Here is a 140,886-nt window from a genome sequence, read left to right as displayed (position 1 = left end):
TTGGATGCAAACCAAGCGTACTAGATCATAGGGGTGTCCACAAGAGCACTGAATTGATGCAGCACGGTCGAATGTATTTTAATTGCATCTTCTCTTGATGATACCTCTCGCTGTTGTTGGAGTTATTCAGGGGCACTTTGTAATCTTTTAATTAGATTTTTGACTTGACGATAGAAATATACATCTACCGTAAATAACCGAACACTCTGAAGATACGGAGTAAAATAGAAATGAGAAAACAAAATCAGGACGGACCTGGGATTGATCCCAAGGCGCCTGTTTCGTGAGCAATGCGCTTGACCATGACTCTACGCCAATAACGACGAACAGAGCGCTAAATAGGGTATAGCCTCCTATAGTGCTATCGGAACAACTTTCGAGAGCATGTTCTCCTTTCCTATGGCCAACTCAGGCGAAATACTTCGGGCACGTTATGTGGAGTCCCACCTCTTTCTAGAAACAATTCGGACGAAATCGGCGTGTCCCAGTTGGCGACCTCCCCTAGTGAGAACTCAGCTAGCGAGCGCACCGCTTATAAGTGTTACCCGCACTGGGTTGCTGATCGCGGCAACGCTTATGAGCGTCAGCCGCTCTGGCGTGTTGATCGCGGAAACGCTTATGAGCGTCAGCCGCTCTGGCGTGTTGATCGCGGAAACGCTTATAAGCGTCAGCCGCAGCGAACGTGTTAAGGATCTAGGGATATTCACAGTAGCTTCTCAGTATATATACTCTCTTATGAAATTTGGGCACTTATGCAGTTTAGCAGGTAAGGAAAAAAATTTTCATTCCAAATGTATCTGGCTTGGAGAGCTTTGTGGGTGAATATGTAAAGTTTGTTGGTGATTGTACTTTGTATTTTCATAAATAAAGTGATCTGTAGCGTAGCCCACTTGAGGTTGGGTTGGGAGTTTTTTTTTGTTGGAATGCGGCCGCGGCAGCGGCCGCCTATGATTTGAAAATACTGATTAGTTAGTGTATTACGCAATGTTGCGTCATCGGCAGCGCCGCGCTTATCGGGCAGAAGATATCGCCGACGGTCAAGGGAAAATGAAAATGGATGTTATATTCGAAATCAGCGCATCAGAATTCACTATATCGACAAAATATTGAAAAATAAAAAAATTTTAAAAAAATTTAAAACAATTTTTTTGATGTAAATAATTGACTGGGGCGAAAATAAATATCGTATTCGTAATCAGCGTATCAAATTTGACTATAATCGATCAAATTTTGAAAAAAAATGAAAATTTTTTTTCCGTACCTGCTAAACTGCATAAGTGCCGAAATTTGTGATTAACAACCAAACCCAATTTAAAAGTAATAGCAGTGTGCATAACTACAATACTAGGAGAAAGGATGATCTTCACTATTCAAGATTAAATCTAACTTTGGCACAGAAAGGGGTGAATTATACTGGCACTAAAGTCTTTGGTCACTTACCAAATAGTATCAAAAGTCTGACAGATAACCAACAAGTATTTAAGAAGAAATTAAAAGAATTTCTGAATGACAACTCCTTCTACTCCATAGAGGAATTTTTAGATATAAATTAAAAAAAAATAAAAAAATAAAAAACACAAAAAATGAAAGAGTTGTTATATTAACTTAAGTATGTTGTTAAATTAACTTAATTATGTCATGTATTGGAAAATTTGACTCGTTCCACATCATTACGAAATATCGTATTCATGATCCATGGAACTAGTTCTAATCTAATCTAATCTAATCTGCATATATGCTGACACTGTAATTGCAACATGCACTTACGAATTTTGCTCTCTCTCTGATCAGAAATTTAAATGCCATGATTTTATTAACGCCTGTACATGACATGGTGTATTTTAACTGAGTGATAAGTTAGAAGCACCAGTTTTTTAACAGTGCTTCAGTCTTTGATACGAGACAAGAAATACATTTAAATGAGACAAACACAAAGGCCAACGTTAAGGCTCCTCTTAAATGCATGACTTGTATCATTTGGAAGTTAAGTCTAGTAATAATATTATATTGGACTGATCCATGATGATGTAGGAAGTGAAGGAACTTGTTGAAAATAACCTTGATCACAGCTGTTAATTTTAAGGCTGGGGTGTCTTAAAACTGTAATTTTCCAGTCTGACACCCAAACAATGACTGGTACCATGGTTTTATTTTAAAATTGAATTCAAAACGTGTCAGTGAGCAAAATTAATTACACTTTGAATTACAACCATGGAATTTTATTTCTGTGAATGTTGGTTCCAGTCTTTGACATGGTGTCAATCATTGGAATGACTGGTTGTCAGTATACGGCCCAAGCAAAAAACCAACCTGGAAGTGAAAGCTGCAGAAGCTGGCCAGACAGGCATCCCAATGGCTGCTACAATCTGTGTGAGACAAGGGTGACATTATATTGCAAATTTAGTGTAAAAAGTTCCATATTGTCTGAATTTGTCCTATACTGACAGGACATTCTAGTCTAGACGATTTTCTTATCTGCAAAAGTACACTAGCCAATACCAGTGGCACTAAGGTAGTGCCACATTACAAACTATCCGGTAACAGCAGAATTATTGGTGAACAATGTACAGTAAATAATATGTAATAACCTGAGAAATTCAAAAAGAAATAGAACAGTATTTGGAAAGGGAGTAACATTTTGAAAATAACAAATGACGCAAGTAGAGTTTTCAGTTTTTATGAAAGCTCACTTAATTTTTTTTCCCCCTCTCTCTCTTCTCCATTAGCAAGGGAAAAATGTGATAACATAAAAGTGCAAGAAAGTTGTGTACAATGTTGGAAATGATGAAAAAGAAAATCTCACTGTGCTTCCTCCTCCATGTGAAGAGTATTCCTCTAATAATAGCTAATAGCATACCAAGAACATGAGGGTGTCACAGAGGAGATTTGTTTTCTGGTACAGACATCTGATACAACTATTCCACAGCAAAATATACTTTCAATAGGTGTGGTACCAGTGCACTCCCATAGGATAACAGCATATTATGTCCTCCAGGAATCATATTGGGTACACCACATACAGCATAAACTGTACAGCAACTACAATGCTTTGTGAGCAAGTAATAACAGTCAGTATCTTTAATTTTAACGTAACTCTTAACTCCCATAATTACCTGCTTATAGGTGTGCTTGTACTACAGGTTATTGGTAATGCAAATACTAATTGAATAGGTCTTCACACTTTTAATACTTAGCAGAAATTCTGAAAAAAGTAAATTGTTTTATTACTTTATCATCTCTATGGCGAATGAAGAGGTACTGACTGGTTTCTTTGAACATTTAATAGAAGCCTTCTTTTTACCTGCAATTGATAAAGAGTCATTCCAAGTTCTGTACAGAACAATCTCTCACATTTTTCATGAGGTTTTTTTTATTCTGTACACTAATATTTCTTCTTCTAAATGGTAAATAATGCATTCAGACAGTGTTGGTATCAAAGGTAATTCATGAAATAAATTATATTTAAACCAGAAAATTAAAGGTTCCACATGGCTCATGAAAAGTACCATGCTACACACATGTATGTACAGATTCCAAAATGTCTGTGAATTTGAGTTACAAACTTTTTTAAATAGAAATATGAAGATCACAATACTTTGGGTCTGCAATAACACAAATGTAAAATACTTTAAGTTCCCTATGGGAAGCTTTGTTCTTTACGTGACTTGTGCAACTGCTTTCACTCTTAATGGAAAACTAAATGGTTTATGTTAAAATTAACTAGCAATAAGTGTAACCATTTTTGCACAATTTCTGTGAAGTAAGATTCCTTAATGTTATTTCCTTCCTTTGTCATCATAACTTGATAATTTCAGTTCCGTATGGGACACATGAACTAACAAAATGAAATGCTTTTATTACTATGACCGAACAAAATCTTTTTAACATGTAGTACACAGTTCAAATCAGCAAAAAGTGTAACTGTATAATTAAAGTAAATGTTGAAGAAAATTAGGCATGTAACATGTATACTGAAATTTCCTAGATTTCCAAGTGTACCTGTAATCACTGTATTCTGTACTTTGTAGTGCTAGAAAGATATTTGCATTCTCCTCCCCCCCCCCCCCCTTCCTCAACACAGCAAAATATAATAGAAAGACATCCTAGCAGAATAAAGACAAAATTCAGAAAATTAGGTTCTAAAGTAATAAGGATGCTTACGATCAACTGGCACATTGTGTTCGTTCTAGGAAGTATTAAAACAAGAATTAACAGAGTAACAATTTTATTGCTTTTATGTTGCAGAGTATCCACAAACATTACTATTTGAAACATAGGGCCACTGCATACACCATTAGACCACACTCATCCTGTGATTAAACTGTTTTCTTAAAGTGAAAAATTCAAGTTGACATAGCTATTGAGGGAAACATTTTGTCACACTTAAAGCCATCTGTCAAATACGTCTCAGAACATTTTTTTTCATTAATTTCACACAAATCACCTGTTTTTAATGCAAGTGCATATTTTGTAACACCAAACATCTTAATATAAGCTTGTATAATAAACAATTATAATTTTGTTACAATATCTACACAGGGCGTAAAGAGTTATTTTTACTTCAATGTGATTCATCTTTTGAAGTTCATCATTACACAACAACAAATCTATGGACAAAATAGTTCTAAAAAATCTGTCAAAATGTCACACCCATCTGCATGGAATGTCCCATTACATAATATTTTCCAATTTTAGCACTATACATGATTAAACAATATGAGTTTATTTAAAGTCTGCCTTATACTTGATTTGTTGTTTAAAATTTTCTCAGCTGATTTTTTTCCATATGTTTTTAAGCGTATGCAGGAGTATAGGGATGCAATCTTACAAACAAGTTGAGCATGATGTAAGTTCCTCAATCCTAATTTCATAATGGTAATCATGACCAAGAGCAGGAAATGGGTAATCTACAAATTTATTTTTAACACAATGCAGAATCTTGGACTGTACATATTTCTGTCGCATATCCCCAGCAATCAGAAACATCTGAAACAGTTTCTGAGTATTCTACAACAGAGTACACACAGTCACTTGTTTTAACCAGTTTTCCCCGGTTAACAAAATTTACAAATGCATTTTTATTGGCCATATTGGGAAAAGCATAGAGAGAATCACATTCTAATGCAGATTTAACTACTGGTGGCTTCAGTATGTGAAGACAGTCTTTGCATGTGATCTGCCTTGAAAGGCGCAATGACACATACCCTGCAATATAATACAGTATGTTTTGCTTGTAAAATGAGAACTTAATCATCAACTTATCATCAAGAAGTGCACACCACTTCTCTACTTCATTTTCTGCAGCACTTTCATCACTTTCCACTACATGCTTTCTTGCATGAAAATCATAAACAGGTGGCAAACAACACACATTAAAATTTGAGCAATTCCCATTCATTGCAGTGACACTGTTACCCAAGAGCAACTTTCTCATGGCACATTTGAACTGGTATGCATTTGTATTGTTCCAAACACCTCTGGACCGAATGCAGGAAAAAAAAAGCTCTATGTGGTCTTGTGATAGTTTATATGTTAGAAAATACTTCAGAGGAGATTCAACACAAAGCATACTTGCCAGAGCTATGTGCCTGACTGATCGCATATTGAAAATTATCCCAAAAGCAAAAGTATTTCTTGCATGGAGCAGTAACGGAACACCAATGATTTTTAAGCTTTTGATATAATTTTCAGTGTGTGTGAAAATAGCAAGCCAATAAGATTTGTTGTCATCCCTCAGGGGGCTCTTATACCCTTTACCTAATGGATTTCTGGAGTTCAGAATATCAAAAATCCTATCAATATTATACAAGAATTCTACTGTTGCTTCACTTCCTTTAAAATTTGGATCACCAACCCTCCTCAAAAACTTTATACTATCTGCCACGCTAGAACTCAAAGTCTGTGGAGCTAATGAAACAGTCATTTTTTCTATTTACATAACTTATATGTTGTCCTGATAGTTTGTTAGCAAATGTCATACCTTGTTCTTGTTGTACCTTGTTCAATTGCTGAATGAAATGCCTTCTAATAATGCCAGTTGGAGAGGCAATAGCAGATACTTCTGCTAGAGCATTTCTGGCAAACTTAATCATATGACACATGTCCAAGATACAATAAACATTGTATTTTTCCACAGGATGAGGAAAGTAGCTTTTAAAATCACCCTTGGAAAAATCTAAAGTACAGCCAAGTGAACGTAAAGTGCTTATATTTACCTTGCAGCCATCACATGTAACACACCAAACCCTAATGCCAGAACTATGCAGCCTCTCTAAAGCAGATTTTATCAATGTGGCCTGATTATTTGCCCGTACACCGTTGATAAAGAAATATGCAATCGGGCATTTAAATTTGCCTTTAATAGAGAGAAGCATGAAAACCAGAGCCTAAGATGCCTCTTACTTCTTTTGACTGAGGCACTTCCCTACCAAAGTCTAAAAAACCTGTGTATTGCTTTCCTTGGTCCCAAAGTACTTGCTTCCTAATTGCCACACTGTCCACAATTAGACATGAATCGCTGAACTGCTCCCTTACAATTGGGTTCAAATCAATGTACTTAAAAACATCTTTTAAGAAGCCAGGTTCACAGTCTACACTTGCCACCCATTTGGAAATTAATGATTTATGGGGCAGAGGCATTAATTTTTGCAGGTATTCATATGCTTCTGGTGAATAAAAGTACACAGTCATCGCAAACATTTTCACATTTGTTGTGTACCTATTACCCTTTGACGAGAGAGAGTTGTTCACTAAATTGCACACTAATTCCACTTGTGTTCCTTTCTGATGATTGAGGAAGTTATGTAACTTCTCAGGAAGATGCCCCTTCTCCTTCAATGAACTTATGATGTCATCCTTGGAAAACACTTTCTTCTCTCTTATTCGAAGTTTTTCACGGGCCCACTTCAGTTTACGTTTCAATTCGTGCACAATGTCTGAGAAAAAATTGCAAGTTTCGGTCGCCTTGTCTTCCATTTCTACTATCGACTGTATACCACAATCAATTACTTAAGAACCAACTGCACTCTGAAATAAATAATTTCGTTATATATGATTGAAATAACTCAAGGCTTGATGAAAAAATATTATAAGAAAACTTTGGGGATGTGAAAACATCCTTATACTAACGTTTTCGACACAATTCGCAGCTGCTGCATTGGATAAATGGGACATGCTGTCCACAGAAGAATTCTCATTGACAGCATTCTCCACGCAATCAGTAGCTTCTGCAGTGGGCAAATCGAGCACGGATTCCAGGACAGAACGCTAAAAACAAAAATATGGACCTGTATTACAACACTGCTTAGACCTATGTAGCCCATTTGTATCCGTACGAAATAAATTCACAAAAGCCAAAAAGCACACACATAGCAAGGAAATTCATTAGCTACCTCAAATGGAGAAGCATCGTTGTCACTCAAAATCCTAACAACATGTCGTCGTGGCTGTTTATTTGGTGGCATCAAATGTGCCGGAAAGTCAAAAACTGATGGCACTGCTTCGGGTCTGAAACGTTTCTTCCATGTTCCAGGGCTCACTACGTAATCATCTTGCCGGAAAAGGTTTCCGCAAAGAAAACTGCAAGACGTAGGATTAAAATCTTTCCACTTCACGGAAGTAATCCACTTCTTTAGCGGCTCTGGGTGCTTCAGAGGAAACCTGTTCAAAAACATCGAATTAGCAAACGCACTAAGTCTGCATTATTATCGTATTGTATCGGTAGTCCTATTACCTGTGAAATGGTAAGTCACTTTCCTTACTCCATCGCTTCGTACAATTGAAAGCGGAACAAGAAATCACCATTTCGATAATCCTTAATTCCTTATACACCGTACAGACCGAGAGAAACTTCTTGGCAAATTCGTATATGGCGGGCAAAACAGACGACAGTAATCAGCTGGTAGAGCCATCTATCGGTAGGTCCGGTAGTTGAGCATCCATCATTTCGCTAGCTTTAGACGCCTGTCCCGTAAAGATACAACGATTTATCTGTGTAAATTATTCTGCACATCACATCTGCACAGACAGTTCGTTAAGTGCGGGTAGGAGATATGCAGACAAACAAGCTGTGCGCAGACTTGGAAGCTGGAGTTAAGTCCCATCCACACGCAACAATCTGCCAGCATATATAGTAGCGCGAAAGTCTGTATGCGCATTAAATCATTGCAAATGTGGTACGTTCACATGACACAAGTTCCAATCTACTGCTCACATGCCATCTGTTAGTGTACACACTACACTACAAAATTTCATGGCAAGCGACCACAGTCTTGTCCAGTAACCTCAAAGTTTATTGAACGGTGTTTCCAGTTTATGTAGCTGAAAACATGTAGACAAAATTCGGGAAACAGAAAGACCAGTGGCTGCTTAAGCGAAGGCGTTCTCCACATAAATTTACTTCACGAGTTGCAAGGTGAACTCGGCGACTGGTGTAATTATTAGAGGATGGAATTAGAAAGTGTGATTATTGTTTGACGCTGGTGGCTCCTAATATATACAAATTGTATGAAGAAAGCAATTTCGCCACATGAGTGGTTGATGGTGACGATAAGATTCCTGGCAATAAGAACTACAAGGATTTAGAAACTGTTGCTGCAATTTCGAAATAAGCATTGAGTGAATTTATACCCAATACACGTGAGCTATTTACTCTGACGTGAAGGATGATCTCATGAAAGCAACTAATGTAGTGTATATAAATTCTGCCTAGTTAGAGATAATATTTTTACAGCTTTAACGTGTTTCAGACACAGTATATTTTTAGAAGTTAGATACATGGCTAATAAGATATGAGCTTAAATTCATGTAGCCCTGATGACTTCAATGAATATTTTGTCAGAATAGTGGAAAAGACAGTGAGTGAAATTCCACACTCTGACCTAGATCCGACTGCAAACATAAGAAATGCAGACAGTTGCAGTATTCAAAACTGGAAGGAACTACACCCTGAAGACATGATAAAAATTGTGAACTCCTACAAACACTCAGAAAGTGTAGACATCTATGGCATGTCCTGCACACTGCTAAAGAAAATTATTGCAGAATTAGCTCAGTCCACTAGGTATAGCAATAAACAAATGTCTATCTTCTGGTGTCTTCCCAGACTTTCTTAAACTGGTGCACACAAACTGGTACCAATATATAAGAAGGGGGATCCATGTGAAGTGTCCAGCTTTCGACCAATCTCAGTAGTACCAGTACTAGCCAAAGTTACTGAGTCTGTGATGCACCACCAGGTACTAAATTACTTTGAGGAAAACAACTTATTCCAAAACACACAGCACGGATTCCGCAAAGGGAGATCAACAGTGACAGCCACACTGGACTTATTAAAAACGATTCGACAGAGTTTTGAAGAGAGAGAGAGTGTGGCACTGACACTCTGTGACCTCAGCAAAGCCTTTGACTGCATCTCACACACAACACTAATAGCCAAGTTAAGATGCTATGGTGTAGAAGGTGTTGTTCTATCAACACTCCAATCTTATTTAGAAAACCGAAAGCAGGTAGTATCAGTGCACGGAGCAACTTCTTTTGAACACAAACTGGAACATGGAGTGCCCCAAGGATCAGTCTTAGGACCTCTCCTATTCCTCATACATGTCAATGATATGAGCTGTAAAGGTGCGTTTACACTGCCATTTGTATCGGCACATGTATGAGATACATGTATATGCGACATGTATCGCGCCTTGTATGAGTTGACAAGTATCAACCTCATACATGTATGAGCGTGCGTTTACACTGGTTGATATGTATCACTGTGCGGTAGCTTTCGACGACGATTTGGAAGATTTCACATTTTTATGTGCCGGTACACTTGCTCTTTTGGAAGATGATAGGAAGAAAAGGCGGAGGAAGCGTAGATGGTGGCAGAGAGAGTTTCTCGCGAATTAACGCTAAAGGATGGCGCATATTTTATAAATTATGTTAGGATGAGTATGGAGGATTTCCGCGGTTTGTTATCATTTGTGACTCCTCTTGTGTCCAAAACCAACACAAACTTTCGGGAAGCGATTCCACCAGAGGAACAGTTGGCAGTAACACTCCGTTTTTTGGCCACTGGGGATTCCTCTTGAAACGAAGATTTCATTGCAAAACATTTGCATTGTCGCGCGATTGCTAATGCCAACGTCTCACACACGATTGTCGGCATCCGTTGTCAGCATTATCACGCGAGGCCGCCGGAATAATAGCAAAAAATTGATATACGTGCCAGATGCATGAAAAAATTATAGAATGTATTACATACTCTGATATATATAAAACTTTTACCTTCACTTCTTGGAATAAAACTTGCACAATGGCCTCGCAAACACGAAGAATAATGTTGCATATGGCACTTTTTGATGTTCTATGCAGATACATTGACGTCGAAACGATAGTCGGCACCTCCAAAACTCAAACAGCCGCCAAAGAGCCTGGTACTACGCATGCGCTAATCGTAAAAATAAGTGGCAGGCGACAAGACGACAGGAAATGATAGTACTGCGCATGCGCGAGTTCAAATGTCGCTCATACATGTCGCGTATATGGCCAAAAAGCGATATACAAAATGTATACACAACATGTATGAGCTCGAGGGTCCGCATACAAGTTCCGTGAATTTTTGTATGAGGTGATGTATCGCGACATGTCAAATTGACATGTCGCTCATACATGTCACGATACATGTATCCCAGTGTAAACGTACCTTAATAGTCAAATGTTGCAGTTTGCAGATGACATTACCCTTATTGCCAAAGGACATACAGCTGCAGAAGCTCTTGGTGCATCAAATTTGATGTTTGAAGAAATAAAAGATCAATGAAGAAAAAACCCAACATTTGATATGCAGTCTAACCAACACTGAAGACCAAGAAAACATGGAGACTGTCAGACTACTGGGCTTCAAGATTGACAGCAAACTCTCCATGAATGATCACACTGCATATGTATGCACCAAACTTTCTCGTGTGATATACCTCCTGAGGAAGCTGAAGAGGGTAATAACTGACCAGTTTCTCACAATAGTCTACCATGCACTCTTCCACAGCCACATTAGCTATGGACTGTTGTTGTGGGGACACTCCTCAGGCAGCAAAGATGTGTTGCTATTACAAAAAAAGCCATCAGGGACATATCCTCTAGCAAAAGACTGGACCACTGTAAGCCTATTTTCACCAGGCTAGGCATAATGACTGTTTTTAGCCAGTATGTGTTTTTCTGCCTCATTTGTATAAAAGAAAATCAAGGGAATTTCAGCATAAGACAAGAAATACATAATCATGACACTCGCCGTAAGAGGAACATGGAAGTGCCAAGTACACAAGACAGATTTCCAACAGTCGCCCTAAAAATGTGCAATCAACTGCCTCATGAAGTGAAATCCCTGCCACCTGAATTATTTCGTAAAAAAATTGCTCAGGACTTGAAACAACATCCACTATATTCCATGGAAGAGTTTTTCAACAGCGGTTCTAGTGAATGGACAAAATAATAAATATTGTTATGTTTTATATATAATTTTGCCTAAATTTAATCTTTTTTTTATGTTAACTGCACATTTAATTTTGTGTTTTACTTAAAGTACATATTTTGCCAAAATGAAACTTTGTGTGTGTGATCTACATGGACTTGTAAACATTTTGCTTTATGGTATTTTCATTTGCTGCTATGAAGTTTTACTTTCCTGTTTAGTTATATTTGATTCCCTCTATGTTCTATGTGTTTTTGTGTACTGCATAAATATTTTCTTTTATTTGTAATATAAATTTTGTATATGGTGTTGTATAAATGTTAGTCGATATACATTGTATTTGTGACGCAGTCTGTCCAGCCATGGCTGGTACACGACTAAGATATGGTAATAAAGTAAAGTTCAATTTGTTTCAACGTCGGGACTTCCTGTTCCCTGCCTGAAGTCTACCAACACTTTTGCACCAGAATATAAAACTCCATTCTGTACATCTGGAAAGTTTAATTTTATCCATATTTTGCAGCCTCAAACGTGACTGTATTCAGTACACTGGAGGTATGAATTAAAAAACGCCTCCACTCACAACTTTTCGTGTCTTATTAAATACACGATGCTTTTCGGACACTGTGGGTTTATCATCAGGTGTAATTTGTGTCAATACATGTTTTATTTTCGTACATTTCACTTCATTCAAGAGGCACATTTGCACACACATGATTGTAAACACTTCACTTCTGTGTGTGTGCAAATGTGCCTCTTGGATGAAGTGCATGTACGAAAACGATGGAGAAAAGAATGTTTTCAGGTGCTAAAACGTTAAAAACGCTTTTCTTAGATTTTGTGCAATATGCATTTCACCTCATTCGAGAGAAGAAATAAAACATGTATTAAGATGAATTACGCGTAATGATGGACCCACAGGGTCCGAAATTCATCGTGTATTTAATAAAACACGAAAAGTTGTGACAGAAGGCGTTTTTTAATTCATACCTCCAGTGCATCTGGAAGGTTTTACTTCCAGTATTGTGGTAGTGAGTTCTACAGTAAACCTCTAAATCACTCTTGTTATAAACGAAGTATTACATTATGAAGTAAAATATGTTTAATAATAACTGTGTCCCTGAAGACACTGTTCAAAGTTCTTCCATCGTCAGCTTGGCATAATATTCAGACCGCTTCCTTCTGTAGCACAAACAGAGCAAATTGTCGCATATGACGGTACTGAGTGAAAGCACGCTAGGAGTCCCCCCAGCATTAGGTCGGTAAACAGTCTGCATCGATCCCTTTATTTATTTGGTTATGTGCCATTTCCCTATCTGGTGTTAGGTCAACCTCTCGTATTTATTTGTTACAGAAGGAGCTGCCTTTTTATCCACATTGCTGTATTTCCTGCTTTTAATTTTCCACAAACATGTGTGACTCCTATACATTTCGATAAACTTGGCAATGAACTATCTAGAACGCTGATGTGACTCTGCCATTTTAAAAATCACTATCCACACACAGACAAGAAAACACTTGACTGAAAAAACAGCTGACTCAAACACATTTTAGTGGCAGATTTGCTGCGATATCCTGCCCACACGTTCTAACATATCTGCACAAATATGATTCGAACCCACAGATTTGAACAATTTCGATCAAACCTCCAGCTTCCAGGTTCGCACACGTCTCATACCTGCACGAAGCTTTTTTTCAAACCCAACGATCTATCTGTAATGTGCGCAGACATATCATTGCATATGATGGATCTTTAGACAACAACCATCTCTGCGCAAACAAATCGCTGGACAAGAAATCACTGTAAACCTCGGGCGCAAGACGTGTTTGAGTCAGCCGATTATTGAGTCTATTATTTCTCCTCTTTGTAAGCACAGTGCATTTTAAAATGGCAGATACACATAAGTGCTTAAGATAGTTCATTGCTGAATTTACTGAAATGCTTGGGAGTAACACACGTCTTCTGGAAAACTGAGAGCTAGGAAAACAGCGATTGAGATAAAAAAATTTTAACCCTCGAGGGCCACGTCTATGTATAAAGTGCGCCAACCACAAATAATATTGCCTTGTACCGTTTCATTACTGTTTTACGACTGTGAGGCCATACCTAGCCGGCCTGAGTGGCCAAGCGGTTCTAGGCACTGCAGTCTGGAACCGTGCGACCGCTGCGCTTGCAGGTTCGAAACCTGCCTCGGGCATGGATGTGTGTGATTTCCTTAGCTTAGCTAGGTTTAAGTAGTTCTAAGTTCTAGGGACTGATGACCTCAGCTGTTAAGTCCCATAGTGCTCAGAGTCATTTGAACCATTTAGCCATACCTGTTGCTTCATTATTGCTTCTAACACCATAAAAAGTTATGCTGCCATATGTGCAAGTGAACAGCAGTAATATAAAGTAAACAGTGAGCTAGGTGAGAAAAAAATTAACGATCTGTGCAAGAAAAAGGCACACATTCCGAACTAGGAGCATCATTCCACAAAGAGACAGTTATCTGTGAGATAATTACTAATCAAATAAGTGATTCACAGGAATATAATGTAATGGCAATGTTTAGTGTATCTTTACTGCGGAATAAATAATAACTGTATGTGGCAACAGAATAATGTAATGAAAAGTTTATTTTATTGTTGTTTAATTAAGCTAAGATTAAATTATGATTTTGCTCATACATGTTTACCTTGGTAACATAAAGACAGTTATTCTTTACATGAGTACAAAGTGCACCATGCATCCACTTGTGATTTGGAAAACGACGCACACACTCGAGAATTAATACAGGAAATTCGAGCGGTTGACCCTATGGAAAACAGGGAAATGGTAACAATAGAGAAGACTTCATTGTGGCCCCTTTACCACAAAGAGCTAATCAAAGTAACGAAATCCTAATATAATATATGGTTCACAGCAAGAGTGAATTGGAAGTGAACTGAAGAATTCACCTCCACATTACCACAAGTACGACTTTCCAGAAAGACTATTCCCCTTTCTAGAGATGACAATGAAGTTTTATATTCTGCTGTACAGCGACTCATACAGAATGACTTAACTGTAAATCTAAAAAAAGACAATGTTCATGGTGTTCATGAATAGAGAAAAGGAAAATCATCTAGCTATGTTTATAGTTGAAGCAAGGTTGGAAGTAGTTGCATCTACAAAATTCTTGGGAAGTAATGTTGACAATAAGCTCCCATGGAGACAATCTATAGACAATGTCTGTTGCAAATTAAGCTCAGTAGTATTTATTGTGAAACAGCTTGCAGTTTTATATTAACAAACCTTCTATTTACAGTGTACCATGCTCTATATGAAGTACACGAAAAATATAAATGGCGTGTGACGAGGGCCTCCCGTCGGGTAGACCGCTCGCCTAGTGCAAGTCTTTCGATTTGACGCCACTTCGGCGATTTGCGCGTCGGTGGGGATGAAATGATGATGATTAGGACAACACAATACCACGTCCCTGAGCGGAGAAAATCTCCGACCCAGCCGAGGAATCGAACCCGGGCCCTTAGGATTGACAGTCTGCCACACTGTGTACTCAGCTACCGGGGGCGGACATGAAGTACACTTATAGTATGAAATTACTGTTTGGGGAACCTCCAGCATTAATAGTACAGAAAGAATATTTATATTGAAAAAAGGCCTTTAGGACCATTCTGAATAAAAACAAGCAGACTAAAATACAACTCCCTTCTGCAAACTAAGAATATTGATTTTCCTCCCATGTGTTCTTGTTGTGGTCTTCAGTCCTGGTTTGATGCAGCTCTCCATGTTACTCTATCCTGTGCAAGCTTCTTTATCTCCCAGCACCTACTGCAACCTACATCCTTCTGAATCTGCTTAGTGTATTCATCCCTTGGTCTCCCTCTACGATTTTTACCCTCCACGCTGCCCTCTAATACTAAATTGGTGATCCCTTGATGCCTCAGAACATGTCCTACCAACCGATCCCTTCTTCTGGTCAAGTTGTGCCACAAACTTCTCTTCTCCCCAATCCTATTCAATACTTCCTCATTAGTTATGTGATCTAATCTTCAGCATTCTTCTGTAGCACCACATTTTGAAAGCTTCTATTCTCTTCTTGTCCAAACTATTTATCGTCCATGTTTCACTTCCATACATGGCTACACTCCATACAAATACTTTCAGAAATGACTTCCTGACACTTAAATCTATACTCGATGTTAACAAATTTCTCTTCTTCAGAAACGCTTTCCTTGCCATTGCCAGTCTACATTTTATACCCTCTCTACTTCGACCATCATCACATATTTTGCTCCCCAAATAGCAAAACTCCTTTACTACTTTAAGTGTCTCATTTCCTAATCTAATACCCCCAGCATCACCCGATTTAATTCGACTACATTCCATTATCCTCGTTTTGCTTTTGTTGATGTTCATCTCATATCCTCCTTTGCTGTCTCTGACAGAATTACGATGTCATCGGCGAACCTCAAAGTTTTTACTTCTTCTCCATGAATTTTAATACCTACTCCGAATTTTTCTTTTGTTTCCTTTACTGCTTGCTCAATATACAGATTGAATAACATCGGGGAGAGGCTACAACCCTGCCTCCTTTCCCAACCACTGCTTCCCTTTCATGTCCCTCGACTCTTTTAACTGCCATCTGGTTTCTGTACAAATTGTAAATAGCCTTTCGCCCCCTGTATTTTACCCCTGCCACCTTTAGAATTTGAAAGAGAGTATTCCAGTCAACATTGTCAAAAGCTTTCTCTAAGTCTACAAATGCTAGAAACGTAGGTTTGCCTTTCCTTAATCTTTCTTCTAAGATAAGTCGTAAGGTCAGTATTGCCTCACGTGTTCCAGTGTTTCTACGGAATCCAAACTGATCTCCCCCGAGGTCGGCTTCTACTAGTTTTTCCATTTGTCTGTAAAGAATTCGTGTTAGTATTTTGCAGCTGTGACTTATTAAACTGATTGTTCGGTAATTTTCACATCTGTCAACACCTGCTTTCTTTGAGATTGGAATTATTATATTCTTCTTGAAGTCTGAGGGTATTTCGCCTGTCTCATACATCTTGCTCACCAGATGGTAGAATTTTGTCAGGACTGGCTCTCCCAAGGCCGTCAGTAGTTCCAATGGAATGTTGTCTACTCCGGGGGCCTTGTTCCGACTAAGGTCTTTCAGTGCTCTGTCAAACTCTTCACGCAGTATCATATCTCCCATTTCATCTTCATCTATATCCTGTCCCATTTCCATAATATCGTCCTCAAGTACATCGCCCTTGTATAGACCCTCTATATACTCCTTCCACCTTTCTGCTTTCCCTTCTTTGCTTAGAACTGGGTTTCCATCTGAGCTCTTGATGTTCATACAAGTGGTTCTCTTATCTCCAAAGGTCTCTTTAATTTTCCTGTAGGCAGTATCTATCTTACCCCTAGTGAGATAAGCCTCTACATCCTTACATTTGTCCTCTAGCCATCCCTGCTTAGCCATTTTGCACTTCCTGTCGATCTCATTTTTGAGACGTTTGTATTGCTTTTTGCCTGCTTCATTTACTGCATTTTTATATTTTCTCCTTTCATCAATTAAATTTCAATATTTCTTCTGTTACCCAATGCTTTCTACTAGCCCTCGTCTTTTTACCTACTTGATCCTCTGCTGCCTTCACTACTTCATCCCTCAAAGCTACCCATTCTTCTTCTACTGTATTTCTTTCCCCCATTCCTGTCAATTGTTCCCTTATGCTCTCCCTGAAACTCTCTACAACCTCTGGTTCTTTCAGTTTATCCAGGTCCCATCTCCTTAAATTCCCACCTTTTTCAGTTTCTTCAGTTTTAATCTACCAATCTACCAATCTACCAATCTACAAATCTACCAATAGATTGTGGTCAGAGTCCACATCTGCCCCTGGAAATGTCTTACAATTTAAAACCTGGTTCCTAAATCTCTGTCTTACCATTATATAATCTATCTGATACCTTTTAGTATCTCCAGGATTCTTCCATGTATACAACCGTCTTTCATGATTCTTAAACCAAGTGTTAGCTATGATCAAGTTGTGCTCTGTGCAAAATTCTACCAGGCGGCTTCCTCTTTCATTTCTTACCCCCTATCCATATTCACCTACTACGTTTCCTTCTATCCCTTTTCCTACACTCGAATTCCAGTCACCCATGACTATTAAATTTTCGTCTCCCTTCACTATCTGAATAATTTCTTTTATTTCATCATACATTTCTTCAATTTCTTCGTCATCTGCAGAGCTAGTTGGCATATAAACTTGTACTACTGTATTAAGTGTGGGCTTCGTATCTATCTTGGCCACAACAGTGCGTTCGCTGTGCTGTTTGTAGTAGCTTACCCGCATTCCTATTTTCCTATTCATTATTAAACCTACTCCTGCATTACCCCTATTTGATTTTGTGTTTATAACCCTGTAGTCACCTGACCAGAAGTCTTGTTCCTCCTGCCACCGAACTTCACTAATTCCCACTATATCTAACTTTAAACTATCCATTTCCCTTTTTAAATTTTCTAACCTACCTGCCCGATTAAGGGATCTGACATTTCACGCTCTGATCCGTAGAACGCCAGTTTTCTTTCTGCTGATAACGACATCCTCTTGAGTAGTCCCCGCTCGGAGATACGAATAGGGGACTATTTTACCTCCAGAATATTTTACCCAAGAGGACGCCATCATCATTTAGTCATACAGTAAAGCTGCATGCCCTTGGGAAAAATTACGGCTGTAGTTTCCCCTTGCTTACAGCCGTTCGCAGTACCAGCACAGCAAGGCCGTTTTGGTTAGTGTTACAAGGCCAGATCAGTCAATCATCCAGACTGTTGCCCCTGCAACTACTGAAAAGGCTGCTGCCCCTCTTCAGGAACCACACGTTTGTCTGGCCTCTTAGCAGATACCCTTCTGTTGTGGTTGTACCTATGGTACGGCTATCTGTATCGCTGAGGCACGCAAGCCTGCCCACCAACGGCAAGGTCCATGGCTCCCATGTACAACACAATAATGTCATTAATCAAAAGGAATTAAAAAAATGCAAATGTTTGTTCATATGACACAGTACATAAAGGTCAGCTGAGAAGTGTACCTCACAGCTGAGAGCTGCTGAAAATGGCCCTTGATACTCAGGTATACAATTGGTGAAGCATCTTCCTAAAAGTCTACAGGACAGTGAGAGTGGAAGGGCACTCCCGAAATATCTGAAAGATTACTTAATGGAAGAAGATTTTATAGCGTAGACGAATATTGATGTAAATAATGTGGAATCATATTATTTTTAAGTATGTGCTGCAGTCAGATGAAAATATTGTAGTACATTGTTTTATATTATAATACAAAAATTAAGTATTTTAAGTTATGAGGTTAAGTTGCCTAGTCGTTCAGCCAGGTAATTGAATATCCCAATTAAGAAACAAACTAAGCCATAGCCTATAGGAAACACTCATAATGTCATAGATACACTGAGTTTCAGACATGTGTAAAATTACACACATACAAAAAACTTTAGCATCACCTCAGTTCGGAGTGTTCCGGAACCTGTACAGAAAATTGGAATAGAGATCAACATAAACATCACTTCCGTCCTTTTTATTGCTTAGGAAAACCACACATTGCATGTTGTACCACCATACAGCGAGACCTTCAGTGGTGGTGGTCCAGATTGCTGTACACACTGCTGGCTCTTATACCCAATAGCACATTCTCTTGCATTGACACATGCCTGTACTCGTCGTGGCATACAACCCACAAGTGCACCAAGGCACTGTTGGTCCAGATTATCCCACTCCTCAACAGCGATTCGCCATAGATCCCTCAGAGTTGTTTGTGGGTCATATCGTTCATAAACGGCCCTTTTCAATGTATCCCAGGCATGTTCGATAGGGTTCATGTCTGGAGAACATGCTTGTCACTCTAGTCGAGCGATGTCGTTATCCTGAAGGAAATCATTCACAAGATGTGCACGAAGGGGGCACGGATGCCTCGCCAACAAGCTGCCGATATGGTTCCACTATCAGTTGAAGGATGGCATTCACGTATCGTACAGCCATTATGGCGCCTTCCATGACCACCAGCGGCGTACGTCGATCCCACATAATGCCACCCCAAAACAGCAGGGAACCTCCACCTTGCTGCACTCCCTGAACAGTGTGTCTAAGGCGTTCAGTCTGACCAGGTTGCCTCCAAACATGTTTCCGACGATTGCCTGGTTGAAGGAATATGCGACACTCATTGGTGAAGAGAATGTGATGACGATCCTGAGCGGTCCATTTAGCATGTTGTTGGGCCCATCTGTACCGCACTGCATGGTGTCCTGATTGCAAAGCTGGACCTCACCATGAATGTCAGGAGTGAAGTTGCGTACCATGCAGACTATTGCACACAGTTTGAGTCATAACCACGACGTCCTGTGGCTGCATAAAAAGCATTATTCAACATGGTGGCCATGCTGTCAGGGTTCCTCCGAGCCATAATCCGTAGGTAGCGGTCATCCACTGCAGTAGTAGTCCTTGGGCCGCTTGAGCGAGGCATGTCATCGACAGTTCCTGTGTCTCTGTATCTCCTCCATGTCCGAAAAACATCGCTTTGGTTCTCTCCGAGATGCTTCTCTTGTGGAGAGCCCTTCCTGGCACAAAGCAACAAGGCGGACGCGATCGAATCGCGGTATTGACCGTCTAGACATGGCTGAACTACAGACAACACGAGCTTGTACCTCCTTCCTGGTGGAATGACTTGAACTGATCGGCTGTCAGATCGCCTCCATCTAATAGGCGCTGCTCAAGCATGGTTGTTTACATCTTTGGGCAGATTTAGTGATGTATCTGAACAGTCAAAGGGACTGTCTGTGATACAATATCCACAGTCAACGTCTATCTTCAGGAGTTCTGGGAACTGGGGTGATGCACAACTTTTTTTTGGTGTGTGTAGATAGTTACCATATTGCTTTTCAAAGTTCGACACAATGTGCAGTTTCACTGAATGAGAGTTTGCAAGGAGATGTTCGATGTCTACTGCTGAACATATAGCTCGTGAGAGACTTAAAGAGTTTCAGGCAGTTAATCTTTCTCATTCATCTGATCGCCCAGAATTCAAGAAATAGTTAATAACACTGCAGATAAGGTAATGGTTCTTGCAAAAAAAAGTTATTGCCATTTCTTTGGCACTGGGTGAGTGCACAGACGTTTCTGACGTTGCCCAGTTGGCAGTTTACATTTGCAAAGTAGAAAAATTACAAGATGTGGATAAACAACAACAGTGGTAGATATTCTCGCTTCGCTTGTGTCAAAGAGAGTGTTGAAAATATGGGCCTACAATGGAAGAATCTTGCTTCCTGTGTCTACAGACATCGCAGCAAAATATTGGTCAAAATATCAGTTTCGTGGCTCTTTCATGAGAGATGCTAAAATCGTTGCCCAGTCGATATAAGATTTTTTTCAGTTCATTGTATTCTCCACCAAGAGAACTTCAGAGAAGTGATGAGTATTCTGACACACACTCACTCACTCACTGGTCATACCGGACTCGAGAGTCCATTACCGCAGCAACATACTTGAGCGTTCTGAATTACACAACAAATTTCATCCATAGTCATGCTCTTAAATATGGCCAGTTCAAAGCCTTTGGAAGACCTGGAAAGCACTTATGGCGATGCACCACATCACAGAGAAATACGCTGACTGAGTCAAGGTGAAGTCCTTGAGAGATTTTATAGATATATCTAAGGACATGAGTGGAAATCCTGTTGCTCAGCTGAAAAACGAATGGTATATAGCAAATGTGGCCTTCATCCGTAACATTATATACGGACCATATGAATGCTTTGAATATATCATTGTGGGGTAAAAAAAAGGTTAATTTCAGAGATGTATTACTGTATTCAGGGCTTTAAGGTGGAAGTCTCTTTGTGGAATACACAGCTAGGAAGTGGGAACACTGCTCATTTTTCGAATCTGTCATATTTACCAATGAGAGCAGATTGGTATTTTGAATATTATCAATATATACTCAGTGATCTTCTCAATGAATTTGTGATCCGTTTCAAGAATTTTGAAAGGTTAAATGAAAAAACTAATGTCTCTTCTTTACAGCTGACCTTTATAATGTGGAAACTGAGCTGCAGTTACAACTTCTAGACCTGCTGTGTGACAGGTAGTTATGTGACATGTTTGATAATAAAATTACTCACACAGACTTTTATAAAACTTTTCCTCGAGACAAATTTCCATGATTTTACAACTCTACAGCTATGATTAAGTCGATGTTTGGAAAAATATATGTACATGAGGAACTTTTTCCCACTGTGAGTAGTACGAAATCTGCCCAAAGAACCTCTGACAGACTTCAATTGAATAGCTTGTCTTCGAATTAGAAGTGCTAAAAACTGGTAACAGGTATTGCTGTTTTAGTGAAAAGCAAAATATGTAATGTTCATTTATCAAAATATACTCAGTGATCTTCTCAACGAATTTTAGATCTGTTTCCAGAATTCTGACGTCTGATGACTGTAGCAGTCTGGTCCCTTCAATACCACAAACTAGAAATCTGAAGAGTTAAATGAAAATCTTAATGTCTCTTCTTTTCATTTGACTTTGGCAATGTGGAAACTGAGCTGCACTTATACAAGATACAGATGGCATTTAGCCATGTAAAACAGTAGTCATCATAGAGCTGCTTAATCCTAAGAAACACAATGTTTTGTTATAAACTGACCTATATTCTTTGCTTTATTAAAATATGATTTCAGAAAAATAGGTCCACCACACATGCTTTGTATGCATTTCTATAATAGTGCTCAAGTTTCGTTGGCAATAAACAATATGCAGTTGGTATATTTCTTGATCAGTCCAAGGCATTTGACATGGTCGACCACAAGCTGCTTCTTATGAAACTCCAGAAGTATGATATTAGAGGTGTAGCCCACAATTGGTTGCGTAGCTACCTTAGTGGAAGAAAGCAATGTGGAGAAATAAGAAAATCGAAGACTTCCAGGCTTTACAGGGCAGATACACTACATACAACAAATGGCGTCCCTCTGGGATCTGTTCTTAGCCCTGTTCTTTTCAGATTGTTCACAAATGATCTCGCAGAACACATACCAAATGCCAGCTGCTTTCTGTATGCTGATGACACAAATATTCTGATAACCAGTAGGGGTGACACACTGCAAGATGTAGTCAATGAAACTGCTTGTCAATTACAATCTTGGTTTGATGCAAATAGATTACTTATAAATACTTAAAAAACTGTAAGATGAAGCTACACATTAGACAAAAACTTACTCCTTCAATGCAGTTATAGTTACTGACAAAGATGACATTACAAAAAGGCAGGACACCAAATTTTTTGGACTTCCCATCAGTAACACTCTAAATTGGAAACCACATATTGAGGCACTGTCACAAAAGCTTAATAAAACCTGTTATCTATTAAGATCATAAAAGACACAGCGAGTATAGATAGATAGACCCTATTTGAGTCTGTCTTGAGCAATGGCCTAATTTTCTGGGAAAATACCGTATTTCTCGAATCTAAGCCGCACTTTTTTTCCGGTTTTTGTAATCCAAAAAACCGCCTGCGGCTTAGAATCGAGTGCAAAGTAAGCGGAAGTTCTGAAAAATGTTGGTAGATGCCGCCACAACTAACTTCTGCCGTCGAATATATGTAGCGATTCACATGCATGTTTTTCAGGCACAAAGATAAATACTGGCACCAAAACCTCTGCGTCAGTAAATAAATAAAAAAAAAGGTGGAAGACGAAATTTTTTCTCCGCCCCGAGTTTCGACCAATGCATTTTCATACATTATCCAACGAAGTAAATACAAATTCCGTATTGTTCGTCTTCGAATGTAGCAACATTTCAATGTACTGTACTACGAAAATCCGACTGGCAAGACTGTTTGGGATGTTTGTCAATATGGCCAACTCTACGTTCTAAATTTTTTCTACCTATGAGAAGTCTATTATTACGCAGTCTATTATTTGGTTCTTGTCGATCGTCAAAGAAAGCAGCAGTGTTAGTAACAACAAATAGCAGTCTCTTGCCATTGTTTCGCTAATGAGACGATTCCTCTCTTTTTCTTTTTTTAATTGTAAGCGGCGGTAGTGCGCACAAAAGCAAGCCACGCCGCGAGCGGCGACAGGCCGTAAACACTGATTATCAGAATGTGACAAACAGTGCATGACACAGTACAGTAATGCATTTTCAGCTTAGAGTGACGTAAACACCTATAACAAAGAGAACGGCACTTATCAGATCAAAGAAAAATAAGCATTCGATCCAAACCAGACGAAGCACGTGAAAAATGAAGGGTACCCGTATAAATATGGACGGAGCGCCTGACGCATAGCAATGGCTACCTGGTAAAGCCTAACTGCTAAGCTTACTACGAGAACCAAACTACTGTAGCAGTGTCGTCATCCATTCGACCTAAATTGTGTCTCATATTACAATGGACCAACTTTGTTTTGATTTGGAGGTGCGGCCTAAAACTTTACTCTCCCCTTGAATTTCGAGTCTCATATTTCAGGTGCGGCTTAGATTCGGGAAATTTTTTTTTCCTTGATTTCGAGTCTCATTTTTCAGGTGCGGCTTAGATTCGAGTGCGGCTTAGATTCGAGTAAATACGGGAGCTCTGATTCTCGAATAATTTTCAAGTTACAAAAACAAGTGGTAGGAATAATGAAATGTAAAAAGAGAACTGAACACTGTAAACCACTGTTTCAACAGCTAAAAATACTGTTACGGGCATGCCTTTATATAATGGAACTAGCTTGTTTTATAGTACAGCACTTGGAATCCTTCCACAGAAATGCAGAGTGCCACACATGACACAAGAAACAAATCCCAATTACAAACTATAGATCACAAGACAAATTTATATGTGAATGGGGTTATTGTATAGGCATTAAAATATACAACTACCTCCCAGCAGACAAAAAAAGCTAGCAAAAACCCCAAAATAATGAGAATTAAATTAAAGGAATTACTACTGATCACTGTTTCTATTTCATACATGAATTTATTGAAACAAAAATTTTAATTACTTGTAATAAGCTGTTTACTTACTTGTAGGCATTTCTACTTAGTAAGATAATTTATTGTATCTTATCTATATTCTGTCTGTATCTCATATATGTATTCTGCTATTTGAAGTATGTACCACAAAATTTTAATTATTTGTAATAAGCTGCCTATTCACTTCTAGGTGTTTTTACTTAGTAAGCTAATTTAATTATTGTATGTTATTCATATTCTGTCTGTATCTTTTATATGTATTCTACTATGTGTAGTCTGTACCACCACTGTCATCTCTCATCACACACACCACCTTTTTTGTATTTTGTCTATATGTCTTGTATGTATTCTGCTATGTGAGTTATGTACCACTACCGTCATCTATCATCATACACCATCTTAACATAATTTTCAAATTGACTTATCCTATATCATGATGTGGTTTGCTGTACAAATTGTGTGAACTACAGGTCAAATAATAAACAAATAAATGACAAGAAATGTAAATTCATTTCATTGTCATTCCTCACTCATACAACCATCTTAGAAAATAAATTTTCCATGAAATGCATTAATAAGCCACCATGAAGTGTTACATCTCCATATAAGATTACAATCAGCCATAGAATCTTGCAGAGTTATCTTGTTCCACTGCCATCCCCCTCCCCCCCCCCCCCCAACGGCTCTTTTCTGCATCATATGTCACTGCTGTGGTGATAGCACGAGTGACCTCATATGAATATATCTGTGAACAGGCCTTTGCTAGACAGTACCATCAATGAACTATCAAAATACTCAGGTCAAGCCATAAGGAGCAGTGAAAATAATATATATGGTATGGAAAAGGCTATCTGGGCAACCATTTTCCATAAGTGTGTGTATGCGTGTTGTTGGCAAAGGCCTCAATGGCCAAAAGCAGTAATTGTGTGAATCTTTTTGTTGTCCCTATTGCGACTCAGCATCTCCGCTGTATGGTGAGTAGCAACTTTTCTTCACTTATATTGTTACATTCCATCGTGCTGTTTCCCTTTGTTACTATTTTCTTTTGCATCCTTTTTTTTTTTTTTTTTTACAGACCCCAATGCATGCTCTACTTACGAGCCATGCTGTATCAACCATCTCGACCACGCGCAGTAGACGGCCTCAAGATCACGATGATTGTTGGTGCAGCATCTTATGTCCCACATTGTTCCCGCAGATATAATTAATCCTATACTTTCAAACTGATCACTCTCCCTGCGTCATTTCCCGTATTTTAGCGTGTTGTCTCCCGCACCTTTCCAGTGCCCTACGATCTACCTACGAACCCCTCCCTATCCCCCACAGCTTCTCCGTTCCATCGTTGTTCGCACCCACTAATTTCACCTCATGCAGTCACATCTGCCGTCCCCCTTCTTCACGCTTATCCGCCCTCAGACCTGCTACCCACAGTAATAGATATTTATTAATTATTAGTTATTCTCTACTTTGATGCTTGTGACTTCTCGCCAATTTTAGTGGGTTTTCACCTTCCGCTATCATCGTCTTCCTCAGACTTCATCTCGTTTTTTTTCCCCTTTTGCATCCATTTCGTACTTTTAGTGATTTTTTACCCGTATTTGGGTGTATTTTTGTGTAATTTTTCGCATTTTTTCACCACCATGGACGCATGCTCCTTCCATCTGCGTCAATACAGAAAAGTTTCCTTATCCCTAGCCAGATCCCAGTCACACATACTGTTCCTCCATAGTTGCTTGGCTCATGAAATCCCCCCAATGGCCTTTCCATCAAATTACCCATCTCTGGTTGCGACCCATCCTTCCACAATGGCCTCCACCTCTTCAGTTTCCGCCAATCCTTAACCCTAACCAACATAGTCCTGCAAAACAATATCAACCAAGTGCAAACCTCCTTGCAGTACCTTCTCTCCATCCGCAAAATTCTCCTGCTATGTAATCCCAAATTCGTGGAAACCATAACACACATTGAAACTCTTGCCCTGCAGGAACTTGAGCATCATGCACAACGCCACCTCAAAAAGCTCTCCATACTGCTCACTTCCTACTTCCGACTTGGAGTACCAGTGTCCACCACCTATCTAACAACCTCCAAACCTCCCCCATGTCCCCTCATAGCTGACAGACCCTGTCTCGCAGATCTACTGCACTTACCCCAATCTCCAAAACTCGCTCTCACCACCACACAGAATCCAGAACCTAAACAGACCCGCAACACACTTATGTACCTTTCCTCCAGAAGCCTTAGTCCCACAGAAATATCAGTCCTTTCCAAAGGCCTCAACTTTTGTCCCACTCCCAAATTCAATCATGCTGGACTTGTTAAAGACCTTCTTTCCTTTGCCAGGTCTCTTATATGGAAACACTTTTTCGCCACCCACCTGATCAGTCAGACTTAACCAAAGATCAGTACTGAACTGTGCCTAACTCAGTTCATTCCTCCATCAATCGTGATACACTCTCACTGCCCCCTAACCACCCCCTGTTAACTTCCCAGATTTTCTTAACCTCGAACCTTGCCTCACCATCATTCCCCAAATCCCTCAACATGCAAACTAACCTTACACCCGCAGAAAGAACCGCAATCCACAATCTAAAACTGATCCCGACCTTATAATCCTACCTGCGGACAAAGGCTTCACCACTGTTGTTTTGAACCGCAAGGATACTCCGTCAGCTGTCAGATACTTCCACGTACAAACATTGCCACAGTGACCCCATTGCAGTAATCCAGCAGGATCTCCTGTCACTATTCAAACCCTTAAGCCCATCCCAGAACCTCTCTCCAGAGTCCATTTCTCTACTTACTCTTACCACTCCCCACACTCCTACCTTTTACATGCTTCTTTAAAGTCCATAAACGAATGCCCCATTGTGGTCGGTTACTGCATCCCCACTGAGAGAATCTCTGCTTTCATCGACCAACACCTTCAACCAATTACCCGGAACCTGCCCTCGTATATAAACGATACCAACCATTTCCTCCACCGACTCTCTGCTGTTCGTGTCGCTTTACCACACGGTGCCCTGCTAGCCTCTATTGATACAACCTCCCTGTACACTAACATTCCTAATGCCCATGGCCTTACTGCTGTTGAACACTACCTTTCCAAACACCCTATGGATTCAAAACAACAACCTCCTTCCCAGTCGTCATGTCCAACTATATCCTCACCCACAATTACTTCTCCTTTGAAGGCATTACCTACAAACAAATTCGGGGTATGGCTATGGGCACCCGCACCATCCTATGCCAATCTATTCATGGGCCATCTAGAGGAAACCTTCCTAAAAACCCAGAAACCTAAACCCCTCACCTGGTTCAGATTCATTGATGACATCTTTGCTATCTGCATTGAAGGTGAGGACACCCTGTCCATATTCCTCCAGAACCTCAACAACTTCTCCCTCATTTGCTTCACATGGTCCTACTCAAACCAACAAGCCACCTTCCTAGATGTTGACCTCCACCCCAGAGATGGCTACATCAGTACCTCCGTCCATATCAAACCTACTAACTACCAGCAGTACCACCACTTCGATAGCTGCCACCCAACAAGTCCCTTCCATACAGCTTAGCCACACGTGGTTGTTGCATCTGCAGTCTGCCCTTGGAATATACTGAGGGTTTCTCTGTAGCCTTCACTGACTGTAATTATCCTCCCAACCTTGTACAAAAATAAATATACCATGCCTTATCTTTCCAGTCTCCCACCAGCTCCTAAAGTCCCACAATCCGGCCACAGAGGAGCATTCCCCTTGTAACTCTGTACCATCTAGTACTGGAGCAAGTGAATTACATCCTCCGTCAGGAATTCGATTACCTCTTGTCATGCCCTGAAATGATAAATGTACTGCCCACTATCCTTCCCACCCCTCCACAGTGGTATTCTGCCGTCCGCCAAACCTACACAATATAATCATCCATCCTTACACAATTGCTGCTCCGAATCCCTTACCTCATGGCGCATACCCCTGTTATAGACCTAGATGCAAGACCCGTCCCATACATCATCCTATTACCACCTACTCCAGTCCGGTCATTAACATTATCTATCCCATCAAGGGCAGTGCTACCTGTGAAACCAGTCATGTGATTTACAAGCCAAGCTGCAACCACAGTGCTGCATTCTATGTAGGCATGACAACCAACAAGCTGTCTGTCTGTGTGAATGGCCACCGACAAACTGTGCCCAAGAAACAAGTGGGCCACCCTACTGCTGACCATGCTGCCAAACATGATATCCCTCATTTCAATGACTGCTTCACAGCCTGTGCCGTATCTTTTCTGAATTGCGCAGGTGGGAACTTTTCCTGCAATACATCCTACGTTCCCGTAACCCTCCTGGCCTCAAATTTCATTAGTCACTGTCCTCACTCATCTAGCCCCCTCCCTGTTTCCATTCCAGCACTACACAGCTGTCATTTCACCACCACACCCAGTCTCTTAATTTCTTTTTCTTTCTCTTCTTTCCGCTACCCCCCCCCCCCCCTCCCCTCCCCCACATTCTCTCTATCCCTCCATCTAAACTGCAGCACTTCACTGTCTGCCACCCCCACCATACTATCCCTTCCCCTTCCCGCCCCAGTCTCTTTCTTACCCCCATCCAGTTGCCACTCCCACCGTCCAATGTTGCTACTGCTCGCAGTGTGGTTTCAGCTGCCTGAGACTGCAGATGTTTGTGCGAGTTGCATATGTGTGAGCATGTGTGTGCTTGTGTCTATTGTTGACAAAGGCCTTAATGGCCAAAAGCTATGATTGTGTGAATCTTTTTGTTGTGCCTATCGTGACAAAGCATCTCTGCTATATTGTGAGTAGCAACTTTCCTTCTCTAATATTGTTAATTCTATCCTGGATTTTCTGTTGTTGGACTATCGTAACTTCTAAAATATATACCTCCACCATTATCACTAGATGAGTAAGTACACAAATCATTTGTAAGTAACCTGCAATAGTTTTATTAAGTTTCATGATGTAGTTCTTTAGAAATTGGATCATGAAAGTAGCAAATTTAATATCAGTGCGATAGGCCATTCATACTCTTCTTAAGCAAAAAAGTGAGCTCTAATGAAGGAGAAAACTAAAGTTTTTTCATAAGAAAAAACATAATGGGTAATGGAATTTGGCTCTATTTATTCCCTTGTCAATAATGTTTACTGTGATTGTATGTATATATTTACGCTAGCAAATAAATTTTGATGTTATGAGATGTTTCGCTTCTCAGCAGTTTATCATACAAAACTGATTAAGAACATAACGTTTGAATTCAGTCCTGGGCTAAGCTGATGTGGTGAACAGTGTAAATATACCCTGGCTTGATAATGCCATGATGTGGTGTGACCTGACGGCCAGTGTGAATTGGTCTGTACCATGTTGAGAGCTAAAAGAATATAATGGAAACCACTTGATCCAGGAAGGGGCCAGGTGAGATCTAGACAAACGTGCTAAAATCAACCTTTAAAGCCGCCCTCTCAAGGAACTTGAAGATGCATGTGGACAAGAAGCTGGTGACATCAAGGTGTGGAATTTCACTTTCCACTACACTGTGGAATGGGAAATAAAGAATCTGGCATGTCAGATTTTTGCCTCTTAGAGAGGAACATGGCCAGTGAGATGTAATATCACTGTAAGTTTCATGAAGTAGTTCTTGAGAAAATATATATTTCAGAATGATGGTAGTCAATGTAACATCGACAATATGGATATTACGCATACACAAACTGATATTAGACACTATACCTCACCCATATTCAATTTAAAACTGAAAAGGGGATGAACTTGTGCTAGTTTGTATCTTGCACCCATGCCCAAAAGAGGAAGCAAATGATGAGGATGTGAAAGTGGTTCTTGGAGATATGAATGCCAAGGTGGGAAGAGAAACAGTGTTTAGACCAAATGTGGGAGAGTACGGTCTACATGAGGAGTGTAATGGCAATGGACTGAGGCTGGCTGATTTTGCTATAAACTTAAGTGGCACCATATTCCCACAAAAGAATATCTATAAAGGGATGTGGAAATCTCCAGATGGAGACACAGTCAACCAGATAGGTCGTGTGCTTATCCAAAGAAGGTATGGCTCAGATACTAAGGATTTTAAGGTGAGGAGGGAGCTGATACAGGTTCAGACCACTATATGCTGATGATCAAGTATAGGCAGAGGATATCAACAGAAACCTACAATCACATATAAAGGGATAGGAAGTATAATGTGGACCCAATCATTACCATTGAGAGGAAACGAGCAAAATTCCCAAGAGATATGGATGAAGGGACGAGTGTGGTTGTTATTGAGGATAAAGCTAGACCTGAAGAGCATTGGCAACTAATGAAAAGAACAATAACCAGATGATGAGAGTCAAGCTGGAACTGGAAAACAGAGTAAGACGAAGTGGGTGGTACTATGATAAGTGTGAGAAGATGATGAACGAAATAGTGCAAGGAACTAGATGCTCCAGTGATGTACATGGGCTGCCGGACAGAATTATGAAGAAATGGGATGGAATGCAAAAATTATTTGCAGAAGGAAAGAGAGAGAATTTGAGAAAAACAGACTGAAAGATATCGAGGAATTTAGAAGTGAAAAGGGAATGAAAGAGAGGGAAAAAAGGATGATAGCCTCAAACAACAATATGCAGTGTTAAAGAAGGAAAGTTGATTGGAAATGAATCTAAAATCATAGAAAGATGAAAAGAATATTTTAAAGAACTGTTGAAATTTGGGGAAATGCACGAATTTTAAGAGGAGGCACAGGTGTAGCAAGCTGGTAGCAATGATGATGGAGGGGAATCAACATTGGAAGAAGTGATTGTAGCTGTTAAGGAGATGAGGAACTATAGAACTGTGAGGGAAGATAACATACCAAGTGAAGTTTTTTTTAAGTATGATGGCATAGAGAGATTAAAGAAAATGTATCAACTGGTTCAGAAAATATGGAGTACTCAAAAAATGCCAACAAACTGGAACACATCCATCATTATACCAATACATAACAAGGGCAGTCAAATAAACTGTAGTAACCACAGAGGAATAGCCCTGGTGAATGCTGCCCAAGAAATACTGGCTAGGATACTGAACAAGAAACTATGACCATATGCAGAAGCCATTATTGGGGAATAACAGTGCTGTTTTAGGAAGGAAAGGGAAGCAACAAATGAAATGCTCACCCATAGACTAATAATGGAAAAGTGTTATTAGTACAATATAATGGCCCATCAATTGTATGTGGATTCTGAAGAAGGTTATGACAGGTTCCTCTGAAAGGGCACGGCCGACTTCCTTCCCCATCCTTCTCTAATCCGATGAGACCGATGACCATGCTGTCTGGTCTCCTTCCCCAAACAACCAAACCAAGGTTATGACAGTGTCAACAGAGATGGTCTTTTCAAGGTGTTATGAGAGCTGGGGATACCACGAAAGCTAATAAGACTCATGAAAATGACCTTAAGCAACATAAGTACAAAATAAAGGTTTATGGCAAGTGTTCCAATAATTTATCAATCTTTCAAGGGCTGAAGCAACACTAACATTATTTAACTTGGCTCTGGAGACTGTCTGCGAAAACTACCAAGCAAAACAAATGATAATTTTTTCAACAGGATGACTCTGAGTATGGCATTTGCGGGTGACATAGCCATGGTTGGGAGAAATACAGAACATTTGCTGGAGAACTATGTAGTTCTGGAATGTGAAGTGGCTGCACATGGCTTGGTCGTAAGTAAGGGAAAAAATGTATGATCAACAAGAGACAAATCAAGATGGAAAGATGTTGAGCAGTTTGAAGAGTCTGAAAGAGCAAATAAGTATTTGGGAGTAAAGGACTTTGGGAGTAAAGGAATTAAAAGTACCTTTTTCAATACAAAACAGGTGGAGCTGTTATAGTATCTGTAGTCAGGGAAGAATTATAGCAGTATTGGGTAGGACAGATGGGGCAAGTACAGCACCTACAGCTCAGAAAATTATGAGATTACTATACAATACAGCTGGGTGTGGTATAGCACATGTAGCTGAGTTAGTGTTGTCACTGGATACGTCTTTCACAATGAGAGGAATTAATAAAAAATGGAAAGAGTAATGTTATGGGAGTTAGGATAGATGCCCCAGTCACAATGTCTGGGGAATTACCATTGTATTTGCATAGATCAGCTATGTTCCTCATAGATGTAGGAAGGGTTTTAGCCCATAGTACATGTATTCTCCTTATTTGTCATTAACAATAGTTAGTAAGTTATTAGGGTAAACTTGTAGAAGGTGATACAAGAAGGAGTAGATAAGAGCAAACCAGGTCACATGCCATTCTGCTACCTGCTCCATCCCATGTAATGGAGTCAAAATCTGCTCACCAATGAGGAATAATCTGATCAAGGACAGAGTTAACAATGAATAAAACCTCTGTGTGGAGGCAAGTGCTAGTGTGGTTGGAAAATAAAAGTAAATAGTGAAAAGGACCCAGTGTTACAGTGAATGAAGTCAGGGCCAAGAAGTGTAAACATCTGTAAATAAATTAGGCTTATATTACAGCCAGTTTGCAATGGAAACCAGTAGACCAGCTTTTTCTTAAGAGGAAGGGATCATAATGAGAGGGACTCAAACAAAAATCGGAGCCAAGAACAGCATGCCAGGAAAAGGCAATCAGCTGCCGCTTGCCATTGCCTCTGCTTGAACAGCACCCCTCAGCAGCAGCAAGACATTTCCGTGACACTGTTCTTGGTGTTAATGCCCTGGGGCAAGCATTCAAAAAGACACTCTGGCTTGAATGACTTCCATGTCATTGACACATTCTGCTAGTTACAGCAGCTGCATCGGCCAATACCTCTATTCCAGATCATTTGGAGAAACATACAAATACAGCCACTCTCACAAAGTCAGCTGAGAACTACTTCTTCTTCCATTGGCACTACGTCCCAGGATGGGACTTGGCCTCCTCACCAATTTTCTGCCATTCCTCTCTGGACTTTGCCGTGGACCTCCAGTTATGGCAACCGACTCTGGCAGCATCCTCTCCAACCTCGTCACTCCATCTCAACCTAGGTCGTCGTCCTGCTCTTCTTCCTCCAGGTTCACTGCAGCAGGCTTTCCTTGCTGTATCTATCATCGAGTCACATTACATGTCCAGCCCATCTCAGTCTGCACAGCTTTATAAACTTTACCACATCATCCTCCTTGTAGCAGTCATAAACTTCATCATTGCTTGTCCTTCTCCATATACAGGTCCAAAAATCCTCCTCAGTATACTTCTTTCATGTGATCTCAGTTTGTTTTCACTCTGCTTCATAATTTTCCATGTTTCTGAGCCCTAAGTAGGTACTGGGCGTATCAGCATTTTGTAGAGTCAGCACATAGTCGCTTGTGATACAAGCTTGGATTTCAAATGTCGCAACATTCCAAAGTAGCATCGGTTAGAAGCACTTATGCGAGCCATAATTTCAATAAAGATGGTGCCATTTGCTCCTATCTTTGAGCCCAGACAGGTGAAACATTTCACTCGCTCAAATGTCATTCCATCAAGGGTTATTGTGGGCTGTAAGGATTGGTTAGTGCCATTATACATATACTTCATCTTTCCTTCATTAATTCTCAGGCCCATCTTCTCTGCACTCAGCTTTAGAGCCGAAAATGCACTTTGTTCTGCTCATTAAATCCAAGTCATCTGCATATCCCAGCAATTGTACAGACTTATAGTAGATAGTTCCTCTACTCTGGATACGTGATTCATGTACCACTTTTTCAAGTGCCAGGTTGAAAAGAAGCAGGAAAGACCATCTCCTTGTCTTAGTCCAGTTTGTGTGGGAAACTGAGGTGATAGCCTTGATTGCACTCGCACGTTACACTTGGCATACTTTAGGGTGACCTCTACTAAACGCACCAATTTTCCAGGCACTCAAAATTCCCATATTGGCACATAAATTTTGGCCTGGTTTATTGTGTCATATGCAGATTTAAAGTCAATGAAAAGATGGTGCGCACCAACATTGAATTCATTGGTCTTTTCTACTATTTGCCGGAGAGTAAATAACTGGTTTACAGTTGACTTTCCTGGTCTGAACCCACATTGATAGCTTCCAATAATGTCTTCTGCTACAGGTGAAAGTCTACTAAACAGGATATTTGATAGTACTTTATATACAATATTTAAAAGTGTTATGCCTCTGTAGTTGTTGCATTTAAATAGATCTCCTTTCTTATGCACCAGACACACTATCCCTACATTCCATTCTTCTGGTAACTCTTCCTTTTCCCAGATGAGGTACACAATCTTGTATATCCTATGATTTAGCTCAGCTCCTCCAGCTTTCAGTAGTTCAGATTGGGTAGTTGCTCTGTTCGCTTCTCCTTGGGAAGGGGGAGCTACTATGGCATCATTTTCTGGAGTGACTGGGATATCTTCGATAGGGCACACTGAAATACTCTACCCAATGCTCCAATACCTCTTGGTCATCAGTTAGTAGTGTCCCATTTTTACTTTTACACAGGTTGATGTGTGGCTTAAATGCTCTTCTTTCACTATTAATTTTCTGATAAAATTTTCTATCGTCATTTGTTTTTCCAGTAGTCTCCATTTCTTCAATCTGCTTTCTTTCCCATTCCCTTTTCTTTCGCCGAGTTTCTTCTCCTCTTTCCTTTTATCTTGATAATTCCTTACCGCTAAACAAGTATATGATTTCTCAAGCATTTACGTGTATGCCAGATTTTTCTCCTGACTTATTCTCTTACATTCTTCATTAAACCAGGAATTCCTCAATTGTTTTCCTTCTTTCACTAGCACTTCTTCTGCTGCTTCAATGACTGCACCCCTACAAGTGTTCCATTCCTGAGCCAGGTTATCATTTACACTAGGGGTGTATAATGCAAGATTCTCAGCAACCTTCTCAGAGATGAAGACATCTCTAAAATTTACTCTGAGAAGGTTGCTGAGAATCTTGCATTGTACACTACTAGTGTAAGTGATAACCTGGATCAGGAATGGTTCAACAGAGAACAGCAGAATTTAATTTCGTCCCAGACCAGCCATCGTCGTCAAACAGCTGGGCAGCAATGTGATGTGCAGTGCATGTTGTTCAGTGCTACATCTCTGACACTGACACCTCTGCTGTCACCAAGTTGCAAACCTCTGTCTACTGCCCGAGTATCCTGGCCTTCTCAGGACTATAATGTGGGGGTCTAGTCACCACCAACCCTGGTTGGGTAGTAACTAGGCGCTTTTACGTCCCATATCACGGAGCAACTATGCTGGGTCAGCCTGACATGAGCCAGGACATGTGAGCCTTCCCTTATGCAGCAGCCACAGTGCTGATGCCTACTCAGCACTATTTCCTTTGTACCATGCCAGAGGTTGGCACACTGGGTAACACTGAGTGATGTGTTCATTTCACTTGTCATTGATATTAGTAGCTTCAAAGTCCAATGATTGCAAACAAACAGCAATAAGGATGTTCTTGTATCTATGAACCATCTTTCCCTCGTGATCCATAATAATGTAGAAGTAGATTTAGAAGGTACTGGAGGTGTATCAGTCTTTGGGAAAAACACACAGACTAATCGGCAGATTTATCTAATTTGTCAAGGTGGAAATTCATACACACACATGCGAGCTTTTTACACCAAAATCTATAACATTTAAGAAAAGGCTAATATGTTGTAGTGAAAATAGCAGAAAATGCTCTATGATGAGAATATGGTATTGCTCCAGCTCCTTCAGTATGGGACTTTGTGAATAAAAATTCCTCAGATAAAAAGGTAATCTTTCAACAAAATCAGTGTAGCTGCTTGGCTGAATTCACAAATCTACATCTATATCTGTACTCAGCAAACCACTGTGAGGTGCGTAACATAGGATATGTCCCCATGTACCTGTTATTAGGGTTTCTTCCTGTTCCATTCACATATGGAGCGCAGGAAGAATGATTGTTTAAAGCCTCTGTGCATTATTATAATCTTATCCTCACAATCCCTATGTGAGCAATACATAGGAGATTGTAGTATATTCCAAGAACCATTATTTAAAGCCAGTTCTTGAAACTTCATTAATAGAGTTTCTCAGGATAATTTAAATCTATCTTCAAGAGTCTTCCTGTTCAGTTCCTTCAGTATCACTGTGACACTCTCCCATGGCTAAACAAACCTGTGACGATTTATGTTGCTCTTCTCTGTATACATTCAATATCACCTGTTAGACCTATTTGGTGTGGGTCCCACACAGTTAGCAATATTCTAGAACCAGTCGCACGAGTGATACGTGAGCAGTCTCCTGTAGACTGACTGCACTTCCCCATTATTCTACCAATAAACCGAAGTCTATCACCTGCTTTACCCAAACATCATGATTTGTAACTTATTTATTAAAAAATAATAATAAATCTGGTTCTGTAACCAGGAGAAATTGTTTTCCTTGTAAATCACATAAATGAAATGATAGAATCCAGCTTTGAAAACCTTGTAAATTAAAAGCAAACAGATGTGATCTAATGTGAATATTTGAGTTTGAAATGCCATTTGTTTCCAAGGTACATATAAATAGAGACTGCCTGAAGTTAATTTTAACTCATTGCTTTTACGAGAATGGAAAAAATATTAGTTATGCAGTGGTGTTTGAGACAGTTCCTAACTCTTATCTTAGTTTTTTCCTCTCTGTATTTCCAACCTTCCATACTTTAGTTATCCCCATCCACCTTCTCCATGGTTCATTCATTTTGTCTGTTATAACAATATCTCATTAACTTCTCTCTCATGTAGTTTCCTTCTCTTCTACAGGCAGGGATCAAGCAAGATAGCGCAGTTTGTTTAACAGGGAGACCAGTAAAGATTCCTGTTAACATTATTGTTAAGATCAATGATTTTCCTCCAACATTTCATCCTCCATCTCTTGAATGTTATTAAACTCTACAGGCTTTATAGTAACAATGGAAATTCTTGGGTGAAATAATACATAAAATAAGGGAAAGATAACCACCCACCTATAACAGACTGATGCGTGATGCATTGAAATACATAACACAGAACAGTATTCACTAGTTTCTGAGCTCGGGCTCTTTTTTATAGTAGAATGTGTACACACACACACACACACACACACACACACACACACACAAGCTCAGGGTCTTTTATCTAGTAGAATGTGCACACACACCCACTGCTGCAATTGCTTCCTTTCCTACTGGAAAGTACACATACAACCACCACCACATAGACAACCAGACACACACTACTATGGCTGCAGTGGTGTGCAATTGGGTGTCTATGTGGCTGCGTGAGTGAGTACATGTACTTTTTACTAGATGAAGAGCCAGAGCTCAAAATCTTATAAACTTTGTTTTCTGTTATGTGTGTCTATGTGCCACACGTCAGTCCACTATAGCCAAGTGATTGTTTTTCTCTTATTCTACGTTTTCTACAGACTTAATGTCAGGTTGTATATGCACACCTACTGGTGGTGGTGGTGACCACCAAACACACTACCAAGCTCTGTGACCACAATATATTTTAGCGTCAAAAATATCTCTTGTGTACCATGTCTGTACCAATATGCACAGCAGCTTGCATATAAGCATACATTCTCAGATCTTGTTGTGGCCTGGAGTGTATCAGCTGTACCCAATAAATGTAGTAGTATGGGATGTGACGGTATAAGTATCTGCCTCTGTCTCATATATGCAAGGCAGCAGTGTCCAGAACATTCTAGATGTGTAGAAATACTTTTATTTCATATCCATTACAAGAGGTTGGTTGTATAACATACTCATTTTTTGATTTTCAAAATGCATGGTGTCCTATGGGGTGGTAAGTATACTTAACAGAGAACAATTGTGACACTAGATTTCACATAACGTTCTCTGGTAAGTATTCTTGCCATTTATTTCATTTTACAAATATTATTAAATAAATGAGGATTAATACTATATTACTTACATTTTATTTCTGAAATCTAGCAATAAATGTTACAATATTTGATTCACACACACACACACACACACACACACACACACACACACACACACACACATATCTAAAAAGAAAGATGATGAGACTTACCAAACAAAAGCGCTGGCAGGTCGATACACACACAAACAAACACAAACATACACACAAAATTCTAGCTTTCGCAACCAACGGTTGCCTCGTCAGGAAAGAGGGAAGGAGAGGGAAAGACAAAAGAATTTGGGTTTTAAGGGAGAGGGTAAGGAGTCATTCCAATCCCGGGAGCGGGAAGACTTACCTTAGGGGGAAAAAAGGACAGGTATACACTCGCACACACACACATATCCATCTGCATATACACAGACACAAGCAGACATTTGTAAAGGCAAAGAGTTTGGGCAGAGATGTCAGTCGGGGCGGTAGTACAGAGGCAAAGATGATGTTGAAAGACAGGTGAGGTATGAGCGGCGGCAAACTGAAATTAGAAATTAGCGGAGATTGAGGCCTGGCGGATAGCGAGAAGAGAGGATATGCTGAAGGGCAAGTTCCCATCTCCGGAGTTCTGACAGGTTGGTGTTAGTGGGAAGTATCCAGATAACCTGGACGGTGTAACACTGTGCCAAGATGTGCTGGCCGTGCACCAAGGCATGTTTAGCCACAGGGTGATCCTCATTACCAACAAACACTGTCTGCCTGTGTCCATTCATGCGAATGGACAGTTTGTTGCTGGTCATTCCCACATAGAATGCATCACAGTGTAGGCAGGTCAGTTGGTAAATCACCTAACCTTCGTAACCTCTTAGTTCATCCCTATGAAATCCCCAAACCACCTTCCCTACCCTCTGGCTCCTACCCCTGTAACCGCCCCCGGTGTAAAACCTGTCCCATGCACCCTCCCATCACCACCTATTCCAGTCCTGTAACCCGGAAGGTGTACACGATCAAAGCCAGAGCCACGTGTGAAAGCACCCATGTGATTTACCAACTGACCTGCCTACACTGTGACGCATTCTATGTGGGAATGACCAGCAACAAACTGTCCATTCGCATGAATGGACACAGGCACACAGTGCTGAACAACATGGACTGCATGTCACATTGGTGCCCAGCTGTTCAACAGTGATATGGCTGGTCTGGGAGGAGTTTAAACACTGCTATTCCCTGCTGATTTGATAGTAGTGGCTGTGTTTGTATGTCACTCTGAATGATATGAAGCAAAGGCAATTTCCGTGACAGCTGTTGCAAACGGCAGCACACATCGATGACGCAGTAGTCAGTCAAGCTAAGTGGTTTCTGGAAGGATGGCTCAGGTCATTGAAGCCTGGAATGATGTCATGGAAACGTCTTGTTGCTACTGAGGGGTGCTGATCAAGCAGGGGCAACAGCTGGCAGTGGCCAATTTCCATTTCCTGGCATGCTGTTCTTGGCTCCAAATTTTGCTTCATTCCATTCTGCTGCAACATATACATTCTACAATTCACACTTAACTGTCTGGCAAACGGTTAATAGAACAAGTTTCAGACTATTTCTGTATCATTCAACTCTCTGATAGCATGTGGAAAAAACAAACACCAAAATCTTTCTGCATAAGCTCTGATTTCTCTTATATTTTCATAGTGGTTATTTCTCCCTGTGTAGGTGAGAGTCAATAAAATGTTTTGGCACTCACAGTAGAAAGTTGACAATTGTAACTGTGTGAAAAGATCTCACGGCAAGAAAAATGCCTTACTCCGAAAGAGGACAGGCAAGCATAGTGTAGGCAGTATCTCTAGTAGATTTGCAGCATTTTCTAAGTTTTATGCCAATAAAATGCTGTCTTTGATTTTTGGTTTCCCCACAACATTTTCTATGTGTGGACTGGAAATCTCTGATATTACTTCATTATAGATCACTGCATTTGCTAAAATTCTGAGCTTTCTGTTAATTTTGTCCACTAGGTCATAAGTATACCAGAGCAGCAAGGATCCCAATACGCTTCCCTGGGGCATTATTTCTATTGCAGTCAATCACTCCCCTTTCGAGATAAAATGCAGCATCTTTCCTCCCAAGAGATTATCAGTCCAGCCATAAATTTTGTTTGATACCCCATGTGATTGTACTTAGGATAATAATCATTGATGTGTGTCATGTCAAATGCTTTATGGAAGTCAAGAAATACTACACCCTATTGAATGATTTGATCTATGACTGTCAGGAGGTCATGTGAGAAAAACAGGATTTGGGTTTCTCATTATTAATGTTTTGAGAATCCATGCTAGTTGGAAAGAAGAACATTATTCCATTTGAGATACCACATTATGTTTAAGCTCAGAGTATGTTACAGGAGTCTATAACTCAAAAAATTCAGTGAGACTGGTTGCCAGTTATGTGGATCCTTTCTGCTACACTTCCTGTAGACAGGTGTGGCCTGTGCTTGCTTTCAGCGATTGAGCACAGTTTTTTGTGAGAGTGATCTATGATACATTATTATTGAAATGGGAACTAGCTCAGCTGCTAATTCTGTATGGAATCTGAAAGGAAGTTCCTTCAAGCACTGTAGCTTTTTTAGTGATTTCTGCTGCTTCTGAATCCCACTTACAGTAATACCTATATCAATAATCTTTGCAGTAGTATGACATTTGAACAGGGACAGCACTTATAACAGAGCAAGCTGGAACTATTAAATCTGCTATGATTGGACTCCTGGTAATAATAATTTTTTTCTTTACTCATTTTTCACATTTTATCTAAGTATCTACATAGTGCATATATAGTATGAACCTGAATTTATCAAAACATTAATGTGACTATGTCTCACTTAGATTTATTATTCAGATTGTAATTTTCAACATGTTGATCCCATTAGTGTTTCTAGTTTTATGGGAAAACCAGTTAACTGAAAGAGACTAACAATTGAACTTATTACTACAGTATGCAGCACTGGACTATGAGTGAGCTAATGTTATTTAGGACATATTGACATCATTCAGAGAGACTGGTATTGAGAATTTATAGTACCATATTTTGATTTTCCCAAAACTAATTAATCTACCAGAAAACCTACCTAGATTTTCCATTGGAGATTTAGCAATTGTACTTATTAGGTTCCAGTTGTCCTTTTGTTGCCCTAATTTTTATGAACAGAATGACACCCTTCACTAAGTAATTAAGGTGTTTATTAAAAAACTGCTTAATTCATCATAATTTTTAAGATGGCTCCTGTACTCACAAATATGTTATTCCTAACACATGACTGCATGAACATATTTTGTAAACCAAATTACTGTCATAACATATGTGGTGGAGTTGGAAAGTTTTAAGAATGGGTCCACTACTGCTTACTGGTTTGGCGGGCAGGTGCATGGAGGATGGGGAGTGAGTCATTGCCTTGTCCTTGAACACCCTCTGACAGGAAACTGCGTTTCCTTTGTTCAGTTCGTTGTGGCAGCTGGTTGAGTGCGGGTCTGTTAGGGTTTGTTGCCGGATTCAGTCTGCATGAAAATGGACGTAAAAATGTAGCAACGAGTTTGTGTGAAATTTTGTTTTAAAACCAGGAAATCAGCTTCTGAGACTCATGAACTATTAAAAACAGCTTTTGGAGATAATTTTATGAGCCAGTCAAATGTTTTTGTCTGGTTCAACAGATTTAAAAATTACTGCGAATACAATTCCTAGAGTTGCGACTTCTCTGTACACAATACCATCCGCAAAAATCCTTGTGGAACTTTCCGATGTTGTATCATTTATGTATGAGAGGTGTTCAAAAGAATTGGTACAAAACAACACTGTTGGTGTAATTGAAGTCTTCATTCAAAAGTACTTAACAGATGTCAGAGGACAATTATCCCACTGTTTCACAAATCGAAGGATTCCCTGTTCCCGGAATCCCTATGGCTGTGACGGAAGCAAGTCCTCCACTGTGTCCTTCATTTCAACATCCAAGTTGAAGTGCTCTCTTTGAGTTCTTTTTTTAGTGGACCAAACACATGGAAATCACAGGATGACAGGTTTGGCCTTAACTTGGCCATTACACTTTGTCCGACTTTGGAGATTTGTGGACACGCATTATTGTGGAGCAGAATCACTTCTTCCACGAGCATCCCAGGTCGTTTGCTCTTGATGAACTTGTGCAGGTTACTTGGTGTGTCAGGGTACATGTCACTGTTAATGGTTTTTGTGGATTCAAGAAATTTGTTGCATATCAGACCTCAGATGTCGGAAAAGACAGTGAGCATCACCTTGCCTGTTGAGGACACAGCTTTGAATTTTTTAGGGAGAGATGACAACACTATACATTCACATTCCTAGAGGTCTCACTACATTATTCCAAAGCAGAAAATGCAAATTTTAACAGTTTGATTGTTACAATATTTCAATATTTTCATTTGAACTCCTTACTTAATGTGAAAACTAGTGGACCCTATAATACGCCCTTGGAGTATGCTCAAAGTTATTTTTATTTCTGAAGATTTCTCTCCATTGAGAATGACATGCTGTGTCCTGTTTGCAAGAAACTCTTCAATTCACTCACACAGTTGGTCTGATATTCTGTACATTCATATTTTGTTACAATATGCTTCTAGCAACTAACAGCCAAAACCAAAAACTTCAACATAAGAGCATTGTGAGGGAGTAGTTTTCCTTTTCAGTAACAAACAAAAATAGTTACAGACAGATGAAACTGACACTGGTGAATTCGGCCCTGATCTAGGTTGGCTGCTTACCTCAGGGAGAGGAGGGTAAGTAGTGTAGCTAATACAGGGCTAGAATATGTGAGCCTGGGAATGTTTCATCGTTTGTCTTCCAGTACTGACAACTCACAGGAATGTGTGATTCATACTGATTAGCTGCTATGGTAAAAATTTTGGTACTGAAGTGAGATGGATTCGTGAATGTGAATTTCAGAGATGGTCATCTTCAAATGGAGCACTTACTTGTAGTGATCTTATGTCATATTGTATAATGCACTGAAATATAAGCACAGTTACTGTTATTAATCAGTTAATCATCAGCTGACATAGACAACACAACAACAATTCATCAAGCAATTACATTGTCACAGTTTTGGGGTTCCTGAGGTTGGTAGCAATCTGAAAAGTCGACACACATTGTGGTGAATGATATCAATGTCTAATGATCAGTACTCGGGCTTTCAGCCAAATTATCACACTCTTGTTGTAGTTAAGCCAGTGGGAGCTCTTAACATACTAATTTATGTAGGTTATCAATTAATGAGAAAATGACAAAGTACAGGCAATGTCAATGGTTGCTTACTGGTATCACAGTACAGATGTGGCCCGAGGTCCATCTCACAATGTCAGTATTAGCTCTTGAGCAATAAAGATTGACAACCACTGTTCCTCTTTGAGATATGCTATAACTGCCTCCTTATCCACCTTACAGGGCATCCACATCTTTCTATTTGTTTCCTTGCCCTTTGTATTTTAGTAATCCTTGTTGTCACATCTATTCCATGATTACTGATGCCAGTTTTAATATGGAAAACCAATGCATGACCTTTCTGTAAATGGTTACAATTTTACATGTTTGGGTATGAGTAGTAACAGTCCACTAAATTGGAAGGAACACACAAAAATGTAAATACAAAATATATCAGTATGATGCCTTCAATGTGTAAGTGTCAGTGCCCTGGAATCTTGTTTTTACATAGACATATTTCTCAACACCTAAAAATGGAAATTGGACTTATTGTATGAATACATTGGGAAAACTGACCTCAATATCTTGTTCAATAAGGAAGAATCACAACTTAGTTTTACTGACAAGAAAATGACGAAGTACAGACAATGTCAATGGCTGCTTACTGGTGTCACAAGAGTTCCTGACAAGCTTCACTGTGTACATACAATACGTACCTCAGAAGAATGCCTGAGTGAAGTGATGACAGGAGCAAGGAAATAGTACTTCCTCTCCTCCCTCATTTCCACCCCACCACTGCCAATGCTCTGTTACTGACGGTCTCAAAAATGTTGCTGTAGTTATATTGTCAGCACAGCTGACAAGGGAACATTCCCAGGTGTCAGTAAATGATCTTGATAAAACTGGCGGATGTGCAGAGATGGGGGAATTTTATTTTATATTATGTTCTCAGTCATGTATATAATGTGAAGAAAATCATTCTTTCGTGCATGGTGTAAGAAAACATTGTGTTTCAAACATTTATTTACGGATTATCATATTGTATTTATTTTGTAATTAGAGTTACTTATTATTTTCAGTTGACAAAATATGTGCATGTGAAACCATAAAACAAAATCAAGCAAACATGAATGTACAACATAACAACTTAAAACATAAAACAAGTATAAGTAAAATAAATAGCTTGACTAGTAATGAATGTTTAGATATTTTAATTAGGTATGCTGAAAATACTCTGACAGCACATTGTGTATGGCTTATTTTCTAGAAGTGGTATTCCACAAACCAGATTTATTGCAAATGGATGTAAATAGCTTGAAAGCTTCATTAATTTGCTATAAAAAAGTTTTTATTTTTAAAAATTAATTAATGGTGGTGGGATGCTTTGTGAAGTTTCAAATTATTACAAAATTTGACAACATAGTTTTTAAGAATGTTAACTGCATTCAACTTTTATACAAGAAACATTTTTATGTGACATTGTTTTGAAGATATTCCCTCCAAAGCTAATACATCAAATTACCTTTCTGGATGTACCGTTAAGAGTGAAATTGGGCAAAAACAAAAAAAAATCTATTGTGCTGTTTTTCGCCCTCTACACACCTGCAACTTTCATCAAGATTGTTTATGATCCCTTGTTCATTAGGTTTCATTATTTGCTGTATACACTGTCAGACAAAAAAAACAGTGAAGCACCTAGAAGACATGGTTGAATGTCAATGTCAACTGGTAGGTAAATGATTATGATTCAATTCTCTGCTGCAAGAACAGCACAGAGTATCAGTCTTGTTACCAGGCCCTCTAGGGTATATAAGGGATGTGAAGAGCATCAGATGTTGAGTGATCACTGTGAAGGATACAGCAATGTTGTCTAATATTCTCAGCACCTGACAGAATTTGAGAGGGGGCTTCATTGTCGGTCTCCACTTGGCCAGTTGGTAGAAGTGTGCAATATACAGATTTGTGGGGCATTCAGATGTGACAGCAGCCCAATGTTACACTGCATGGGAACATAAGGGCAAACATACTTTTCGTCAAGGTTCCAGTTGATCACATCTGACCACAACAAGGGAAGATCATCTTATTGTGCGCCAATCACATCTTAAACCCTTCAAATCTACACCAGCCACCTGAGAACACAGCTACCTGTGAACAAGAAATAGAATCCCTGTGACAGTCTGTGTCATCCTGCAGCATTGGACAAAAACTAGCAGCAGCTGGACAATGGGATTATCATCATTTTCATAGACTGTCATTAACACAACACAAACAGCTGCATCTGAATCGGTGCCATCACTGGATACACGGACTGCTGATGAATGGCACTGCATTGTGTTCAGTGATGAATCACAGTTCTGACCATCATCAGCAAGTATGTTGGTGACCTGAGGAGAGGTCCAATTCTTCCAGTGTTTTGGAGAGGATATGTGTCATACATATACCTGTTTTAATTACCAAAGCTGTGTGGAGCCATTAGGTATGACTTCAGCTCTTAGCTGGTAGTCATTGAAGGAACTCTGATGGTACAATGGTAACTCACAAACACCCTGTGCCCTCATGTGCTGCCTCTTGTGTGACAGTAACAGTGTCATTTATCAACATAACAATGTTCGTCCACACATTGCACTTGTCTCTATGACCTATCTGCATGAGGCTGAGGTATTCCTATGCCAGTAAGATTCCAGGTCTGTTACCAAACAGAACGTGTGTAGGACCAGCTCAGATGTCAATTCTGTCCCAGTTCCATGATACTGAGGATCAATTACAACAGATGTAATAGGCCAGCTTGCTTCAGGAGAAGATACAACATTCTTCCCTGCATACCCCAAGTCAGTGGGGATGCAACGTCATAGTAATAAGCGCTTATAGTGCACAAAAATAACATCACATAACTTCTCGACTGATGGATTTTCATTTTGTTTCATCATACCCTTCTATATGCTTCACTTTTTTTTCACGCAGTGTATACTCAGATTTTCTTTTGTAAATGTATTATTTTTATGCTTATTTATACCTGTATTAAATCTGCAGGCTTATGTGGTGGTTGTCATTAATGATAAAATCTTCTGTGTCATTAGCCTGCATCACATTTGTCTTTAAACTTCTTTAATGAATGATGTTTCAATCTGTCTGGTGGGATCTTCTTCAGGGTTCCACTGACTGACTAAACACTGGGAAAAGAGAGAGTCATGTGCACTTACAAAAGTGTAATTACTGAGTAAAAATCCTCTAGCTATTGGTGAGCTTTTGTCATTGGGTAAATAATGAAACAGGTGCTTAAAGAGAGGGGAAATACAAATAATATTGCTGACACATCAGTTGTATCCCAGTTGATCTTTACATTCTTAGCTGACCGTGTTATAGTGGATGTCAATGATGTGGTCTAATGACTCAGATAATTTCATCATTTATTTATTACAATGTCTTTTTTTGTTTCAATGTTGGTTGCATTTACTCAGAACAGTGCTTCATTCACAGATTATTTATTATGCCACTACCTTGTCTCCCTTATAAGCAAGTATAGAAGATTCATACTGAGGGTAGGGAAGTGAACAAGGATATTATCAAACCAAATAATTAGGAAACTAAGGCAGATATTTTAAATGTCTGATAAAATAAAGTAGTCTACAAGTTGGCACTTTTGTTGGTGTATGTGACAACTTAAGAAATATTAAACAAATTAAAATCTTTTATTGGTACTGTTGGTAAAATGCTTCCAATATCTGAAAAATATAAGTTACTATATTTCTACTTAGTGAGGCATTTTGTCCAGCTGTGCCAAAACTTCTTATAGCAATTGGGAGAAGAATTGAATTTCTATGACCTGTTGATGTATTAGATATGTTATTCAGTGTAATGATATTCAAGTGGAACTGGTATACTAGCAAGTGAATAATTTAAGTTGGTCCAATTTTTTGTTGACAATATTTTACTGCGATGAATCACAGTTCTGCATAACCCCAATGGCCATCACAGGTGAGTATGGCAGTGATGTGGGATGAGGTCCCATGTTTTGGAGAGGAACAGCTGCCAAGTGCTTTGTAAATTTGACCCAGGTTTGTGGTGATGTAATATATTTACATCAATTTAGTCTAATCTAGTCAGTCACTGTTACAATTTTGACATAACTGCATATATTGTTTCATGGTATTAATATATGTTAATAAATTTAACCCATGGCTTATGTACTTATCAAAATATATCTCTCCAAATTATTTTCAGTATTTGATGCTGACTACGATAAACAAAAAATGCTTTCCTTGAGTGCCACTGTGATTATGGGTAGGAGCACTTGGGTGTAGTGCACAAGATACTATAGTCTCTGTGCTATTACCTGTTTCTATGCAACATATGTTCATCAGGTATAGACAAGTGTTTGCCTTTCCAGATTTTTGTTTATTGTTTCCATCTGGAATTTCCATTACTGTAACACAATACGCAGCACAAAAATTCTTATTGTGAGTCATTTATTTCTGTACTGAAGGCTGATGTTGCAGATGCTATATTATTAATGTATACTGACAATAACAAAATACACATTTAAAACTGGTGAAAATTTGTCATCCTGGACTTTGTCACACATCCTGTGTTGTCACAATAATTGTCGCTGGTTTTCAGGAAAAACACAAATATTCTTAAGTATAAATTTAATTTATTGATCCTTCAGAGTGTTGCAATTTCTTTTAGTGTAGAATGCAAACAGATAATTATACTCTTTTTTTCTCTTAGATAATAGTATTCCCTTTCCAAATATTATAGAGGTCTTTGCCAATCACAACTCAAAAATGAAGATTATGCTAACAGTTTTTAAATGTTAGTTCTCTTTGATGTTTAATGCTGTTTAGACCTGCCAACGTGTGAAAGACAATATAGGCATACCTTCTGCAATCAGTCTGGCATGAAAGGACAAGGTAAGAGTTTTTTCCTTAATTAAAAGTATTTTTAATTATGGTAGGATATCAGCTGTTTAAAACCATTTTTGGTATCAGTTGATTCCAATGAAAGCCTTACTCCAGAATAATTCGATTCAGTGGGACTTTCACAGCCATAGTTAGTTGTATTACAATGTGGTAAATTAAAAAATATATATACTAAAGTTTTTAATACTGATAAGGTGTAGTCTATGCATTGTGATTTATTATGAAATTTCACAACCATACAAATGAGATGAACAGTGAGAGACACTGTTGACAAACTTTTGTGGATAATATATTGTTCAACAAATTAAGACCTTTTCTTTGTTACATAACACATATGTTATATAATATTATATTATAGATAAAACTGTAGACTAAACCAGGATTCAAATCCAGACAACTGTCTTGTGTGAACTGGGCTGTTCCAGTTGTCAAACATAGGGACTTCGGGACTCCTAGACTGCCACAAGGCTACAATTTGCCACTGCCTCCACTCCAAACTCCACTTCTTCAGATGTGAGCCTCTTTTGAATTTGGAAGGAACAGAGAGGAGCTAGTGGCAAAACTGAAGCTCTGATTTGACTCATGGGTAGCTATTCATACCCCAACTGAAACAAAAGGACTTGTGATAGCCACAAAAGGACTTGTGATAGCCAAATGTCCAGTTCAAGTCCTGGCATGATCCACAGTTTTACTTTTGTCACAGATGATCCGCAAAATTTGCACTCTATCAAGAGTAAATGAATTCCATCCCAATACAGAAGTGGATCACAAATTACAACTATAAAGCGTTAACTCAGAATCACCTTCAACTGTCTACAGTTCAAATTTTATTTCACTTATGCAACCACTTTTGTCATTTCACTACATCATCTTCAAGCCCCTTGACCCACATTTAGGAAGAATCCAGTCGTGCCCACAATTTAAATAGGAATTTGCATTTAGTAACTGGTACCTATAGATCATTTTTTTTTTAACAATGTGATCCCTTCATTCATTAACTGCAGTGGGTCATATTGTTAAAAAAGTAATCTATGGACACCAATTATGAAACTGGTCACCTAAGTAAAATTATATTTGAAATATAGGCAGCTAAAGGTATTTCTGATCTAACTTTTATAATGAACAGCCAAAGTCCCTCGACCATCCTGTATAAAGATGGACTTACAGAGACTCAAAGTATAACTTGTTTTTCATGACATTTGTAGATAACTGACAATGACATGGAGTATAAAAACTCTGTTTTGGAACTACAGATCTACTTTTAGGTTCAGCTTAACAGTTTCTTCAACAGTGGCTTCCACTATGGGTTCTCCCCAATCATGATAAAATGAGAGTGCTACATTTTTTGCACCAACCAAGCTCATTTCCATTGCACTTGCAGCCCATTCTATAGCATTGATATGATAGAGATTATCATGTACTCGAAATTTATCATGCCTCCAATCAGCACGATAGTGTGGGTATGCCAGCCAATCTTTCACAACTATTTTATCTACTGATTTAAACAAACTATCTATCTGTTCTCTTGACAAAGGTACTTGAGAAAAAACTTTCCATACATCAGACTTTTTGTTGGGCGTACCACTTACAGGATAGATCCTACCAATTGAATTAAATGCTAAGTCAGTTCTAACACACAAAATCTCATCAACAACATCTGCAGCATCTTCAAAACCAAAGAATGTATGATTGAGTTCTCCTTTTACAACTGTACTTACTGTACGATGATAATTACCAGAGGGTTCATATATAAATGTAGAAGGGAAATTTCTAAATGTAAAATTGGAATTAATGTTTTCAGCATATGGAAAGGCCATAATAACAGCATCATATTTTATGGAATGATTTCCTGTGCTATGTATTAAATATTTTCCTGTATTGAGCAGCTCAATTGATGACACATGTACTTTCTTTAAAGTAGCACCAGAAGCATCTAACATTTTAACTGGCAACTTGAAGTTCCCACCTTCAACTGCGAACAAACCAGCACCAGCCCCAGCAAGAGCAACAGATCCTGAAAATATTCACTGATTCAAAAATTCATTCACATAATTAGACTGAAAAGTACATAAGAACTATAAAGGATCACATTTAGTCAAAGAAAGGACGTAAGACTATTTTGTAATTTCTTTCCTGAACATAATTTAATTCCACAGAATTTGATTCAAGCCCTTTGCGTAAGTCATGAAATACAAAAACACACAAACTAACAGTGGTTAATTCGTATAATAAAACCATCTAAACCTTAAGAGCTGTTACGTAAATAAATTAAAAAACATTTCCATATGCACAATGACAGGTAACATTAATGAAATCTGACTAAACAAATGTTTATTCTATTCACCACTTATTTTTTTAGTGTAGACCTCTTAGGGTGCACTGAATGCCTTGTTATCAGATTGTTATTAAACTCTATCCCAACGGGACTTAGATACAACATGCTCATTAATATCGAGAGCGTTAACAGATGGTGCACTAACATAGTTTTTGCAAAGATGAGTAAAGTTACCTTAAAATTCAGATTATAGTGGCCAAACAGAAAATTGAACTAATGTACTCAGCATCAAACCGATGTTGTACTAAGAATCATGTGGTCAATAATTTTAAAAAGTTATTGTTCCTTTGATAATCAGGCACAAAAATGCAAACACAGTACACTAACTGAACATACAGAGTGAGGCATTTAAAACTGTTTGTCAGAATATTTGGCAAAATACACATCAGATTAAAAAAAAAGTGGTAATATATGTTGTTTAAATTGAAGAGCGGCATCCATTAACATAACGCTCAACCCCCCATGCATCACCCACAGGGTCAGGAGGAGTTACTTGGAAATCTTAAATAAGAGCCCCTATTTTTTATTGCATATTTGGATTCCCCATGAAAAAATATGTACCTTTTGAATGAAATATTTCTTTCATTGCATGAGAGATGGCACTGAAATCAGCAAACATGAGAATGAGGTAACAACTGTAGCAGAACGGTACTACCTCAAACAAATACACATCATATTATGACAATTGAAGTCTTTTTTGATATTTTTGATAATGATATGATGTGACACCTCCCACAATCAAACGAAGCACAGACTCTGATCACACGCTCAGCCTGTGCACGTTACTTCAATGATTTGGACTGTAGACATCTCATCGCAATTGTTCCATGATGTTAACGACTGCAGAGAGAGTCCATATCATTGCTGCGTATTTTGAGGCTCATAGAAATGTTGAAGAAGCTTGTCAAAGGTATGCTACTCTGTTCCCCGATACAAATGTTCAATCTGCAATGAAGTTTCACAGTACTGTCCACCTGTTTATTGAAATGAGAAGTGTTAAACCTAGAGGAAGAGTCCGACCGTGGCCCGTGACGAAAATAACATAGTGAATGTTTTAGCTGTGGTTGCTGCAAATTTTCACGTTTGTTCTCAGAAAATTGTGCGAGGTTCAGGAATTTCACAAAGAAATGTGCTACGCATACTGCATGCATACAAATGACACCAATTTCATTTATCGCTGCATCAAGAACTGCATGGTGACAATTTTCACAACTGCCTGAATTTCTGCAACTGCATACAGGAACAACTGGCAGTCAATGATAATTTCATTTCACAGATACTTTTCTCCAATGAATCAAATTTTACGAATTGTGGTCAAGTGAATCAATATAATATGCATTATTGGTCCTTGGAGAATCCCCATTGGGTAAGGCAAGTTGAATGTCAATGCCCATGGAGTGTCAACATTTGGTGCGGTATTTTAGGCACCCAGTTAATTGGTCGATACTTCACAGGTAATCTGGCTGGTCAAATGCACAGCAACATTGCGGATAATGTTTTACCATACTAATGGACAATGTTCCACTTCAAACAAGACTAGATATGTGGTTTCAACATCACGGATGCCCAGCACATTATTCATGACTAGCTCGAGAAGATCTGAATCGAAACTACCTGGATCAATGGATCGGACAAGAAGGCCCTCAATCATGGCCCGCAAGTTCACCTGATTTGACTTCTGCCAATTTTTTCCTGTGGGGATGGCTAAAAGAGAGAGTTTACATGGATGTACCAGCAACCCCCAAAGATATGTGGCAGCAAATTCGCAATGAATGTGCAAACATTAGCCCAGACACAATAACACATGTCGGATTGTTGTTCAGACACAGAGTTGCAATATGCATTAGAAACAACGAACAATATTTCAAACATTTGCTGCACTGAAACACTTGTGAGAGGCAAAGGGTCTCTCAGTGTTCGAGCACCCTTAGATAGTGAGAGGCAAGTTGACTCACAGTAATCAAGCAGCCCGAGATAGTGAGAGGCAAGGGGACTCTCCAAAATCAAGGAACACATTACTACTATGTCCATGTCATTGTTCCTGTGTAACACTAAATGTAGCATGAGAATGCATTGTGGGAGGGTAGCCGGTGTCACATGATAGCATTTTCCCAAATATCAAATAATGTACTTTGATTTTCCTACCTGAATGTCTTGTTTTTGTGAGATAATACCGTTTTGCAACAACTGGCATCCCATTTTCATGTGTGGTGATTACAGCACCATCTATCATGAAATGAAAGAAATGTTTCATCCAAAAGTTACAAATTTTTTCACAGAAAATCCAAATGTGCCATAAAAAATAGGGGTTCTTATTAACGATTTCAAAGTCACCCCCCCCCCCCCCCCCCCCCCCCGCCACTCTGAGGATGTTATGTTAATACATGCTCCTCTTCGAGGTGAACAACGTTTATTATCACTTTTTTTAATCCTATGTGTATTTTGACAAGTATTCCAACAAACAGTTTTAAATGCCTAACCCTGTGTATTAGAAATTTTGCCCAAAATGAAGAATTGTTTTTTGAAGAACTCCAGCCCACTCTTCTTTATTCTGAAATACAATGACAAATGTAGAACCCATTTTCAACATGCTTTCTAACAAGTTTCTATTTTCCTCTAGTTTCTCTTTTTAACGCAATTTACACACACGACAGTGAATTCTGACAGTCTACAAACCCACCCCCAAAAATATATATTTTAAGCTTGATTAACCAATTATAGATTTTTTTTCAGATAGCTTTGATTGAAGGTGTCTGACAGTTGCCAATGTCCAACTTATGGTTAGTCCCCATAACAAAATCCCAACAAGAACAAGAGAACATAGTGGAACAGCAATTGGTAATTTACATCTAAATCCAACTGCCTTTCATGAAATAGATATGAGTGCCATAGTAAATGGTTTAGGTAAATCATGGTGGTCAAAAGGTAAGAATAAAGCACTCCATAAAACAAGTTTAACTAAAAAAGAACACACAATTTCACAGAATCATAAATGCTGATACAGTCATGAACCCAGAAAGACTACACTATGAATGAGACACCGAAGATGGGAATTTAATTCTTTCCTAAAAATATTCTTACAATACTAAAAATTCAGTTTTCTTTTGCAATGGGTCTGGAACAGTTACAGTGGGAATCAACAAAAGAGAGACTAACACATGGTACCTAAGCACTAGTGACAGGAGGTGAGAACTTCAACTTCATTTAATGCAAAAGGCCAGCTCTAATCAATAATTAAAAGAGCAGTTTAACAGTATAGCAAATTTCATTACTTTCACTTCAAAAAACCAAACCTTTGTGCATGATGCACTAAAAATGGAATATTCTGATAAAGCAGAGGCAATATGGAGTACTATCAGACATGAAATGATATTAAACTCAAATAATTTGTCACTAAATTCAAAAAAATTCTTTCTAACACTAAAAGAAAACATAGGGGCATAAAATGGGCCATCAAAATCAGATCCATTAGTCTTAGACAGGCACTGCATACTCCACTGTCAGACATCAGTTTTGCCAAATCATCTGTTAGAGATCACAAAGATCATTAAGTGACTGAACAGCAGTAGCTCTTCTGGCTATGATGATATTTCAAAAAAATACTGAAATCTTAGCTGGCTTGGTCAAATTCCAAAAGTTATCATTGTAACCCATTACATCCTGCATCACCACAGCAAACTAATGACTCATTGCGTCCAGCACGTGAACTTCCCATCATTAGCCAATGTCCAGAATCTATTATATTCTACTGCATCTTTAAAGATCTTGTTGTTATTCATTATTTACATTGTTTCTATTAACTCAGTGCTGAAGCAAACTAATTTCACACTGACTCTCTAATAAAGTATACATCTATTTTAAAATAAGTCACATATGTGCATATCAATGACACTAAACCAAAGACTGCTCCTGTACATCCTACCAAACTCACCAGTGCATCAAGCTGAATGTGCAATGGGTATATAAGCACAGGAATAATGCATAAACATTACAGATAGAATGGTGATGGGATTTACGGGACTCAACATTACTAAAAAATATTGATAAAACAAATTAAAAGTTTAAAACTGTTCACTAAAATTCTTAAAAGGTGTACAGGAGTATATGCACTTACACCAATGATAGATCATACACTATATCATTCTATAGGGAAAAGATAAAACACACACACACACACACACACACACACACACACACACACACACACACACACACAACAGAAATGCAAGACTGACTGGTCCCACAAAAAATTTAAAAAAATTAAAAGAAAAAAGGAATAACCAGTTTCTGCGAAACACTACACTCTCCAACCTGAAAGCTTAGGCTGGAATCAAGACAGTAGTCAAAATTGTCAAACTTTTACAACAATTTTATTTTCAGGTGCAATAAGAGGATAAATCCTTGGTTAAATTTACTAATGTCCTTAAATAAATAAGAATATGAAACTGATTTAAAAAAAATAATGTACTGAATTTCATACATTGTCATCAGATAATATCTCCCATCAGAGTAAAAAGACGTACATAAAGGGTCAATTTCTCACATAGAGAAAGGTAAGTGCAAGCAGGATGAATGCTACCTACAGATGAAGCTTCTTGTCCTTCACCTGCAGCCATGCTGCCTTCCACTGGTACACAATCTTCTCATTCAAATGTAAGATTACAGTTCATAGGACAATATAGCATTCTTAAACTTTTTAATCATTACAGGTTTCTATGGCAGTGTATCAGCTTACCTGTTTCCCAGAAAGAGTTCAAATGAGGTGAGAATGTATGGGCCCACAAGTTTGGGCATTAGGTCTGAGATTGTGCAGGAATTGATGGGACAATGTGCATTATGGATTGTTAAGCTGCAGTGGGAGCATAAAAAAAAGCATTAAACCCAATCACTCCATTACATCTATGAATTAAAATTATTAATTACCATCATACTGTAAAAGACAATCATTGGGTAGCCTATCAGTTGCTGCAAAGCACTTTCACCAATGCTCAGGTACTTACAATAACATAGTAAATGGTTGAGAGAAATAGGTATTGGCACTTTGCTGCTTGTAAACCACTGGTCACAAGAATTTGTGTGTGATCTCCCTTAGAATAATATAAAAAGATTGTCATTGGTTTGTGGAGCAGTTGATGTCTGTTTTATGTAGTGATCTGTTTTATGTAGTGATGAGTCAATGTACATAATTTGGTGAATGCCTGAAACACAGCCTTTACTTGAATGTGCAGTGGCTGTATGAAGGTCCTGGGCTATTAGATGTTGGGTGGAATCAGATAATTACATCTGGGCAACTTAAAGCCCCATATACCTCGGAGATGGACCATTAGTTTTTGCACAACCACATGTATTAGTACTGATGCATACCATGTTATGAATCAGCCTGGCATGAGACAAGTGGTTGATTAATAGACATACACTGAGATGACAATGATGGTATAGTAACATGCACTTATGGAGACGGCAGTAGTATCTCGTACACAAGGTATAATAGGGCAGTGGAGCTCTCACTTGTACACAGGTGATTCACCTGAAAAGTTTTCCAACATGATTATGGCCACACAATGGCAATTAACATACTTCAAATGCAGAATGGTAGTTGGAGCTAGATGGTAGGGCATTCCATTTTGGAAATCATTAGGAAATTCAATATTCCTGCAGTGTCAAGAGTGTACCAAGAATACCAAATCTGAGGCATTATCTTTTACCATGGACAATGTAGTGGTCAGTGGCCTTCACATAATGGCTGAGAGCAGTTGTGCTTGAGTAGAGTTGTCCATGCCAATAGATAATCCACACTGCATGAAATAACACATAAATCAATGAGGGATGTACAATGAAAGTATCTGTTAGGACTGCACGGAAAAATTTGGTATTAATGGGCTATGGCAGCAGATGACCAATGTGAGTGAGTTTTCTAACAGCACTTTACCTGCAGTGCCTCTCCTGGGCTCGTAACAATATCGGTTGGTCCCTAGACAACTGGAAAACCATGACCTGGTCAGATATGTCCTGATTTCAGTTGATAAGAGATGATGGTAAGGTTCAAGTGTGGACTGACCCCAGAAGCCATGGGCCCAGGTTGTAAACAAAGCACTGTGCAAGCTGGTGGTGGCTCCATAATGGTGTGGGCTGTGTTTTTATGGAATGGACTGGGGCCTCAATAAAGTTAGCTACATGGAGACCATTTGCAGCTATTCATGGACTTCATGTTCCCAAAAAATGATGGAATTTTTATTGGTGACAATGTGCCATGTCAATGGGCCATAATTGTTTGCAATTGGTTTGAAGAATATTCAGGAGAATTTGAAAAATGATTTTGCCACCCACATCACCCAACATGAGCCCCTTTGAATCATTGTTGGACACAATTGAGAGGTCAGTTCATGCACAAAATCATTCACCGGCAACACCATTGCAATGGTAGATGGCTACGAGGCAGCACTGCTCAATATTTATGAAGGTGACTTCCAACAACCTATCAAGTCCATGCCACATCGAGTTGCTGCACTACGCCAGGCAAAAGGAGGTACAACACAATATTAGGAGGTATCCCATGACTTTTGTCACCTCGAGGGAAAGTTGCTGTTATTAGAATTTGTGCATTATGTAAAATGTCAGAGGTAATGATTGGTTACCTACACCAAAGTTGCAGATAGCAGTTTCTGAACTGATGTGACAAGTTCATAGACATTTGGGTATTGTAGAAGAAAGTTAACCTGAAAGTTATATTTTGTGACTATTAACTTATTTGATTGGTAGGAGATGCAGTTATTGTTAGTGTGAAGATTCACAGATGTGTATGACAAAAATATACTTTGAAATTGGGATGGAGCAGGTAGACGTTCCTCAGTAATGGAAGTATGAAGCATTAACACAAAGTAAACATAACCAAGAGCATTAATTTACATTATAACTGTGGGGGAAAAAAAGGAACAGCTACTCACTATGTTTGAGGGAAAATTGAAACAAATTCAGCATTTATTGGATCAGAAATAGTAGAAATGCTATAAGGTAACTGAAAAATATTAAAGCAAAAGGAGGTCTTACGCATTGTTAGTTTTACACAGTAGCTGGTATCTATGAAATTGTGGGTATTACTAGGCATTGGCCAATAGCATATGATAAGGGTTGTGCCCTGTCAACTTCAATCTATGATGATACTAAATGCTCATCACCAGCAAAAATGAACACGTAAGTGTGACCAGAGGTTATTATGCTGTAAAATTGTTTAAAGAACAACCTTTCTGAGACCAATAAAATTATCTGAAATTACATGCTTCCCAATTTTAGTAGATTAATACTAATATTTCCCTTAACATTGCCTCAGTAAACAACAGAACATAGTCCCTATAAAATTTAATAAAGATTAATGATAATTTGTTTTGTTCATGCTCAGTTTCCAACTGCTTTACTTTGTAATGTCATCTATTCCCTTTCCATTAAACCATCATATTGGGAATTTCTTATGTTTCTGAATTCAGCAAAGAATTTACTTCATCCAGGAATCATCACTCATCTCACTATATTCTCCAACAATCACCATTTCATTTCCACTCTTTGCATATCTCTCCTAATAATTTCTAACATTTATCTCTCCACTTCTTTACAGTCTGGTTTTAGAGTTTGAAAGTGTTTTTTTTTCTTTTTTAATTAAAATTTTGTGTCTTATTGCTGCACATAAAAAGTGTTAATACACAGTGATTGTAAATTTCCTGTTTTAGACACATTGGAAGCTTAATTTTGAAAACCTTTTTTTTTTTTTACCGACGAAACAACATGCTGATTTCAGTCTTCTGTTTATTTCTTTTACTAATCAGTGTCCTCAACTGCCTAAAATAAAGCGAGATCATTGCCTGGTTCTATGATTTCATTATATTGTAAAATTTTCTTTTCACTGTGTTCGCTGTACATCATTTAACTCTCATTATAACTGAATTTCAGGTCTACTTTCACACTTGTTCTGTTAACAAGCTTATCTGCATTGGAGACAAGCAGTACAACACCATAAAAAATTAAGATGATACAGATATGTTCTACTGACAAATATTCTTTCTGCATTCTTTAAGAATATGAACACTTCCTCTAAGAATGTTGAGAATAGCTTTGGTAATATAAGAGGCCCCTGCCCAATTCTTCTTCCAATTCTGAATTCCTCACAATACTGATGAAGTCTAATGAAAACTGAGACAATGCTACAGATATTCCTCAATGTCTACATCTACATTCTGCAAACTGCTGTGAAGTGCATGTCAGAGGATACTTTCCATTGCACCACATTTTATGATATCCTCCCAGTCCATTTGCATATGGAAAATAAAAAAAAAAACTAATTGTTTAAATGACTCTGTGTGTATGTGTGCTGTAATTAGTCTCATCATGTCTTCGTGGGTCCTATGACAATGATATATACGAGGCTATAGTATATCCCTAGGCTCCTCAGATAATACTGATTCTTGAAGCTTTGTAAGTATGTTTTTGAAGGCTAGTTGGCATCTACCACCCATGTCTGCTAGTTCAAGCTTTTCAGCTTCCCACAAGACACTCTTGTGGGTCAAACAAACCTGTGACCAGTTGTGCTGTCCTCTTTTATACATATTCAATATCCTGATAGACCTGTTTAGTACGGGTTCCACACTTTTGAACAACATTCTAAGGATGGCATGCATAAGTATTTTGTAATGGATCTCTTTTGTAGATTGACTACACGTTCCCTATATTATATCAATGAACCGAAGTCTGCCATCTGCTTTACCAATGAATGAGTCTATGGGATCATTCCATTTTATATCCTCAAAAGTAATTACACACAGGTATTTGTATGAGCTGACTATTTTGAACTATAACTCATTGATGTAATAGTTATAGGAGACTACCCTTATATGTTACAGGGACTGCCCAATTTTATGTTTAAGTACATTTAAAGCAAGTTACCAGCCTTTGCACCCCTTTGAAAACTAATTAAGATCTGACTGAATATTCGTACAGCTTTTTTCAGACAATATTACTTTACAGATAAGTGAACCATCTGCAAACAGTTTGAGGTAAGGGGTTTGGAGCAGCGATTGTGTAAGGATGGATGAGTATATTGCCATAGTGACCCCATTCCAGTAATCCAGCAGGATCTCCAGTCACTACTCAAATCCTTAGGCCCACCCTAGAACCTCTCCCCGGAGTCCATCTCTCTACTCAGCCCTACCACTCCCCGTACTCCTATCTTCTACATGCTTCCTAAAGTCCATAAACCTAACCACCCAGGACGCCCCATTCTGGCCGGTTACTGTGCCCCCAATGAGGGAATCTCTGCTCTCGTAGACCAACACCTTCAACCTATTACCCAGAACCTACCCTCCTATATAAAAGATATCAACCATTGCCACCTCCCTGCACACTAACATTCCTAATGCCCATGGCCTTACTGCTATTGAAACTATATTTCCCAATGCCTGGCAGATTCCAAACCCCATCTAGAGGAATCCTTCCTACGAATCCAGAATCCTAAACCCTTCACCTAGTTCAGATTCATTGATGACATCTTTGCTATTTGGATCAAAGGTGAGGACACCCTATCCACATTACTCCAGAACCTCAAGAACTTCTCCCCCATTTGCTCCACCTGGTCCTACTCAACCAACAAGCCACCTTCATAGATGTTGACCTCCACCTCAAAGATGGCTACATCAGTACCTCAAGCCTTCACTGACCATAAGTATCTTCTCAACCCCATAATTATCTTCCCAACCTTGTACGAAAACAAATCTCCGACACCTTATCTTTCCAGTCTCCCACCACCTCAAAACTGCTATCCGGCCACAGAGGATCATTCCCCTCATAACTCAATACCACCAAGGACTGGAGCAACTGAATTACATCCTCCGTCATGGTTTCAATTACCTCTCGTCATGTCCTGAAATGATAAATGTCCTGCCCACTATCCTTCTCACCCCTCCCACAGTGGTATTCTGCCGTCCACCAAACCTACACAATATACTCATCCATCCTTACACAATCACTGCTCCGAATCCCTTGCCTCATGGCTCATACCCCTGTAACAGACCTAGATGCAAGATCTGTCCCATACACCTACACCAGTTCGGTCACCACATCACCTATCCCATCAAAGGCAGGGCTACCTGTGAAACCAGTCATGTAGTCTACAAGCTAAGCTGCAACCACTGTGCTGCATTCTATATAGGCATGACAGCAAACAAGCTGTCTGTCCGCACAAATGGCCACCGACAAACTGTGGCCAAGAAACAAGTGGACCACCCTGTTGCTGAACACACTTCCAAACATGATATCCTTCATTTCAATGACTGTTTCACAGCCTGTGCCATATGGATCCTTCCCACCAACACCAGCTTTTCTGAATTGCACTGGTGGGAACTTTCTCTGCATTACATCCTATGTTCCCGTAACTCTCTTGGCCCCAACCTTCATTAGTCACTGTCCTCACCCATCCACCATGTTGCCATTCCAGCACCACACCCAGTCTTTTTATTTCTCTCTTTCTCCATTAATTCCCCCTCCACACCACTCCCCTGCCCACCTGCAGCATTTCACTGTCCACCACTCCCACCATATGATCCCTCCACCTCCCTGCCCCAGCCTCCTCCTTACCCCCGCCCACTCGCATCATGCACTGGTGCTGCTAGTTGCAATGTGGTCACAGTTGCCTGAGACTGCAGTTGTGTGTGTGTGTGTGTGTGTGTGTGTGTGTGTGTGTGTGTGTGTGTGTGTGTGTGTGTGTGTCTATTGTTTATGAAGGCCTTAATGGCCAAAGTGTGTGTCTATTGTTGATGAAGGCCTTAACAGCCAAAAGCTTTAAATGTGATAGTCTTTTCGTTGTGCCTACCTGTGACTCAGCATCTCCACTATATGGTGAGTAGCAACTTTCCTTCTCATAATATTGAGGTTACTATTAATATTTTCTGGCAGATCATTAATACACAACATGAACAGAGAGGATCACAACATACTTCCTTAGGGCAAGTTACACTTTTTACCAAGAAATCCTCATTATGGTCATAAATTTTGATAAATACCCCTTATGTCTGTACTTTTGATATTAAGTGTTGGTGTGGTACTGGATGAAATGCTTTCTGAAGGCCAAGAAATACTGCAGTCACCTGTCTTCCTTGACCCAAGGGTTTCAAGATGTCAAGTGAAAATAAGCACAACTTGGGTTCTGTCTGACCGATATTTTCAGAATTCGTGTCGGTCGGCATGTGGTCCCATTCTTCAAAAACTGTAGTTCTAGGTACACATCTATATAGTTCTTCGTCAACTAGTCTTCTAAACTTCAAATAAAATTTTGACATGCTCATGGGTAAGAGCTAAATGTTTCAAGTTCCTCTTTGAGATGTATCATGGCTGCCCTTTACTTAGTCTAGTGAACATGTAAATATTTCTACTTGTTTTAGCTGTCTTTTGTAATCATTGTAGCTACAAGCACTTCATGGTCACTGATAACAGTTTTGACAAGAGCATGAGGTCAGGTCTAATTGATGACATGAGACCTAATATCAAATGAACTTTGAAATAGGATTAGAGCAAGCAGTATTTCTTTACAGCAGAAGTTCAAGGTAAACTTAACCACATGCACCAGTTTATGATCAGAAGATTATTGTGATTGCAAAACTAGTTACCAGACTTATTTTCACCATGAATAGACTTTTATAGATAATTTTCAGAGAATGCCTTTAACATCAATTCACAGGACATCTTGTCACAGCACTGACTTACAACTATACTTAACACAACCAACTGTTGTTCACTTGAAGTCTCCTCCAATGATGACAGAGTGGGGAACATATGTACTAGTGAGCTGAGATTTTCTCTGAATTTTCAGTCACATGTGGGAGCATATCTGGTAGTTTTTTTTTTTTTTTTGGGTGGTTTTAGGGCGCAAAACTTCTATGGTCATTAGCGCCCAGCCCGTGACTTAAGACAGTAAAAAACCGAAATTGAAAACCAGCAGCAATGGGAACAAAGTCATAAAATTGGAGAAACTAAAAGTAGAAGGAATGCTTAAAAATCCACTACAGAAAGGGGGTGGTTGTCCCCAAAAAAAGCTTCAAATGACTGACGTCATTTCACTGTCACTAATAAACTGGAGAACGCGGTCGGCTGAGCGCGTGTCATCTGCTAAAATCGACGATAGATCAGGCGATAGCTGTAGACGGGAGCGTAACGGATTAAAATAGGGGCATTCAATTAAAAGGTGTCTTACCGTCCACAGCTGAGAGCAGTGGGGACAGAGTGGGGGAGGATCACCGCTTAAAAGATGTTGATGGCTAAAAAGACAGTGCCCTATCCGGAGTCTAGCTAAAATTACCTCCTCCCGACGACGCGTTCGGGAGGAAGAGGTCCAAGCGCAAGGAACGGCTTTCACTTCCCGCAATTTATTACGGGGAAGTGTTGACCAATGCGCATGCCATAAATGAGCAACTTTGCGACATAAACCGCTCCGTAGATCGGTGAAGGGAAGCAACTGAATAGCTGGCCGAGGAAGAGAGATTGCAGCCTTGGCCGCTATATCGGCCGCCTCATTCCCACAGATACCAGCGTGTCCCGGGGGCCAGAGGAACGCCACCGAGACGCCCCCCAGGTGGAGCAAGCGCAGACAGTCCTGAATCCGGTGGACCAGAGGGTGCACAGGGTAAAGAGCTTGGAGACTGAGGAGAGAGCTGAGAGAATCTGAGCAGATAACGTACTGTATCCGCTGATGGCGGCGGATGTAGTGGACAGCCTGGAGAACAGCGTAAAGCTCTGCGGTATAAACCGAACACTGGTCGGGAAGCCGAAAGCGGTTTGGGGTGTCGCCAACCATATAGGCACTCCCTACACCTAACGATGTTTTCGAGCCGTCGGTGTAAATAAATGTGGCGTCCGTCATTTCTGCACATAGAGCAGCAAATGCCCGACGATAAACAAGTGTAGGGGTACCATCCTTGGGAAATTGACAAAGGTCACGGAGCAGGCAGATCCGGGGACAGAGCCAAGGCGGTGCTGTACCCCAAGTTGTCAAGAAGGTTTTAGGAAAGCGGCAGGAAAGAGAACGGAGCAGTTGACGGAAGCGGACTCCCAGGGGTAGTAGGGAGGAGGAGCGGCCTGCATACCCTACATCAAAGGAGGCGTCGAAAAAAAAGGTCATGGGCTGGATTAGCAGGCATGGAAGACAGATGGCTAGCATAACGACTCAGGAGGACTGCTCGCCGATTGGACAGCGGAGGTTCAGCAGTCTCAGCATAAAGGCTTTCCACAGGGCTAGTGTAAAAAGCTCCAGACACTAAACGTAATCCACGGTGGTGGATAGAGTCGAGACGCCGAAGAATAGATGGCTGAGCAGAGGAGTAGACTATGCTGCCATAATCCAATTTCGAGCGCACTAAGGCGCAATAGAGGCGGAGAAGGACCACTCGGTCCGCTCCCCAGGAGGTACCATTCAGGATATGGAGGGTGTTAAGCGATCGCCGACAGCGAGCCGAAAGATAGGAAACGTGGGAGGACCAGCACAGTTTTCTGTCAAACATAAGACCCAAGAATTTAGCGACGTCTGAAAATGGAAGGTTGACAGGACCTAGATGTAAGGAGGGCGGAAGAAACTCCTTACGTCACCAAAAATTGACACAAACGGTCTTACTGGGTGAGAAACGGAAGCCGGTTTCGATGCTCCACGAGTGGAGGCGATCGAGACATCCTTGAAGACGTTGTTCAAGAAGGCTGGTCCGTTGAGAGCTGTAGTAGATCGCAAAATCGTCCACAAATAGGGAGCCCAAGACATCAGGAAGGAGACAATCCATAATTGGATTTATGGCGATGGCAAACAGTACAACACTCAGCACGGATCCCTGGGGTACCCCGTTTTCTTGGGAGAAAGTACGGGAGAGAGTAGTGTTCACCCGCACCCTAAAAGAGCGCTCTGCCATAAATTCGTGAAGAAAAAGGGGCAGCCTGCCTCGAAAGCCCCAAGAGAACAGTGTGCGGAGGATGCCTGTCCTCCAACAGGTATCGTATGCTCTCTCCAGATCAAAAAATATTGCTACCGTTTGGCGTTTCCGGAGAAAATTGTTCATGATATAAGTGGAGAGAGCAATAAGATGGTCAACTGCAGAACGATGCTTCCAAAATCTGCATTGGGCTGGTGTTAAAAGACTGCGGGATTCCAGCCACCAAGCTAAACGGTAATTCACCATACGCTCCAAAACCTTACAGACACTACTCGTGAGAGAAATGGGGCGATAGCTAGAGGGGAGATGTTTGTCCTTTCCAGATTTCGGAACGGGAACGACAATAGCTTCCCGCCACCGTCTGGGAAAGGTACTGTCGGTCCAAATTCGATTATAAAGGCGAAGGAGGTAACGCAGACTATGGGTTGATAAATGCAGCAACATTTGGACATGGATACCATCCGGTCCTGGGGCGGAGGAGCGAGAAGAAGAGAGGGCATGTTGGAGTTCCTGCATGGAGAAAACAGTATTGTAGCTTTCGTGATTTTGAGAGGAGAAAGCAAGATGGCGCACTTCTGCTGCACGTTTCTTCGGGAGAAACGCTGGCGGGTAATTTGAAGAGCTTGAAATCTCAGCAAAGTGCTGACCCAACGAGTTAGAAATTGCGACGGGGTCCACTAATGTATCATGCGCGACAGTGAGCCCAGAGACCGGGGAGAAACTAGGCGCGCCTGAGAACCGTCAAAGCCGACTCCAAACTTCCGTGGAGGGAGTGAGGGTGTTAAATGAGCTAATAAAGAATTTCCAGCTTGCCTTCTTGCTATCGCGGATGATGCGACGGCATCGCGCATGGAGCTGCTTATAGCGGATACAGTTGGCCAAAGTAGGATGGTGACGGAAATTGCGAAGAGCACGTCGCCGCTCACGTATTGCGTCACGGTATGCCTCGTTCCACCAAGGAACTGGGGGGCGCCGGGGCAATTCGGAGGTGCGTGGTATTGAACGTTCCGCAGCTGTAAGAATAACGTCAGTAATATGTGTGACCTCATCGTCGACGCTGGGAAAGCGACGGTCATCGAATGTCGCTAGAGACGAAAAAAGTGTCCAATCGGCTTGCGCAAATTTCCAGCGTCGCGAGCGCATATATGGCAGTGGAGGCTGCAGTCTAAGGACATATGGAAAGTGGTCACTCGAGTGTGTATCATCAAGGGCGAACCATTCGAAGCACCGAGCTAGCGGAACAGTAGCGACCGCAAGGTCCAAATGAGATAAATTTGTCGTGGAGGCAGACAAAAATGTGGGGACCCCAGTGTTGAGGCAAACTAGATCTGCTTGGTGGAAGATGTCTAGCAATAGAGAGCCACGTGGACAAGGATGTGGAGATCCCCAAAGCGGGTGGTGGGCATTGAAGTCCACAACCAGCAAATAGGGGGGTGGAAGCTGACCAAGAAGATGAAGGAGATCAGCTCGTGCCATTGGTGTGGATGATGGAATGTATACAGTACAAAGAGAGAACGCGTATCCAGAAAGGGAAAGACGGACGGCGACAGCTTGGAAGGAACTGTTTAAGGGGATTGGGTGATAATGGAGAGTATCATGGAGAAGAATCATGAGTCCTCCATTGGCCGGAGAGCCTTCAACAGAGGGGAGGTCATATCGGACGGACTGAAAATGAGGGAGAACAAAGCGGTCATGGGGACGCAGCTTTGTTTCCTGAAGACAGAAGATGACCGGCGAGTAGGATCGTAAGAGGACCGACAATTCATCCCGATTGGCTCGAATGCCGCGGATATTCCAGTGGATAATGGACATAGGGTGAACAGAAAATGGAGGAATGTGACCAAGGGTGCTGTCAACTCAACGACTGCTCAGAGCTTGCGACCGACAGCATGGAATGGCATTCAGCCGAAGGCAGAAGATCCTGATCCATAGGTTGGTCAGGAGCAGCCCCTGCCACCAGCGATCGGCCGGTTGACCGGCCACCAGCAGTGCGCCTCGGCGACACAGAAGACGGCCGAGGGCGATTTCCGCCAGGTGGTGCTGTAGATGGGACACACCTTGGCGGAGAAGGAGATGAACTGGGTTTCTTTGTAGCCTTCTTGGAAGTATGATGTTTAGATGAAGGAGGAACCGATGGTTGGGAAGTTGCGGTACGTAAAAACTCTTCACGAGTATGCTCTTTTTTCGAAGACTTGGCGTCTGACTTTTGGGCTCGAGATTTAGCAGAACCCGACGAAGGGTGAGCCATAGAGTGGGCAGGCGAAAGTGGTGAGGTTGAACGAGCGATCTTTGCACTGGCCGATCTGACGACCGTGGCACTAAAGGTGAGGTCGCAAGTCTGCGTGGCCGCCTCCTTTGCTGGCCGAGGAGAAGCAAGGACAGTGCTGTATTTTCCTGTCTGAGGCACGGTGGGCTTACGACTGGCGAATAATTTTCGAGCAGCAAAGGTCGACACCTTTTCCTTCACTCTTATTTCCTGGATGAGCTTTTCGTCTTTAAAAACGGGGCAATCTCGAGAGGAAGCAGCGTGGTCATCCATACAGTTGATGCAACGAGGGGATGGAGGTGGGCATGCACCCTCACGGGCATCCTTGCCACACGTAACACATTTGGCCGGATTGGAACAGGACTGGCTGGTGTGATTGAACCGCTGACACCGATAGCAACGCGTAGGGTTTGGGACATAAGGACGAACGGAAATTATCTCATAGCCTGCTTTGATTTTCGATGGGAGTTGAACTTTGTCAAATGTCAAGAAGACAGTGCGGGTTGGAATGATGTTCGTGTCAACCCGTTTCATTACTCTATGAACTGCCGTTACGCCCTGGTCAGACAGGTAGTGCTGAATTTCTTCGTCAGACAATCCATCGAGGGAGCGTGTATAAACGACTCCACGCGAGGAATTTAAAGTGCGGTGTGCTTCAACCCGGACAGGGAAGGTGTGGAGCAGTGAAGTACGCAGCAATTTTTGTGCCTGGAGGGCACTGTGTGTTTCTAACAACAGGGTGCCATTCCGTAATCTGGAACAAGACTTTACAGGACCTGCAATTGCGTCGACACCTTTCTGAATAATGAAAGTGTTGACTGTGGAGAAGTCGTGACCTTCGTCAGACCGAAAAACAACAAGGAACTGTGGCAACGATGGAAGAATCGTCTGTGGCTGAGACTCAGTATACTTACGTTTGTGAGCAGACATAGTGGAAGGTGAGGAAACCATTGCGGAAGAATCCCCCATGATTACCGGCGTCTCCGATGGCGCGCTCCTCCCTTGTGAGTGCCCTCTCTGAGGGCACTCCCGCCTTAGGTGATTGTTCACACCTCCCGACAAACGGACGGAGGGACCAATCGGCACTTTCGGAAGGTATCAGCTCGGGTAATCACCCCTCCCTGGGCCTGGCCGTTACCAGGGGGTACGTACGTGTCCTACCTGTCTACCCGGGGTGGGGAATTACGCGTTACTCCGTCACCGGCTACGCACAAAAGGCGTGGGTCGGCCTTCAGACACGCACAGGGAGGAAGAAAGAGAAAGGGAAAGGAAAGAAGAGAGGTCTCAAACGCCGCAGCGGAGAAAAGGGTAAAGAGAAGAGGTAAGGAAAAGAGAAGGACAAAGGAAGGAAGAAGACATAAAAGCAAGGAAGGCGAAGAATGCAGTACATTTACGAGCGTCCGTCTCCGGACGTAGGCACAAACCATACTCCCAGATGGGGAGAAAGGGAAGGAAAGGAAAGAGCCAGAGGTGAGGGGAGGTGGGGCGAAGATAGGGATGGGGAAGGATGCGGAAAGGGAAGGTATGCAGCCCAGAAAGGAAGGAAGGCCACATTAACTCGGGGTCCCGTGCTCGCTACGCACGTATCCACAAAAGAGTTGTGGACCCCCTGGGGGGATATCTGGTAGTATATGTTTATGCTAACCTTACATAAGTTTAGCCAATCCATCTGCATCTACACACATACTCCACAAACCTTTGTGGGCTGCATGTTGGAGGGTACACCCTGTACCATTGTTAATCATTCCTTTTCCTGTTCCACTTGCAAATGAAGCATAGGAAAAATGATTGCCTATATGCTTCTGCATGAGCACCTGATTCCACTTATCTTATCTTCGCATCCTATTGGTGGTAGTAGGATTGTTCTGCAGTCTGTGCAAATGTCAGTTCTCTGAACTTTCTCAATAGTGTTTCATGAAAAGAAAATGATCTTCCTTCCAGGGATTCCCATTTGAGTTCATGGAACATTTTCATAATACTCACTTGGTAATCAAATTCAACTTGCTCATGATCCCAAACATTCCAGTAGTATCGACAAATTGTTTGCACATGTGTTCTGTATGCGGCGACCTTTATAGTTGAGCTCGCATACAGTGTCAATTTTTGTCTCAGTGGGTTTGAGATTTTTGCCTACTAGGCCATATACAATACCTCCTTTTCCCATTGGCCTTTTCTTTCTAAATAGTCTTATATTTACCTCAGAACACTCACTGCTGTCAATTTCAGCTTTCAGACAGCTTTTATTTAAAACTTCCTGGCAGATTAAAACTGTGTGCCGGACCGAGACTCGAACTCAGGACCTTTGCCTTTCGCGGGCAAGTGCTCTGCCAGCTGAGCTACCTAAGCATGACTCACGCCCCGTCCTCACAGCTTTACTTCTGCCAGTACCTCGTCTCCTACCTTCCAAACTTTACAGAAGCTCTCCTGCGAACCTTGCAGAACTAGCACTCCTGAAAGAAAGGATATTGCAGAGACATGGCTTAGCCACAGCCTGGGGGATGTTTCCAGAATGGGATTTTCACTCTGCAGTGGAGTATGTGCTGATTTGAAACTTCCTGGCAGATTAAAACTGTGTGCCGGACCGAGACTCGAACTCGGGACCTTTGCCTTTCGCGGGCAAGTGCTCTGTTTGGAAGGTAGAAGATGAGGTACTGGCAGAAGTAAAGCTATGAGGACGGGGCGTGAGTCATGCTTGGGTAGCTCAGTTGGCAGTGAAGATATCAACATGCTCCCACAGTACAATGTGGTGAAGGATGATGAAGTTTTGCATGCGGAGAGATACAAAGCACATACAACACACAAAATAAGGGCTATGCTGTTTGTGAGTGTAAGCTAACATCAGACTTAACTTCATCTTATGTAAGCTGATGAAACTTCAAAAACTTAAACAATAAGGATCCTAATTAGATAGTAGAAAGATTTTAAAAGAACACAAGGTTTCTAATAAAAGTAAATAGTGTGTGGTCACATTAACTAGAAAAATCTTTTTGAACGTTACACATGAGGACAGCTATTGCAAATGTAAGCACATGCAAATGCCAAGAAAAAACAATATACTACATTTCTAACCTGTGTGGTGAAGTTTTGTAATTGTGATTTGGTTTTCATATAAAAGGACTGTCAATTTGTTTTACAAAATGTTAAAATATTTCTGATGGCTGGATTCGAACCAGCAACCTATGGATATCATCTTCACATATTCGATAGTCCATCACTCTTACCAATCAAGCTACCAAATGATGCACAATGAAGTGAGTATAACAATAAGTTTTACTAAGAATTTGATGTCATTGTATTTTTTAATTAACTAAGGGAACTTGGGCATCGATGTGGTGGCATTTTGCTGGAGCAGTGCAGCCACTTTTTACACACCTTCTCATTCTTTGGGACACACTAAAACAGTTTTTCAAGAGTTTTTATGGATGTACTTGTATAGTGTGGCAATACACGCAATTTGTAATCAGTTATCTGAAATGTAAATTCAACAACAAGACATCACTGTGAACAAGTTTTATGATAATAGGAACAGCGAAGTAGCAGTAATGTCACAGGCATCATATGAATCGAATGGAGCATTTTAGTGGGCTTTCAAATTATTTGAATTTCATTTCCATTTTTATAAAAGAATACAGAATTTCAAGAGGGGAAATAACCATGTTATGAGCATAAAATGACGTAATTAACCATTAAGGCGATTCCCAGAAAACAGTCAAATGCTCTATTTCTCCTTGACAGCTGTATACATTTTCTGATGCATAAGGCATTTTTTACAGTATACATTTTCTGATGCATAAGGTATTTTTTTGTTCGTGCCATCCAAACTTTCTTGAATGATTTGCACTACACCAACTGTCATCAATGTAATATACAGTCCATTCAGTGTTTCACAAGTCTCTTACTTTATGCAAGAACTCATCTCTTTTCCCTGGTACTCAGTTATTTTCCCTCAACTCAGTTTGTATCTGAAGCCCATTTCTGAATAGCATGTCAAATAGTTGTTTCAATCATTTCAGAGAAGTCTTACATTTCAGTCTTCAACTTTTTCAATACGCCCACTACAGATAGAAACTGCTTTGGATTTTCCTTCTATGATTCCTTTGTGTAAACTCATCCAATCCAAACAATTGTCTCCTGCCACAGCTCATTTTTGGTTATACAGACACGAAGTTTCTCTATATTCTCTCGAAATTCCCTTCAGTGTACTTTCACTAATACTGAAACATTCAGATGTTCTCATTACTAGCTGTGATACTGAACTGCTCATGACTTTTCTTTTCTGGCCTCAAAGTAAGCAGGTGCATTGATCGCCAGGGACTTTTCACAACCCCATAAACGATGCATTGTTTGAAAAATGTACAAGGCAACAAAGCATGACTGTTTCCTACATGACGGGAAGCCCCAACGTAAACACTGTAACAATGAAATGGAAGTACCGTTCAGAGGTTCGACAATGTATGTGAGCACATGATGAATAACAACATAAAAACCAATAAATTAAACATGTGATATTAGTGTTTTATACAGATTTATGTCCATAAAAAATAACACCTTTGAATGACAACAACAGAGTTAGCTTTACACCTTTTGTGTTGTTTGTACATCTAACTATTAGGCAAATTGTGGCATCTGCCACTGTTATGACAAAACAACTAATTACTGTCTGACTTCTGTGACTCGTTAGACTTGACATCCAACAAAAAATGTTCAGTGAAGCATATTTTCTTTTAAATATTACCAAACATTGCCCCTTTTCAAATGAAATATAATATTCGAATACCAAATAAAAGGAGACACTTCCAGAATGCTGGCAAGGTTCAACACATCAGCATTTTTCATGGGATGTAACGAAAATATGAGCTTAAAGTTGTAATAGCCTCAGATGTGTAGTGCAACTCTGACCCATTCAGGAGGACCCTATGGTTCTCAGCCCTATCATGCAAGTCTAGGAAGTCACAGCATGGGGCTGACACATTACAGAACCTTGAAAATCTCTGGTACATGCCTTCCACTTAACTCAGGGCCAGAGGGACAGTGTCAGTCCTGGGAACAATGCTGCAGACTGAAGCTGTTTTGAAATTCTGTGAAACACACTGGTCTTTTCAGCCTTCTCCACCAATTGCTGGAATGTTTCACATTTAAACTCTGAGCCAAGAAGATGGGAAAATTTCATTCCAATAGGCACACCACTTTTCATACTAACAAGAACTATATTTTATACTAGTACTACTATTACTATGAGAGAAAATAATTTGTTGAGCAGCATAGATACAATAATGATCTGTGTACCATTGGCAAGACTGGCCAAAATGTATAACCAAATGTCTACACGTGAGATATTTTTTAATTATAAAGGTTTATGATATGCTCTTTATACCTGCATGAGTCAATAACATTACTAACAAAGGTTAGTGTATGTGTGTCAAAAACAGGTACCTAACATTTGTAACAAACATCAAACCTGTGCGTTCTTAACAGCTATGAGCAATTAACTTTTAACTCACCAACAAACTGATGGACATCTGTGGTCTGACCATAGTCTACAGCAATTGCTGCTGTTACTAATTCATCAATCAGCAGTTTGGAAAATCCCTCATGTAGAAGTGCTTCCTTAAGTGACACATGCAGAGCCTCTGCAAGTTCTAAATCTGTTCCTGCCATTAAATCATTGACACTTGGAAATGCAAATCCTGATTTTTGTAGTCCATAGATCCTGGAAGAACAAACAGAGAATAGTTCACTAATTAATTAATTACACACACACATTACATAATTAATACTTTTATTTTGATAAAGGAATAAAGAACTTACTGGCTAAAAATGCCTCATGTACTATATACACACCACTGTAGTAAGACGTATGATGAGTTATGGGGCTACAGAACAGTGGAATAAAGTAAAGCAGAAGGCAGCTGCTAAGGAGCTTGGCAAGGTGAAGAGATTGGCCCACTTAGACGTAACAGGTAGAAATAGCAACAGACACACTGCTGGGATGGAGACCAGGCTGGACATGCCGTTTGAGTTACAATGGAGGCAGCAGAATGGGCATGCAGTTACAAACTCGAAATAATTGGAAACCTTTAGAAAATCCAGAATTCCACACCAATACAGTGAATGATGCAGTAAAGATAGGAATTGTCAGGGAAAATGCCAACTGATTGTACAACTACTTCCAGCTTACCTTTCAAGGTAATAATTAGAAATAAGGAGCAGTGGAAGAACAAACCTAAATACCTTCCACGAAACAGAGTCTACTTTAGTGATGGATGGAAAACAGATGAAAATGCAACCTATTTAGGGAAGATGCTCATGGTGTTCCAGCTGGAAATATTTGCTATCAGAGTGCAAGTAGAGGAAAATCTGTGTAGTTTCTACAAGATCACGGCATCTACATTCATCCAAACAGCTCTGAATCTTTGTAAGTAGATCAAAGATTATCAGAGACTGCCATTAAGCATGTGTGAGGCTAGGGAAAAGCAATGGTGTAAACCTGCTGTGGGTCCCTGGTCACTCAGGAAACAGTGGCAATGAACAATCTGACAGACTGGCCAGGATAGCTTTAACAACTCCATTAGATCACTAAGAAGAAAACTAAGTAGCTGGTTTAGGAAGCATCATGCAGAATATTGGACTAAGATCCAAAATAGAAAAGTGGGAAGCTAACAATGCCAAAGTCAGGTTTCAAGAGAAGTTTGTCATCTTGGACTAGAATAGGAGACAGATTAAACTAATGGGAGGGCCATTGACTGGCCATGGGAAGTTAAAGAAATACCTACAGAAAGAAGTCCCTATGTGCAGACACCACAGTGAGGAGGACAAAACTGCATCATGTTTAACCATCCAATGAAAGGCTCAGAATATTCAGGTCATTAATTCCTGAAGAAACTGTGTCTAATAAAGAACCAGCTATACTAGAATTACAGGGAGAAAAATCACACAATAAACTCAGTTTTGGTGTGGGCAACTGTGCACTAAGAGCAAAGTTGTTATGTCTCCTTTATAAGCCAAGAAACAGTACAGTACACAGCAACTGATTCATCAAGGATCAAATTGATTCAACAGTCCTCATAAAAGTTTTGTGTGAAGATTGTGGCACTCTTAAGAGTGATATGACATGCCTGTGTGAATGTGTAAATGCAGAGCTTCACAAGATGCTCAACAGAATGGTTTGGGGTATCACAAGTGGATATGATCAATACATCGCCCCCATGCAGTCGCACCACAAATGGCATAGTCTATACCTGAATGTGTCTGGCAAAAGACTGTTACTTGCGTGACTAATTTCCAGACACATTCAGTACAGCCAGATCACTGTCTGTCCAATCCCTGCAATTTACAATATTTTCACTGTGCATTTCTTTTAAGATGAATGTTTCTAAAAGATAGAGTTGCTGAATAACTATAGACACAGCTGCTACAAAGAGTTAACAGTCATATAATAATAATGACTTGTCCATTAAAATGTAAGAAGTTGTTCATTAAGAAAATGAGTTTCTAATACCAATACAAGTCACTGAAAAATCTAAAGGTATTCCTACAGATGTGCTATGCGTAGCAGAACATCAACTGAAAGTCAGAGAAACTGAACAGATGCACCTAGATGCATACAAGTAAGTAACACATTACTGTAGATGTAATATAAGGAAAGGTGGAATGGCTGCATACACAAAAAAGTGGAAAAAAAGTCCAAGTCCACAGACCTCAGTGAATACTGCACTGAAAAGCTATTTGAGCAATGTTATTCAGTAACAGATTTAGAAACATACAAAACAGAATTTCTGACAGTCTAAGGGGGATACTGTAATGCCTTTAATACATTATAAGCTTATTACAGACTTCAACTATTCTATCCCCCTTTATTTTGCGCTGTTCAATTAATTACTGAAAACTAGTGTATGCAGACATTAGTGACACCTGGTGAACCTGCAACACAAACATCTTGTGGCTACTGTATGGCAGCTTGTTTTGAACAGTAGTGCTACGGACAACACGACTCATACATATGATGTTATTTACATATATTTGACGATGCTGGTGCTGATTCTGCATTTAACATTTGACGATGACACTATGGCTGCAGAACATCAGGACTTTGTTTTTATAAAACAGGTATGCCTCTTCATATTTAAAGCGCTCAAATGCATATATTTGTCAGTAGCACTTTTCATTATGGTCTATTTATTGTTTTTAAGCTATAGACAATCTGCGAGTGAATTTACATTTTTTCCCATTTCTGCTGCAGATCTGATAATAGTCATTAAAGACCGAAACTGGTAATAATCTGTTAACAAAAAGTCTGTGACCATAGACGTAAATTAAAGGAAACTTATTGTGTATACGGGTCACTGTTTTATTTGCAACAATGTCGCAGCTTGTGAATCAGATTTTTGTACTTTTTAAATATTTATGGTATATGAAGTTCAGAAATCAAGTATCAATGACAAAGTTGTTTAGTGTGTATCTAAAAAATTCTCAAGCAAATCATCTTTAATGCCCCAAAGGAAGGTTATTTTTTCAATGCCCCATGGGTCTCTGTGGTAGAATGCTCGCCTACAGCATGATTGGCCTGAGTTCAATTCCTAGCCTTGGTAAATTTTTAAACAAAAGTGCCTGTTCCTTGAGCATTCTCATGAAGCTAGACTACATAAATATGAAAAAACTTAATTCATAGTTTTTTAAAAACAATCTTTGTTAATATAACAATGAAAACAATCAATTATTGACAAAATTATATAATTGTACCTAAAAACAAAGACGATGTGACTTACCAAATGAAAGTGCTGGCAGGTCGACAGACACACAAACGAACACAGACATACACACAAAATTCGAGCTTTCGCAACAAACTGTTGCCTCATCAGGAAAGAGGGAAGGAGAGGGAAAGACGAAAGGATGTGGGTTTTAAGGGAGAGGGTAAGGAGTCATTCCAGTCCCGGGAGCGGAAAGACTTACCTTAAGGGGAAAAAAGGACGGGTATACACTCGCGCAAACACACACACATCCATCCACACATATACAGACACAAGCAGACATATTTAAAGGTCTTTAAATATGTCTGCTTGTGTCTGTATATGTGTGGATGGATGTGTGTGTGTGTGCGCGAGTGTATACCCGTCCTTTTTTCCCCTTAAGGTAAGTCTTTCCGCTCCCGGGACTGGAATGACTCCTTACCCTCTCCCTTAAAACCCACATCCTTTCGTCTTTCCCTCTCCTTCCCTCTTTCCTGATGAGGCAACAGTTTGTTGCGAAAGCTCGAATTTTGTGTGTATGTCTGTGTTCGTTTGTGTGTCTGTCGACCTGCCAGCACTTTCATTTGGTAAGTCACATCGTCTTTGTTTTTAGGTATATTTTTCCTTCGTGGAATGTTTCCTTCTATTATAACCAAATTATATAATTGGATAGATAAAAAATTTACTAACCAAGCAGCAGCAGAACACACACATAAAAGACTTGTAATTAGCAAGCTTTCAGAGCCAGTGGCTCCTTCTTCAGACAGAAGGGTTGAAGAGGAAGGAAGAAGGGTGAAGGAAAGGGACTGGAGAGGTATAGGAAAAGGAGTAGATTTTGGGAAAGTCACCCAGAACCGCAGTCAGGGGAGACTTAACTGTATGGGATGAGAAGGATAGACTGATTGTTTTGAACTGCATCAGACGAGATTTGAAAACCTGAGAGCTTAAAGGTGGAAGACAGGGTGATATGCAAGACAGAGATTACTACTAAAACATTGTGGAGTTAATAAGAGTGAAAAGCTAAGTGCATTGTACAGAACAGAGGTGGGCGGTGAAAAATAGATGGGAAAGACAATGAAAGATATAGAAAACTAAAACAGAGTGAAGAAAAGGGTAGTTACAGTGAAGAAATGCTGAAACAGAAGAAATAAATGTAAATTAAGGCCAGGCGGGTGGCAAGAATCAAGAACATGTTGTAGTGGTAGTTCCCACCTGCAGAGTGCTGAGAAACTGCTGTCTGGGAGAAGAATCCAGATGGTGCGTGTGGTGAAACAGGCGCCAAGGTTATGAATTTCATGTTGTAGAACATGCTCTGCAACAGGACATTGTGAGTTGCCAGTATACACCCTCTGCCTGTGCCCATTCATCCTAATTGATAATTTGGTGGTAGTCATGCCGATTTAGAACGCTGAACAGAGTTTACATAATAGCTGGTATATGACGTGTCATTTCGCAGGTTGTTCTCCGTTTGATAATATATGTTTTGCCAGTTACCATGCTATTATAGGTGGTGGTAGAAGGGTGCATAGGGAAAGTCTTGCAGTGGGGACAGTCACAGGGGTAGGAGCCACAGGGCAGGGAGATGGGTGCAGGAGAGGATAGGGTCTGACAAGAATATTGTGGAGATTGGGAGGGTGATAGAAAGCTATTCTAGGTGTGGTGGGCAAAATTTCAAACAGAGTGAATCTCATTTCAGGGCATGATTTTAGGAAGTCATGGCCCTGTCAAAGTAGCTGATTAACACATTCTAGACCAGGGTGATACAGAGTCACTAATGGTGTGCTCTGAAGCTGTTTTGTGGAGGGATCATCAGTACCAGGATTGGATGTGATGGGAAATCTGCTTTTTAAATGGGCTGGTGGGGTAATTATGTGCAGTGAAGGCTGAGGCGAGAATGGTGGTGTATTGCTGTAAAGAGTCTGCATCCAAACAAATACGTTTGCTTTGAATGCCAAGGTTGTATGGGAGGGAATGTTTGACTTTGAAAGGATGGCAACTGTCAAAATGTAAGTACTACTGTTTGTTGGTAGGTTTAATGTGGACGTAGGTGTGTAGCTGCCCTTCAGTGAGGATGAGATCCACATAAAGGAAATTTGGATGGGATTCTGAACAGGACCATGTGAAATTTAATTGGGAGAAGGTATTCAGAGATTCCAGGAATTTTAGCAGGCCAGCCTCACCATGAGTCGATATGGGAAAGATGTCATCAATGTATCTAAATCAAACCAGGGGCTAAAGACTTATAGATCCCAGGAAAGCCCCCTCCAAGTGACCCATAAAAAGGCTGGCATAGGAAGGAAACATCCTGATTCCCATGGCCGTACCCTTGGTCTGTTTGTATGTCTGCCCCTCAAAGGTGAAGTAGTTGTTGGTATGTATAAAGTTGATTAAAGTGAGTAGGAAGGATGTCATAGGTTTGGAATTAGGTGGGAACTGACTGAGGAAATGTTCAGCAGCAGACAGACCATGTACATGGGGGATATTGTAATAGATGGAGGTGGCATCAGTGGTGAGAAGCAAGGTGTGTGGCGGGAGTGGGATGGGCATGGATTTCAGACGATCTAGGAAATGGTTGGTATGTTTGATTTAGAAGGGGAGTCTTTGACCTGTGGGTTGCAGGCATTGATCAACAAAGGCAGCAACCCTTCTGCCTACAGAATGAGCCACTGACTCCAGAAGCTTGCCAATTCCAACAGTCTTTTATGTGCGTATTCTGCTGCCAGTTGGTGAGTAGATTTCTTATCTATCCAATTATATAATCTTTGTTAATAATATTTTATAAAAAAATTGGTAATTAAGAATTCATGTTTGCAATGAATACTGGATTTTTGTGTGCAATATATAATTAGAAATAATTATATTAATAAAAATGACAGATATGTGTTAATTAGCACACATTTGATGAACTTCATATTTAAATGATGTAGGGAAGAAAACTAGAAACAAGAATGCTGAAACAAGACTGATTTTTCCCCATCTTTATATATTTTAGGCTTCAGGACAATGCTCACGGAACATGCACCTTTTTTTTTTAGAAATTGGCACTGGCTAAGAGTTGAACCCAGGCCCCTCTGTGTGGCAGGCAAACATTCTACCACAGAACCACACTACTGGACAAAAAATTGGCTTTGCTTTAGGATATAACAACAGATTCTCAAAAAATTTCAAAGCCAATTTTCTTGAGAATGACTGAGAGTTGCATTGACTGCTTTGGGTGATTGATATTTGAGTTCTCAAATGTACCACAAGTATAAAAAAGTACAAAAATCTTATTGCCATTGTGGTCTTCTTGCTAGACAGGCAATGTGTACTCCACCATCGAACATCAGTTTTGCCAACTGAGTTGTTCGAGAGAATACAAAAATCATTAGCTCACTTAAAAGTATTAACTATTCTGGCACTGATGATATACCAGCCAATGTACCAAAACCTTATGCTCACTTGTTGCTGCCCCTTTGAGTTATTTTTGTAATCAGTCAATGAGACAAGGAATATATCCTGAAAGCTGAAATATGTAGTAGTGACAGAAATATGCAAAAATGGAAACCAATCTCCCTCCTTCTCCTGCTCACAAAATTTTTTGAGAAACTAGCTTTCAACAGAGTACTGAACCACCTTCTGAGAATAATCTTTTAACAATAGCTCAGTCTGGCTTCCATAGTGGCTTCCCTTCAAGAGTATACAATATATGACCTCATGAACATAATTCTAGTAGAACGTCTTCTTCTTCTTCTTCTTCTTCTTCTTTTTGTACTTCTTGGTTGCTACAGGACTTGACAATCCTATGCCAATCTGACATGTTGCCTTCAAAAGCTTCTGTGTCTTCTGCTACTTCTTGCCTATTATTATTAATGGCCACACTTTGGGTATTATTTTAATTTCATATAGTCATATTCTCCTGAGTCTCCTGCTTGGTATTCTTCTTGAATATTACTGTAATCATATGGCCTTCTCATCACATTGCCTTTCCACTGAAGTTTCTGGAATTTATTAGTCTCACTGTTATTGCTTGTTGTGATAACATGTGGGTTTCGGTGTTGTGTCTTCTCTTCCAGCTTTGTGGTTTGTTACCATAATATGGACTGCAAATTTTCATACAAACTTTGTTTTCAAAAACTTTTAACCGGTGTTCTTCCAGTTTAAACTCCTTGTTTTTGCTTCTTAGGTTAGGGCTGATCTGTGGGTTGCTTTACGTAGCTTCATTTTAGTTGGCCTAGCCACATCAGAACCTAGAAGTTTCTGTATGGAGTAGTAAACACAGTTAGCATTTTGTAGTCTCATTTTCAATTCTACTTTCTCTGATTTTCTTCATCAATCATTGCATGCAGAACTTTGAACAGTTCAGTGGGTCCGAATTTATGTTTTCTGATTATCAGAAATGATTGGTTGTTTTGTTCAACTCCACATCTGGTACCTAGAAGTAATTTTTATTTGTTTGAAATTTCACAATACATGTTTTTTTTCGGATTTGTAAGTATGTATCATTGTTCTCCAGGCTTAATCTGATAAAATATCTTTTATTAATACCATCTGCGTATTCTAACACCTTTATTTTTTTGGATGATCCCAGTGGGCAGTTTCTCACAACCCTCTCCAAAGCTACATTAAGAAGAAGAGGGGCAGAGACCCTTCCTGTCTTGGTCCAAACATTTTGGCCACATTTTATTTCATTTAGCAACACCCTGCATATGTTATGATCCACACATTTTACAAAGATTTACAAGTTTAATCAGAAATCCAAATTTCATCATTATATTCCAAAGGCTTTGCCTGTAGATCAAGTCAAAGGCGTTCATAAAATTGATGAACAAGTAAACATCCTTTTTGTTAACATTTCCATACTTCACATTTGAGTTTAGTAATGAATAAGAAAACAGGAATGCATGAAAGCTACTATGAGCAACATAGTGAGCACACTATCGTAACCTAGATAGACATGATGCCCACACCTACTACAGTAGTACACATTTGTATGCCAACTATCTCCGCAGCTAATGAACAATTTTATGATGATATAAAAGAAATTATTCAGATAGTAGGTTTAATTGTAATGGGGGACTGAAATTTGATAGTAGGAAAAGGAAGAGAAGGAAAAATAGCAAGTGAATATGGATTCAGGAAAATGAATAAAAGAGAACACCGCCTGCTAGAAGTTTGCACAGAGCATAATTTAATCATCACTAACACTTGGTTTAAGAATAATTAAAGAAGGTTGTATATGTGGAAGAGAACTGGAGACACCAGAACATTTCAGACTGATTATATAATGGTAAAACAGAGATTTAGGAATGAGATTTTAAATTGTAAGAAACTTCCAGGGGCAAATGTGGCCTCTGGCCACAATTTATTGGTTGTGGACTGCAGATTAAAATTGAAGAAATTGAAAAAAGGTACAAAATTAAGGATGTGGGACATGGGTAAGATGAAAGAACCAGAGGTTGCTGAGAACTTCAGGGTGAGCATTAGGCAATGGTTGAGTAGAACGGGGGAAAGGAATACAGTGGAAGACAAATGGGTACCTTTAAAAGATCAAATAGTGAAGGCAGCACAGGATAAAATGGGTAAAAACACGAGGCATAGTATAAATCCTTGGATAACACAAGAGATATGGATTTAATGGGTGAAATGAAAAAAATAAAATGCAGCAAATGAAGCAGGCAAAGGGGGAATACAAATGTTTAGAAAACAAGATTGCTAGGAAATGCAAAATGGCTAGAGGACAAATGTATAGTGATGGGGAAACTGACTTTTCAACAACACACAGATTGCTTTTTGTTTCTTCAGTTGGTTTTTTTCAATCAGATGAAACAAATGAATGAAACAAGTCTCTGCAGCCATGTCAGCTATATGGATGTTTTCATTCACTCACCATGTTTAAGTGGTTTCACTCAACGCAAGACAACCGACTGAAACAAGTCTCCATCGGCTGTGGCTGTTATATGAATGTTTTCACTCAGTCTCTGGGTCTGAGTGATTTCACTCCAATAGTTTTTCACCATTTTCCATGGGTGTGATGGTCATTGGGGGCAGGTGGGTTGTGCCACTGGCATAGCCTCCTCCTGCTGCTGCCAGGGACAGGGGTGCAGCCAGCACAAGAAGGTAGTGTGGTGGCCGGCACAAGCAGCACTACTAGGATCTGCGATAGTTGCGATGCCGGCTGCTACCCTGGCCCTGGCAGCAGCAGGGTGCTGATGTCGAGTGTGCAGCACACTTAGCTACAGTTAAAAAGACTAGCTGGTTGGTTGTTTTGAGGAAGGAGACCAGACAGCGAGGTCATCGGTCTCATCGGATTAGGTAAGGACGCGGAAGGAATCGGCCGTGCCCTTTGAAAGGAAACATCCTGGCATTTGCCTGGAGCGATTTAGGGAAATCACGGAAAACTTAAATCAGGATGGCCGGATGCGGTTTCACTTGAAAAGAAAGAATAAATAACTCAGCCAGTATGCAGGATTGTCAACTGTTTTGATTTGGTTGCTTCCACAGATTGGTTTCCCTCAAAAGAAACGAATGGATAATAATCCAACGAATACACAAGAGCTACAACCGACTGATTTGCTTGTTTCCATTTGGTTGCTCCCTAAGACTGGTTTCATTCAAAAGAACAAATGAATAATTTAAATGATACATAAAGCTACAACCAAATGAGCTGATTGTTTTCCAACAACTGTCTGAACTGACTGTTCATCTGATTGTTGCCAACAATACAAATGTAAGGATTTAGAAGCACATTTCACTAGGGGAAAGATAAATAGCACCTAAAGGAAAATTACAGAGGCCCTTGGGGAAACGAGAAGCAGCTGTATGAATATAAAGAGCTTAGAGGAAAACCACTTCTAAGTACAGAAGGGCCAGCTGAAAGGTGGGAGTATATAGAGGGTCTGTACAAAGGAGCATATAGAGGGTCTGTACAAAGGAGATGAACTTGAAGGCAACATTATAGAATGGGAAGTGGACCTAGATGAAGATCTAGATATACAGTGAGAAGAATTTCACAGAGCTCTGAAAGATCTAGCCGAAACAAGACCCTGGGATAGTCCATTAGAATAACTGATAGTCTTGGAAGAGTCAGCCATGACAAAACTCTTCCAACTTGTGTGCAAGATGTATGAGAAGGTGAAATACAATCTAACTTCAAGAAGAATCTAATTATTCCACTTCCAAAGAAAGAAGTTGCTGACAGGTACGACACTTACCGAACTATCAGTTTAATAACTGACAATGTTTGTAATATGGCGGCCAATGTGAAAATTTGACATATTTCTCTGAGGAAAAGAGTTAATTTTGGTGTTAAAAAGAAGGCATGTGCAAATTTTAAAGATGAAATCAGGAAGTTAAACGAATGTGTGTCAAGCTTACAATTTATAATCAGTGCTCTCAAAGTGGATATCTCAAATTTTCAGCTTGGAAAAAGTGAGCGGAATACTTGACAAGTTCCATAATGCATTGCGCCTGCTAGAGAAAAGTGGACTAAAGTCACTTACAAAAACAGTAAGCAAGAACTGGAAAATCGTATAAACGGTAAAAGTACCGATGACACAATCTTTGTGCACGAAAACCCTTTTGAAGAGCTTTTAACTGTAGATTGTGATATTTCAACAAGCTGCATCAAAGCACATGCAGAGAAAAAGGACATCAAAAACAAAGCATGACAGAGTCATTTTCAACCACAGGAGGGGGGGGGAACAACAATTCAATCGTCAGTGTAGTCGTCGACAGTGAATCAAAATCAAGTGTTCCCCCAAGATGGATTATCGACTAATACAGACAAAAAAGACAAAATAAACAGTGACACTATGAAACATCCAAGTACCGGCAGGTGTAAAAACAGTTATCATCAACCAGCAAAAGCTTGTAAAATACACCTATTTGCAGATAGTCAAGGATGAAACATAGCAGCCAAATTTCAGTCTAGAAGCAGTCAAAAAATAACTAGCATAGTGAAACCAGGTGCAAAATCTCAGGCAGTGACTTCCATGAACCATGAAATGCAAACAGCAACAACAAATAACGACTTTTTTGTGTTCTTAGTGGGAACAAATGACGTAGCAAAAAACAAAATGAAAGGGCTAGTAATTTCACTTAAAAGAAGGCTACATGAGCTGAGAAGCTCAAATGTGATCGTCTTCTCTGTTCCACATCGAGATGACTTGCCAATTTGGTTGTGTGTAAATAAAGAAGTGCAAATAAACGAATCGTAAATATATGCATGAGATTCGAAAATGCTACATTTGTGGACATAAGCTGTGTAGGAAGAAGATTCCAAACATCCTATGGCTTACATCTCAATAGACTAGGGAAGGACTCAGTTATAAAATGGATCCAAGAAGTAGAGAACAGCAAATTGAATGTACTGTGTTGTGCTACAGAGGCTATCCCTCTCAAGGACAAAAATAACAAATACTTTGGAGAAATGCCAGGTCAGTAAAACAATACATTGGCAGGACAAGAGCAATATTTTTTTTAAGACAAGGAAACCTTCCACCAGCACAACATCAGATGTAAATGTATGTGTTTTATATGCACCTCAAACAGAAGTCAGACCACATGACAATAATTTATTACTTTTGGATTATAATGTACAGGGTTTAGGAAACAAAGTAGATGCTTTTGAATCATTTATCATATCTCCATATGTAGTAATAGTTACAGATCACCCGAAAACAGGGAACAACATTCAATATTGCAAATTAGAAGGCCACAATCTAGCTCCATATGTAGTAATAGTTACAGATCACCCGAAAACAGGGAACAACATTCAATATTGCAAATTAGAAGGCCACAATCTAGCTACGTTCTACTGCAGAACACGCAATAAAGGTGGTGGTGTTCCCAACTACTCAAGAAAATGTAAGTTCATAACCATCATGGAAAAAAGTGCTATGGGGGAACAATTTCTGTGTTGACAAAGATTTCGAAATTGCAATTCTTAAAATCACATTTTGGACTGTTCCTTTCTGGCATATGTGTCTATAGATAACCCTGTGGAAATTTTGGTGCTTTTCTGAAATCACTCGATGGAGTTTTAAGTAAATTAATGTCAGGCTGCAGAACTGTAAATCTTGTCATACAGGGTGATCTGAACATCAACACTACATGATGGTCAGGAAAGAAAATGTTTTACAGATTGTATCCTGTCTTATGGGGTTCAAGATCTTCTTGGACTAGTACCCACCAGAATAGCTAACACATATAGCAGTTCAATTGATCATGCTATCACAAATTATTACCACATCATCTCAACAGATGTAATAAATGGTCACCTCACAGATCATTTAGGCCAAGTGCTAATGCTAAAACGTAATACCAAATTCAAACCAAGAAAAATGTACATGCACAGGTGAATATTATCTGCAAACAACATTGCTACACTAAGACATGGTTTAAGCCAGGAATCATGGGAATCAGTTATGACTACCACTGGGGTCAACAATAAATGTAACATGTTCACACAAATTACAACTGAGCACCTAAATAGAGCCATGCCATTAAAAAAAGTGAGTATCCAGAAAAATCAACCCTCAAAATCAAAACCTTTGCAATTAGATTTTAAAACAAAAGATCTGAGAGAAAAAAATGGAAAACATGTATAGCTTACACAAACTGACCAAACAGAGTTACATAAAGAACTCTACAAGCAGTACAAACATAAGTACTGCAAAGAAGTCAGGAGATTAAAATCAGAAAGAATCAGCCAACAGATACGAGGTTCAGATAACATTTCAAAGACTTGCTGGTCAATTGTAATTAAAGTCAGAAACAATGAAACAGAAACTAAAATTAATAATGTACAATTAACTGTGAGTAATGAATATATCTCTGATCCTCTTCTAGTCAGCAATATTTTGAATAATTACTTCATAGATTCTGTCAAAAATGATGTCTCTATGAAACAGGATATACAGAACACTTGAGTCCTCTAACAAACAGAACTGCGGTACACTACCCGCAGTAAGCATATGTGACACTCTGCAACTTATTGATAACCTCAGAAACAAAAAATCAGCAGCATCCAATGAAATTTCTCCATATCTATTGAAGAAAAACAACTATGAACTAATAAAACCATAAGTTCATCTAATAAATTGTGTTCTCAAAGACGGTATGTTCCCTGACAAGTTGAAACTGTCTGTAGTGAAACCAACACACAAAAAGGGGGAAATAAAGCATGTTCAGAACTACAGACCCATTGCCCTAATCTCAACTTTCAGCAAACTGATAGAGAAAATAATATTGAAGACATCTTGGAACATTACAACAATGCTGACATATTAAGTGATTTCCAGCATGGTTTCTGAAGAGGTCGAAGTACCATGTCACCAGCAGTACAATTTGTCCATCAGGTACCTAAAAAAAATAAATGAAAAATCCCAAGCAGCAGGAGTATTCCTGGACCTCTCAAGGACTTTTGATAGAGTACATCATCACATGCTCTTATCAAAAATTGTGAAGAGTGGTGTCACTGGAAAGCTCATGCAATTGCTAGAAACATATTTAAAGGGTAGACAATAGTGCATGGAGATTATGTACTCCAATGGAGAAATACTGGAGAGGAGAAGGTCAAGTATAAGAAATACACTCCTGGAAATTGAAATAAGAACACCGTGAATTCATTGTCCCAGGAAGGGGAAACTTTATTGACACATTCCTGGGGTCAGATACATCACATGATCACACTGACAGAACCACGGGCACATAGACACAGGCAACAGAGCATGCACAATGTCGGCACTAGTACAGTGTATATCCACCTTTCGCAGCAATGCAGGCTGCTATTCTCCCATGGAGACGATCGTAGAGATGCTGGACGTAGTCCTGTGGAACGGCTTGCCATGCCATTTCCACCTGGCGCCTCAGTTGGACCAGCGTTCATGCTGGACGTGCAGACCGCGTGAGACGACGCTTCATCCAGTCCCAAACATGCTCAATGGGGGACAGATCCGGAGATCTTGCTGGCCAGGGTAGTTGACTTACACATTCTAGAGCACGTTGGGTGGCACGGGATACATGCGGACGTGCATTGTCCTGTTGGAACAGCAAGTTCCCTTGCCGGTCTAGGAATGGTAGAACGATGGGTTCGATGACGGTTTGGATGTACCGTGCACTATTCAGTGTCCCCTCGACGATCACCAGTGGTGTACGGCCAGTGTAGGAGATCGCTCCCCACACCATGATGCCGGGTGTTGGCCCTGTGTGCCTCGGTCGTATGCAGTCCTGATTGTGGCGCTCACCTGCATGGCGCCAAACACGCATACGACCATCATTGGTACCAAGGCAGAAGCGACTCTCATCGCTGAAGACGACACGTCTCCATTCGTCCCTCCATTCACGCCTGTCGCGACACCACTGGAGGCGGGCTGCACGATGTTGGGGCGTGAGCGGAAGACGGCCTAACGGTGTGCGGGACCGTAGCCCAGCTTCATGGAGACGGTTGCGAATGGTCCTCGCCGATACCCCAGGAGCAACAGTGTCCCTAATTTGCTGGGGAGTGGCGGTGTGGTCCCCTACGGCACTGCGTAGGATCCCACGGTCTTGGCGTGCATCCGTGCATCGCTGCGGTCCGGTCCCAGGTCGACGGGCACGTGCACCTTCCGCCGACCACTGGCGACAACATCGATGTACTGTGGAGACCTCACGCACCACGTGTTGAGCAATTCGGCGGTACGTCCACCCGGCTTCCCACATGCCCACTATACGCCCTCGCTCAAAGTCCGTCAACTGCACATACGGTTCACGTCCACACTGTCGCGGCATGCTACCAGTGTTAAAGACTGCGATGGAGCTCCGTATGCCACGGCAAACTGGCTGACCCTGACGGCGGCGGTGCACAAATGCTGCGCAGCTAGCGCCATTCGACGGCCACCACCGCGGTTCCTGGTGTGTCCGCTGTGCTGTGCGTGTGATCATTGCTTGTACAGCCCTCTCGCAGTGTCCGGAGCAAGTATGGTGGGTCTGACACTCCGGTGTCAATGTGTTCTTTTTTCCATTTCCAGGAGTGTATAAATTTTGGTGTTCCTCAGGGCTCCATTTATGGACCAGTCCTATTCATATGCTATATAAATGATTTCCCAATTTCTCTTGACACTAAGCAATTGATCACTACATATGCAGATGATACAACTGGTGTCTGCTATGCAGAAAATGAGCCCAACCTAGTTGAAGAGATACATAACTTTATTGAAAAGGCAAGAGCTCACTCTGAAATATAGAAACTAAAAGTAAACATATAAAAAAATAATATTATTCATTTTAAACCAAGTGGTCCAAACAGACAAAATACTGTGATTGATGAAATTCTGCCAGAAACCTGTACAGATTGTAAATTCTTGGGTTTATGCATAGATGATTGACTTTCATGGATTAAGAAGATTATCAGCATATCTTAATTCTGAAACCCTAAGGACTGGATATTGTGGATTAGTGTATCCTTTCTTGTCCTATGGAATAGTATTGTGGGAAGGGGAAAAGCCAAACTAATATGAAAAGGATTTTTATACTGAAGAAGCGAGCCTTGAGGACTGTAGCAAAAGTAAAACGAGGAATTCTTGCAAACCCCTATTCATTAGACAACAATATTCTCACAGTTTATGTATATACTAGAAACTATAATGCTAGTGAAAGAAGACACTAAAATCACAAAAGGAAACATGGATATATACAGCTATGAAACAAGGCATAGAAAAGATTTTCATATGGTTAACAGAAGATTAACAGCAGAAAGCCCCTATGTCAAAGGAGCTGCTTTTAATAACTTGTTAACAAATGAAGTTAAGATATTGACAGTGGATACTTTTAAAATGTGAGTCAAGCAGTGGCTTATCCAAAAATGCCCTTATAACTTGAATTTATCATGAATTACAATGCAATAAGAAATAATGTAAACTAAAAAAATTGTAATTGTAAAAACTTTCTACTCAGTTGAAAATGCACGTGCATGTAAAATTACATGTTACGAGCAATAAACTGAATTGAATCGAACAAATCATGGTTGCAGAATACTAACATGAGTTCTTTGTAGAAGAATGGAAAAACTAATAAAAGCCAACCTCGGAGATAAGTTTGAATTCTGAAGAAATGTAGCAACATGCGAGGCAATACTGGCCTTATGACTTATCTTAGAAGGTAGGTTAAAGAAAGGCAAACCTACGTTTATAGTATTTGTAGACTTAGAGAAAGCTTTTCACAATGTTGATTGCAATACCCTCTTTGAAATTATGAAGGTAGCAGCATACAACACAGGGAGCAAAAGGCTATTTACAAATTGTACAGCAATCAGACGACAGTCATAAGAGTTGAAGGGCATGAAAGGGAAGCTGTGGTTGAGAAGGGAGTGAGAGAGGGTTATAGCCTATCCCCAATGTTATTGAGTCTGTACACTGAAAAAGCAGTAAAGCAAACCAAAGAAAAATTTAGATTAGGAATTAAAGCTCCGGGAGAAGAAATAAGAACTTTGGGGTTTGCCAATGACTTTGTAATTTTGTCAGAGTCAGCAAACAACTCTGAAGAGCAGTTGAACGGAACGGACAGCATCTTGAAAGGAGGATATACGATGAACACTAACATAAGACGAATTAAATCATGTGGCGCTAAGGGAATTAAATTAGGAACTGCGACACTTGAAGTAACAGACAAGTTTTGCTATTTGGGCAGCAAAAAAACTTATAATGGCTGAAATAGAGAAGATATAAAATGTAAGCTGGTAACAGCAAGAAAAGAATTTGTGAAGAAGAGAAATTTGTTGACATTGAATATAGATTTGATTGTTAGGAAATCTTTTCTGAAAGTACTTATCTGGAGTGCAGCCATATATGGAGGTGAAACATAGATGAGAAACAGTTTAGACAAAAAGAGAATAGAAGCTTTCAAAATGTGGTGCTACAGAATAATGTTGAAGATTAGTTGGATAGATCATGTAACTAATGAAGAGGTACTGAGTAGAAATGGGGAGACAAGAAATGTGCAGCAAAACTTGAGCAAAAGAAGGGATTGATTGATAGGACACATTCTGAGACATCAATGGATCACCAATTTAGTACTGGGGCCAAGTGTGTGGTCTAAAAACTACAGAGGGAGGCAATGAAATGAATACAGTAAGCAGATTCAAAAGGACATAGGTTGCAGTAGTTACTTGGAGAGGAAGAGGCTTGCACAGGATAGAGTAGTTTGGAGAGCTGCATTAAACCAGTCTTCGGACTGAAGACCACAACCACGACGATGATGACGACTACCACAAATGGTTCAAATGGCTCTGAGCACTATGGGACTTAACTTCTGAGGTCATCAGTCCCCTAGAACTTAAACCTAAGGACATCACACACACCCATGCCCGAGGCAGGATTCGAACCTGCGACCGTAGCGGTCGCGCGGTTCCAGACTGTAGCGCCTAGAACCGGACGACTACTACAACTAAAACCTTCTCTGTGCAGTGGTAGTAAATAAAAGAGAGCAGGAGTATTTCACCACACCTATATTGACTCTCCTCGTTCGACTTGGTGCCGACCTGCCGTCTGCACTTGCTGTCACTGGAATCCTGCCGGGGGAGGGGGGGGGGGGGGGGGGGGGTGGCGGGTCATGTCCTGTGCATGGTAATCTTCACCTGCCTCCATGATAGATGTGAGAGGGGCCTGAGTTGCCTGCTGAGGCCGTCCCACAGCAGAATGCTGTCGCATCAGGACTAGGAGAGCATTGCTGATATCAATGCTGCAGCCTCCTGTCAAGCCGCCAGATGATGCTTAGCCCAACATCAGCAATGTAGGGTGCCTATGTAAGCATATCTTCACCAAGGCAGAAGCCTGCCATCTTTTAGCCGGCACTGGCCATGGTCACTGAAGTGGGGCACATCTACCTCACATTGTTAATGATGTGATGTGTATTTGAGGTTGAATAAAACATTTCTCTTGACCACCAGTGTGTCACTGGACCCACTAGCCTGTCACTCCACCACTCACATTTCCAAGTGCTGACCGTACCCTACAGAGTGGGATCTTTGAGCCTGTCACCACACCATTTGGTGACAGCAGAGGAAACAGATAATGCCAACAACCATCATCCATAAATGAAGTTGACTCTACTGCTGCAGGTGGAGTGGGTGCAGTCTTCCTCCCTCACCCCCCGATACCACCCTTTTCATTGTGAGTGTCATGGTAAGTCAGTGGATTTTATGAACGCAGGCCATATTTTGAGGAGGTGTAAGATAAGTGTTAGTTTTCATCTGGTTAATATGGTCAATATGAGTGTCACAGGCAAGAGGCATGGGTCACCGTCTACCAGCTTGTAAGTGTTAACCATGAGTAGCAGTTAAGGATATGAAGCTGAGTTTAGTCATCATTTCAGTGTGTAGTACTAATCACAAGCAGCCACTCAGGTAACAGTAGTTAAGTTATAGTTAGAAGTGACATGACAGAGTTGCGGTTAAGTGCTCTCATAATCTGTGTTTTGTGGAGAGCAAGGAATATGGCTCAGTATTTAATCAAATAACATTTAGTGTTGGGATTGTGGCATGTTTAGTTGCATCTTTTCATTTATGTTTTGCATAACTGATAAGAGGTAATCATCTCATGGTCAGTATCACAGGGAGAAAGGTTTTCAGTATCACAGAGTGCTACCAAATAGGAGATACTGAGCATTTTAAGAGACAAATCAGATAAGGTGCAATCTGACAATGCAAAGCAGTCTAAGATATTAGAAGCACCTGATGCCGAGGAGAAGGAAATAGCTTATTGCAAATCTCCGGAAAATGGAGAGAAGTTGTGCAGAGAGTACAATAACAGGATGATTAAAAGCGGCAAGCAGCTGACGCACGCAGTGAGCTTTTTACAGCACAGTGACGACTGATGTACATGACAAGTATGAAGTGGGTGAAGGGTACAATGTGAGCATGAAAGTAAACATTCTGATTGAATATCATGACAAAGTTAACCTTTGGCAACAGAAAGCTGTTGCCAGTGTGGAGCTGTCGCAAAGATTGTCTGTTGTACAAGATAAACCGGTTAAACCATGGACAAATACACTAAGGCACAATTTGCATGATATAGTGCCACCAGGCATCAGGAAGTTGTTTCGGATGAGCAGAAGTACCAGAAAACCAAGCATTTCGAGGGAAATTTAGTCTGTAATAAGTACTACAGGGGAGGAGTAAGTGGGACGACTTGTCAATGTATTTTGAATGGTAGTGCTGTTTGTGGTTTTCTTATGATGATACTGTTGGAGGTACATTTGCTGGGAAGCCAAAGGGTGAATTTGTTGCAAGGACAAAGTTTTGAAAGTTGTTCCTAAACAAACAATTAAAAAACCACCAGATAGACAAATGGGGTGCCAAGTGTAATAGCTTAATTAGAGCCAGCCTGTGTACTGTCAAAGGTGACATGTTAAGGATAATTTATTAAGAAAGAAATAGTGTCATTTTTACTGAGGAAATCTCCATCAGCAGTAAACACCAGGAAAGCCTACATTCACATAAGTGTCATTTTTAGTTTTTAAGTCTGGAATGTTTGTGCATGGGCATGGCAAGAGACCTACCATTGAAATATGTTTTGTAATATTTGAGATAATGAACACAGCAGGGGCCCTTGATAGATGAGAGATTAAGCAGTATAGGGAGACACTCCAAGGTAACAACAGCTATAGTAAGTTATGAGAAATAACGCAGTATTGATTTCAGTGAAAAATGAATTTGTTAGCACATAATGAATTTGGGAAACAGCTATGTAATTTATTGATGTAAGTGTATACGCTTTAAAATTGTTACTCTAGTATAATATTGAGAGTGTGTAATTTTTTATAATACATCAAGGGTGGAGGCAGTCCTCAACAAGTACTGAAGGGCCGGGTCCTCCCTCTGGAGAAAGGCATTGTAGTGTTGTTACCCAGTTCGTAGTGAAATTTGTTAGGAGAGGGCTGCTGATGTCAAGGTTACAGCCTACTGCCAAACCACCAGCCATTGCTCGACCTGATGTCAGCAACACAGGGTGTTGACGCATGCATCTCTTCTCCATAGCAGGAGCCAGCCACCTGCGAGCCAATGCCAGCCAGTGTCACCAGAGTGTGACATGTCTGCCTCTCATTGCTAATGATATGATACATATTTGAAGTTAAACAAAACATTTCTCTTTGCCACCTGTGTGTAACTGGGCGCACCAGCTTACCACTCCACCACACCCCCCATCAAGTGCACTGCACTCTGCATGGAAATAAACAACAAAAATTACTCTGTTGGCATTTTCTGTGAATTTGCAAAGGCCTTTGATTGTGTAGATCATAAAATTCTGCTATGGAAATTAAAATGTTATGGTATTAAAGGGCTTCCCCCTATGGATGGAGCCATATCCACGCAATAGAAAAAAAGTGTGTCACATTAGCAAATAATATGATAGGAATAAGATTAAATTAAGAGTGAGGGAAACATTAACTATGGCATGCTGAAAGGTTCAGTGCTTGGACTGCCACTGTTCTTGCTCTTGATAAATGATTTATTGGGAAAATCTGAGGTCTCTTCAAATACTGTAATGATTGCTGATGATAAGTATATTGATAAAAGGTTCAAGCACTTACATTTCAGACAAAGCCAGGAGAATAATGGAACATGCTTACTACTTGTTCACAATAAGCAACTAAAACCTTAATATTGCAAAAAAACTCGTGCTGTGCAAGTCCAAACAAATAAAAATGACTTCCAGGTACTAGTAGTAGAGATCAGTGTGTTTATACTCGATAAGGCTTCAAATGTCATGTTCCTGGGTATCCAGATGGATAACAAACTGAGGTGGCACCAGCATGTGAACAAGTTAATGAAAAAGCTCAGTTTTTGTCTGCTGGGCACTTAGAAATGTCTCTCACTATGTCAAACTGGAGGACGAATTGTTAACATACTTTTCATACTTTCACTCAGTTCTATCCTTGGCATAATCTTCTAGGGCACTGCAGCTAAGGTGGAAAGTGTTCCTTCTGCAGAAGTGACCAATAAGAATATTTTGTAAACTTGATAACCAAACATGTTGGCACAAGCTTTCTGAGGGATCTAGGAATTCTTACATGTACATGTCAATACAAATACTGCCTAATGATATTTGTGGTTAAAAACAAGAGTGAATTGAAGATGAATTCACAACCACAAAAGTAAAAGTGGAAATAATTTCCATGTAGACTGTACGTCCCTCTCTAGGGTTCAGAATGGTTCAAATGGCTCTGAGCACTATGGGACTCAACTGCTGTGGTCATAAGTCCCCTAGAACTTAGAACTACTTAAACCTAACTAACCTAAGAACATCACACACATCCATGCCCAAGGCAGGATTCGAACCTGCGACCGTAGCGGTAGGGTTCAGAATGGAATTTTATATTCTGGGGCAAAAGTCTATAACACACTACCAGTGCATGTTATGCAGAAAGCCGAATATCCTCAAATGTTTAAAACTAAAGTAAAAGAATACTTCATTATCAAACAATGGAAATATCAAGTAGGAATATCGACAATATAGGAAAGACAGATTGTTACTTAGGCCCTACCATAAATAAGACACATCAAGTTGCAGACAGACACAATTAAAAGACACTCACATATAGCTTCCAGCCAAGCACACCTCATGCACACATGGCCACCAACTCCAATATCTTTGGCTGGAATGCAACATCATGTGGGATGCAAACAGCAATCTGGATGGAGTGGGGTGGGGGGGAGGATGGGTGGGGAGAGAGACAAATGCTGTGTGGTGGAGTATGCAGGGACTAAACTGCCAACAGGTGTAACATCAGGAGGTTGTGGGGCAGGGATGTGAGGAAAAAAGGAGAGGAGTGGGGAAAGACATGTGGATGTGTTGGCAGAGCACTGCAAATAAACAGGGTAGGAGATGAGAATGAGGAGGAGATGATAGGACAGAGGCAGTAGAAACTGTTGGGTGGAGGGTGTTTGGACAGTATGTTACCGTAGGTTGAGGCCGGGATAATTAAGGGAGCAGAGAATGTGTTGTAAGGATAACTCCCATCTGTGCAGTTCAGAAAAGCTGGTGGTGGAGGGAAGGATCCAGATGACTCGGATAGTGAAGCACCCATTAAATCAAGTGCGTTATGCGCAGCTGCATGTTGTGCCACAAGGTTGTCTACTTTGCTCTTGGCCACAGTTTGGCGGTGGCCATTCTTTCTGGTGCACAGCGAGTTGGTATTCATGCCAATATAAAAAGCTGTGAATTATTATAACAGAGTTGGTAAATGACATGGCAACATTCACAGGTGGCCCAGCCCTGATGGGTTAGGATAAACCTGTGACAGGACTGAGATACGAAGTGCTGGATGGGAGGAATGGGCAGGTTTGGACCTGGGTCTTCCACAGGGATATGATCTTTGTGGCAAGGGGTTGGGATTGGGAATGGCATAGGGATGGACTGGGCTGCTGTGGAGATCAGGTGGGCAATGGGACACCACTTTAGGAGGAGTGACTTCATTAGTCACTCCTCCTTCAACTTATAAGATTACATGGATCCAAGAATGAGAATTCCACATAACTCTAATATTTGTATCAGAAAGATCCTAATTTTCCCATTAGTGATCAGTGTAAGATTACATAAATGCTTTGTTTGAAATATTAGATGCTGCAGTTGCTGATCAAGTGTTTAAGGAGACAAACAGCAAAGGTCATCAGTTTCCTATTCACCTCCTAGACAGAAACAGTGTGTCCAATCTGTCTGAGTATAGAGTAAATTCTGTGAGCAAGTGCACGAAAGCATTCCAAATATTTGCAAAGCATACATCTGAGTGATATTCACATAGTGGGATGTGGAAAACGGCCTAAAAACCTCATTCAGGCTGGGTGGTACACCAACCCATCATTGTTAATCCACCAGGTGGATTTGTCAGTGGCCAGAGTACATTACCATTCTGGAAGCAGTCGTGTTAACACATGCAGCTATCCAGGCAGGTGAATGGTAGGTAATAACAGGAGATGAGTAGTACTGGAGGAGGAGCAGTGGCTTTGTCCAAAGTAGCCGTTTTTCTCCTTAATGGAAAAATATGTAAAATAAGGGAGAGGCAATGACTTACCTGTAGAGGATTAGTGTGCACACAGAAATGACAAATTTTGTGCTCTTTCTTTTTTTTTCTAGTGAGAGTTTTTTTCCTGCATACTTACATAAAGCAGTCTAGACAAAATAATCAATTTGATGAGATTAGCACTAGTCATAATTTGATGTTACTGTACTTTGCAGAAGTAACTATCAGTGGTTGCAACTGCCTATTAACGTGTGACTCAGCTGGTTTCACATGCAAAGAGCTCTACTTCATTATGAGATTTATGGAAAAGATGTGTGAAGAATGAATGAATGAATGATTGCAGGGTCATTCTACAATGATATAGAATTTGTCAGCTTAATAAGCTTAATAAAGGAAAGAAACATAAGACAAACACACAGACATGCGAATAAATACAGATGAATTTAATGAAGAGAGGACAACAGTCAGCTGTAGGTTTGCCAAAGGAATCATCATTACATTTGCCTCAGCTGATTTAGGAAAACCACAGAAAATCTAAATCAGTTTAGGAAAACCACAGAAAACCTAAATCACATCACAAAAGGATCCCTAGGGCTTTTATGGCACATGGGAAAAATATAGTGGAATCTTTAATGTTCCATTCATAATCCTCATGATTATTCAATATTCATCACTGGTGAATGCCTTTAACTGTTATACGCACGCACGCATGCGCACACACACACACACACACACACACACACACACACACACACACACACACACAGCGTTCGCAATGACACAATTTAAAATATTCTCAAGAAAATTTACCTTTCAAATTTTCCAAGCATGTCGCTTACATAGTCTTGTAAAGTGATTACATTGATACCATACCGCCACAATATTTTAAGTGTGTTAATGAAGTTCCAAGTGTTTGCTTCACGAAAAAGAAATCTGTTACCATCATAGAGACCAAAAGTCGATTCATGTGTTTTTCTTCGTCCCAAACCTATAACATACCACATGTTATTCAGCAGATAAAGTGCTCTGTGCACACTTTTTATAGATGTACATCAGATAAAGCTTTCTGCCAAATGTGTTCTACTTATTTTACAACTTACAAAGACACATAACATCATCGTTCCAGACTTAAAAGTACAAAAATAATAATAATAAAAAAATGCAGTGTCAAAATTTATTACCACTATCAGAAATATTTTACTGCAGCAGCTTCCTTTATATCAAAAGGTGGTCAAACTGTAACTGCCATCTAGTACAGAGAGGTTTCATGGCAAGTACATCTGCATTAATAAGTAGGTAAATATTTGTATATTCATTTTATATTTTTATGGTTTTATGCATAGAAACATTGAGAATGAGGAACAGAACTAGGAGGAGAGAGCTTAATTGCATCTCATAGAGGATTAAAAGAAACAACCAAAGATGATCCCAATATCCAGCCTAGAAGCTCCTGGATCCAGCCGTCAGCAACCATTAGATAGTCTTGATTGTTCACTTTGTAGGGAATAAATATGGATGAGCTGTTCACTGTCCCGTTCACTGTCCCACACTGCAGACAGCACAGTGAGTCAAGTCTGCTTCATTTTTTGACCAAATCTATTAGATTGGTTCATAAGTTTGTAGTGTTTTTGTTTCACATGTTGCTTTGGCTTTTGTTGAGTGGTACTTAAATAAATACATTAAGTGAAATCAAAGTGAAGTAGAAATTAGAATATAAATGAAAAACTTAGTTTAGTTTAGAAGAATTACACACTGGCAAACAGTGGGCAGAGCAGTATCAGAAGAGACAATGACCATGAAGTCAGCAAGTTCCACATAAGCGGGCGCTGTCGATTCAGCCGTCAGGGCATCGCCCGACCGGCTCACGTGTTTCTCAGTTGTCGCATGTGAGCAAAGGCCCTCGCCTACATCCCAAGAGCCAATGACCGACGTTAAGAAGATTCTTCGAGAAGCTTTTCAACGTGACAGAAGAGGCAATGACCGGCTCACGTGTTTCTCAGTAGTCACATGTGATCAAAGGCCCTCGCCTACATTCCAAGAGCCAATGACCGACGTTAAGAAGATTCTTTGAGAAGCTTTTCAACGTGACAGAAGAGGCAATGGCCGCGAAGTCGTTCACATCCAGTGAACTGAAGTGAATAAATACGCGAGACGCGGTGAGTCTAAGACGGAGACGGAGACGGAGACGGAGACGAAGACGGAGACGAGCGATGAAGAAGACGAAGAAGTGAAGAAGCGTAGCAGTTGTTTTAAGTCAGCTTCGGTGCTGAAGACCGTCATGCAAGAAGAGACTACATCATGCACAGATGCACCAAGTCCGTCGCTATAATGGAATAGCAAGCAGCAGCCTCAGCGCCAGAAGACAGAAGTTAAAAGGTATTTGAAGTCTGATTTTAGGCACCCGGGTGACTCGTGAGGACGGGAAGGAGACGGCCTCACATCAGCAGTCACCTGTGAGCTGGGATGAAGACCTGACAGCCGAAGACTGGCAAGTGGGAGTCCGTGGTTCGAGTCCAGGACACTGGCCTTCCCCCGCCGCACCGCTCTGCTGGCCGACGCACAACACACGCAGCCGCTTAGAGAAGAGAAACACTGGGACTCCACATCCAAGGTATCACCATCCGATGCACGACTTCGCTCACAATAATTAAACGGGCCACCTCGCGCTGCGCGTCTCCAGTCAGCTGGGCGAGACGGCGACACGAGATACACACCGCTATGCGTAATCAGACGCCGCCGCCGCCGCAGCAGAAGGCTACGCAAACGACACGGCTGCCGCTCTCCGAACCAGAACGTCCAGTAAGATACAGTTGTACAAAACTTTCAATAAAAGTTATCTTATGTAAAAATGCTGTTTCATTCTACCTCATACCCAAGCCAAGGAAGAACCCACCCTGCCCACATGATGTTAAGAGAGAAAAATTGATTAATTTAATATTTTCACCCTCACAGAATGCTTTAGAATGCTCATCGTGACAATTGACAGCATCAAAAGAGAAAACCCAGTTACATTTAGTAGCAGAAGTGCTACATTTAGTAGAAAAATTTTACACTTTATTTATTGATTGTCATTTTTTATTTTTAGTTCACTGTTGCTATTTGAGTTTACATATTGTCGTTCTGTCATTTGGGGAGAATAAGTGGCGCTGTGGATGCTAGAAAATGGAGCACCAATTGGAGAAATTGGAACACTTCACACATATACTTTGGTTGGAATCAATAGAAGGGTGACAGCAGCAAAGGCAGCCAGAAAAATTTGCACTATGTATGGGGATAATGCCACTGGACAGAGCACAGCAAGAAAATGGGTTCCTTGTTTTAAGGATAAACATTCTGACATGAGTGACTCTCCACATTCAGGAAGACCTTTGGGTTTCACAAAGATCATTTAAACACATTAATCCACAATGATCCATATCAGTGTACTCAAGAACTGGCAAATGTGATGAACTGTGATCATTCCACCATCATGAGACATTTGCATTCAATGAGGAAGATTCAAAGATTGAGTGGTTGGGTACCATATGCTCTAAGCCAAAATCACAAAAATCTGCGGGTGGCCGTACATGCATCTCTGCTCGCTCATCATCAAGTGGCTCATGAATAACATCAATCATTCCTATACTGTATTGTTACTGGTGAGAGATTGTGTCTTTATGCTAACATAAGGAAAAGAAAGGAATGGTTGAGCCCAAACATAGCAGCAAATCTCCGTACAAAGACCTGTGCGGATCCGCGAAAGATAATGTTAGGTAACAGTGTGATGTACTATAAATTGCTCCCCCAAGGTGTATCCATCACTGCTGATATTTATTACTGACAACTGAGGCACCTCACAGATGTAATCTGAGAACAGTGACCAGGAATACTGTGTGAAGTGATGATAATCCATGATAACACTTGTTTGCATTCTACTAGACTGCTGAAACATGCTATACAGGAGTTGGGTTGGGAAGATATTCCACACACCCATTATTCACCTCATCTTGCATGCTTTCATCTTTCCTGCTTTCTATTGGACAACCTTCAAGGAACTTCCTTCCTGGATGAAAATTTGCTCTGAACATGGCTCAACATGTTCTTCACCTCAAAATGATGTGATTTCACAGTAGCAGAACCAAAATGTTACCCCATCATTGGTGGACTGTTGTAAATAGTAAAGGAGAATATACTACTAATGAATAAGGTATCTGTTATGTTTCTTAAATTTATGGGAAAACACTTCAGACTTATTCAGCAACCTACATTATGAGCCATGATAGACAGACAGCTAAATAACAATACCGATATGATGTCCCTTCTAATATGTTATTACTGTGCAGACTGGTCATGCATTAAGATTTTTACTAAGATTTAGCAAGCAAACAGGCCTGGGCTGAGACCAATGTGAAAATATATCTGCCTATATTTACTACTGTTTCTACGTATTGCCAAACTCTTTGGGGTCTGGCAGACTTGTGCACCGTATCTGAGGACCTGCTGATGAGTAATTGTTGCTAGGACATTGGTATTTCAGCCAGGGGAAAGAATATTACAAGTAGTGGACTGAGAACACTCAGGTGGTCACTTCAAGGAAGTATGAAGGGCAGTCACAGCCCATTTGCTATTGACAATAGTGAAAAGTGCAGTAGTGTCATTGGATTGACTAAAACAATGCATTACACCAAATGAGTAGCAAGCTCTCAGAACAAAATTAAAACTATATGGTCAATTGTGAAAGTGTACAAGGGCAGAATGTGAATGTTCGATATTACACCTCTCATGTGAGAGACTGAAACTGTTAGGGACCCATCAGAGATGACAAAAATTCATTATTAAATATTTTGCACAACAGCCAGAAAATTGTGCCAGAATTTTATATGTACAGATAAGTAAGCAGAACCCTTAAGCTGATGCTCTAAGACATACAACATGCAGCTACAAGGAACAATCAAAGATGAAATTGAATCAATTACTAAATCACCAAAGAGTAAAGGCTCCCATGAGTATAGTGAAATATCACAAAGGGTTATAAGAACTGATGTGCCATGTATTAATTGTGTGCACAGCCACCTGAGCAATGTGTCAGATGTGGTCAGTTTCCTGACAGACAAATTTTAATTAGTGACACACCTTTGTAAAAAGGGAAAAAGTGAAAATGCAGACAGTTACCACTCAATTCCTTTGTTGTCAGTGTTTTTAAATTTTTTTGACAAAGCAGTGTATAAGAGAGTAAAGGCACGTCTCAGTACACATAATCTGTTGTCAGATTTACAGTATGACTGAAGGAAAGGAGTATACACATGAAATGAAATTTATTGTTTCATATGCGAGACACTATCAGGGCTAAGCAATGACTTGAGGACGGTTAGAATTTTCTTTAATTCAATAAAAACATTTGATTGTGTAGACCATGAGATACTTTTGCAAATATTCTAACCTTATGGGATTAGGGAAAAAACTCGACTATTGGTCATTTCGTATCTGAAAAGTAGGAAGCAGAAGATTGTCCTTCAGTGTGAGCAAACAGGGAAAACAATTTGAATCTATGAAAGTGGAAGGGTGCCATAGAGTTCTGTTCTGGGTCAACTGCTTTTGAAATTTCAAAGAATCAAAAACATCAGCTGTGTATGGGACATTGATAAAAATCAGGGAGAGCTGACAAAATGTGTGGCGACCGGGATTCGAACCCAGGATCTCTGGCTTACTAGGCAGGCACTCAAACCCATATGGAACGACAACACAGGAATTGGCGCCACTGCGCAGAATTATCCCAAGCACACACTCCAGCAGATTCACATTTTCAACTTATTCCACACACTAGAAAAGTAGTGCTCCCTGCCCGAGTGTAGGTGTGCATCCACACAGAAATTATATTTGGCTTATGATCACTGTAATTATATGTGTGTGGTGTTCTGTTCTTTTGGAAAGATGCCACGGTGGATTTTGACAGCTGTGAAGAATGAAATTCCAATGAATTACAAACATTAGCTGATTGTTAGAAATCAATGGGCAGAGTTTAAACAATGTGTGCCTGCTTAGCAGATGTTTGTAATACATTGAAATTTGATTCTTCACGACTGTCACGATCCACCATGGTGTCTGTTCTTTCGGACATATACACATATCAGTTGCTTTCCTTGGTATATGTATAACAATGATCTGCCACTAAAGATGATAGCTGTCACAAAAATTTCTCTTTACAGATGACAAGTGATTTTTTTAAATCTTTGCAGATGACAAGTGTTTCTCTGAAAGGCATGGAATGGAATGAAAATGAACAGCAAATTGGTTAATAGATAAAATCAACAAACGACTTTTAGAGGACAGATTAATGTGTAACTGTAAAACAATTAAAACACATAAAGTTTCTGAAACTGAAATTCTGTAAAAGCAAACATCAGTGAAGTTGGTCAATTTAAACTTTTAGGACTGAGAGCTCTCTTGAAAGATATTGTGCAGAAACTGAATTCTGCTACCTACCAAGCTCAAATGTTTCGAACACTGAAATGCAAACGCTTGTTTACTCTTACTCTATTATCTCTCATGTCATCACATATTGGAGCAAACATGTGCACTCACCAACAATATTCTTAGACCAGAAAATGATGGTCAGGCAGAGTTGCAGTATTAGAATACAATGAATACTATATTTAAAAATGATTTGCATTGGGATACCAAATTGTATAGATAGGTTTCGCCATTCAATGGGCTTCCAGCAGAACTAAGAAAAAGTAATAGCCCCAAGTCTTCAAATCTAACATGAAAGGTTTTTTGTGGTACATTCTTTTTATTTTACACAAGAGTTCCTCACAATAGCTGAGAACCTTTTTCTGTGATTTGTTATTTTTCATATACTCTCATTTTTTGTTCTTTAATTAATTCTCTTCTTTCTTTTGTTCATAAATTTTTCAATCACCATTTAAACTACACACTGACTTATTCCATGACAAAACAGCTCTGCTCCCATAGTCCCACAAAATCTGATGAACAAATAAAATGGGTGCACGATACCTGAAATTATCAAGGTCACATATTAGTAGAGTTTACGACATGAATACGTTTGTCCATAACCATTTTTCTACAGAAGAGAACAAACAGAAAATGGACTTTTCAAATGGAAAAAATTAAATTGATTAAATGTTTTCAAACAAAGAAAATTTTCACCATGTAATGGGTTTAAAAGGTGTTAAATTGCAAGGAACCACAGACTATTAATGCACAGATAAAAATAGATACAAAAGTAGAAAGAAAAGCCCACCAGGCATGAAGTCAGAAACATAGAATCACAAGAATTTCGTTAAAACAGATAGATGTACCAAATTAAACTAAGCAACAAGTTCAACATCTCAGAAAATGAACAATCCACAGATGTAGCTGAAAGAGGAAATCACTTAGCAAAAATAATTATGCACACAGCAAAAGATGTTATTAGTACAAAAACATTAAAAGTAAAGAAAGGCTCAAATGGAACAAAGCACCTCTTAGAGAGGAGGCAAGTTTTAAGCAAATGACAGTATAAATACAGTAGGCCCACGATAAAAGTATTCCTACATGGTAAATTTACTGTCTCCCTGCTCATCCAATGACTTAAGAAAAGGTTAAAAAAAAGCTTTAGTTGTTTCTTGAAAATGATATGATGCAAGTGTCTTTCCATCACTCTCTAAATTATTCAAGTAAGGTATGTCATATTTTGTGAATGAAAGTGTGAGTGGGCAGTTACAGGTTCTTGAATAATTCTAAATAAATCTAATAGGGAATATTAAACATATACATAGATGGGCACAACAAATGGTCACAGGTTTGTTTGATCCATGGGAGAGTGTCAAGGAAATGCTGCAAACCACGAACCAGCAGACACCTGAAGAATACACTATCTATTGTGCAAAAACTTACTTAGAAAGTTTTAAGAACAAGTGTTACATTAGGAATCTAGGAATATATCACAGCCTCCTGTACGTGGACATGTGTGCCAGCTGGAACAAGATCCCTACTAAAATCTTTGGTCCCTTAGGCTCCATTGCACTCTAGTAGTTAGCATCACTGGCTACTAAAACAAAGGTTAGGTAAGTTGGTTGATTGGTTTAAAAGGTGGGGAAGGGACCAAACTGCTTGGTCATCAGCCCCTTGCTCCTGTTAAAACAATCATACAGGGATAAGAAGAAAACAAAAGAGACATAAAGCACAATACTGAAAGGATGGAAATGCGATAAGAACTAAGGAAAGGCAACAAGCACTACAAAGAACAAAAGGGCACAACGAAAATGCAGAGAGAAGCAAGAAAGAGGTAGAAGAGATTAAAACAAGAAAGCAGATTGCCATGACTGCCTGACCATGAAAATAAAAAGGAGAAGCCAGCCACTCTGGAACACATTAAAACCTCCACCCAAAAAGTACTAGGGTGGAGGACACAGAGGGATGAAGGACATGTGCAAAAACTTAGATCAAATGATAAAACCCATCCTCACAAATAAAATGTAAAACTAAAGCTGCTGTATTGTATTGTATTGTATTTATTGGTCCAGTAAATCTTACATGTACAGTACAGCACATCAGATATTGGACAGGTCAAAGTATATCTTACAATTAAAACACTTTAGAAACTAGAAAATTATGTTCACAAAATTTTACAGCACTTCATATACTGGGCAAGTCAATGTGTAAGTTATAATTAAACCACATTAGAAATTTGAAGTTTACAACTGAATACATGTATAAGCCAATATTAACGATTAAAGCATTTGCATGATCCTCTCTTAAGCTCTAAGGATTTTTGAGGAACTCTTCTACACTATGAACTGACATGTACACTAGAGAATTACATTCACAGAATTTTACTTCATATACTGGGCAAGTCGCTATACAACTTATACTTGAACCCCATTATAAACTTGAGAATTACATCTGAATGTATTTATAGGCCAATATTAATGGTTACAGTATTTGCATAATCATCACTTAGACTCTCGAGGATTTTGGAGGAACTCTTCCACACTATAAAAGCAATGTGTCAACAGATATTCTTTTAATGCTGCTTTAAAATTTTTTACATCTGTCATTACTTTAATTTCTCTTGGCAATTTATTGTAGATAATTTTTCCATGGTGTAATGTTCCTTTTTGGCACAAACTGGTTTTTGTATGGAGTACATGAAAGTCAGTTTTCTGTCTTGTATTATGATGATGAACATTTTCATTTTTGGGGAGGATACTAGGATTTGTTATTGTATATTTCTTTATAAACATTGCACTTTCAAATAGGAAAATACATGGAAGGGGAAGAATCCCCATCCTTTTAAATAATGGTCTACATGGTTTGTTCCTTTTTATTGCAGCCATGATTCTCACTATTCTTTTTTGCATCCTGAATAGTTTTAGGCAGGATGGCGAGTTACCCCAAAAAGTGATCCCATATTTTAGGACAGAATGTATATTAGAATAGTAAACTGTCATTAGACAGTCCTTATGACAGCAGTTTTCTAGCACTCTCATTAAATAACACATGGTACTTAGCTTCTTTAATATGTTGTCAATGTGAGTTTCCCATCTAAGATTATCCTGTAGCCAGATCCCCAGAAATTTTGTATTAGGCACACTTGCAATATCCGTGTCTGACATCTGAATTCTTATATCCTCTTCAATGTTTCTCTTGATATTATGAAAATTTAATGCTACTGTTTTGCTTTTATTTATTATTAGTTTGTTTTGGTTGAACCAGTTTACAACATTTGTTAATGCCTCAGACAGTCTTGTCTGTAGTATCTCTGCAGTCTTCCCGCTGACTAATATGCTTGTCATCTGCAAACTGGATAGTGCTATGGTACTGGTTGGCTGATGTTAGGTCATTTATATATATCAAAAATAGGATGGGGCCAAGTACCGAGCCCTGCGGTACTCCATATTTTACTGCTTTGTAATCAGAATAATGTCTTGTTGATTTATTTTCTTTGTGAAAATGTATTTCTACTACTTGCTTGCGGTCAGTAAGATATGATCTAAGCCAGCTGTTAGGCATACCTCTGATACCAATTCTTTCAAGCTTCTGCAGCAATAGAGTGTGGTCTATGATGTCAAAAGCCTTAGACAGATCAAGGCATATGCCAGTTACTTTTTGTCCACTATCAATTTTTTCAAGTACTTCACCCAGAAATTCATATATTGCTGTTTCTGTTGATCGGCCTTTCCGGAAGCCATGTTGGGTTGTGGATAATATTTTGCACTTTTCTAGAAAATCTAGCAACCTCTTATGAAAAATTTTTTCTAGTATTTTAGAAAATGTAGATAGCAAGGCAATAGGTCTATAATTGGCTATGTCTTCTTTCTTACCCTTTTTGAACAGTGGTTTTAGTTTCACTGTCTTTAAGCAGGAAGGAAAGACTCCATTTGTTAATGAACTGTTGAAAATGTGGGCTAATGGTATTGCAATGAGGTCCCCCACATTTTTAATGACATAATCTGGAATCTCATCCACACCTGTTGAAAATTTTGTTTTTAACTCTCTTATTGATAGTATAATTTCCTTAGGGTTGGTTGGAGTAAGAAATAGGGAGTTGCAGTTTCTATTTTGATTGGATGGTGTTGTAGCAGGATTTTTATTTGAAGATTTTATGTCAGATAGTAATTTTTCACTAATATTGTTTCCCAAAACCGAAAATAGGGTGCTGGGAAAGTTAAAAATCAGCCCCAGAGTGGCTAAAAGTGGGCAGTCCAGCAAGAGGTGTACGACTTGGCATTTGTGAGCCACAGCGACACTGACGTGGGTCCTAACGATGGAGGAGGTAACCATGTGTTAGCCATGTGTGGCAAATGTGGAGTCAACAAAGGACAACTGATTCCATGTTAGAAGCCTGCAGGGAAGACATCCACACATCCGCAGTCTCCTTAATGACACAAAGTTTGTTCTGCATACTGTTATGCTATTCAGTCTCCCAAAGCCAGAAAACCTTGTGGCGTAAGACAGAATGCAGGTCAGTTTCAGAGATGCCCATCTCCAGAAGCAGTTTGCATGTAGCCTATTTGGCCAGCTTGTCAGCAAGTTCGTTGCCTGGGATTCCGACGTGTCCTGGGGTCCACACAAACATCACTGAACAATGGGACCGTTCCAGGACAGAGATGGACTCCTGAATGGTCACTACCAAAGGATGGCGAGGGTAGCACTGGTTGATAGCTTGTAAGCTTCTAAGGGAGTCAGAATACAGAAGAAATGACTCACCAGAACAGGAACAGATGTACTGAAGTGCACGAGATATGGCCACAAGCTCTGCAGTGAATACACTGCAGCCAGCAGGCAACAAATGCTGTTGAATATGGCCTCTGTGGACATAGACGACACCAACATTACCATCAGCCATTGAACCGTCGGTGTAAACAACTTCAGAGCCCTGGAACACGTCTAGAAAAGAGAGGAAATGACAGCGGAGAGTGGCGGGGTTAACGGAGTCCTTAGGGGTATGCAAAAGGTCTAGAAGAAGCTTCGGTCGAGGTGTACACCATGGAAGTGTAAGTGAATGGACCGCAAGTAGAGATGGTAAAGGGAAGGACTCCAGTTCAGACAGAAGGGATCGCATGTGAACTGCAATTGTTAGAACTAACCTGAGCCGCCAATGCGGGAGATGAACTGCCACGGATGGGAAAAGGAGACAGTAATTTGGATGCTCAGGAGAACTACGAATGTGTGCAACATAACTGGCGAGCAGTTGTGCATGTCGGATCTGCAATGGAGGGACTCCTGCCTCCACGAGGACACTGGACTCATTCTAAAAGCTCCCAGAGCTAGGTGAATGCCACAGTGGTGCACTGGGTCGAGTACACACAATGCTGAGGGTGCCACTGAACTGTAAAACACACTCCCATAGTCAAGGCAGGATTGAGCAAGGGCTCTGTAGAACTGCAGCAGCGTAAAGAGATCTGCACCCCAGTCGGTGTTGCTCAGGCAGCGGAGGGCATTGAGGTGCTGCCAGTACTTCCACTTAAGCCGATGAAGGTGAGGTAGCCAAGTCAATCGGGTGTCGAAAACCAGTCTCCACTACAGTGACTGGATCATCATTATGGTAAAGTATGATGCCGACAGAAGTGCACGACACACAACTTCGCGGTTGAAAACTGGAAGCTGTGGGCTACAGCCCATGACTGCGCCTTGTGAATGGCTCCTTGTAGGCGCCGCTCAGCAACACCAGTACTGGAGGAGCAATATGAAATGCAGAAGTCATCCGCATACAGAGAAGGTGAGACTGACGGCCCTACAGCTGCTGCTAGACCATTAATAGCCACTAAAAATCGAGAGACACGCAATACAGAGCCCTGCAGAATGCCATTCTCCTGAATACGGGAGAAACTATTGAAGGCACCAACTTGGACACAGAAAGTACGGAGTGACATGAAGTTTTGGATAAAAATCGGGAGCAGGCCCGGAGACCCCACTCATACAATGTGGCAAGGATATGATGTCGCCAAGTTGTGTCGTATGTTTTGCATAAGTCAAAAAAAGACGGCAACTAGGTATTGGCTCCGCGGGACCGCTACGGTCGCAGGTTCGAATCCTGCCTCGGGCATGGATGTGTGTGATGTCCTAGGTTAGTTAGGTTTAAGTAGTTCTAAGTTCTAGGGGACTGATGACCACAGATGTTAAGTCCCATACTGCTCAGAGCCATTTTTTTAGGTATTGGCATTTGGAAAGGGCTGTTCGGATGGCAGACTTGAGGGAAACTAGATTATCTGTGGTAGAGCGACCCTGGCAGAAGCTGCCCTGAGGCGGAGCCAGTAGGCCATATGACTTCAGGACCCAACCCAACCGCTGACACACCATTCATTCCTGCAGCTTACAAAGAACGTTGGTGAGGCTGATGGGCCAACAGCTATCCACATCAAGCAGGTTTTTACCAGTTTGAGCACCAGAATGGTTGTGCTCTCCCACCATTGCGATGGAAAGTCACCATTGCACCAGATCTGGTTGAAGATGGCAAGGATAGATCACTTGTAGTCAGGTAAGAGATGTTTAATCATCTGACTGTGGACCTGATCCAGCCCAGGAGCTGTGTCAGGGCAATGTGCAAGGGCACTGAGGAGCTCCCACTCTGTAAATGTGGCATTGTAGGGTTTCACCGTGGCGTGTAGTGAACGAGAAGGCTTTCCTTTTCATCCGCCGTTTGAGGGTGCGAAAGGCTGAGGGGTAGTTCTTCGATGCAGAGGCTCAAGCATAGCACTCAGCAAAGTGCTTGGCAATCACATTTTCGTCGGTAGATAACACACCACTGAAGTTCATGCCAGGGACACCTGTTGGCATCTGGTACCCGAAAAGACATTTGATCTTTGTTCAGACTAAGGGAGGTGACGTATGGCACCCAATAGTCAACACGTATCTCTCCCAGCACTCCTGTTTCCATCGTTTTATAAGCTGGCGAACGCAGACACAGAGCTGCTTAAAGGCTATTAGGTGCTCTAGGGAAGGGTGCCACTGTAGAGCTCGCCGACACTCTTTAATAGCCTCAGCGACATCCAGCGACCACCAAGGGACTGTCTTTCACCTGGGGCACCCTGAAGAATGAGGAATTGCATTTTCTGTCACAGAATCGATCGTTTAGTGGTCTGCTCAACCACAACATTGATGGCACCATGTTGGGGAGATTCAACGTTGTCAGCAGAGGTTAAGGCTACCCAGTCTGCCTTGTTTAAAGCCCATCTGGGTAGGCATCCATGGGCATGACGCTGGAGGAGTGGTCATTGCCACATAGGTTGTCCGGTGGATAGATGGGAGAAGGCCAGTACTGCAAATCAAGAGATCAATGGCCGAATATGTGCCATGAGCCACACCGAAATGTGTGGGGGCACCTGTATTTAAGAAGCGGAGGCGGAGTTGTGACAGTAAATTTTCGACATCCCTATCTCAGCCAGTACGCACAGTGACATCCCGAAAAGGGGTTATAGGCATTAAAATCTCCCAAAAGTAGGAAAGGTTTAGGGAGTTGCTCAATCAGTGCAGTCAATACATTCAGTGGTACTGCACCATTTGCAGAGATTTACTTCCTGTGTTGTCCGTACCCTGACAGCCACAGCTCCAAGAGAAGTTTGAAGGAGCACAGGTTCACTACATACTGAGTTCAGGACATAGACACAAACTCCATCTGACACTCTATTATATTCGCTACGGTTCTTGTAATATACCCTGTAGCCAAGAAGGGCAAGGGGTCCGCATTGCTGGGAACCAGGTTTCCTGGAGGGCAAAGCAGAAGGCAGGTGTAAAGCTTAGCAGTTGTCATAGCTCAGCCACATGGTGGAAAAAAACTGCTGCAATTCCACTGGACAATGACGTGATCGTGAGACTGGGAAGGCATGAAACACTCAATGACGCAGTCTATGCCTCAGGGTCACCTGCTGCCACCAGATGAGTACCTGGGTCTGAGCGCCCAGTGAGATCTATGTCCTCAGCGGAGGCCAGAATCTCCACTTCATCCTCAGATGCAGAGCTTCTAGGTGGCGGTGGTGTGGGTGCTACCGCAGTGCTTTGGTTCTTGGGGGTCTTCTTCTTTTTTGATTTCTCTCACAACTCCTTTGGTTTGTTCGGCTGGGAGGGCTTCACTGATTCAGTCTCAGGGAATGAGGAGGACCATGAAGCCCTACGACCAGCTACCTGTGGTCACTTCAACCACTGGCAGGTGTCAGCTTTGCCACTGGTAGGAACCTGGGAGGGAGTGACCCAAGGGACCCCTTCCTAGTGAGAGGAGCCGACGAAGACATTTGCTTCTCTGGCTGAAAAGTGGGGTCTGAGGTCCCCGATGTTCGGAGGGGGGAGGGGTTGCTCCTGAAGTAGATGGTGCAGGAACAACAGGAAGGGAAGTGTTCCCCACCACAAAGGTGGCAGGCAGGTGGAATCTGATGGCTCTGAGAGCCAACTGTACGCGGCGGAATGGAAGATGGTAGAACCTTTCTCGTAGCGGCGTCATATGTTGATGTCATACGCATAGGATGTAGCCTCTTATATTTTCTCTTAGTCTCGGTGTAGGTCAGTTGGCCCAGGGTCTTGTATTCCATTATTTTCCTTTCTTTCTGGAGAATCCTGCAGTCTGGCAAGCAAGGCAGCTGACACAGATGGGAGGCGGGGCACATGGAGTATTGGGATATACGGCTTCACATCACAGCGGTAGACCATCACCTCGACCTTCTGGGGTAACGTGTCACCCTAGAAGGCCAAGATGAAGGCACCGGTGGCAACCTCATTATCCCTCGGACCCTGGTGGATGCACCGGACGGAATGAACACCTCGGTGCTCTAAATTGGCACGCAACTCATCATCAGACTGAAAAAGCAGTTCCATGTGAAATATGAAACCCTGGACCGTATTTAAGCTCTTATGGGGCATGATGGAAACAGAAACATCTCCCAGCTTGTCACAGGCGAGTAGTGCCCGTGATTGGGCAGAGGATGCTGTTTTGATCAAGGCTGACCCAGATCACATTTTGGACAATCCCTCCACATCCCCAAACTTGTCCTCTAAATGCTCAACAAAAAACTGAGGCTTCAGAAGCATGAAAGATTCCTCATCAGCTCTTCAACATACAAGGTACTGGGGTGAATAAGATGTGCTGCCATCCTTAACCTGGCGTTCCTCCCATGGTGTGGTCAGGGAGGTGAATGATTTGGGGTCATATTTCTGTGCACTGAATTGACCCCATAAATGCTTAGAGACTGCTGGTGTTTAACCAGCACAAGAGATGATGTACAGAGCTTCATTGCGTGTCATCACCCTGATGCCACCCACTAAGACCTGGGGTCCTCCCCACAGGTGCCATCCAGCAGCAGCAAAGGCCACCTGTCAGGATGGCCATTGCCGGGAGTCCTGACGACCCCGGGGGATGGGTATCTACTCCTTGGCATATGTCGGGAGCAACCATGCAGGCATCAGCAGAGCGATCCCTTGGGGTCAGGGGGGCTACAACCAACAGTGTACATGGCAGCTCCACCACAACGGACTGGATACCATGCTGGATATCAGATGCAAACAAGCTAAGAAGTCCATTATAGTCATCAGCGCAGAAAGCGATACCGCACACTGGACGGAGAGAAACACACCCAGGAGGTTGAGCTCGCCCGACACCTGGAGAATGGGTGGAAATGCAGATACATGGTGACAAAGGACGCAAGAGGTCACAGCGCATGATGGACACAATCCACCATGTTGGGTGCCCTTTCCCAGTTGGCTCGCTCTTCGGGAAAATTTTGAAAAATGGAGGTCAAACCCAACAGGGGACCACCACATAAAGGCCGAAATGCGTGAGACTCCTTTTAGTCACCTCTTACGACAGGCAGCAATACCTCGGGTCTATACCAGGTAATGTGTTTGATCAATGTAATTTGTATCTCTTGATATGTGGGATGGATGTAGTATACTATTTTTCCCTTGTCCTGATTCTCTTGTATAGAGCACATACAAGGGTTGGCCAATATTTTTAATACATGTTTATATATTTTTAATAAATGTTTAGAATATTGGGTTTTTCCGAATTCACTCAAAATCTCAAAAGTTATCCCTACAATTCAAAAATGGTGATAAACAACTACCCCAGAACTACCAACCACTTTCTATTGCACCAATATTCACAAAAATATTTGAATCACTTGTTTGCATTCAACTAAGCAATTATTTTGAAAAGCATGACCTCCTTTACTACAATCTATTTGCAGCTGTTCTGCAAATTGTCAATCAGACATTAATAGCTTACTTGTATTATGTGATCGAAGTAAAGCATGTCACTGCATTCATTTTTAACATATTGGAGTATTACGGTGTAGAAAAACCTATATCAGTACTAATTTCTTCCTATCTGAATAACAGAAGACAGTCTGTCTCAATTAGAAATAGACACACCCCCTTAGTAGAAACTAGTGCAGGTGCTCCACAGGTCTCTGTCCTTGGCCCCTTCTTTTCCATTGTGGCTGTCACTGACGTGCTCCACTGTGTATAACAATCTGCTATGCTGATGATACAACCTCACTTACTTCACATCACAGCTTCCCAATTCTTGATAAGATTATGCACGAAACACCTGACTCTGTGTTCAATTGGCCTGCAGCTAGTTAACTTTTTTGTAATCCAGATAAAACCCAAAAGATTATGTTAGGACTGTCTACAAATGTAGATAATAAATGTGTCAAACTCTTACAAATGCATATTGTTGCCAAACTCAGTTGGGAAGAGCGTATCAACCAAGTGTGTAAAAAGTCTCATAAGTATCCTATCTAATGTGGAAACTGTAAGTTATGGTCAGCAATAATTATCTCTGTATAACATATTTCACACCCTTTCAGTCACATATATCATATAGCCTACTCATATGGGGACATTCTCTTCATACCAGTAACATTTTAAAAGCCCAAACAAATATAGACATGTAATATACAAGGCTGGTCCTAAATAGCACTGTCACCCTCTTTTCACCAGGCTTAGGGTACTCTTCTTCTTCTTCTTTTTCTTGTGCCTTTGCCCAACGTTTTCACAGGGTCGGCATGGTTAAGGTCAGATTTGGCATGGTTAATTTAAGGGGTGGCCGGATGGCCTTTCTGTCACCAGTGGCTTAGGATACTATCAGTGGTAAATCTGTATATCTATGAGCCTGCACTCTTTCTTGAAACAACATTAAAGAATGTGTCATCAGAGAAATAATTATGGATATAACACCAGAAATGAGGCAAACATTAACATCCCAAGGCACATGCTAACATGAAATTTGCATAAAGTGAAGCTACCAAAGTTTTTAATAAGTTTCCCCTCACTGCTCAATCCTTGTTATTTTAAAAAAAAAATTCAAATTGAAATTTTATGACTGTCTACCTAAAGTCCATGTTGCAATATGAACGCATTTTATGATATAGCACATGCTAACATTTATATAAAATTATAATTGTGTATAAGAAACTTAATTTGTACATACACTCCTGGAAATGGAAAAAAGAACACATTGACACCAGTGTGTCAGACCCACCATACTTGCTCCGGACACTGCGAGAGGGCTGTACAAGCAATGATCACACGCACGGCACAGCGGACACACCAGGAACCGCGGTGTTGGCCGTCGAATGGTGCTAGCTGCGCAGCATTTGTGCACCGCCGCCGTCAGTGTCAGCCAGTTTGCCGTGGCATACGGAGCTCCATCGCAGTCTTTAACACTGGTAGCATGCCGCGACAGCGTGGACGTGAACCGTATGTGCAGTTGACGGACTTTGAGCGAGGGCGTATAGTGGGCATGCGGGAGGCCGGGTGGACGTACCGCCGAATTGCTCAACACATGGGGCGTGAGGTCATGTTTGGGACTGGATGAAGCGTCGCCTCACGCGGTCTGCACGTCCAGCACGAACGCTGGTCCAACTGAGGCGCCAGGTGGAAATGGCATGGCAAGCCGTTCCACAGGACTACATCCAGCATCTCTACGATCGTCTCCATGGGAGAATAGCAGCCTGAATTGCTGCAAAAGGTGGATATACACTGTACTAGTGCCGACATTGTGCATGCTCTGTTGCCTGTGTCTATGTGCCTGTGGTTCTGTCAGTGTGATCATGTGATGTATCTGACCCCAGGAATGTGTCAATAAAGTTTCCCCTTCCTGGGACAATGAATTCACGGTGTTCTTATTTCAATTTCCAGGAGTGTATATGAACACTAATTTTAATACTTCGATCACAACAATAAGTTGCTATCACTAAGAAAGCCTATTCTACTGCAAGTAGTCAACGACAAATAAAGAATCTGAATCTGAGAGTGGTATAACATTTGCCAAATTAACAAAGTCCAAGTCAGTTTCAATAACGGAAACTATAATCGAGTATTTTAGTCACACGCAACGTGCAATGATTAATTTGTATACTTTCATAGATTCTTGTTGTATGAACTATGTATTCAATTTATATTTTATATTTATGTAACTTTCAGCCAGATCCACAATATCACTACACAAATTAGTAAAGGATAAAAACATTCTGGCATTATTGTCAAGGTACTCAGTCTTAATGTCTTTCTACACTAGGACAACAATTTACATGCAGATATTGAAGTAACATTAGAAGCAAACTGCCTACTGTAAGTTGGAAGTAATGTGCATATTAGTCAAAAACATTGTTATAAAAAGTAATGTAGTATAATTTCTCACAAAGCTCATAAAATATTCTGAAATATAAGTGCAGCACGAGATGATGCATAACACACTGTAATTTATGTCTTGGGCAACTTTCATAAATCTTTACAATTTTAATAGCAACTTTGTCAAAACTATCTTTCCAATAATGTAAAATTATTTCTCAGTTATCGTAACATTACTTACGACGGTGTGACAGTTACCACGTAAGTCAGTTGTTATAAGTTGGTTGTGTGCTCAGTTCTAGAACAGTTTTTGTTGAGAGCAGTCACAGAAAAAGAGTTCAGGCTACAAAAATGTTAACTGCAGCAATGAGGGATTAAAATCAAAGTTCAGTCATCTGATTACAGAGTAGTTAGAATATGACCCAAATCAACACAGTCCTGTGCCAAAACAATACTTTTCACATGAGAGTTAAATTATACAACCAACTTCCTGAAAACATAAATGCAAACACAGAGGTCAAAACCACTGAAAAATCTTTAAAGCCATATTTACAACATAGCTGCTTTTTCTCCAATGAAGAATATTTAAATGTATGAATTGTACTATATAAGTATTTAAATGTACAAGATGCATTATTTGTAGTTTTTTTAATACATATGCATAGATTTCACTTTCACCTACATCCACATAAATCGAATTGTCCAATGTCTTATGCACAAACTGTGTTTGTAAACACGATCAATAAAAATACAATACAACACTGAACCTTGAAGGAATAAATATTTTGTGTTCACAGTTCCAAATTTATATCTGTGGAGCAGTTAGACAATTTGACATGCTATTTTCTGCTATCCCATTATTGCTGTAATGTTTAAGGGTCCCAGGTAGACCCTCAATAATAAACAGTTTTGCTCAACTGGGAATGCAGTTTTTTTACACACATTCACTCACCAAATTTTACAAGTATTAAATAACAAAATAGCACCAACAGCTATTTTCTGTGACCTATCTAAGGCATTTGACTGGGTACTGCACAATATTCTCATAGATAAATTGATAGTTCATGCAACTGATGGAGTAGCCAATCAATGGATGGTGTCATATCTAACCAAAAGAATGCAGAAAGTTGTACTTAGTAATTCAACCAATGTAATCAAGGAAGGTTCTCCTGACTAGTGACAAATCATATATGAGGTTCCCCAAGGTTCAATCTTAAGTCTGCTGCTGTTCCTCGCACACGTAAACGATCTCCCGTCTAATATACGAGAAACAGATTCATTTCTTATTGCATATGACACTAGTATTGTAATCAATCCAAGCATACACAGAGTAACTGAAGAAATGATAACCACTGTTCTTAAAAGCGTCATCAGCTGGTTCTCTGCAAATGGTCTCTCAGTTTCAAATAGACAACAGCATATTCAGTTCTATACGTTTAGAGGTGCTGCACTGATGATTAGTGTCAAGAAATAATAAATTATTTTTTCTGTTTCCAAACTGATGAGAGTTTAAAACTGGAAACCATTTGCACTTGCAACCATTGCAAATCTTGGAAAGACAAACCAGTAAGCTGATGTATTTTGCACATTTTCATTCAATAATATCTTATAGAATAATGTTCTGGGTTAACTCATCTTTAACAAAGTCTTCATTTCACTATAAGGTGCTGTAAGAATAACATGTGGCACTCACCTACAGTTTTGCAGACATCTGTTTAAGAGGTCAGATATTTTGACTACTGCTTCACAGTATAGTTATTGTTTCATTACCATTCAAAACGAACAATAAATTATATAATTCCAATACCAGGAGGGAAAAAAAATCATTAATCCAAATAAGGTTGCCTTCAGCAAAAAAGGGGTGCACAATTCTGTACCAAAAATTTTGATCATTTACTCAATGACATTATGTCTGACATACAGTGAAGTAAAATTTGAAAACAAACTGAAAATGTGTCTCCTGGTCTACTACTCATATACTGTAGAAAAATTCCTGTTACTGTAATGTGTAAAGGTAGCAAGTAAGAATTACTAACTCAAATTTGTATATTTTAAAGTAACAGCGTTCTGCTATACTTCCACATTAATTTGTTATCTGAATCTAAAATGACCCTGTTCCATTTCATCATCATTTATCATGTAATTGATCTATGGAGCATGAAACAAAATATTTCCGAGAAAATACAGAAGTGAAAGGGGTCTGACAATAGGGGTTACTTGTCTACATCTGCTTCTTATAGGTGTCACTGATCGATTACAACAATAGATAGACCAAGAGTTGTCCTAATATGAAGCAGAATTTTAATAGTCTGCTTGTAACATAAGCTTAGTTAATTTTACCAACATAATTATTAGAATCTCAACAGTATTTCAGCCTTTTAAACCAACGTCAGTGGTGTAAATACTGTCTATCAGAATAAATGCATTCTATTCAGAACTGTACTAAAAGGTTGACTGTGGGATGACATTGTGGAGAAGTAGGCATAAAGACTAAAATTGATTGCTAATTATATCAAAGTGTTATTTCTGCCACAGCTGATTTCTGGAAGGTTTATTTCTTTTGCCGCAGTGTTTTTATTTCATCAGGGACTTTCTGAAGTCCCCCCCCCCCCCCCCCCCCACACACATCTCTACCACTATCAACATGAATATCTACATTTCTTGCTGTTCAAACTTAAGTTGCATTCAAATAAAAGATCCAAGTCTCACTGCAATACATGAAAACTGGTAACAAAAACTTGTTATAAATTTTAGTTTATACATACTTTTCTGACATGCTTTCACAAATATCATACACTCCATCTTAATTTTTGATGTCTAAGGTGCTGAAAATTCCTAATTTTTGATGTCTAAGGTGCTGAAAATTCCAAGGACTGCTGAGCCCCACCCCCTCTTCAACTACTCACACACACACCACAGGTTGATCAACACCGTGTGGGCTGGTTGGGGGTCTAAACAGCAAGCTCATCAGACCCTTGGTTAACATGAATTTCATCTGGAGTTAGTGACATCTGCCAGAAATTTAACAGAATTATGAAAGTATGTAGCAGTGCTAAAATTAAGGTATTGAATGCAAAATTGATGCCAGGACTGAAAAATAATTTAGGGAGAAGCAAAATGTTACGGGTTGAGCTATTCCATCAGTCAGAGAAAACGACAAGCCTACCAGGGCTTCTGTGGCAGGAGAAATTTCATCAACATCCAATTCCTGTGAATCTAGTTATGAGAAAGGCAGTTAGAGAGTGCAGAATGTCTTATGCCAGAGGAAGTGACGAGGTTAAAAATGTAATTGACATTAGTCTGACAGAAAATAACAACATAAAGTCAGAGAAATAAACAGGACGTCAGGTATGTTGATGGGGCCAGGGGAGTGTTCTCCTGTGGTTCTGCATATGTTGGAGGCCATCCTTCCCACAGCCATCTCACCCACAACCCACCACAGTCACAGTGTTAAAAAGAGAGAGAGAGAGAACACTATCCATCGGAGATTTACCCCTACAAATGAAAATAGGTAAGGCAGAAAACCTAACATCTTAGATCCATCATGGACAGAAGACATTGACTGGTTAAGTAATTGACAATATCAATGAAATTCTCCAAAAGCCGTGTTACTAAGACATTATTTTATTTTGGTAGCTACCAGTTTCAGCATTTCACTATGCCGTCTTCAGGCCCCATGTGCATCTCTCCAAATAAACAATAATGTCATATAGTGTCACAAATCCCAGGATGTCGTGAATTCAAACGTTTCACTGGTCCTTCATTTGAAGACTTGATAGCAAGTCTTTTTAGCAATTGTTGCGGGACTCAGCTGTTCAACAGAGGATGTCAAATTAAACACCTTTCAGCTGTCAATTGTCAGCCTTATTTGACTGGGCAACCAGTTTCAGCATTTCACTATGCCATCTTCAGGCCTCTGACTGATGTGTAGGAATATTCTACCTCATTTGTGATCAAAACAGGGGCCAGCAACACTGGTAGTATAGTAGATATTTGTTACAGTGACTACTTCAACCCTCACCTGCTGACTTTGAGGCAGGTGATGGTTGAAGTGGTCACTGTAACAAATATCTACTAATACTAGTGTTGCTGGCCCCTGTTTTGATCACAAGCAAGGTAGATTATTCCTACATGTCGCTCAGCTCAGGGGCCTGAAGATGGCATAGTGAAACGCTGAAACTGGTTTCCCAATAAAACAAAGCTGACAATAGATGGTTGAAAGGTGTTTAATTTGACATCATCCAGGAATTAGTTGAGCTATACAACATTATCGTTTATTTGGAGAGATGCATATGGGGCCTGAAGATGGCATAGTGAAATGCTGAAACTGGTAGGCTCCAAAATAAAATAAAGTAACATCTTAGTAAGATTGCAGTTGGAGGATTTCATTGATACTGACAGTTACATCTAAAAGCAGTTAAAATAGTGTCAAAGAGACATGATCAAGACAGCTGGCAAAGGACATACGAGTATGTAAAACTTTATATCTGGTAATGATAAGTACTTTCACAGAGAAAATGGAGGTTAGCACACTTTCTGGGTTGTTTAGGGTGGTCATTTCGTTTCCGCAATTGACAGTGTAATGTGTATGCCAGGAAGGCATATGCCCAAAGCACTGGCATTTAAAACACCACATTGTGGGTGGGAAACATGGGTTCACATCACAGATGATTTCAACCTTTTCTGGAAGTGAAATAAAGAAAGGATGAAACTGCTAATCTCTACATTGTTTTCCAGCAGGCCTTGTTGCATATAACCTACGATGTAGATCTCTCTGTTCTACGAATGTTCATGTACTTATTATTATCATTTTTAGTGTAAGGCCCCAGAGGAAAATTAATCCATGTACCATGTTGAGGATCTTATAGGGTGTGATGGTAAAAGGTGCATCACCAAGTTGTTGACGAGAAGCACCTAGGACTGAGTACAATATGCCGAATTAATTAAGATGGAACTGCCTCATAATTTTAAGGAAAGAGAGTTTGTCAAATAAATTTTGAGTATTTTTCACAAAAAAAAAAAATCACTTAAGAGAGAACCCTTCATCTGTTTAGGCACAAAGACCAATTATGGCAATGACTGTGTGCAAGTCACTCGATTTTGTTTTTCTCCCATGGCACAGCCAAGAATGGAAAATTCCTCGAGTCATAAAAACTGGCTATGAACTACGGTCGGTCTGACAACAATGCAAGGATCTTGCACGCACTAGCTGATAACTTTGGTTGTTTCATAACACCAAATATCTGCCATGATGCCGCTTACTCCAAATGAGGTCTCTTCCCACCCAGTCAGAGCAAAGGCCACCTGGCATGATGGTCACTGCATAGAGGGTCGGTGCTTCCATATGGACAAACACCTACTCTTTGGCAAGTGAGGGGTGATGACAGCTTGTACAGGAGGGCTGCGACTGTTTGAGCGTCTGATGACGATCCCCCCCCCCCCCCCCCCTCCCTCCATATGGACTGGCTACCATACTGCATACTGAGCAAGATTCCCCATACAGCCTACACAAGCTGTAAAACAATTTTTAAGAGGTGGAGGTCCAAACGAATTACATGGTGTAATGTGAGGGAACGATGAGAGAGAAGCCAGAATTGATCTCCTATAAGCAAGCAGAGAATTGGACCTAGAGATTAAGTCGGAACAAGGATATAGTCAGAGTAAAATGGTAGCACAGGAAAGGAGGAAGTACTACAATGGCTTGAGGCTTGTACGCTCAAAAAACCTGAGAGGCTTGTGGGGGAGTAATACCTTATTCCCCAGGAACAGCTTGTGTTGATTTAGTCCAGACAAACTCAAAATCTTAGAGAGAGAAGAAAAGGAAGGAGTTAAGATTAGTGTTTTAATTGCCGTTGACAATGAGGTCATTAGAGACAGAGCACAGGCTAGGTTTGGATAAGGAAATTAGCCATACTGTTTCCAAAGGCAACCGTCATTAGCGATTTAATGAAACCATGGACAACCTGAACCTTGATGGAAATTAAATTGCAGTCTACCTGAATTTGAATTTGTGTCTGATCAGTGTGCCATCTTGCTTTCTGTTTCGTCACAGGTATGTTTAGTAAGTGTGAGAGAATTGCAGAGATACTCATGATCCTTTAATGCTAAAGGCTACAACAGATATATTTTATCACACAGAGGTTCACTGCTAAAATTCTGAGAGCATACATTCATGAAGTATCAGGCAACATTTATTTCCTCCCATACACATCTCACAAAACAACCATAATGGGGAAATTGGAAAAAAGACATTCTGACTCGTCATTTCCAGACAGTTCATGTATATGATTGGAAAATAGAGGTAATGGTGGGAGGTGGGTTGGAGGGGTTGGGGGTGGGTTGAGGGAGGGAGGGGCCGGGAGAGAGAGCAGCAACAGAAGTACCCAGTACTAGTGGAACTAGTTACCTATAGCCTACCATTTATGTATGTCAGCATTCAGAGTTAAACAAAGGCTTACAAAAATACCAGTTTCACCATCAGATCTGACCTGGGCCAGTGACAAGCACACCATACACTTATCTAACTTGAAAATATGTACTACATCAATTAACAAGTAAGGCTTTAGCTATATTTAACAAACGCATTCATAATTAAAGTATTTATGGTTGCTCACAGTATGTGCTGATAATAATGCAGATACAAACCTAACTCTTTCATTATCCCCACAACGTAATGGTTCTTTGGGTGTATTACAGATCCTCCAGTTTCATACTCAAAACCATCAACATTTACAGTTGCCAATCTGCCTCCAATAGCTCCATGTTCATAAACGTCTATTTTAATTCCTTTTGGTCCAAAGAGTTTTCTTAAGAAATATGCTGCTCCTGTTCCACCAATACCTCCACCAATAACTCCTGCAAGTGAGTGATGTGCTTTAATTCATACTCTTTAATCATCAGACTGAGAACAGATTAATAGTGACAAAGAAGGTCAAGTAGTGGAAGAATTTTTGATTTGTTTTGGCAGGACATTATATCCTGTACCTTGTTATGAAGCATAATTTTTTAAGTGCTTTAAAACTAAGTGACAGTTGACCCCCTCCCCTCCAAATTAATCTAATAACAGAATGAAGCCCAAATAATTCATATCTGTAAATTAACGTGGTTTATTGTAATTCAAGTACAAACAATGTGTAACAAACACCTAAACAATTCAAACTTTTAGAAATTGAATATGGTTTGTGGATGTGCGTACTGCTGAGTGAAAATAAATGACCAGAGGCTGGTGAATTTACTGTTTCTTGCATGATGCAAAATGGAGAAAATTCTTACAAAAGGGACAAAAGTAAAAGGCCTGGACTGTCTGTAGTATCTGGTAAAACGATATTACATGCATTTCATATCAAGCTGTAACACATATAAAGCAACGGCAGTTCACCAGTTACGTGGAACAGAACTTATACGAAAATCCACAGGTGGTAAACGTATTTTTTTAACACACTGTGCATTTGTCCTCACGTTCCTAAACTTTGACACCGACTAATACAGTATATTCTCTTGTCCTCTACGGCCTGAGTTTCCAACGAATGACGGGACGGGTTAGGAACTTTATTCTCATTTCTCTACCATTCGGCTCAGACAATTTTACTTTTAGGGATGCCGGTATCCGCAGAACGCCTTACTAACATGTCGCTTAAACCACTGTGGGTACTACAGGAGAAAGCTGACGAAGGCTTAATGAGATTCGGTTGCAGTTGTAAACTTCAGCTGTCATTATCTAATCGTTTTACCGGCATACTAGCATACAGTACATAGTTTGAAATTGCACCTTACAGAAAATCGGCATTCGATTCCCTGAACCGTACCTATTCTCGGTACTGCAGCATTAACTTCCAGTTGCAAGCAAAAGCTCAGCAGAAATATACCAAACACCTGCTTCGCTCTCATTATTAACAGCTACACCTGACCTATCTCCAAACTTCACAGTTCACACTGTGCCTTCTGCCTGGTATAAGTAAACGCAATTGACTTGACGGAGGTCACTAACGGCAATCGACCCATCGAAGTAGAAGAAGTTGGGGCAGCAGGAGGCAAAACACGGGCACAAGCGGCCCGCGTGCTTTCTCCTTTGCCCCGCGATTGTTTTATCATTCGGAATTATTTTAATTTAGTGACAAAACTGAATTACGAGTAACAACTACAACCGAAGAAACACCGATCGTGACGTCAATTACCACCAGTGCGCCACAAGTGTCGGCCGATCCAGCGAAACAAGTTATTCTGCGTCTAAGGTGCTACATGCAACAACTATTTTGTTTTCAATTTCGGAAAGTACGAGGGTTTTTTATTTAACGCACTCGAGTTCACAAAGCTAAATAGCGCGTGTGCAACACAATAATACTTTCAGTGTTGTAGCACTTACCATATGGAATCAAATGTATTGTGATAGGCGGTGCAAATGACGTTTACTGCAACTAAAGCAGGCCTGCAATGAGGGTTTTGAAAGATTAACTTCGAAATAACCCACAGATTATCTTCTTCCTTGTGGCCATTCCATCGAGGCATGATTTAATAGAAAAATCGTTTGTCAGTATTGAAATAAAGAACATTGACAGGAAACTACAAAAAAATTCTAAATTATTTCGCAATTCCACTATTATACTAGTTGACAGCTCGGCAAGAGAGCACTTCAAAACTCAAAACAAGTATAAAGAAGCCATGTATACCAAAATAATAAAAGCTGTTATGTTAACAAGTAAAGTACACAACATTCTAATTCCCTTGCCAACAGTGGCAAGTTTAGTAGACCGAACAGTGCCTGTGGAAATCAATCAACAGTATTACGGTACTACAACAACCTATGTACAGCAACAGTGATCTTGAAATCTCAAAACATACCCCTGAAACTTACTACTACTGTCCCCCTGTATTCATCAGCAGCAGTGTCAATAACTTCATCTGCTGTTGTCCTTCCATCATTGGCTCAAGACCTATCGTCAGTGTTAGTCTCGTCGCAGCTTTCAGCAGTGCAAGACCCTTAGTCATCTCATGTGCCTCCACCACCATCAGCAGTCACAGAGGCAAGCAGACGAAGCAATGGAAACGCACACCTCTACAAGATTATTGGTATCTGGCCTCAGTTCCAGAACCAACTTAAGTCAGAAACCTGCAAGTACAATTCATATAATCTCTAACTGCAATTTATAACAAAACAGTGAATGTAAAGATGGCGCCGGTAGGATTTCGTGGTGATAGGATGCTCCAAAATCAGTTGAAATGGAATGGTTCTTGGCGCAAAAAGTGTAAAAAGCGTGTAGTCAAAGGAATTCGGCGCATTAAGTGCAGCTTTTGGTTACATGAGAAGTGCGCAAACGTGTGTTTGAAATTTATAAATGACGAATTTCAGTGTACATGCCTCGACAAGTGCAAAGTGTCTTGCCAAAGATGATCTACATATGAATAGGTTGGGCTCAAAAATATTCAGTAAGATGTTCATTGATACTTGCCAGGTACTAAAAAATAAGGTCAACTGATAAGTAGTGATGGGGGTGAAAAAACTTGTGTAGCATTAAGAAACACAAAACCAAACCATTATCTGGAAAGAAATGTGCTAAAGCCCATAACTAATATTCAAAGTAGGTATGTTATCCACTTGAATATAAATGGTTTAAACACTGATGTTTCAAACAGTAAAATCTCCAAAATAGATAAATTGAAAATCATTCTGTCAGAATGTGCATATATTAGGGTTGTTTGTTTTAATGAGCACTAGTTTACTGAGGACACTATTAAAATTCCAAACAAAATAGGGAACTTCAGGTTAGCAAGTAGCTTTTGCAGAAGAAATAAGTCGTGTGGAGGCTCATCTATACTTCTTCAAAGTGTTAAAAATCATGAGACCAGAACTGTTTAAATGATTTAAATGAAGAATGTGTGTTTGAGAGCTGTTGTGTAGAAATAGTGGACTCACTAGCAAATGTTATAATAATCTCAATATACAGAATTCTAGGGACATCAACAACACAACTATTCTTATCTAAGCTTCAAATTATGCTAGAAGACCTTCATAGAGAAAAAAGTAATAGTTGCTGATTTTAATATTGATATCACATGTGATAGTAGCCACACTTCAAGATTCATTGACTTAGTAAAGAAATATGGTGTCAAACTGAATTTCTTTGAATCTACAGAGACAATGGGTAACCAGCAACATGTATTGACTATGTTCTAACTAATTATGTACATGAAGATGTGTATAAATTTTGTCTAGATATAGGTATTTCAGGTCATTGTTCATTGAGCTGCCACAGACAGATATGAAAATTTCATGTATGAGAACCCATATGAGCAGGAACTTTAGCAAAAGAAAACTTGCTAACATTTAGTGAAAAGCTAAAAGAGAAAACATTGCCTTTTGATCATTGTAACTCAAGTGACAAAAACTTGGAGAAATTCTTAAATAGTTTTCTTGGTGTCTTTAATGAAACATTTTCACCTAGACTCTGCAGCAATAAAATAACAAATAAAGTAAAGAGGATTACCCAGGGCATAAAAATTTCCAGTGTAAGGAAAAGGCAACTGCACAGAGAACTAAAATATAATAATAAAGATACTGATTTCATTAAATATGTTGGCCTCTATAAAACCATACTTAAAAGAGTTGTGAGCTCAGGAAAACAACAGACAAGTAACAGGCTAATTTTACATCAAAAAAATATGACAAAGGCTGTGTGGTCAGTCATTATATCTGGTTTAGGTAGTAAAGTCTGTAACCAAAAAATTTCAAAAATTGACTTTGAAGGAAACACTATTGTAAATCCAACTCAAATACCAGAGTACATTAATTAATTCTTTATAAATGCAGCAGTTTGATGTTAATGTAACAGATTATCACAACATAGTTAATCCCTTTGGCCTAGGTGAAAACCCTGAAAACTTTGCAAAATTCTCAAAAGTTTCTGTGGAGGATGTAGAAATGCTATTCTAACATTAAGACACAAAAAATCTGCAGGTTGGGATGGAATATCCACCAAGGTTATTTAAGTGATATGCAATAGAATTGCAAACCCATTAGCTCAAATAATAAATCAATGTTTTGAAAAGGGCTTTTTCCCAGAGGTACTGAAATATGCTGAAGTCAAACCACTCTTCAAGACAGGATCAAGAGGGATCATGGGAAATTATCGTCCTATCTCGATTCCCCCAGTCCTATCTAAAATATTTGAATAACTTGCTATTGTACAAATCCAAAACATTACAAAATATTCTGTTATTTTAAACAATAAATTTGGTTTTTAGCAGGGGAAAACCACCATACATGCAATTAACAGTTTCATTACGAAGATAAGTACATGATTAGACAAGAGAAATAAGGTGGCAGGAATTTTCTGCGACCTCACAATGGGGTTTGATTCTGTAAACCATGCACTGCTTGTTTACAAACTTGAAAAGTATATCATTAATGGCAGTGCCCTACAATGGCTTAAATCCTACTTACGCAACAGAAAGCAAAGAAATAGCATCTCTTCAAATGGCTAATATTATTTTTCTGACTGGAAAAAATATCTCAGGGTGTTCCACAATGCTCCAAATTAGGCCCAGTCCTATTTCTCTTTTTTGTTAATAACTTACCTTAAAATATCAGCTCCCAATTAGTTCTGTTCATAAATGATACTTCTGTCTTAGTTGAAGATCAGGATTCAGGAAAAATTCCCAAATCTGTGATCAGTACCCTCAGTGCCTAAGAAACATGGTTTCCGCTATTTGGGTTGAATCTAAACATATCTAAGACTGATGTAATGCAGTTCAAAACCAAACACTCAAAATGTGAGCACATTAAGATTGTACACAACAATCAAGATATAGAAGCATTTTACTCAGTCAAATTCTAAGGTTTAAATGTACATAAAATTCGAGCTTACAGGCACACATCGAATACCTGGCAAACAAACTGAGCAATTTTGCGTTTGCAATGCGAATATTATCAACTTCAGCTGATATGGACACATGAAAAGTAGCATATACAAGCTACTTTGAATCCATTATTAGGTATGGTATTGTTTTTTGAGGTAACTCAACGAACATAGTGCAGATACTAAAAATACAAAAAAAATCTTTCGGAATATGTGCACTGCAAATCACAAAGAGCCATGTCAACCATTATTTAGGAAACTTGAAATATTAACTCTGCCATCCTTATACATATATGAGATTATTATATTTTTGTACACCAGACATGAATTATTTGAGGCAAACCATTTTGTCCATTCACACGAGACTAGAATGAAAGCATATTTTATGTTCCCCACCCACCACATTAGACTGTATGCCCAGGGACTTCTGTAGATGGGAATGAAAATTTGTAATAGATTAAAGGGGAAAAAGTTCATGCAGATGAATTTAGATTCACTTAAAATAAAACTATATGAGGTACTGACACTATTACTCAGTGGATGAATTCATGCAGGACAAACTGGAACTTTGAGCTGGATACAGTGTGTTACATATTCCAAGAAATATTCTTTTAGTGTTATTATTTACTGTAGTGCTATTATTTATTAATGTAAAATTCATTGTAACTGTATAACAAATTTTTGACATTTTTCCTGTACACAAACCAAATGGATTGAAATGTACATCATGAGATGAATAAAACACAATTCAACAATTCATAATAAAGAGTTTAGGAAATGGCAAGCTTTGTATTTTTCATCAGAATAGAATGGTTCTAAGAAACAAACTGGACCAGGTGCCTGTTTGCATTAATGACAGCAATGCAATAAACAATGTCCATATATTATGTTTTACTGAACATCATTTGAAGGAAATGACTGAAATTGTAAAACTATATAACTACAAATTAGCAGTTTTTACACTACTTATGCAATGGATAAAGATGGAGTAATAACATATATTAAAAATAATACAGTGTACTAATCTATAGATGTGAGAAATTATTATATTGATCAACATTTTGAGGCCTGTTGCATTGAATTCCACGTCAATACTCTACCTGTTTATCTGGTTACTGTTTACAGATCTCTCTCAGGGAAGCATAATACATTCCTGAAGCAAAAAGAATTACGTTTAACTTGTTTGTTCTCCAACACCAAATAAGTTATCATGCTTGTGACTTTAATGTCTTAATTTTCTTACTTGAAAAGATAGAACAGATTTTCAAAACATAATGAGGTCTTTTAATTCAATGGCAGTTGTCGACTTCCCCACAAGAGTTACAGAGGGCTGCAGAAACCTGATTGACTTAATATTTGCACATTGTTACAGGATTGATGATATATGTGTAGCACAAAGCTTAAAAAATCTTTCTGGCCATGATGGGCAACTGTTAAAAATGAATTAAGTAAGTCATGTTAACAAGAGTAGTTTTATCAATAGATCTTGTAGACTAATCAACACTGAGGATCTATAAACCTCCAGCTGATATTTGCAACAGTTATAATGGGACACAACACCGTGTGAGGTGGCGCAGTGGTTAGCACTCTGGACTCGCATTCGGGAGGACGAAGGTTCAATCCCATGTCCGGCCATCCAGATTTAGGTTTTCCGTGATTTCCCTACATCACTTCAGGCAAATGCCGGGATGGTTCTTTTGTAAGGGCACGGCCGATTTCCTTCCCCATCCTTCCCTAATTCGAGCTTGTGCTCCGTCTCTAACGACCTCGTTGTCGACTGGACGTTAAACACTAATTTCCTCCTCCTCTTTATAATTGGACACTGTATATAAGCCTAAAAATATCAGAGATAAATTTAACCTATTCCTCAATGAATTTGTTACTGTTTTTGTAGGTGTATTTCCTCAGAGAATTTCAAAGAACGCCCACCTGAGTACAGGAAACAGTGTCTCATTAAGGGAATCAAAACACCAATAAAACAAAGAGAATGCGTAATCTCTAAATAACTTACGGGTTTGCTGCCGGGTGACGTCGTCGACCACTGCTGATATTTCGACAGGAACACACCCTGCCATTCTCAAGGCAGAGCTTAGGAGGGAATCTTGTCGTATGTTGATTGGGGCCCGTCCACCCAAGTGTAACATTACAGCAGCTGAGGTGGCTGCTTTACGTTCACTCAGAATGGATCCTGATATTGTTATTTTACCTGTGGACAAGGGAAATGCCACGGTTTTGTTGTACAAGCACGATTATAGTTAAACGATGATGTGTCTAGTTTCTGATTTGGCATATTGCAAGATCGGTGCTGACCCTGCTAAGAGTGTTGAGAGAAAGACTAATAACCTCCTGAAGAAAAGTTCATTGTCACAGGAGACTATCAAGAGTCTTAATTCTTACTGTGCTGTACCACCTAGATTATATGGCCTCCCTAAAGTCCATAAAGAGGCTGTCCCATTCAAGCCTATTGTTTCTAATGTTGGTGATCTGACATATTGTGTAACTAAAGATCTTGCTAGTTTGTTGAGCCCACTAGTAGGAAGGTGTGAACACCACATTAAGAACTCTGCAGATATCTTATGTTGATTGCAGGGACTGTGTTTGAATAACTCTGATATTTTAGTCAATTTTGATGTGGTTTCTCTTTTCACTCGCATTCCTCTCCCTGATTCGTTGCAGCTAATTGAGGTTAAGTTTGGTGTCGAGTTAACAAATTTGTTTCGACATGTGCTGACTTCCACTTACTTTTTATTCAATGGTCAGTACTATGAACAAAATGATGGTGTTGCAATGTGAAACCCATTGCCACCTATTGTGGCCAATTTATTTACGGAGGACTTTGAGGAACATGCATTGGAGTCAGCGACCTAGAAACCTGTGTGTTTTTCAGATATGTAGACGATACTTTTGTTGTTTGGCCTCATGGTAGTGAGAATTTAAACCGGTTTTTGGAACACCTGAATTCAATCCACCTGAATATTCAGTACACTATGGAGGTGGAAAAGAATAGATGCCTTCCCTTCCTTGATGTGTTGGTCAGGAGGAAGACTGATGGTACGTTGGGACATTCTGTTTATAGGAAGCCTACTCACACTGACTTGTATCTCTGAGCTGATAGCTGTCACCATCCAGCTCAGCGTGAAGGAGTACTTCGTACCTTGGTTCACAAGGCCGACGTTATCTCAGACCCTGAAAGTTTGGCATCTGAGCTATCACATCTCGAAGTTACCTTTCGTCAGAATGGTTATAGTGAAAGGCAGATCAAATGTGCGTTACGCTATCAGCCTTCTGTGCAACGGGTGAGTGACGATAGCAACGAAGTGGCACCTAAGTCTACGACCTTTTGCCTTACGCAGGAAGCATTTCCAACAGGATTGGCCGTATTTTGCAGAAATATGATGTGAAATGTGTTTCTCGACCACCTTCTAAGATTAAGGCCCTGTTGGCGTCCGTTAAAGATGATGTCGGTTTACATAAGGCTGGTGGCTATCATATTCCTTGCAGTTGTGGCATGTCATATATTGGTCAGACAATCAGGACTGTAGAAGACCGGTGTATTGAACATAAGCGTCACACACGCTTACAACAGCTGAGCAAATCCGCTATTGCAGAACATTGCCTTGACACCGGTCATCCTATGGAATACAACATCACGGAGATTCTGGCTGGCGCGTCCAGCTATTGGGATAGTGTTATTAAGGATGCTGTTGAAATCAAGCTATAAAGCAACCTTATAAACAGAGATGGTGGATTTTCTTTAAATGCTGCTTGGAATCCCGCACTGTCTCTCGTCAAAAAACAGAGGGACCGAATTAGTGCTACCTCACCTGTTGATTAATAGTCACTATCGATATTTCTGATGTAGGTTATCTTTGTTTGTGTTGACACTTGTTCTGTGTGTGGTATCTTCGTTGTTTCTCCTCTGTGAACTGAGGTATTCAATTCCCTTGCACATTTCTTCCTCCTTAGTCCTTGCATTTGTGCCTTGAGAATGGCAGGGTGTATTCCTGTCGAAATATCGGCGGTGGTCGACGACGTCACCTGGCAGCAAACCCGTAAGTTATTTGAACATTAAATTCGCCAGGAAAAGTTAAGGTCTCAGAATGTGTAATGTTTTACTCAGGAATTATAACAAACCACAGGATAGGGAGCACTACAGATTGTACTGTTGCATCCTAAAGAATGTCATTAAAAATCCAAGTGCTCCTTTACCAAAACCGAAATTTAAACCTTAGAAATAAAATAGAAACTATTTGGAAGGTGGTCAAAAGGGAGACAGGAAAAATTTCAGAGATACAGACAGTATTGGACAGTGTTATAACAGAAGCGTGGTAAATAAAGGTGATATAGTTGTCAATATCTTCAACAACCTTTTTTTGACAGCAGCTGATCAAATTGGTTGTAAAGAATCTTCTTCAAAAACATAACAAGAACATAAATAGTCAGATGTATACACCTTATATTTCAACCAATGAGACTGGAAAGGTAATAAAGCAAATGAAAAATTAATATTATATCTATGAAATTACTGAAGCATTGCTGCGAACTTATTCTTGCAATCCCTGCGTATTTAATGAGTCTATAAACAGAGATCCTGTCCACAATAGATCCAAATATGCAACTCTTAAGCCACTGTTCAAACACGCTGATTTAGCTGAGATATCCAACTACTGGCCAATTTCATTGCTAACATGTCTTTCTAAAATCATAGAGAAACTTATGTTCAAGATAAACAAAGATCATCTTAATAAACATAACATTCATAATAAAAATCACTTTGGATTCCAAAAGAGTATTTCAACTGAACATGCCATTTTCGCATTTGCCAACCAACAAATAATAAAATGTCATCAGTTGCAATTTTTTGTGATCTGTCTAAAGCATCCGACTGCATAGATCACAAAATTCTACTTATGAAGGCTGAGCACTGTGGCTTATATGGTAAAGTAGGCACCCTGCCTGCTCTGACAGGAACACAGTGAAATATGGAGTATCACAGGGCTCAGTGGTCGATCCATTACTATTCCTAATGTTTAACAATGATCTGCCATGGCGTGTGTCAAAAAGAGCACACTCCACTCTGTTTGCGGATGAGACAAACAGTATGTTAGAGTAAGTACTAAACTGAAATCTACAGAACTCTGCAAATGATATATACTAAGTTGGTTCACCTCTAATGGTCTGTCCCTCAATGTTAACAAAACTGAGCAACAACTCAACAACAACGTTTACAACAATTACAAATGACATCTAATCCAATACAAATATGGACATTTTCGTTCCAAATTTGGTTTTTAGTAAATAACTTGAAAACTATTAGAGGTAGCTTAGTGGAGTCACATAGTTAATACTTTTATATCAAGCTGAGGCTACATGCGAATTTTCATCTTTCTGATAAGGGGAACTCACAACACTAGGATCACAGATTTACTTAAAACTTTGCACAGCTTTAGGAGGTTATTAAAACAACATAATGTGCACGTAATAAGATGCACTACTATGACAATTCCAATAAAATGGCAAGTTTTATGAATGTATTATATGACATATATCTGTGCGAATTTGATTACCGAAAGAAGTAATGTGGTCAAGTGGTTAGCACTCACGCTCTGTGCACGAATCATAGATGAGACGATGGTTCTGTTATAACTAGGAATAACACAATAAATATATCACTGCTCTATTGTTTGTTGACACAACAGTGATACAAATAATTCTGTTACCAAGTACCAAGCTGTAGATGAACAGTTAATGCAAAATTATACAGGATGTTACAAAAAGGTATGGCCAGACTTTCAGGAAACATTTCGCACACACAAATAAAGAAAAGATGTTATGTGGACATGCATTCAGAAACACTTAATTTCCATGTTAGAGCTCATTTTAGTTTCGTCAGTATGTCTTCCACCTAAGCTCAATGGAGCACGTTATCATGATTTCATATGGGATACTCTACCTGTGCTGCTAGAACATGTGCCTTTACAAGTACGACACAACATGTGATTCATGCACGATGGACCTCCTGCACATTTCAGTCGAAGTGTTTATATGCTTCTCAACAACAGATTCGGTGACCGATGGATTGGTAGAGGCGGACCAATTCCATGGCCTCCACACTCTCCTGACCTCAACCCTCTTGACTTTCATTTATGGGGGCATTTGAAAGCTCTTGTCTACACAACCCCGGTACCAAATGTAGAGACTCTTCGTGCTTGTATTGTGGACGGCTGTGATACAATACGCCATTCTCCAGGGCTGCATCAGCGCATCAGGGATTCCATGCAACAGAGGGTGGATGCATGTATCCTCGCTAACGGAGGACATTTTGAACATTTCCTGTAACAAAGTGTTTGAAGTCACGCTGGTATGTTCTGTTGCTGTGTGTTTCCATTCCAAGATTAATGTGATTTGAAGAGAAGTAATAAAATGAGCTCTAACATGGAAAGTAAGCGTTTCCGGACACATGTCCACATAACATATTTTGTTTCTTTGTGTGTGAGGTATGTTTCCTGAAAGTTTGGCCGTACCTTTTTGTAACACCCTGTATAAATACACTCCTGGAAATTGAAATAAGAACACCGTGAATTCATTGTCCCAGGAAGGGGAAACTTTATTGACACATTCCTGGGGTCAGATACATCACATGATCACACTGACAGAACCACAGGCACATAGACACAGGCAACAGAGCATGCACAATGTCGGCACTAGTACAGTGTATATCCACCTTTCGCAGCAATGCAGGCTGCTATTCTCCCATGGAGACGATCGTAGAGATGCTGGACGTAGTCCTGTGGAACGGCTTGCCATGCCATTTCCACCTGGCGCCTCAGTTGGACCAGCGTTCGTGCTGGACGTGCAGACCGCGTGAGACGACGCTTCATCCAGTCCCAAACATGCTCAATGGGGGACAGATCCGTAGATCTTGCTGGCCAGGGTAGTTGACTTACACATTCTAGAGCACGTTGGGTGGCACGGGATACATGCGGACGTGCATTGTCCTGTTGGAACAGCAAGTTCCCTTGCCGGTCTAGGAATGGTAGAACGATGGGTTCGATGACGGTTTGGATGTACCGTGCACTATTCAGTGTCCCCTCGACGATCACCAGTGGTGTACGGCCAGTGTAGGAGATCGCTCCCCACACCATGATGCCGGGTGTTGGCCCTGTGTGCCTCGGTCGTATGCAGTCCTGATTGTGGCGCTCACCTGCATGGCGCCAAACACGCATACGACCATCATTGGCACCAAGGCAAAAGCGACTCTCATCGCTGAAGACGACACGTCGCCATTCGTCCCTCCATTCACGCCTGTCGCGACACCACTGGAGGCGGGCTGCACGATGTTGGGGCGTGAGCAGAAGACGGCCTAACGGTGTGGGGGACCATAGCCCAGCTTCATGGAGACGGTTGCGAATGGTCCTCGCCGATACCCCAGGAGCAACAATGTCCCTAATTTGCTGGGAAGTGGCGGTGCGGTCCCCTACGGCACTGCGTAGGATCCTACGGTCTTGGCGTGCATCCGTGCGTCGCTGCGGTCCGGTTCCAGGTCGACGGCCACGTGCACCTTCCGCCGACCACTGGCGACAACATCGATGTACTGTGGAGACCTCACGCCCCACGTGTTGAGCAATTCGGCGGTACGTCCACCCGGCCTCCCGCATGCCCACTATACGCCCTCGCTCAAAGTCCGTCAACTGCACATACGGTTCACGTACACACTGTCGCGGCATGCTATCAGTGTTAAAGACTGCGATGGAGCTCCGTATGCCACGGCAAACTGGCTGACACTGACGGCGGCGGTGCACAAATGCTGCGCAGCTAGCGCCATTCGACGGCCAACACCGCGGTTCCTGGTGTGTCCGCTGTGCCGTGCGTGTGATCATTGCTTGTACAGCCCTCTCGCAGTGTCCGGAGCAAGTATGGTGGGTCTGACACAGCGGTGTCAATGTGTTCTTTTTTCCATTTCCAGGAGTGTAGATGGTAGTTATACTAATCTTCAGGAAGTGCAAGTGAAATGTAGAATTCTGGTGGAAATCACAGGTCCATTGAAATACTAAGGCAGTATAGCCTTCGGATTCTAAGATCAGAGCACAACCGAATCAACATCAAACAGCAGGTCCATTGCAGTGCAGCACTTCCAAGTAGTGAAGTAGAAACTAGCATGATGAGAATTGGCTTGTAGCCGTCAGGAGCGGATTAAATAGAGCTCCATATTTAATGGAGTGGGCGGCTTGGGTACCTGTATCTTCTTGGCAGCCACCCGCTGAGTGTTATGGGTGGCCAGTCGCTTTGTTTCGAAGTGCATGCATGCGGAGGCTGCCTTAGATGTTGGCTGCGGACCTTACATCGAGAAGTGTGGCCAATGATGCATTTCTTGGCCACGCGTAAGAGAACATGCCACAGCTCAGTGCGGAGATTCAATAGTGGTGGATACCACAGGTTTTAATCCCATTAAAATTTATTTTTTAATCTATATTTTTTCATCACTGATCACATTATTTAGTATATATGAAATTTGAGAGGAAATATAATAAAACCACTTGTATTTACATGGAGCTGTAGTGAATTTCATATGTTATTTGACTATTTGCTATTTGTAACTAAATCTTCAATGATGAGGGGCAGGATTGGAAAGCCCAAGTCAAACCTCAATAAATAATTATGGGAAAGGTGTTATTTACAATCAGTAATATAGTATGTCACTGTCTCCCAGACCACAAGAGTTATGTAGAATTGGATGTGCTCTGGACGTTACATGTTGCAAGACGTTATTTGTCATACAGCCATGGAAAACATAAATTGAAACTTCATACAAATACAAGTAGTCTTTTTTAATAATATTACCTCTCACATGTCATATAAATTCGATAATATGACCAGTGATGAAAAAATAGATTGATAGTTAATTCTGAGCAGGAGCCGAACCATCGCCTCATAGATGTTTGTCTCACGAAGCTAGAACCCTAAGTGTGCTCACCATGAACTCCAGCATCCAGCACCTATGCACAGATAGTAGACATAGCAGGTGCATAAAGCTTCGTTTGCAATTTTCTTGGATTTGCCAGAGTAGAGCACCTTACTACTTGCGCATTGCGTTGTTTTAATGGCCTACTAAAGGTGTACAAAGTTTGAAGTTAATCTGTGATCCCAACATCGTGGCCTCCCCTAGTCAGTTTAGTATTTAGCGTCATCAATTTTTGTATAAACGCCGATTGCAACCAAAATATTGCACCGATCAAGTTGAGACATTTCATTGTGACATACATTTTCACATTCTCAACAATTTTTAGCTTTCTTGCTGCATTATTTAGTGCCACTTATATTTTCTTAAGATAACATATTTAGCAAAACTTATTTATCTGATCGTTCTGAGATTTAACAGCTTTAACTTTAATATACTGAATATACTGACAAAGCCAATAGCCTTGCTGTAGTGGTAACATCAGTTCCCATCAGATCATTGAGGTTAAGCACTGTCGAGCTTGACTAGCACTTGGTGAGCGGACGATTTGGATGGGATTCGATTAATGAAAAGGGGTCATACAATTCAAGGTTTATTTCCCCAAAACAATTAATTAATTGTAATAAATTACACCGTGGCTTACAAATTACAGTGAGACAAACAAATCAAGCTGCTTACAATATGAGGTAATAAAAATGTTATATACCACAGGTAAACAGAAAAACTTCAAAACTGTTTACAATTTGATACATTAACAAATAACCATTGTGCATTAAACTGCATATTTTCACCTAATACAGTTAAATTTTTAAATGTGAAGCACAAATGTATAATTTACAATTAAATTTTCAGTTGAAACCTTCTGTAAAAGAGTGATAAAATTTCCAACAGGTATCCCACTTAAAAATGCCCTAAAGTCCTTGACACAACAGCACGTACATGGCTAAATATATGTATGGCAAAGCCCAACATCAACAGCGCAAAACACACTCAAACTCTCGCCAACATGGGCTGCTTGCTGGTCAAAACATGTTATGACTACAGCAGCAGGCAATCTTACATAGGTAATAACACAGGCCACCTAGCAATCTTGCCAAAATCAGTTTACACGAAGGAGGAAGAAGGGGGAGGGACACAATAAATACCATACGCAAGTGCACTTGCCAAACCTACTACTAAAAATACAGTATAAAAGGCTCTCAATTAATGACAAATCCGGGATAGGCCCGGCAATATTGCACCTGAGCACTAGTAGCCAAAATAAGGTTGACAGATACCAAGGTCTGACATCACCTTAGGGATAACTGGCACAACAAATAAATAAGAGTAAAAGAACAAGCAAATGCCAATGCCCAAGAATTTAAATAGGATTAAGTACACACAAGGCTAAAATCAATTGCTAGCACCTTCGACATCGTCTTAGGCTTAATTGACACTACAAATGAATAAAGGTTAAACAACAGACAAATGACAATGCCCAGCAATTTAAAAAAAAAATAAGTAAGACAAACTTGTGGTTCCTGAAGAGGGGCAGCAGTCTTTTCAGTAGTTGCAGGGGCAACGGTCTGGATGATTGACTGATCTGGCCTTGTAACACTAACCAAAACGGCCTTGCTGTGCTGGTACTGTGAACGGCTGAAAGCAAGGGAAACTACGGCCGTAATTTTTCCCAAGGGCATGCAGCTTTACTGTATAGTTAAATGATGATGGCATCCTCTTGGGTAAAACATTCTGGAGGTAAAATAGTCCCCCATTCGGATCCCCGGGCGGGGACTACCCAAGAGGATGTCATTATCAGGAGAAAGAAAACTGGTATTCTACGGATCGGAGCGTGAAATGTCAGATCCCTTAATCGGGCAGGTAGGTTAGAAAATTTTAAAAGGGAAATGGATAGGTTAAAGTTAGATATAGTGGGAATTAGTGAAGTTCGGTGGCAGGAGGACCAAACTTCTGGTCAGGTGACTACAGTGTTATAAACACAAAATCAAATAGGGGTAATGCAGGAGTAGGTTTAATTATGAATAGGAAAATAGGAATGCGGGTAAGCTACTACAAACAGCATAGTGAACGCATTTTGGGGCCAAGATAGATACGAAGCCCACGCCTACCACAGTAGTACACGTTTATATGCCTACTAGCTCTGCAGATGACGATGTTAATCGAAGAAATGTATGATGAAATAAAAGAAATTATTCATATAGTGAAGGGAGACGAAAATTTAATAGTCATGGGTGACTGGAATTCGTCAGTAGGAAAAGGGAGAGAAGGAAATGTAGTAGGTGAATATGGATTGGGGGTAAGAAATGGAAGAGGAAGCCGCCTGGTAGAATTCTGCACAGAGCATAACTTAATCATAGCTAACACATGGTTCAAGAATCATAAAATAAGATTGTATACATGGAAGAAGCCTGGAGATACTGACAGGTTTCAGATAGATTATTTAATGATAAGACAGTGATTTAAGAACCAGGTTTTAAATTGTAAGACATTTCCAGGGACAGATGTGGACTCTGACCACAATCTATTGGTTACGAACTGTAGATTAAAACTGAAGAAACTGCAAAAAGGTGGGAATTTAAGGAGATGGTACCTGGAGAAACTGACTAAACCAGAGGTTGTACAGAGTTTCAGGGAGAGCATAATGGAACAATTTGCAGGAATGGGGGAAAGAAATACCGAATCAAGTAGGTAAAAATACGAGGGCTTGTAGAAATCCTTGGGTAACAGAAGAAATATTGAATTTAATTGATGAAAGGAGAAAATATAAAAATGCAGAAAATGAAGCAGGCAAAGAGGATTACAAACGTCTCAAAAATGAGATCGACAGGAAGTGCAAAATAGCTAAGCAGGGATGGCTATAGGACAAATGTAAGGATGTAGAGGCTTATCTCACTAGGGGTAAGATAGAGACTGCCTACAGGAAAATTAAAGAGACGTTTGGAGAAAAGATAACCACTTGTATGGATATCAAGAGCTCAGATGGAAACCCAGTTCTAAGCAAAGAAGGGAAAGCAGAAAGGTGGAAGGAGTATATAGAGGGTCTATACAAGGGTGATGTACTTGAGGACAATATTATGGAAATGGAAGAGGATGTAGATGAAGATGAAATGGGAGATATGATACTGCGTGAAGAGTTTGACAGAGTGCTGAAAGATCTGAGTCGAAACAAAGCTCCAGGAGTAGACAACATTCCATTAGAATGAGATTTTCACTCTGCAGCGGAGTGTGCGCTGATATGAAACTTCCTGGCAGATTAAAACTGTGTGCCCGACCGAGACTCGAACTCGGGACCTTTGCCTTTCGCGGGCAAGTGCTCTACCATCTGAGCTACCGAAGCACGACTCACGGCCGGCACTGTGTGCCCGACCGAGATTCGAACTCGGGACCTTTGCCTTTCGCGGAGACGAGGTACTGGCAGAAGTAAAGCTGTGAGTGCCGGGCCTGAGTCGTGCTTCAGTAGCTCAGATGGTAGAGCACTTGCCCGCGAAAGGCAAAGTTCCCAAGTTCGAGTCTCGGTCGGGCACACAGTTTTAATCTGCCAGGAAGTTTCATATCAGTGCACACTCCGCTGCAGAGTGAAAATCTCATTCTGGAAACATCACCCAGGCTGTGGCTAAGCCATGTCTCCGCAATATCCTTTCTTTCAGGAGTGCTAGTTCTGCAAGGATCGCAGGAGAGCTTCTGTAAAGTATGGAAGGTAGGAGACGAGGTACTGGCAGAAGTAAAGCTGTGAGTGCCGGGCGTGAGCCGTGCTTCGGTAGCTCAGATGGAAGAGCACTTGCCCGCGAAAGGCAAAGGTCCCGAGTTCGAGTCTCGGTCGGGCACACAGTTTTAATCTGCCAGCGCACACTCCGCTGCAGAGTGAAAATCTCATTCTGGAAACATCCCCCAGGCTGTGGCTAAGCCATGTCTCCGCAATATCCTTTCTTTCAGGAGTGCTAGTTCTGCAAGGTTCGCAGGAGAGCTTCTGTAAAGTTTGGAAGGTAGGAGACGAGGTACTGGCGGAAGTAAAGCTGTGAGTGCCGGCCGAGTCGTGCTTCGGTAGCTCAGATGGTAGAGCACTTGCCCGCGAAAGGCAAAGGTCCCGAGTTCGAGTCTCGGTCGGGCACACAGTTTTAATCTGCCAGGAAGTAACATTCCATTAGAATTACTGACAGCCTTAGGAGACCCAGTCCTGACAAAACTCTACCATCTGGTCAGCAAGATGTATGAGATAGACGAAATACCCTCAGACTTCAAGAAGAATATAATAATTCCAACCCCCAAAGAAAGCAGGTATTGACAGATGAGAAAATTACCGAACTATCAGTTTAATAAGTCACGGCTGCAAAGTACTAACGCGAATTTTTCACAGACGAACGGAAAAATTAGTAGAATCCGACCTCGGGGAAGATCAGTTTGGATTCCGTTGAAATATCGGAACGCGGGAGGCAATACTGACCCTACGACTTATCTTAGAAGCTAGATTAAGGAACGGTAAACCTACATTTCTTGCATTTGTAGACTTAGAGAAAGGTTTTGACAATGTTGACTGGAATACTCTCTTTCAAATTCTAAAGGTGGCAGGGGTAAAATACAGGGAGCGTAAGGCTATTTACAGTTTGTATAGAAACCAGATGGCAGTTATAAAAGTCGAGGGGCATGAAAGGGAAGCAGTGGTAGGGAAGGGAGACAGGGTTGTAGCCTCTCCCCAACGTTATTCAATCTGTATATTGAGCAAGCAGTAAAGGAAACAAAAGAAAAATTCGGAGTAGGTATTAAAATCCATAGAGAAGAAATAAAAACTTTGAGGTTTGCCGATGACATTGTAATTCTGTCAGAGACAGCAAAGGACCTGGAAGAGCAGCTGAACGGAATGGACAGTGTCTTTAAAGGAGGGTATAAGATGAACATCAACAAAACCAAGACGAGGATAATGGAATGTAGTCGAATTAAGTCGGGTGATGCTGAGGGAATTAGATTAGGAAGTGAGAGACTTAAAGTAGTAAAGGAGTTTTGCTATTTGGGGAGCAAAATAACTGATGATGGTCGAAGTAGAGAGGATATAAAATGTAGACTGGCAATGGCAAGGAAAGCATTTCTGAAGAAGAGAAATTTGTTAACATCGAGTATAGGTTTAAGTGTCAGGAAGTCGTTTCTGAAAGTACTTGTATGGAGTGTAGCCATGTATGGAAGTGAAACATGGACAGGATAGAGGTGCACAGGATAGAGTTGCATGGAGAGCTGCATCAAACCAGTCTCAGGACTGAAGACCACAAAAACAACAACAACAACAAAGTAAGCACAAGGCTAAAGGACAAGAAGAGAATAGAAGCTTTCGAAATGTGGCGCTACAGAAGAATGCTGAAGATTAGATGGGTAG

At 40.2% G+C, this 140,886-nt stretch overlaps 1 protein-coding gene across 1 annotated transcript; it reads right to left on the bottom strand.

The window, feature by feature from the left end:
- Positions 1-48,613: 48,613 nt before the first annotated feature.
- Positions 48,614-122,685, bottom strand: LOC126174592 (prenylcysteine oxidase 1-like). Its single transcript, XM_049921047.1, has 5 exons — positions 122,519-122,685; positions 121,359-121,568; positions 96,480-96,657; positions 72,468-72,676; positions 48,614-50,430 (listed from the first exon to the last, which is right to left on the bottom strand). Exons 1-5 carry the CDS (start codon positions 122,598-122,600, stop codon positions 49,664-49,666), a joined length of 1,446 nt encoding a protein of 481 aa, XP_049777004.1. The 5' UTR covers positions 122,601-122,685; the 3' UTR covers positions 48,614-49,663.
- Between the last annotated feature and the right edge of the window lie 18,201 nt (positions 122,686-140,886).

Source organism: Schistocerca cancellata, chromosome 1 (genome assembly GCF_023864275.1).
Source record: "Schistocerca cancellata isolate TAMUIC-IGC-003103 chromosome 1, iqSchCanc2.1, whole genome shotgun sequence".
Taxonomy (NCBI): Eukaryota; Metazoa; Arthropoda; class Insecta; order Orthoptera; family Acrididae; genus Schistocerca; species Schistocerca cancellata.
The sequence above is the reverse complement of the archived record's forward strand: the minus strand, read 5'-3'. Positions and strand labels throughout refer to the sequence as shown.

What these genes read in the sequence shown, in the direction of transcription:
- LOC126174592 (XM_049921047.1), bottom strand. Translation starts at nt 122,600, where the DNA reads ATGAGAGCGAAGCAGGTGTTTGGTATATTTCTGCTGAGCTTTTGCTTG. An exon ending in TGCTGCAGTACCGAGAATAG is followed by an intron (nt 121,569 to 122,518) that starts GTACGGTTCAGG and finishes ACTCACTTGCAG; the next exon opens with GAGTTATTGGTGGAGGTATT. An exon ending in ATGCTTGGAAAATTTGAAAG is followed by an intron (nt 72,677 to 96,479) that starts GTAAATTTTCTT and finishes TTGTTCTTCCAG; the next exon opens with GATCTATGGACTACAAAAAT.